Source organism: Danio rerio, chromosome 12 (assembly GCF_052040795.2).
Source record: "Danio rerio strain M-AB ecotype USA chromosome 12, GRCz13ab, whole genome shotgun sequence".
NCBI lineage: Eukaryota > Metazoa > Chordata > Actinopteri > Cypriniformes > Danionidae > Danio > Danio rerio.
In genome coordinates this window covers 46,720,374-46,864,552 of record NC_141032.1, presented here as the reverse complement: position 1 = coordinate 46,864,552, position 144,179 = coordinate 46,720,374, and the positions used below count along the sequence as shown (strand labels likewise).

The 144,179-nt window shown below is 37.4% G+C and overlaps 3 protein-coding genes, 2 long non-coding RNA genes and 1 pseudogene across 8 annotated transcripts; all 6 read left to right on the top strand.

Moving 5' to 3' along the window:
* Window positions 1-29,249: 29,249 nt before the first annotated feature.
* LOC100536083 (uncharacterized) lies at window positions 29,250-56,148 on the top strand. 3 transcript variants are annotated; one of them, XR_015504584.1, is made up of 12 exons: window positions 29,250-29,345; window positions 30,208-30,294; window positions 33,982-34,371; window positions 37,881-37,922; window positions 43,411-43,544; window positions 43,649-43,927; window positions 46,764-46,859; window positions 48,375-48,519; window positions 52,368-52,548; window positions 52,689-53,048; window positions 53,569-53,645; window positions 53,749-54,117. XR_015504584.1 is itself a non-coding variant. In XM_087276931.1 (11 exons), exons 2-11 carry the CDS (start codon window positions 30,237-30,239, stop codon window positions 53,824-53,826), a joined length of 1,980 nt encoding a protein of 659 aa, XP_087133057.1. In that variant the 5' UTR covers window positions 29,250-29,345; window positions 30,208-30,236; the 3' UTR covers window positions 53,827-56,148. The 3 variants fall into 3 exon arrangements, 1 of the variants encoding a protein (XP_087133057.1); XM_087276931.1 differs by having other exon boundaries at window positions 52,368-53,048; window positions 53,749-56,148; XR_015504585.1 differs by lacking the exons at window positions 52,368-52,548; window positions 52,689-53,048; window positions 53,569-53,645; window positions 53,749-54,117 and adding an exon at window positions 50,133-51,140 and having other exon boundaries at window positions 48,375-49,271.
* A 10,215-nt stretch (window positions 56,149-66,363) lies between these two features.
* Window positions 66,364-69,903, top strand: LOC141376875 (sushi, nidogen and EGF-like domain-containing protein 1; annotated as a pseudogene).
* An 11,875-nt stretch (window positions 69,904-81,778) lies between these two features.
* LOC137496849 (uncharacterized) lies at window positions 81,779-124,233 on the top strand. The gene is made up of 18 exons (XM_087275468.1): window positions 81,779-81,817; window positions 84,895-84,975; window positions 85,074-87,005; window positions 96,647-96,673; window positions 97,278-97,304; window positions 99,089-99,109; window positions 99,231-99,266; window positions 100,181-100,207; window positions 101,662-101,685; window positions 101,789-101,862; window positions 101,948-102,023; window positions 113,775-113,855; window positions 113,961-119,186; window positions 122,011-122,031; window positions 122,143-122,169; window positions 123,134-123,157; window positions 123,259-123,332; window positions 123,420-124,233. The coding sequence occupies exons 2-18, from the start codon at window positions 84,933-84,935 to the stop codon at window positions 123,513-123,515; spliced, it is 7,836 nt and encodes a 2,611-aa protein (XP_087131594.1). The 5' UTR covers window positions 81,779-81,817; window positions 84,895-84,932; the 3' UTR covers window positions 123,516-124,233.
* Window positions 124,234-125,238: 1,005 nt separating this feature from the next.
* LOC147841567 (uncharacterized) lies at window positions 125,239-126,519 on the top strand. Its single transcript, XR_015504667.2, has 3 exons — window positions 125,239-125,296; window positions 125,876-125,978; window positions 126,104-126,519. It is a non-coding gene; the product is annotated as an uncharacterized LOC147841567 (long non-coding RNA).
* A 292-nt stretch (window positions 126,520-126,811) lies between these two features.
* LOC147841566 (uncharacterized) lies at window positions 126,812-129,757 on the top strand. Of its 2 annotated transcripts, XR_015504665.1 has the most exons (8): window positions 126,812-126,841; window positions 127,011-127,031; window positions 127,137-127,154; window positions 127,356-127,376; window positions 127,479-127,514; window positions 129,424-129,441; window positions 129,589-129,609; window positions 129,716-129,757. It is a non-coding gene; the product is annotated as an uncharacterized LOC147841566 (long non-coding RNA). The 2 variants fall into 2 exon arrangements; XR_015504666.1 differs by lacking the exons at window positions 127,011-127,031; window positions 127,137-127,154 and having other exon boundaries at window positions 126,822-126,841.
* Window positions 129,758-130,912: 1,155 nt separating this feature from the next.
* On the top strand, window positions 130,913-142,150 carry LOC101886880 (uncharacterized). Its single transcript, XM_087275467.1, has 16 exons — window positions 130,913-130,958; window positions 131,106-131,126; window positions 131,233-131,265; window positions 132,458-132,475; window positions 132,623-132,643; window positions 132,750-132,782; window positions 133,820-133,846; window positions 134,402-134,437; window positions 135,549-135,575; window positions 135,849-135,884; window positions 135,962-135,988; window positions 137,927-137,962; window positions 138,201-138,227; window positions 139,084-139,119; window positions 139,724-139,803; window positions 139,882-142,150. The coding sequence occupies exons 1-16, from the start codon at window positions 130,913-130,915 to the stop codon at window positions 139,954-139,956; spliced, it is 579 nt and encodes a 192-aa protein (XP_087131593.1). The 3' UTR covers window positions 139,957-142,150.
* The last annotated feature ends 2,029 nt before the right edge of the window (window positions 142,151-144,179 follow it).

Sequence of the window (144,179 nt, the reverse complement as noted above, 5' to 3'; positions counted from 1 at the left end):
TGGCTTTTATTGATATTTTACTGGTTTAAAATACTATAAGACGCAATATGAAGGCACAATACGTCTGTAAATATCAGAAAATGTACGCACAGTTTATTACAAGGTTTTTGTACCGCAATATACAACATCAACCCAAACTAAATATCACTTTAAACTATTACAAATGTTCATAAAAGTCTATATATATATATATATATATATATATATATATATATATATATATATATATATATATATATATATATATTTTTTTTTTTTTTTTTTACTTTTCAAGTTAAAAGTTGTTGGAAGAAAGATCAAGGTGCCACAATACAATTCAAGTGCTTAAATAAACAGGAAAAATATAACCATGAGTCAAAAAATATGGAAAACTAAAACTGCTGTTATTAATACTGAATATTAATTTGTGAAGGATCAAGTGACAGAAAATTGGGAAATTACACTAAAAACAACAGCATACAGGACATTCATTCTTTTTTTCCGGCTTAGTTCATTTACTAATCTGGGGCCGCCACAGCGGAATGAACCACCAACTTATCCAGCATATGCTTTACGCAAGAGTAGTCCTTCCAGCTACAACCCATCTCTGGGAAACATCCACACACACTCATTCATACACACACTCATACACAAATTATATTCAAACTTCATATTCAAAAATAATGTTTGGTATAACACTACACAATATTTCACAAAGCACTATCTTACAAGGAAACAACTATATTTGCAGTATTGTCAGAAAAGTCTCTGAATTTGTATGATTTTATTCATTTATTTGAAATCAATCATCGAGGGATGAGCTAACTGCACTACAAATCAACACAGACTGATTGGGAAAATGTGCCCTGGTCTACGTTTTTGAGAACCGAGAAGTTTGTCCTCACGTGTACGTATTGTCACCTTAGTATTAAAAGGTTCTATCTGACATTTTTTGTCAAAATTAAGTTATTGACATATTCTTATTAAATGACGACTTATTTACATTATGGGATGTTTTTTATAAGTTGTTTACATTTTAAGACTTTTCATTCAAAAAACAAATGTTACACACATACTGTTTGCTATGGAATGAAAAAACTTTGAAGCTCAATATCTCAAAATCCTTCAGAATGCAGATAGAACATTATAATTCCAAGGTGACAATATGTCTGCATTTTATGTGTCACACCAATGCTATCTCCTTTAGATTTAGTTGCTAATTCATATGAATTTGTATGATCTCATTTGTACAGTTTGGTACAATTTGCTCATCTCTAATGACGGTTGGTTTTAAGGGTGGGGTTTGGTGCTATGCCTCCTTTTTAAAAGCATGCATTTTCGTAAGACTGAACTCGTACTGAATTTGTACAAATTAACCACTAAACTTATGAAACGTAAAATAGTTGTTTCCTTGTGAGATTAGGCTGGTAAAAAAAAAAAACAAAAAAAAAAAAAACATACAGGGTGTTACCACTGACTCCTTACCTCCGTATGGATTTTTTTTTGACTTTGCTAAAAAAAAAAAATTAAATAAAAATGTGGCAATGGACGGTTCCTGAAACCAAAAAAAACCTACACCTATAAAAAGCAGTATGAGGTTGAGATAGAAACACGCGGCCGCAATGTAATTTCTCTTTTAATTTGCTTTTGAAAAGACTATGGGTTGGATTTATGGAAGGGGATGGGTTGGTAATTTGATATCAAGCTGATATATTGTAAACGATTACAAACCAACTGTCTTCTCTCACAGACGCACACGAGGAGGACGTTAATATGCACAGAAATTTACAGAATTTACAAAAAAATAGCATGTATGAAAAACCTGCCCTAGTAACATTTGAGATTGTGAGGGACCGAGCCAGCACGTACAGTAAGGGGCATACAAAAAAGAAGATTTTCAAAAATAATTATTTTTAATAAAGTCAAAAAGGTTCACAAAAAGTTCAAAAATAAATTAAAATGTCCAACCTCAAGTGGATTTGGGAAAACAAAACCTGCAATAATAATAATAATAATACATTTTATTTAAAGGCGCCTATCTAGCAACTCAAGGACTCCGTACAATCAACAAGAGCAATAAAACAACAAGAGACATAATAAAATATACACAACAATAGTTCAGATAAAATTAAGTATTAAAAGCACTCCTAAATAAGTAGGTTTTGAGTCTTGATTTGAACAGTGTAAGGGAGTCAATGTTTCTGATGGCAGGTGGTAATGAGTTCCAAAGCCGCTGAGCAGAGCGGCTAAATGCTCTGTTGCCCATAGTTGAAAGGCGAGAAGAGGGAACAGACAAGTGGAGGGAGGAAGAAGATTGCAGGGTGCAGTATAAATAATATAGTGCAGGGTACGTATTTGACAGTTCTCAAAAGTGCAGCCCTGGGCACATATTTCCAATGAGCCTGGGCTGACTATACTGTATGAGTGAGATTGTACAAATTAGCCACTAATTCCAAAAGTTACAAATTGAATAGGAGTTTGTTGTCAATTTTAGAGAAATCTATTCATTCTATATTTGCAAAAAATAATATTTTAGAAGTTCACTAGACATCAACTGAAAGGAACACAATTCGGACTTAACAGAGTCAAATATTAGCCAGAATAATCTGTAAAGTGAAGCAGACTTTAAAGCTATAGTCACTCTAGACCAGGGCTATTCAATTAGTTGGTCATGGGGGCCGGTTCAAGAAAAGCATCCCAGACGAAGGGCCGGAGAGATTTAACTTGCTATATGAGTGATGACACAATTGCATATAAGTTGTATCCAATATGCTGTATATTTTTGCTCCTTAAGACACCCACGTTGGCTTGTTCTACATTAAAATGTTAAAATATTGTATTTTGAAACTGCATAATATCAGTGACATTGTACAATAGACTTTTATTTAATTTTTTTTAAAAAAATTTTCAAACATTCAAATGTTGTATTTCAGAGCACAACAAAAGCAGCTCATTGCTGAAGTAGGCCTCTTCTACATTCAGATACCTTCATATGTTTTAAACTGCATAACAATTAGGGATGCAACAATTAGATTTTGGTTGTACGATTATATAGTCTGAAGAATAATCATGGTTTTACTGTTATCACGTCTAATGTAAATTCAAGCTTCATATTAGGCAAGTAGCTATTTAGATGAACTGTTGTTGCCATCTGCATTCATGCATACATAATCATTTTAATAATAATTTGTCTAACATATATTTTGTTTACATTGCACCGAAAGGCACACACAACTCTTACCGTGGGATGTTTTCTACTGCAGTGTTTCTCAACTGGTGGGTCGCGACCCAGAAGTTGGTCACGGGAACATTTTCAGTTAAAATTTTTACTTATGTTGCTTATACCGGACTTTTATTTTGAAATGCGTGCGCAACAACCCTACCGTTTGACATGTGAAATTTCATTCAATTATTGCAACAAATATGTCTAAGCGCAAGTACGACCCCGAATATGTAAAGGATGGATATATATATATATATATATATATATATATATATATATATATATATATATATATATATATATATATATATATATATATATATATATTAATATTAAGTATAATTCCTAAAATTTTATTATAGTCCCTAAAAATTTGGGTCGCGGCTTGATGACCATTTAAAAATGTGGGTCCCATGGCCAAACCAGTTGAGAACCCCTGTTCTACTGCGTGCACCCAGAAAGACGCAAGCACGTCGCTCCGCTGGCGCCCGCATATTGTCATATATTCTTACATTAGAAATAACAAACCTGCAAGCGAAAAAGACGTGAGATGGGAACGGCCGATGCAATAGTTCATCCTGTGTGCGTGCGTATTAGCCTCGCTGAACTTCAGACTTTTATCTAGCGCACAGGCAACTTGGCATTTTGCAGCAGTTTCGTTCCGTGCAACAGAAATGCGGCTTATAGAAGACTTTACGATTAATAAACTTTGATGAATTAAAGCACAGTTAATAGTGAATTTGGCTAATCGTTGCATCCCTATTACCGATATCAGTGCATTGTACAAATAGCCTTTTCTACAAACATGTTTTCGGCTGCCCGCACCACTCGCTTATGATGACTCACGCTCTGGCCTGCTAAAAAATCCAGCTTAAACTAGCCCAGGCTTGTTGGCTGGTTTTAGCTGGTCTACCAGGCTGGTATTAGAGGGGTTTTGGCCACTTCCAGGCTGGTTTACAGTCATTTCCAGCCTGGTCTTAGCTGGTTACGCTGGGAGATGACCAGCTAAAACCAGCTTGACCAGCCTAGCCAAGCTGGAAGTCCAGCTAAAATCAGCTATATCCAGCTTAAATCAGGCTGGTCAAGCTGGTTTTAGTTGGATTTGGCTGGTCATTTTTCAGCCTGACCAGCTAAGACCAGGCTGGAAATGGCTGGAAACCAGCCTGGAAATGGCCAAAACCCCTCTAAAACCAGGCTGGTCAACCAGCTAAAACCAGCCATCCAGCCTAGGCTGGTTTAAGCTGGATTTTTCAGCAGGGTGTGCAGCCTTTAACTGCAGCTCGTGCTGTTATTGAGCAGACGCACGTCACTTTATAACTAAAGCGGCCGTTTCTCGACTGAACACTGTGTGGAGGGCCGGAACAAAGTGCCTCGGGGGCCGGATTCGGCCCGCGGGCCACCAATTGAATAGCCCTGGTCTAGACAGAGCTTTGTCATAATGATGTGATATTGATTGGCACAGACTAATGTTAGACATGTCAAATAATAGAATTCTGTTCTCTCATCTCCTCTGCTGTTTTCTCTCAACCCATTTTAGCATGCACAGAAATACATTACATTACCAAACCAAAGAGCTTCAGTAACTCAGAAGCACATTGATCTTCTGTTCATTTCGCTGCTTATGTAATACACACATTTTACATTTTTATTTCGATGGCTTTTAGCATTAGCCTGTTGCTAATAAAATGCATTAAATGTGCACAGATATTAAGTAAAATAAACTCTTTTGCTGCGTTTTTAGTTTCTTGCAGTGCACTAGAGTAGTTTTCTTCCTCTTTTGCAGCAGGATTTGTGCTTCTTGCATGTTTTTGACGCTTTAAAGAGCAGCATATGTAGGCTGTTCACTGGGTTTTGGATCAGATCTGCTGTATTTCTCTCATTTGAACAGTGAAAGGTGTTTGCAGCATGTGACACTGCTTTCATCATCATGCAGGCTGTGCATTAGTGCAGTGTGTGTGTGTTTTTCCGTCGATTTAGCCTGTATTTTGGCTTGTGTGGATGTGTGAAGTGAACAGGGTTTCATCTTTTAGTGCCTTTCTTTGTGTAAGCGAGCACACACACACTGACTTACATGAATTATTTGCCAGACATTTAAATTCACTCTTGTTGCACAGGCTTTGCTCTTTCAGAAACGTTATAGTTGAAAAATTCTCTAAAGATCTTTCGTACATAATTCAGCGATACTGGATGTTTCATGGAAATAGCCGGTTTGTACGCACAAGAATGTGAAAGTAGGTTTTTTGTTCAGATCGGAGGCCAAAATATCATTTATTTGTTTATTTAGCTTTGTCTGACTAAAATCTGTTCTTTGGGCTTTAAAAGGCATGAGGTCTAAGTGCCCTATCATGCACCTGGCGCAAGGCGCGATGCAAATGTTATTTGTCAGTTTCCGCTCGACGCAAGCGTCATTTTGGCGTTTTTCACCTAGCTGTTTAAATCAATAGTATCTGGATGCAGCCTTATTGATGCAAGCTGAGATTGCTTAGTGATGCAATGTCAGACACAATGGATTAAAATGGAGTAAGGGATGTCACTGTGACGGGTAAAGTTAGGGGTGGAGTTAGGTGAGCGCATTAAAAAGCATTGGATGTAGCTTAGGTCATACTCACACTAGGTACAGTTGCCTCGAACCGGGCCAAAGCTCGCTTGTCCCCCCTCCCGTCTCCCCCAACGGCCCGCACTCACACCCCAATCGGGCCTCGGTACGCTTACGTCATCACTGCTGCGCTGTTCAGTGAGAAGTGCTCTCACTCAGTAGCACAGTGGAGATTTCTCTAGTTATTTCATTTCAGTCGTTTGATATGCAGTGACATGCAGTCAAATATTTCGCCAAACAGTCCTTAGGGATGCCGTGACACGCAGTCAGAAATTTCACCGAACAGATCCGCCACTTTTGGCGCTCATAAACAATCATAAAGCCCTCATGATGCAGGAATGAGGAGGTCTGCTGAAGGTGCGCAGCTGTCATGCAGTGAGGAGTTTGCGTTCATTGAACAGTAAGAATGATTAATAAATCCATATGAAACAGTCCCTTAAAAGTCACGTCTCGCTTTCAGTTTCGGGCTTTGGTGCGGTACGCTTGTAGTGTGAGTGCAAAACGCGCCAAAGCCCGAAACTGAAAGTGAACCGTGCTCAGGCCCACCTCTTCCAACCGGGCCAGGGCCGGCCAAGTGAACCATGCCTGAGCCCAATTCAGCGCACTTACACAACTCAAACAATCCGGGAAACAGGCCTGGGCACGGTACAGATGGCATAGTGTGAATAGGCCCTCAGATTGCACTGCACCAGGTCTGGATCCAGACCCCTCTCGTTTAAATAGCAACTGCATTTGCGCTCATATGTGTGCCCATAGGCGTTCTGGTCTAAAAAAGGAGGTGTGTTAAGGCGCATTGCTAATGCATTGCTATTTTGAGGAACTAAAATAGACTGCACAATTGACCAACTGAGAGCAGGTCTAAAGTCTGGCGCAGAGCACGTTAGTTGTGCACCTCGCTTACACATTGCTTAAAACATGCAGGGTGCACAGCAATACACAAATATTCATATCTTATTTATATTTGTTATATTAAAAACAAGCTTAAATTTGTCCACCTGTCAGGTGTAGACCTTATGGGGCATAGCATGTGTACTTGGATATAATTCAGTTTTTTGACCACACTTTGTTATTATTGTTCATTTTTCGTTTGCTGGAAATTAGAACTGAATTTAGAAATACTTTTCTATCTTTGCTCTAAATCTTTGCTCTTAAACGAATTAATTATGTAGGCTAATGGATGTCTGTGCGTACAACAAGTTTCCTTATCCACGGAAGAGAGTGAAAGTGAAAGTAAATAATGAGGAGGATCATCTCTCTTTCTTGCTCTGCAGATGCTCTGTTTAACTGTTTTCTCGCTAGTGAAGCGATCAGTTTTTCCACTTACAAAGTCCGCAATGTAAATAGCAAATGCGCCATGGAGCGACGCAACTGACTCTTAAAGGGAATGGGAGATGAGACTCTGATTGGTTTATTCTCAAAACACACCTATAACTCATTAAGAAAATAAGCTCATCCTTTTTAGACCATGCGCCATGGTACAAATCGGATTTTTCTGTCCTTAAAATAGCAAAAGTGGATTCTGACATGCCCTTGATACTTTTGCACCATGCACTTTAGACTTTGTGCCTAGATCGTTAAAATAGAGCCCTAAATGTTAGATATCAGATGCAAACCACACTATAAACAAAAGATTATTACAGTGAATTTTGTGAGGGAGAAAAAGCTCACTTAAATTACGTGACATTATTTATAATCATTTGTGAAATTTAATAACAATTTCTAACTGAAAAAAGTCTGTTAGTTTTATTTGATTTACATTTTTATTTGACTTTTGTTTTAATTTAATTAATTTATTTTTACTTTGATTTTAGGAAAATATTATGTATTGTTTTTTGGACCCAGTACAGTATGCACTCTCTGGCCACTTTATTAAGTACACTTTACTAGTACCAGGTTGGACCACTTTTGCCTTCAGAACGGCTTTAATCCTTTGTGGCATAGATTCAACAAGATACTGGAAATGTAATATGGATAATAATACTGAAATATTGAATATGCTCCATATTGACATGGTTGCATCACAGTTGCTGCAGATTTGTCGGCTGCACATCCATGATGTGAATCTCCCGTTCCACCACATCCCAAAGGTGCTCTATTGGATTGAGAATTGGTGATTGTGGAGGCCGTTTGAGTAAAGCAAACTTAAACTCTTAGATGATTCGCGTATTATGACATGGCGTGTTATCCTGCTGTAAGTAGCCATCAGAAGATGAATACACTGTGGTCATAAAGGGATAGACATGGTCATCAACAATACTCAGGTAGGCTGTGGAGTTGACATGATGCTCAATTGGTACTAATGGGCTCAATGTGTGCCAAGAAAATATCGTCCACACCATTACATCACCACCACCAGCCTGAACTGTTGATACAAGGCAGGATGGATCCATCCTTTCATGTTGTTGACGCCAAATTTTGACCCTACCATCCAAATGTCGCAGCAGAAATTGAGCCCATCCACCTCAAGGTTGGACGTGTTGTGTGTTCAGAGATGCTCTTCTGCAGACCTCGGTTGTAACGAGTGCTTATTTAAATTACTGTTGCCTTTCTATCAGCTGGCATCAATTAGGCATTTGCACCCACAGAACTGCCAATCACTGGATATTTTCTCTTTTTCAGACCATTATCTGCAAACCCCAAAGATGGTTGTACGTGAAAATCTCAGTAGATCAGCAGTTTCTGAAATACTCAGACCAGCCTGTGTAAGTGACCACTAAATCATTATATGCCTTTAAATAATTTTAGACCATCAGAGCATGTCACGTGTTTCGGTAGCCTAGGTGACTAATAGGTTAATCAGGCTAGCAGGAGCGAAGAGAAGACACGTTGCTGTGCGATTTATGGAAAAAAGGAGGCTTAATCCTGCACAATTTATTTAATAGAACCCTTTGGGAAAGCGGAGCGAGGTATGTGAAGTTAATATTTAAGCCACATGAGTTCATTTGTATGTATATGTTAATCGTGAGCTCTGCCTTCTTATTAGTTGTTTCAAACTGTCTTCATATACTTCATTGTTTCACTTTCATATGTCGCTCTGTACATTATGTCTCTATTTGTCGTATTTTTCTGTATACAAGTTGTTTTTATTGATTTTTGTTGTTTCTTTGTGTAGTTTCACGGTGCTACGCAACGAAAGTTTAATGGCTCTCGTCTTGAGCATAATAAAGAATCAAGCACCCGTCAGAAACTCTCTCTCTCGTTCATGGAAACCAAAGGGCATCTACAGCCTGTATGGCACCAGCAACCATGTCATCCAAAATCCAATATTTTATTTCCTGCTCAATTTTCATATTAGAATTATATTAATGATAGATTTGTTTCAGGATAGCTTTTGCTTTTTTATTAGGTTTATTTTATGTTTTTGTTTCTAACTTTATTTTTGTTTTCTATATAAATCTAATTAACAAGTCTTGAGTCATGACTTAGTTTGCTTTATTTTTTAATTCAGCTGTTTGTAAGAGATTTAGCCGAACTGTCAGAAGTTTCAGAAGTTCTGGCTTGGCCTTATCAGTACGATATGAAACACTCCAGCAGATGTCTTCTTACCGCTGCGTTTTAATTGTCATTTGAGTCTCATCTCTATCAGATCTCCCTTCTGGATGCTCTGATGGTCTGTTTAATAAGATGAGTTTAACAGCCGTGATAATCATTTATTCATCCTAATTGTTTTGCTGATTAGCTGGAATACACACAGTGTATGTGCATGTTTAAATATATCATTTCTGTGCCACCAGCGTCTCCAAAAGGAATGGCAAAAGTAATGAACGTTTCCACAATAATAGATGATCCTGCCCTAAAGTCTTATAATAGTTGGCTCTGCACATTTATCTCTGATATGAGAAACTCCTCATGAATTCTGTAATGTAGTTTATTCTCTCACACTTCCATACTTTAAAAATACAGTAGGGCCAATCCAATTTTCAAGGTGCTTCACACAAGAATGTTTAATGTCAAATTGATATAAACAAAAACAAAAGTGAAAAATCCCATATAATCTACCTGTTTATTATTGTTGTTATATATTCAGTAGTGGAAAAAGTACTGAAAATCATATTTAAGTATCATTACTTGCCTAAAAATGTAGTGCGAGTAGAGTAAACATATCTGTTGTAAAGATTACTCAAAGTATGACTAAGAAGTAGCCCAAAAGTACTTAAGGGTAGTTTGTTATACACTGTAAAAAGCTGATGCATTTACATGCAATTTGTTTATGTGTGTAAACGTAACATTCTGTAGTGCATCTAGTTATTGTCCAGCGGGCACATGATGTCATACGACATTAATATTAGGTTAGATTTAGGTTATGTCAGGTGACCAAAATTTAATGTCTAGCCAGTGTCTAAAGACAATGTTTTTTGATGTCAAATGACGTTGATATTTTGTTATGAGCTTTGGGTCATGACCAAAAGGACAAGATCTTGGATACAAGTGGCTGAAATAAGTTTTCTTGCAGGGTGGCAGCTGGGCGCACCCTTATAGTCAGGGTGAGGAGCTCTGTCATCCGGGAGGAGACATCCATATCAAACACACCTGCCTTTAATTACCACGTGGTTTTCAGGTCCTAATTAATTGGTTCAGGTGCGTTTGATATAGGTAGCAACTGAAATCTGCAGGATGGTGGCTCTCCAGGAACAGGATTGGCCACCCCTGGTCTATAACAACACAAAACAGGCGTCAGTCATCCTTCAGTCACGTTGCTGCTTACGTCACTTTGCCAGCTCTTATTTTTCCTTCACAAGCAAATTTGTGCACTTTCTTTCCTAAAATTTTCTTTTAGCGAAATCTTCGGTACATACGAGGGAGGTAATTTATTTGATGTTAGAGATGATTGTTTTGGAAATGTGTATGCTAATTTTGTTGATGGTAGCTACTTGCAGTGCTTAATTCCATATGCTATGTCCGTGCCAAAACACAAGACCGCTTTTTTATTCAGTTTATTTTGAACCTTGTGCTTTTTTTCTGTTTGATATGAGCTATAAAGAAATCAGATCTGTAGCGTTAGCCTATAGGCAGTGCTTAATTTGTAAATTGTGAGGTGCTGGAACAGATCGGGTAACAGATCCAGCATGTTACCGGATGCTATAAATTAGCATGTTGTTAGCATGGTTCTAATATGAATTAGCATGTTTCGAGTGTGAATTAGCATGTTAGTAGGAATTTAGTATAAATTAGCGTGTTACTATTAATTTAGTATGAATTAGCATGTTAGTATGACTTTAGTATGAATTAGCATGTCACTATGTTTATAGTATAAATTAGCATGTTTGCTAGTATGATTAGCATGTTTGCTTGTATGTTTGTATGTCATTAGTATGTTTCTCGATTGGATTATTATATTGCTAATATGAATTGGTATGTTGTTAGCATGTCCAAAGAAAAGTCAATGGCAGTGTTCACAATAGAAGTTTATGGGACAGTTGCTAGGGTCCCGTAATTAGTTGCTAAGGTGTGGCTAGTAAGTTTAAATGTCATAAGTGATTGGCAGGTTGGTAGTTTGAGTGAAATGAGCCCAAACTTAAGTCTGTATGACAGTCTGGCACAAAGTTATTGTCCAAGGTTAGCAAAATAGGACTTTTCCAAAATTTCTTGTTCAGTTTTCAGAAAACCGCAAGCCGGATCAGTTGGAAAAGATATAGCAAGCTGAGTCAGACCAGTTTGAAGGTTTGGAGTAAGTTTGGTGGTTGTAGTATGAACAGTCTAGGAGGAGATGCATATAGAAATCGGTCTCAGAAGAAGAATAGTAAGTTCTCAAGCCACCATAATGAACATGAACTCTCTGCCTTTTCACTAATGGTAGCTTAAGATGTTTGCATAACAGCTGCTTTTTGTGCTCAGGTTCGAATGGAAGACACCCCCAAAGCACTATAACATAATGGAGAGCAGGCAAAGTCATTTCCAGTCCTTGAGAAGCTCTGAAGAGGTTCTTAAAGAACAAACAAACAAACAAAAGCCACTTGGAGTCTGGATGGATCAAGCTGGGTCGGCCTGTTAATCTATCTGAGGTGTTACCATGGCAACCATCACACATCCAGGTTAGTGATTAAGAATGCAAATGTGAATATGGAAGTGCATTTAGTGGACGGCGCAGGCATCTATAATTGTTTCAGGTTTAAGTGTGATCTTGCGCTAGAGAGGCTGCCGTTTACTGCGGGCGGGTGTGTATAAAAGAGCCCTGTTCAAGATCACTCACCCCTCTGGGATTTGGGCTGCAGGCGAATGCTGACGTTGCGTTTGTGCTGTGTTTTCATTGTGTCCTTGAGCAAGAGACTTTCTGCTACAGCGGGCCCCGAATGCTTTCAAGCACTTCAATGCCTCTTTGCCTAAAGCATCTGCAAAATGAGACAGTTTCCAAAGAGTTGCACATGATATTAAGGAATTTCCAAGCTGAAAGTTTTCTCATTTTACACAGAATGCTTCGTGGCTCCTGTTCCACAAGTGAAGAAGCTATCAAACTAAGCATTAATTCTTCCCATTTGTACATCTGTAAAATCATAGTTTGCTCTTTTTATTACTACTTTTAATTAAATAGCTACCCTGCACAAAGATTTGACTTTACATATGTAGGGATAATTTACAGTTTTAACCCAAAGAATGACTGCAAAGAATGCTTTCTGGAGTTTTAGTGCCAGTTGTGGTGCTTTCGGTTGTTGTGGTCTCAGTTGTGGTACTTTCTTACTGTTTGCAGTTTCATCAGCAGAAGCCAGCTCCAAAAGTGCTGTCGCCTCACAGCAAGAAGGTCGCTGAGTCGCTGATTCGAACCTCGGCTCAGTTGGCGTTTCTGTGTGGAGTTTGCATGTTCTCCCTGCCTTCGCGTGGGTTTCCTCCGGGTGCTCCGGTTTTCCCCTACAGTCCAAAGACATATGGAGGCTAAATTGTCTGTAGTGTATGAGTGTGTGTGTGAATGTGTGTGTGGATGTTTCCCAGAGATGGGTTGCGGCTGGAAGGGCATCCGCTGCGTAAAACCTGCTGGATAAGTTGGCGATTCATTTCGCTGTGGCGACCCCGGATTAATAAAGGGACTAAGCCGCAAGAAAATGAATGAATGAATAATAGCACTTATCAGTTTTTACCGCTTGAGTAAAAAAAAATTAACTATTTAAAAAATAAATAAATAAATAAATCAGCCTCAAATGCTTTCACCTGAAATCAACTGCTGAGTGGAAAGTGGGAAAGAAGAGGTTGGAAAATAGTTTGAAAGTCACTTTAGATGTGAATTATGCTATTACATTTACAGTAGATAAAAGAAATAATTTTCTTTGGAGTAACGTGCGGTAATGAATCATGCATTATAAGACCAGAAATATATTAAAGTTAATATGGATGAGTTTGATTTTATCTTCAAAGGATTTTTCGGAGTAATCGGTGCGCTTGATACACACGCCTCTGCAATGCTGTGTGGAATCACTCATTCGCCCACAGTTTCTCTTTGACAGGGACGGAGATGCCAATTCCTCCACACTCTGATTAAAGGAATTCCACATTTGCATCAGTACCAGCATCATTAGAAACCACAGGTGCTTCCAGAGCAATTAACACTGTGGAGCGTTGCTAGGTGACCGACCATAGACATGAGACTCAGAGATGAGAGCTGAGATACAGCACAGCAACCAGCTCCTCAAAATTACTTCAGTCACACACACACACACACACACACACACACACACACACACACACACACACACACACACACACACACTGTCCCTCCACAATAGTTAGAGTTCTCAGTTAAAAAAATAATTGGGTGGCACTAATTATTGTAACTTTTAAAGCGGTTTCTGCTAAGTAAATTAGCCAAAAATAGCAATAATATGATCATATAAGGCAGCATGGTGGGGCAGTGGGTAGCACGATCGCCTAACAGCAAGAAGGTAATTGGTTTGAGCCCTGGCTGGGCTAGTTGGCATTTCTGTCTGGAGTTTGCATGTTCTCATTATGTTGGCGTGGGTGTCCTCCAGGTGCTCCGGTTTTCCCCTACAGTCCAAACACATGCACTATAGGTGAATTGGATTAACTAAATTGGCCGTAGTGTATGTGTGTGAATGCAGGAGTGTATGGGTGTTTCCCAGTGTTGAGTTGTGACTTTTAAGGGCATCCGCTGCCGTCACGCCCTCTGCTCGCTCTCTCAGTCCCAGTCATCACACTCTGTCACCATCCATCACACACCACACCCGTGAACCCTCACCAGACTACTAATAACCCACACCTGCACCTGCAATCACCCACTTACTATATATACTCACCTCTGTCATTCACTCACCGGCTGGAATCATAGTCGGATGGTTCTCCTTCACGATTCTTCTCCTTGCTGTTCTGATTTCTTCTGTGCTCCTCCATAGATGTCCTTATCCTCCTTTGGATTCAAACGCCTGATTCAGGGAAGTGCCATTTGTTGTATTAATGTTTGCCGAAGAACGGTACTTACCTCACCAACTGTGTGAGATAGCTTTCTGTCACATTTAGCGTGATCAAAACAATATCAAAACAGGAACAAAAGATTGCGGATTCAAGTGCAGATTTATTTACAGTGCAAAAAACATAAAACAAGGCGTTCAAAGTACAAATAAACCACAAAATCAGAAACTAAAACAGAGACAAGGCTCAGGAAACAAAACTCGAAAAACTAGACTAAGCAGAAATACAAAAACACGATCAGGAACAAACAACTAAGAATATCAAACTTACTGCAGGACTGGGAACAAGACAGGCAAGGTAGACAAACGACGCAATGACAAACTGAGGTGAAATGGTTGTATAAATAGTCCAGATAATCAACGGCAACACAAAACAGATGTGATGACAGGTCAGTGTAGGTGTTCCGGTGTGTGCGCGGGGCATGTATGAAAATGTAGTTTTTCCTGGGACACTGTAGCGCCTACAAAGTCCTAGAGCACTACAGCGCCCTCAGGTGGTAGCAGACGGATGTGACAGCTTTCCCTCCGCCACACCACTCACCTGCATCACCTCTCTACTGTGGTTGCATCGCACAAATAAAGCCCTTAAAGTAATTCCTGCTTTTTCTTCTTTGTGTGGCCATGACAGCTGCATAAAACATATGCTGGATAAGTTGGCGGTTCATTCTGCTGTGGTGACCCTTGATTAATAAAGGGACTTAGGCCGTTAGTACGCTAGGTTCCATGTACTCGCACTAGGTACAGTTGCCTCGAACCGGGCCAAAGCACGCTTGTCCCCCCTCCTGTCTCCCCCGACTACCCGCACTCACACCACAAATGGGCCTCGGCACGCTTATGTCATCCCTGCTGCGCTGTTCAGTGAGAAGCGCTCACACTCAGCAGCACAGTGGAGATTTCTCTAGTTATATCGTTTCAGTCGTTTGTTATGCAGTGACATGCAGTCAAATATTTCGCCAAAAAGTCCTTAGGGATGTGATGGCGCTCATAATTATAATGCTCTAGTGCTGCAGGAATGAGGAGGTCTGCTGAAGCTGCGCAGCTGTCATGCTGTGAGGAGTTTGCGTCTTTAATAAACTACGGCAGTTTGCGTTCACTGAACAGTAAGAATGATTAATAAATCCATATGAAACAGCCCCTAAAAAGTCACGTCTCGCTTTCAGTTTCGGGCTTTGGCGCGCTTTGCACTCACACACAAGCGTACCGTGCCAAAGCCCAAGTGAACCGCGCTCAGCCACACCTCTTCCAACCGGCCAAGTGAACTGTGCTTGCGTGCTTGAGCCCGATTCAGCGCACTCACACTTCTCAAACAATATGGGAAACGAGCCTGGGCACGGTACGGATGGCATAGTGTGAGTAGGCCCTTAGCCAAAAAGAAAATGAATGAATGATCTCGTACTGTACAGGGTGTGAATTACAAGAGGGTTTTGGCCTCCTTAATTAATGCTTGATCCCTCCTAAAGGATGTCAAAACAAGGCGTATGGGAGTCAGCCTTTTAATATTGAGAAAACTTAACAAAAAATTTCGACCCCCCCATATAATATGGGAAAGTGGGGTAAACTGGATTATTTTTTTTTACTGAATTTGTCTCTAGATGTAGGCAAAGGATGCTAATGTAGAAAAAGATAATTGTATTTCAGCGTGTGAAGTGTAAGCATCTATGTGATTTGGCTAATGAAAGAAAGTGCTTCTGAAGCAACAGGAAAAACTGTAATTTAAAGAATATGTGCATAATTAATGTTACATAAACATGAACATTAATCAAACTAATGCACAAAACACCTCCTGAATTTAATAGTAATTTACATGTAATCTTTAGTCTCCTGATGCTTATTCAGTTTAACATTTGCCTCATGTATTTTTGACTTCGCTTTGACTAATTATTGTTGTAGAAATTCCACACTGTCGTGCAAAAGCATATCAGTTTGATTTATTTGATCACACTTTACAATAAGGCTTCATTAGTTAATCTTCGTTAATAAGACTTGTAGAGCATTTATTAGTTATGGTTGAACATTTACTAACGCACTGTTAAAATATAAAGTCATGCTTGTTAACATTATGATAAAGGGGGAACAGTTTTATTTCCATTAGCTGACATTAATAAAGGTTAATTAACACCCCTATAAATCTATTGATCATTGTTTGTTCATGTTAGCAAATAAATACATTAACAAACATTAAAGGGAACCCATTAAGCAAAGCTCACTTTTATTAGGGATTTAAACACAGCTGTGTGGCAACAATGTGTGAATATAACCAGATTCTAGTGGTAAAAGTAAATTCTATTGTTTTTTGTTTGTTTTATTTTTGCCTTTTGATTAGATAGGACAGTAGCCAGACAGAAAGCGAAGGGGAAATGGTCAGGAAATGTCCTCAAGCCAGGATTTGAACTCAGGATGCCCTGAAGTGCTACCACATCATATGTCAGCACGCTAACCACTAGGCTATTGCGCTGACATTCTAATGTTTTTATAATGAGCACACTTCATAAAAGCAGTGCGTAGAAACACTTTGATTGACATTCTCCCTTTGTAAATGCCATCAGAAGGGGGAAAGCCCCACCCACTAGTGACGATCCTCTCTCATTTGCATAGCAGCTGAGTCAGAAGCAGCCGTGCACCATTAGACTTTTGAATCAACCTCTATCCCTCAAATAGGTGTGTGTAGCTCTGCACTCTTTTAAAAAGAGTACAATGTAAATTTAAAGTGACAATCACCAAAAAGGCACAATTTGGGCATAAAAGGGGCAGTTTAATAAAGAGTTATAAACAAACAAACAAAAAAAAATCTAAAAACTTTTTTATTTTGAGCCGAATTGTCACATACACAGTCCTAAGTCAGGGATTCTCAATCTCCGTACTGGAGGTCGTGTGTCCTGCAGATTTTAGCTCCAACCCTAATCAGACACACCTGGGCTAGCTAATCAAGCTCTTAATAGGCCAGGGGTATCTAAACACAGTCCTGGAGGTCCGGTGTCCTGCAAAGTTTAGTTTCAACCCTAATCAGACACACCTGGGCTAGCTAATCAAGCTCTTACTAGGCCAGGGGCATCCAAACACGGTCCTGGAGATCCAGTGTCCTGCAAAGTTTAGGCTGCGTCCGAAACCGCCATACTATATAGTACGCTAAAATCAGTATGTGAGCCGAGTAGTATGTCCGAATTCATAGAATTCGAAAAACAATATGCGAGAAGTACCCGGATGACTTACTACTTTCGGCGAGATTCTGGAGTGCGAATCCCATGCATGCTGCGCTATCCCATGATGCCCCGCGTGTGAATTGGAGTAAAGCGACGCAAATTACGCAAGTACGTCACGTGACTATGTCGAAATGGATGTAGTACGTCCGAATTCCATTCATACTTTTCACATTCATACTGTATAGAACGCACTTTTCTAATGGCCGAGTAGTACGTTTAAATTCAAATGCAGTACCTACTGAGTAGTAGGTGGTTTCGGACGCAGCCTTAGTTTCAACCTTAATCAGACACACCTGGAATAGCTAATCAAGCTCTTATGCCACAGTCACACTAGAGTTTGAGCTTGCGAACTACTGTCGTACGGCGCTGCAAAAACTGACGTTTGGCTTTAAATGTCTTTAAGCTGTATAGAAGTGTCTGGAAAAATATCTAGTCAAATATTATTTTGTCATCATGGAAAAGATAAAATAAATCAGTTATTAGAGATGAGTTATTAAAACTATTATGGGGGGGGGGCTAATAGTTCTGACTTCAACTGTATGTGGACTCGTGGTCCGTTTCCATAAAACACTTTTTCCTGATTGTTTTTAATGCATATTTAACATAGAATTTTTTTAAACATGTTTTGACTATCAGAGAGTAAAAACAACATTTTCCCCCCTCATTTTGAACAGTTAAAAATAGTATTTGGGACATTTCATATGCTGCAAAACAGTTGCAGGATGACACTGTATGTCTGTAACAAAATATAAAACAATCAAAGTAGTTCAAATAGCCACTTAAGAGCTAAAATGTGCTGTCTATGTATGTAGCCACTAAGCCCTAGGAGGTTAAACAACACTTATTTTCACCAAGGCTGCATTTTAAAAAGCTAAAAATAGACAATATCATAGACAATATTTATTCTTTATTAATTCATGTATGAGACTGTGTGTGCCTGTGAATACATGAGTTGAGATGAGGAAACTCCTCCCTGTGAGTAAATATCCAATCAGTATCTTCTAAAGTTAGGGGGTGCTTAACCTTCATTCCACACTTTAACATGGCGAGCGGCGGTGAAGTGAGGCTGAGGCAATTATAAGATTTATTTATTTAAAATAATAATAATAATAATTTTACGTAGCTTAGACCAAAAGTTTTGACATGCATAGTCGTTGAATGTGGATCTTGCACTAAACAGTTAGTCATGTCCCCTTCTCAGCAAATCAGAGAGTGTTTGTTCAGTGGATGAGAGGACATAACGAATCTCCTGACACAAGCGTTTGGACATCTGACATTATACAACTCTGAACTCAGCAGCATCTAATTGACCTTCCGAAGAGCAGAATACATTTCCGGCCACACAGCCCGCTGACTGATCCATTTGTTAATCTAACATTAATTACGGGCCAAAGTCGCAAAATAATGAGAATATTCTTATTCTTATTCTTGGCAGGAAAAAGGATGAGAGATAAAAGCTCTTGACAGTGGCTCACTTATTAGAGCCATTTGCAGATAGCGCAACATTTCTCATTGTGCTGATGACGCATTTCTCTCTTAAAAAATAAGCGTTGAAGAGTCTCTCAGAATCTTGTTCCCTATTAATTAAACTTTTACTGGTTATGTTATGGTCCCCACTGTTCCTGAAGTGTTTCAGCTTCATCTTTACCTGGGATCGGCTCTCTGTAGGGTTAGTATCAATAACTCTCATCTGCCATTCTCACTCTGTTATCTCAGGGCATTTCCTAATAGTCAGACTCCTACTCATCTGAGCTTAAAGCAGGGAAGCGGCAAGGCCCGCGAGTTAAGAGCCCTGGATAAATGTTAAGGGAAATCATGAATCATCCTTTGATGTGTTTCTCTCGTTCAGACCTCAGTTGCCTCTGCCTGGAGAAGTGGCCTACAAAACACAAGCAAGCCAGATGTGGAGTAACAAGGACCCCATCTGGCCACTCACTGCAGGTGCATTTTTTTTTTACTTTTTGGATGTTAGTTGGTGTGGAGTGTATAATTAGGCAGAAAAAAGATATAAATGGTTACTAATCTCAAAGACCACTCTACTCTTTCAGAACTAAAGGTGCGCAAACTGTCACTGGGGTGGTACCTTTTCAAAAGGGACACATTTGTACTTGAAGGGTCTATATTAACCAGCTAAACTCGGCTGTTATTTTGGGATTCCTGCCTGGATTTTGCCTACCCAAATTTAAAAGCTTCCCAAATCCATGTGCAGAGGTGTAAATGCTAAACTTTGGTATCATTTTAAAGAAAACCCTTTGAATTTTCATAAAACACTATTGAAAGTGTTTAAAATATCTGTTTATGTTGTCTGTGTTATAATAAACACCTAAATAAAGAGGCGCTTTTTGTATATATTTTTTAATAAACTCAAATTTGAAAGTGTACCTTTTAGGTTCTGTGTGGTCTAGCGTGCTGTAATTAATTTTGGTGGTTCCTGCACATTACTGTCTGTAATCATAGGAAAAAATAAAAATGTTTCTATCATAATCTATGCAAAAGTTATTGCATTCCAACTGATGAGAGGTGCTATACAAGCCACAGGGATCCATCATTGTTTTCATATTTCACAATTCTTTTGTTTGATCAAACATAATTCACTGTGTTTGGACCACATCAGACATATGAAAGGATTACTTATGCACATCACCTCAAAAACAGAGGAGAAATGGCCCTGAAGCGCACAGCATGAGGTAAGAGATGACAGCTGTCTGTGCTATCTGGGGCTGCTTATTGATCATAAATGTATTGTTTTCACTTCTGCGCCATGGAAACACCGTGATTCATTCGACAACTATTTGATATGTGAATATAATTCAGTAAAAGGAATGCTAGATCCTTTTTTAGCACCAGCAAGAGCTTTTATTTGAGCTATAACCATTGCATGTGTCATAAAAAAAAGAAAATGAACCAATGTAAAATACCAAATATGAAAATGAACCAATGTAAAATACCAAATATAGTCTTAATGGTTTTGACTGGGTGTGTAAGTGTTGTAAAGGTTTGTAAACAATGACAAATAATGACCTGCTGAAAACACAAATCTACTGAACAAATTAATTTTTACGTGTCAGCATCAGAATTTAGCACTAAATATGAAAAGTGCTCTGTAGGCAAGACTGCACGTTCTTAATTTTCTTTGATTGTCTTTTTTTTTGGTGTCATTTTCCGATCATGCTTTGTGTCAGGTGATCTTGTGTCAGAGTTGCAGGCGTTTTAATCTAATCTATGGTATGTGAGCAATGAAAGTGAAGTACGCTATTTCGGTTAACTAAAAACTATTCAGCATTCAGCTTCTTTTAACTTAGACTGTATAAAAATACAAATTTAAAAAAAATTATTATTATTATTATTATTATTATCATTATTTTCATTTTACCCATTTATGTATGCTTTTGAATTGCATTAGAGGACTTTGATTTTTCTTCCAACAAATTTTAACTTTAAAAAGTTTGAAAAACTACTTTTATTGACATTTTACTAGTTTACAATGATATACAGTTGAAGTCAGAATTATTAATTATTATTTAATAACTCATCGCTAGTAACCAATTCTTTTTATCTATACCATGACACAGTAACATTTTACGAAATATTTTTTCAAGACACTTGTATACATCTTAAAGTGACATTCAAAGGCTTAACTAAGTTAATCAGGTTAACTCAGCAACAATTCTGACTTTAACTATATTGTCTGGGTTGGTGGTATATATTTTGCTACAAAATCCTTGTAATAAACTGCCAGTACGTTTTCTGTCATTGTTTCTGTCATTATTTCTTACACATTATATTATTTCAAACTACTAAAATGTAAAAAAAAAAAGTCACTTTATTAAACCGTAGAGTTGACTTTTTAACATCAAAAGTCAACAGAGCAGAGGTCAACATCCCATAATGCAACTCACAACCATAAATAAAGGGAAAAAACATCAATTGGGAATCAAAGTATGGAAACTGTTAATTAGCAGATATATATTTTTTACAGTCTAACCCAGGGGTGGGGAAACTCGGTCCTGGAGGGCCGGTGTCCTGCACAATTTAGCTCTAACCCTATTTAAACAGACCTCCCTAGAGTTCAAGTGATCTTGAAGACACTGATTAGTTTGTTCAGGTGTGTTTGACTAGTGTAGGAACAACACTCTGCAGGGACACCGGCCCTCGAGGATCAAGTTTGCCCATCCCTGGTCTAACCTGTATGTCTGATTATTATCCAAAGTATTTATTATTGTAAACATGTGAAATTTCTCAAGCAATCAACACTGACACAAGACTTACTAATCTGTACTCTCAACTGAACTATAAACTGTAGGTGTCTTTTTAAATGTACAGGTATGAAAAAAAAAAAATTTCAATTTGTAGTGGTCAACTGATTTTCAAAATGTTATTTATTTATTTATTTTTTTAACTTTAGTTAATATGTTAGGAAGAAATAGATGTATATTTTTAATTTTCCCTGTTTATTTCTGCTTTTGAATAAAATTATGGGGTGTTGATTTTATTCTTCCAACAACTTTTAACCTTAAAAAAATTAAAAATTACTTTTTACGAATTTTTTTAATAGTTTAAAGTGAAATAATGTCTGGGTTGGTGTTGTATATTATGCTACAAAATCCTTGTAATAAACTGCCAGCACATTTACTGTTATTTTACTTATTTCTCTTTTTTCTTATACATAATATTATTTCAAAACACTAAAGGTAAATAAAAGTCACTTTGTTAACCTAAATTCTGACCCTACCAGGCGAATGTCGCAGCAGAAATGGAGACTCATCAAACCAGGCAATGTTTCTCCAATCTTCTATTGTTCAGTTTTGGTGTGCCTGTGTGAATTGTAGCCTCAGTTTCCTGTTCTTAGCTGACAGGAGTGGCACCCGGTGTGGTCTTCTTCTGCTGTAGCCCATCCGCCTCAAGGTTGGCCGTGTTGTGTGTTCAAAGATGCTCTTCTGCAGACCTCAGTTGTAACGAGTGCTTATTTGAGTTACTTTTGCCTTTCTTTCAGCTGGAACCAGTCTGGCCATTCTCCTCTGGCATCAACAAGGCATTTGCGCACACAAAACTGCCGCTCACTGGATCTTCTCTTTTTTTCTGACCATTCTCTGTAAACTCTATAGAGTTGTGCATGAAAATCCCAGTAGATCAGCAGTTTCTGAAATACTCAGACCAGCCCATTTGGCGCCAGCAACCATGTCACATTCAAAGTCACTTAAATCAGCTTTCTTCCCTTCCCTTTCTTCCCTTCTTCTTCTTGACTATGTCTACTTGCCTAAATGAATTAAGCTGCTGCCATTTGATTGGCTGATTAGAAATTTGCATTAACGAGCAGTTTGAGGGGTGTAGCTATTAAAGTGGCTGGTGAGTGTGGTGTGTGTGTCTATATTTCTATATAGTAAGAGACTCATTCCGATCATACTGTAGGTAGTTTTTGTAGTTTCTTTTTTTGTTTTTTTCTTAGCTGTGGTTATTATTTTTGGCAGCACATCAGCATTTTACTTTCACGTTTACTTAAAAAAAAGCGAGGTAGAAGTCTTTGCAGATGAGTGGGGAAGTCCCTACACTGAAGATAACATTATTTAATTCCACTTATCCTCATTTGTGTCATTCTTGTTGTATTAAGCTGATCTTTCTTCTTTATTCACATAATGGCATTGAGACTTGTGATTTTATGGACATTATAAACTTTTAAAAAAATTAAAGATTATTAAAAAAATTAAAGATAATTAAAAAAATTAAATATTTCAGTTGTTACGATCAGTGAAGAATCTTGAATGAAATGTTACAGTACATATTTTTTCATTACAAATAAATAGGAAATTTATTGGCAATGTTTCACTTGAGGAGGACTGAGACAAGAACTGTGAAAAAATATCAAACAGTTTATTGACAGCGGTGGTAAAAGTAGATAGATTGACCTAACATGATTCTATTGCAATTTGAAGTTGAAGTAGTGGGTAAGATAATATGGAGGGACTGGAGGATGGATGTAGCGGGATACAGACACCAGGTGAGACCAGGAGGGAGCCACACTAGGAGATAGAGAGACTAGGAACACTCGAGACAACAGGGAAACAGAAAGGTAAGTAACAATCTGAATACTCTAGATCAGATATGCTCAAAGCAGGGCCTGCGGGCAAAAGTTGGCCCATTGTAAGCTTTGATTTGCCCCACCATCTGCAAATAAAGTGAGAATGATGGAGAGGGTTGGAGCAAATGCCTTTGACAGATAATTTTTTCAAATTTAACCTTTTGTTTCTTTGTTTTCTTGCATTCTTGTGAAGACTGGTCTTGCCAGGCTCAGTTGGGGATGACCATTTCTCCTATTGCTAAACGTCTTGAGTAGAGCTACAGTCTAGGCGCCGGAGGCTGGAGAATGCTGGACGCAGAGAAGACTCTGTTGTCCCTGGAGTGTCACAGGAATTAAACGCATACTCTCTACTCCTCCGTGACCACCACATCGGCTGCTGTGGATACAGCCTGGTCCGCGATTATGGAAACCATGGGATTGGGGTGATATGATCATACTTTCTACACCTGGCGAGAACTCTGGCAGCTGCATTTTGTACTAGCTGAAGTTTGTTAATAGAGGATGCTGGGCAGCCAGCAAACAGTGCATTACAGTAATCCAGCCTAGAAGTCGAAAATGCATGGACTACCTTTTCTGCATCTGAGATGGATAGCATACTTTGTGACTCACAAATATTTCTCAGATAAAAGAAGGCAGTTTTTGTGACATGGGATATATGATTTTCAAAAGTTAAACTGCTGTCTAATATGACACCCAGATCTTTTATAGTGGAGATAATGCTAACTTTGCATCCCTCTAATTGTAGGTTGAGTTCTGAGGCAGTTGATGATGTCTCGCTACACGAGAACACGAGGATGCAAGATCGCCGAAGAAATCATATTGAGAAACAGCCTGAGTGTATGGCTGCATCCGAAACCACCTACTAGTCAATAGGTACTGCAGTTGAATTCATCTGTACTACTCGGACGTTAGCAAAGTACGTTCTATACAGTATGAATGTCAGCAGTATGAATGGAACTCGGATGCACTACATCTGCCATTTTGTCATGATCACTTGACCTACCCACATGAGTTGGGTCATTTCAGTCCCATTCATGAACTCTCTCGCAGCATGCATCAGATGTGCACTCCAGAATCTCGCCGGATGTATTAGGTTATCTGGATACTTCTCGCATACTGTTTTTGAATTCTATAAGTTTGGACATACTAATCAGCTCGCATACTGATTTTGGTGTACTTTATAATATGGAAGAATGCCATTTTGGACACAGCCTACAGTATGTGTGACAATGTTTTAAGAAATCGTTAACTTTTACAAGCTAAAATCAATTGCAATATAAGAAATACAATCAAATTTACATTACAATGGAACATTCCTTCATTCATTTTCTTTTAGGCTTAATCCCTTTATTAATCTGGGGTCGCTACAGTGGAATGAACCACCAACTAATCCAGAATATGTTTTATGCAGGCTAGGCAGTGACGCAGTAGGTAGTGCTGTTGCCTCACAGCAAGAAGAAGGTCGCTGGGTCACTGGTTCGAACCTCGGCTCAGTTGGCGTTTCTGTGTGGAGTTTGCATGTTCTCCCTGCGTTCGCATGGGTTTGCTCCGGGTGCTCCGGTTTCCCCCACAGTCCAAAGACATGCGGTACAGGTGAATTGGGTTGGCTAAATTGTCCGTAGTGTATGAGTGTGTGTGTAAATTTGTGTGTGGACGTTTCCCAGAAATGGGTTGCGGTTGGAAGGGCATCCGCTGCATAAAAACTTGCTGGATAAGTTGGCGGTTCATTCCGCTGTGGTGACCCTGGATTAATAAAGGGACTAAGCCGACAAGAAAATGAATGAATGAATGTTTTATGCAGCGAATGCCCTTCTAGCTGCAACCCATTACTGGGAAACATTTACACACTCATTCACACTTATACACCACAATTTTGCTTACCCAATTCACCTATGCCACATGTCTATGGACTATGGGGGAAACCGGAGCACCTGGAGGAAACCCACACAAACACGGAGAGAACATGCAAACTCCACACAGAAATGCCAACTGACCCAGCTAAGGCTCAAACCAGTTACCATCTTGCTGTAAGGCGATCATGCTACCCACTGCACCACAGTGCAGCCCTAAATTGGAACATTAACCTTTTATTTAATAATTTTATATATATTTTTATTTAGGTTTGATTTACTCTGCTGAGTTATGCAAAAAACTGGTTTGGTGAAGATGTACAGAATGATGCTTGAAAGGTTACTACATCCCCCACACTATTAGTCTGTTTATCTGCATGTGATTTCCTTGCACATTCATGAGAGTTCATTAGAGTTTATGTCTGTCATTTGCTTAGATATTGTTTCACCGCTCATACACGCCTTTAAATTTAGCTGTAAGGCTTGCTGTGAGGCAACAGTGCTAACCACTGAGCCACCGTGCCACCGTCTGATATGTGTTTATTATCATTTATTTAGCTTTTTTTTAGTCTCGTGTTCATACCTGCTTCAAACTACCAAAGTGATTTTATCATATCAAATCAAAGTGAAGTGTCTAGTTTAAAGTTTAAAATAAAATATGGGTCAAATAAAGAATATGGGTTATAGTCAACCAGCACCACACATATTTGTGTTTCAAGAGTTCACACTTAGCTGATGATTGATTATAAAGCTTGTTTGGCATGCTGTCCCGGGAGAGAGCCCTGAGCTTTTGAGATCCTCGAGCCATTGATCTGCAGTTATAATCAAATCTTGTTCAGGGAAAAGTTAGTAATGAACATTTATACAGAAGTATATATGCATTATAAAGCATCTGTTTTGTGTGAAGTGCTTCTCATATTATATGTGAGTGACTCGTACAAAAGGGTACCCTTGGTAGTGTAAACATAAGCCTGATAAAGGTGACCCATCCCGACCCGAACCGTACCGTACTGTACCAGTCAGTGGAAACTAGCCATAATGGTACAGTATATGGTACAGTACAGAAGCATGAGAATCTGTACTCTGTATCGGCCGATCACCATGACAAGGAATCGGTACTCAGTATCAGCTGCAATAATCCTGATCGGAGCATCCTTAAGTATAATAGTTAAAAAACTGACCAAAGATGTCAATTAATCAAGATCTTTATTAGATGTCAAGCCACAGCCATATCACCCTGCAGCCCAAGACCGGTTACTCACTGAAGCTAAGCAGGGCTGAGCCTGGTCAGTACCTGGATGGGAGGCCACTAGGGAACACTAGGTTGCTGTTGGAAGTGGTGTTAGTGAGGCCAGCAGGGGGCGCTCAACCTGTGGTCTGTGTGAGTGCTTAAACCCCAGTAAAAGTGAAGGGGACACCATACTATCAGTGGGCGCCGTCTTTCGGATGAGACGTTAAACCGAGGTCCTGACTCTTTGTGGTCATTAAAAATCCCATGGCACTTCTCGTGAAAGAGCAGGGGTGTAACCCCGGTGTCCTGGCCAAAGTCCCTCTATCGGCCCTCACGATCATGGCCTCCCAATCATCCCTTTCCACCGAATTGGCTCTATCACTGTCTCTCCACTCCACCAATAGCTAATGTGTGGTGAGCGCACTGGCGCCGTTTTCCTGTGGCTGCCGTCGCATCATCCAAGTGGATGCTGCACACTGGTGGTGGTGTGGTGAGACCCCCCCTCATGATTGTGAAGCGCTTTGGGTGTATGGCCATACACAGTAAATGTGCTATATAAATACATATACACATACACTTCCATATAGTGAAATTGGACCCCCCCCCGGAACATACACAAACATCACATTTCAGGGGAAGGACTGGTCAACAGGAGGTAACATTTAGAAAAAGGAAGAGGAGAGGAAGGTGAATAAAAAAGTAAATAAATAAAAAAGCTCCCTCTCACCTACAGTAGCTCTTGAATTAGGCCAGTGTGAGATCAGGGAGGAAAAAAAAGCCCCAGCAGGCAAGCACATAAACACATAGACATAACTTTGCAACAGGGGATGGGAACAGAGGATATAGATATAGTTTGATGAGATCGGGCAGCCATCTGGACCTGCAGCTAAAGAGCGCTGGTCACAGACCCGCCTACCCCCTCCAGTGGGTGAAAGCACACAAAGATGTATCAATTTCATATGACATAATTTAAATACAAAAAGCAACAACTGACTTTAAAGGGCACCTATGATGAAAATCATATTTTGTTAGCTGTTTGGACAAGAACAGTGTGTAAGTATATTGTGTCCACTGACATATTGGAGTGATACTTACATTTACATTTAGTCATTTAGCAGACGCTTTTATCCGAAGCGACTTACAAATGAGGACAAGGAAGCAATTTACACAACTATAAGAGCAACAATGGATAAGTGCGGTAGACAAGTTTCTGGTGTGTAAAGTCTAAGAAGAAAAGCGTTAGTAATGTAAGTATTTTTTTTTTGTTTATGTTTTTTGTTTTGTGATATAAAGACAATAGGTCTCTTTTTTATTTCCTGATGTTAAAATATGATCCAAATCCTAGGATCCCTCCCATTTTGTGGCCCACTGCAACATGACGTACTGTAATTGAATTGACAGCTGCGCGATAACATGTCTCAAGTAAAGCGTATAATCATATCAACAATATATGGAAACCATCATTAATGTTTTTATTATGTCCGGACTGGACTACTGTAACTCTTTGAATTCAGGAGTTTCACAGGCATCAATTGCACGCCTGCAGCTGGTTCAAAATGCAGCTGCTAGGCTTTTAACTGGGACAAAAAAAAATTATAGTATCTCACCAGTTTCATCACTCCTTCACTGGCTCCCAGTCCAATTTAGAATTCAATATAAGTTATTGCTACTTGTTTTTAAAAGTTTGAATGGTCTGGCACCGATTTACATCTCTGAGCTTCTTCACTGGCACACTTCATTGAGGCCAATCAGGTCCGAAAACACGTTTCAGCTAGTTGTCCCCAAAACACGGTTGAAATCAAGAGGTGACAGGGCTTTTTCTGCTGCAGCCCACCGACTGTGGAATGGTCTGCCTTTACATATCCGGTCATGTTCTTCACTTGGTGCTTTTAAGTCTCATCTAAAAAATTACCTTCTGTCTCTTGCCTTTGATTGTAATTAATTAATTTTAATCTGTTTTATTTTGCTTAATTTTTATATATAGGTATAGAATTTGTATGCTGGTCTTTTTGTAAAGCACTTTGGTCAACATCTGTTGTTTTTAAATGTGCTCTATAAATAAAGCAAACAAACAAACAAACAAACAAACAAACAAATCAACAAGACAGGACGTGCACAGAGTAACCGGGATTGAAAGATCTGTTCAGCTCTCTGTGATCATCAAATGTGATCAAGATTGAGTTTTACAAGTTCCTAAAACAGTGCATGTTGGTAATAAGACAGTAAAATTGCTATGTAATTCAACATCACAGCCACATCCCAGTACAATTATAAAAGAAGACCTCAATTTGTGGATGTTAATTCAGATTTATTTTGTACATTAACATAATGGATATCCATACAGCAGTGGATATTAAAATATATCCTCTCATTTGCCATGCAAAAACAGTGAAAAGCTGAATGTCATAGCAGCTCAAATTTAGACTTAAAAAGGTCTAATGAATAATCTGATGGGTATTTTTAAGCTGAAACTTTACAAACACATTCACAAAAGACTTATCATAAATCTTGAAAAAGGAGTAAAATGGGTGACCTTTAAATTTTACCTTCACTAATTGCAGGGTAAGTTACCTGTCAACAAGCTTTCATGAACTTTCATTCAGTACCTGATGTGTAAATCTAATATCTTAAGTGTTACGTGATAGCAACAGTTCTTCATTGTATTTATTTTTCCTCATTCCAGAAGAGTTTCGTCTTCAGCGCAGGTCTGGCACACATTTAAGACCAGTGAAAATCTGCAAACCCGCATTAGGAAGAAGAGCAGAAGACACAGTCTGAGGTCAGTAAATCTCTTCTGTCTTTAATTTTGTTAATATACAGGGGTACTTATTATACAGTTGGAGTCAGAATTATTACCCCCTCTGAATTATTAGCCCCCCTGTTTATGCTTTTCTACAATGCCTGTTTAACAGAGAGATTTTTTCAACACATTTCTAAACAATAGTTTTAACAACTAATATCTAATAACTGATTTATTTTATCTTTGCCATGATGATGGTAAATAATATTTGACTAGATATTTTTCAAGACACTTTATACAGCTTAAAGTGATATTTAAAGGCTTAATTAGGTTAAAGGTTAACTAGGCAGGTTAGAGTAATTAGTTAAGTTATTGTATGATGCTTTTTTCTGAAGACTATCAAAAAAAATAGCTTAAAGGGATTATTAATTTTGACCTTAAAATGGCTTTTAAAAAATTAAAAGCTGCTTTTATTCTTGTTGAAATAAAACAAATAAAACTTTCTCCAGAAGAAATAATATTATCAGATATAATGTGAAAATTTCCTTGCTCTGTTCAACATCATTTGAGAAATATTTTTAAAAAATAATAAAAAGGGGGGGCCAATAATTTTGACTTTAACTGTATTTACAAATGCACAAGATAGTTTGTAGTACCCGGGAGACCTTGGGTTATTAGTCTCAGCTGTTGTTATTTGGCAATATCTATGAAACATTGTAATGTTGTAACTGACCAATCAGAATTAAGTATTCCAGAGAACAGTGTAATAAATGTGTTTATGATATTCATCTTTATATCTGTAGCGCTTTTACAATGTAGATTGTTTCAAAGCAGTTTAACATGAAGTTCTAATAAACTGAATCTGCTTAATAATACTGTACATGATTCTTTCTGGTTACAGAAGATTTTGCCATCATTTACTTAATCACCATGAGATTGTCTTCAGTTTCACAACACCTGCTGGTGTTCATATCAGTCTTGCCACTTGGTAAGGTTTTGTTCCTGTTGTTTCAGAATTTTTCAAAGTGTTGATATAAAGAGAGAAAAAATACACATGTGAAACTTACCGTCATCACTATCCTCACCCACAACAACCATCAACATTACTGACAGGAAATTGTAGTTCTTCAAATTAAAACCAGATTAATATTTTGAACTGAACGAGCCCAACATGCTGGAATTATTGTTATAGTACACTACATGACAAAAGTCTTGTCGACGATCCCAGTTGTAAGAGCGTCAAGAAAGCTTCTAGAAACTTGACTTCTATAAAAACAGCAGAATTCTTGTGATGAATCATCCGTTGAACTGCATTCCAATCACCATAAATACTGCAGAAGACCTACTGGAGCCAGCATGGACTTAAGAAATCAGTCTAAAAATCATGGTTTGGGGTTACATTCAGTATGGGGGCATGCGAGAGATCTGCAAAATGGATGACAACATCATCAGCCTGAGGTATCAAGACATTTGTGCTGCCCATTACATTACAAACCACAGGAGAGGGACAATTCTCCTGCAGGATAGCACTCCTTCTCATACTTCAGCCTTCACATTAAAGTAAAGAAGGTCAAGGGGCTCCAGGATGACCAGCCCAGTCACCAGACATGAACATTATTGAGCATGTCAGGGGTAAGATGATGGAGGAGGTATTGGAGATGAAGGTAAAGAGTCTTGATGAACTCTGGGAGTCCTGCAGGAACGCTTTCTTTGCCATTCCAGATGACTTTATTAATCAGTGATTTGAGTCATTGCAGAGATGTATGGATGCAGTCCTCCAAGCTCATGATGGAGTCAGACACAATATTCATTCTGTTTCCACTGCAGCAGGACTTTATATTCTACACTGGACATTATTTCTGTTCAGTGACAGAACTTTTGCCTGAGTTTAATCAAATCATTAGAAGTCATGGCATGATCATATTTTGTTTTGGTCAAATAAGCGTAATCTAGAGGCTTTTGCCTTTCATGTAAGCCACTTAAATGATCAACCAGAAGTCAAATTATTATTTGTTGTTCCTAAAACTTGGATAGGTGACAAGACTTTTGTCAGGTAGTGTAGTTGTTAATAAAATGCTTTCACAAATGAGAATGTCCCTCTCGCCAATAGCACCTACCTCTGAAAACTGAAGCATTATGCAAAAATCAACGAATTACTAAAAGACTTCTTAATTTGTAAGATTGTGACTTGTAATAAAAAACATGTACTTCTTAATCAGAATTAGGGTAAATAAAGATTATGTAAATTTCTAGCATTGCATGTTCAAAAAGAGCAATTTTAGGCTCATCTGAACCAATGATTGTTTACAGAATTGTTTAATGTGCATATAAAATAAAAGTCAGTTTTTTTTTGCTGGTGCACATTGTTAGTCTTAAGGTGAAAATAAATTGGTGAAAGTAAACACAATGAGAAAAAATTGTCTTGGTAAACTTTAATTTAAAAATGATTGTATGCTTCTGTTTTAAAACGTGGAGTATGATGTCAGCAACATTTGCATAGCCAAGCTTCTCCTATTGTTATTTTACTGTGAGTGAAAGATGAAAGAAGCATAAAACCTACTTAATATTCAGATTCAGCTGTAAACATAATAATAATAATAATAATAATAATAATAATAATAATAATAATAATAATAATAATAATGATAATAATACATTTTATTTAAAGCGCCTTTCAGGAAACCCAAGGTCACTGCACAACACACACAAACACACACACACACACACACACACACACACACACACACACACACACACACACACATGAACAAAAATTTGGGGTCAGTATGATATTATGACTTCTGCTCAACAAGTCTGTATTTATTTAATAAAAAATACAGTACAAATTGTAAAATAGTGAAATGTTATTGCTCTATAAAATAACTGTTAAAAAGTAGTTTATCATTTAATTTTATTTATTCCAGTAATTTTAATATAGACGCTTTATTACTTGTTTTCAGTCACATGATCATTCTGAAATCACAATAATAATAATAATAAAACTAATAATAATAATAATAATAACAATAACAATAATAATAATAATAATAATAATAATAATAATAATAATAATAATTATTATTATTATTATTATTAATATAATAGTAATAAAAGCTATATAGACAGGAGTAATAATTTATTTGAAACTACATTCAATAATAATACAATTTTATTTATTTATTTAAAATTGTAATAAATATTTAACAATTTTTAAAATGTAATAAATGCCACCTTAATGAACATAATCATTTTCTTAATTAAAGACAGTTTTAACATTTTTTTTAATGAATTAACTCAATAAAAAAATTGACCCCAAGCTTTTGACCGGTAGCGTACATATACACAATTCAATAATTTAATAGATAAACTGAGAGTATAAAAATAGAGAAGAGGATGAAATACAAAGACAACATACAAAATGTAAAGTAGTAGGGTTTTAAGTCTTGGTTTGAACACTGGGCAGAGAGTCAATACTGCGGATGTTAGGAGGAAGAAAATTCCAGAGTTTAGGAGCAGAGCGACTGAAAGCTCTACTTCCCATTGTGCTGAGACGGGCAGAGGGGACAGTGAGAAACACACAGTACATAATTATTCTGAAACACAACTCTGCAGCAACTTCAGTTCAAGCAAACTTTGAGTAGTGATTGGTAAATGCTTAGTATCTTAGTTGAGGGTATCCGCTGGGTTTTAAAAAATATTAAATGTTATTAAATCAATGTAGAGAAATTTAAGGTCCTTAAAAAGTTTTAAATGCTATTTTACAAGGTAATCAACTTTAAATCATTTTTGACTATGCAGTGTATGGTTATATGCTAAAGTTTTCCTGAATTAAATTTGTGAATATCAGGATGCTGTGTAGTTTATGAAATCAATAAAATCTTGTTAGATTTCACGTCATGCTGCTTTGTTTATTACATTAACTAAAGCATCACTGTTATTTCTGTACTTAGTTTTGGATTAGTTTCTTACATTAATATTCAGTAAATATGTAAGTTAAAATTGCAACCCTCACATGGTCACCCACTGAAGCTAAGCAAGGCTGCGCCCGGTCAGTACCTGGACGAGAGACCACATGGGAGCTAGGTTGCTAGTGGTGTTAGTTGAGGCCAGAGGGGCGCCCAAGCTGCGGTCTTTGTGGGTCCTAATGCCCCAGTATAAGAACAGGGACTCTGTACTGATCAGTGAGCGCCATCTTTTGGATGAAACGTTAAACCGACATCCTGACTCTTTGTGGTTGTTAAAAATAAGTGTTCTTCGAATAAGAGTAGGGGGTTTAACCCAGGCATCCTGCCCAAGTTTGCCCAACGACCTCTGTCCATCATGGCCTCCTAACCCTCCCTAACCCTCCCCATACCCCCCCCCCATTGTGTTAAGTGCTTTGAGTGCCTAGAAAAGCACTACATAAATGTAAGCAGTTATTATTATTGTTATTATTATTAAAATCTTGCCTGTGTTTTTCGGTTGAAACCTAAAGATGTTATAGTCTTAAAATGTATGGAAAGAGTCTTAAAAAAAGGTCTTAAAAGGTACTGAGTTGCACCCTCTGATTCCTGGATATACTCTGTAGTTATATGGCAGTCCTGCCCCAAAATAATGTAAACAATCAGCACTGATCAATCTTTGCACAAGTCTAAATGAATAATACTTTCATAATTGATGTTTTATGTTTTCACAGTCCTCTCTTTTGACCCCTGCTTTAACTACACTGTACTGGATGAATCAAGGAGATCTACAAGCAATGTCGATCCCAATCGACTTCCCTCTAAGACATTTTGTGACTATCATATCCCATGGAATGGCTGGTATCGTCTCTTCATTAATGGTCAGAGTACTCAAATGGCAGTCTCATCGGCTCCTTTGTATAGTTGTGGCTCTTATTATGCACTGGTGCTGGTGGGAGGACATCCAACAGTTCAGGATGGAGTGGTCTCTCGAACTGTCTGCGGTTCTTCGGGTAACGGCTGCGCTTTCGTGTCTAATTCCATCACAGTCAAAGCCTGTTCAGGAGGTTATTATGTCTATGCTTTTGTCCGGCCTGTTGGCTGCATTGAGGCATACTGTGCAGGTAAGCTTATGTTGAGCTCCTCATTGTGTTTGAGTATATTATTATATACACATTTTAATCTTGGACTAGACTTAAAGGAAAAGTTCACCCTATTTGAGTTTCATCTATTTAAAGATATTTTGGGCGGTTAGGACTGTCACATCACAGTAAGAAGGCTTGTTCAAGTCCCAGCTGGACCAGCTGACATTTATGTGTGGAGTTTGCATGTTCTCCCCGTGTTGGCGTGGGTTTACTCCGGGTATACCACAGTCCAAAGACTTGCGCTAAAGGGGAATAAACTAAATTGGCCATATAGTGTATGTGTGAATGAGTGTGGATGAATGTTTCCCAGTTATGGGTTGCAGCTGGAATGGCATGCACTGCGTGAAACATATGGTGGAATAGTTGGTGGTTCATTCCGCTGTGGTGACCCCTGATAAATAAAGGACTAAGCTAAAGGAAAATTAATAAATGAAGATATTTTGAAGAATGTTGAGTGTATGCTGGGCAAATTTTCATGAATGGTCTCTTTATGCCTTATCTGTGAAACCAAAGAAAATTTCCATCGAAAATCCATCTCTGCATGCAACACAAGTGTATTTGCTGAAAAAGATCCCCCTGACTGTATTGATCAATAAACTTTCAATTGTTAACTAGAGAGATGTTTCCTCTGCAATAAAAAATGATACACACTTGTTTGCAATTAACCTTATACACTTATCTGAAATTATATTATTAATGATAATAATAATCAACATTATTATTGTGCACCAAAGGATAGATTTTAAGATGCTTTTATTACAGTAGTTCATAAAGCACTACACAACATGACACCTTCCTACATTTCTGACTGTTTATCAAAATATAATCCAAACCGTTTGCTACTCTCTTCTAGTGCTTGATTTATAGAATATTACTCGATATTGCAATCTGGCAGCACTTCTTTTAGCCATTATGCTCCTAAAATTTGGAACTGTCTCCCTCTTGAAGTGAAAGAATCCCCTAGTATTCATGTTTTTAAAAAGCGTGTTCAGACACATCTTTTGAAAAATTGCGTATGAATACACAAGTTTGTAAGGTGTATGCATTTTATCTATTTTGTTGTAGGTTTATGTATGTATGCATGTATAGTGTGTGCTTGCATATGTAAGGACTATTGTGTGCGTGATCATGTGGATATATGCTTATATTTTGTGTACATGAATGCAGGGCCGGCTCGTAGCATAGGCAGTATAGGCAAATGCTAAGGGCGCTGTACATCCAGGGGGGCGCCAGAAATGAGCGCGGTTAAGTTGGTTTTGTTCTTGATATTTCTGACACATTCAGTGATATACGGCAATAACTCAAAAAACCTCTTACCCTAAAAAGATCTAAAGTGTGTTTGCTACAAAAAGACAAAGCTGGTTATGTTTCAGAGCTGTCTTTTTCCTTTTTTTTTTTCGCTCGAAATTATGACCACAGCTCTGTTTAGCCGGGAGAGAGTGGAGCTCTCAGTAAGGGACCGTCGAAAAAGTGCTTATTTTTTTCGTTTTTATTTTTTATTTTTTGCTCTGTCCTGCGTGTTTTATTTTAAACACAACTAATTTTGTCTTAAATGAGCACAAACCGTTGCTAAGTAGTCGAATGCTTCATTCATTTATTCATTTATATAGATCTGTGCATTCTTAAAGTGACACCACTGTTATCAAACAAAACACAAAGAGATTAATTTGCTGCTCTTCACTAAATAACTATAGTAACTTTGATCAATATTCAAATACAATTAAAAGTTAAATAGGTTTTGTAGCTTTATTTAATTTCTGTATACGCCATTGTTTTTAATAGGTTAAACCTTTTATTTTATTGTCAATATTTTCAAATGTTTTCTATGTATTCTATCATTTGAAGCTATTTGTTGTCCCATATTTTTTTACATCCCAACGTTGACAGATATGGCATAACATTGCTAATCAATAAATATCTATAGTGCTATCTGTTAGTTTTAATGTCAGCTAATGTTATAGAAGTGCATAGATGTTATGGAACATAGTAATAGTAATATAACTATCTCCATCATTACTTCCTCAAGCAAGTGTGTAAATATTAGATATATTTAGCAATAATGTTAATTGCATTGGCATTTTTATCTGACGTTTTTCCAGCTTGTAGTAGTCGATCAAAAAGCTTTTTAGTTTCTTATAACTATACACTAGCAGTGGAATTTACTGCGATGTGACGGGGTGCCATCTGAAATCTTTCCTAGGGCGCCAAATTGGTTAGGGCCGGGCCTGCATGAATGCTTTTATCCGAGTACATGTGTCAAGTTTATGTGGTCTATTTTAATGTTTTTTTGTTGCTGTTTGTGAGGCGCTTTGAGTTGCATGTATGTTGGAAAAGTGCTACACAAATAAAATGTATTATTATTATTAACAATCGCGAAAAGAACAGCGAAAGAAGGTCGCTGGTTTTAGCCCCGGCTGGGTCCAAAAACATGTGGTATTGGTGAATTGGGTCAGCTAAAATTGTCCGTAGTGTATGAGTGTGTGAATGAGTGTGTATGGATGTCTCCCAGTGATGGGTTGCTGCTGGAAAATATGTGCTGGATAAGTTGGCGGTTCATTCCACTGTGGCGACCCCATATTAATAAAGGAACTAAGCCGAAAAGAAAAATGAGTGAATGAATAATAATGATCGTAGTAGTTTGTTCATGTTAGCAAACACATTAACTAACATTAGCTAATAAAACCTTTTTGTGATGTGTTACCACTAAATTTAATATGCAGAAGCAGAAGACCTTTTAAATCAGTTGTTTATAAGCAGTTAATCAAGTACAATTACGGGAATACTGTACACTGTAAAAAGTGGCCGTGATTTCAACGGTAAAAAACTGTAAAAAATGCTACAGTACAAATCCATAACCTGGTTAACAGTATATTTCCTTATGTAAATTGACTTTCCAAGAATTCCCTGCATGGCACATCACTTTTTATGCATTTTATTGACATTAATATGGATCTTTTTAGTTGTTTCCCCATCAGTTATGTACATTAGAGATTTATGTTACATCTAATGTTGATAAACAATGTTTATTTCATGACTTTAATTTTATGCGTGTTACCATACTGGTGTTTAGTAGCTGTGTGAATGACACTGAGCACCTTCTATATGCCGATACTCTTTTCTGCTTGTGGGAAAAGTTGATTGTGATGTGCATTGGCTCATTATGTAACTTCCTCATCACCACCTGCATGTGAGTGTGCTAACATGTCTAAATGTTTAACAAAAGATGTGTAGATGTTGATCATTCAAAACACAGACTACGTCTATAAATTTATAAAATACGGTAATTTACCGTAAAAATGAAAAATTACTTTTACGGTTTGTACCATGTTTTTAACGGTAAATTACTGGCAACCACAGCTGCCGTTTTTTAAAATAAATTTTACGGATTTATTTGTTACAGTGTATAGGTGAATAGTGTTCATCAATGTTTTAAATTTTACTTAACATCTATATCTCTTTGTCTATTAATTTCCATTTGTTTTTTTCAGATGCAAGTTTTATAACTGTGCCTCCAGTGTCAACTACGCCAGGTAATGCAGTAGTTCTATACCTATACTGGCAGCTAAAATTATTTCATAAGATCTATCATGACAATCTGTCATTGTATTGGGGAGGATTTGGGTCTGTGTGTACAGACTGTATGTAAAATACAGATTGAATAGTGTGGATGCAGTGCAACTAGTGCAACTTTCAGTGTATTTGTAAAGCTGTGATTTAAATCAGTGATTCCCAAAGTGGGGGTTGGGACCGCCCCAGGAGGACAGGTTGGGTTGCTTATTGATTTCCATTATATTCAATTTCATTATTCCTTTCAGCTCCTATTATGGGTTTTTGAAAATGACCTTCCATGTAGTATGTAACACAGCGCTCAGTGAAGTGAAATATCCAGATAAGGCTTAAAACTAGATTTAAAATTTTAAAACTTAGATTTTTTAACTTAAAACTATTGAATCATCTATAAAAGAGTCAACTCATAGTGCTTAAAAAATGAATCGTCTTGATAATGAGTCTTTAGTTGTGCTGGTTCGATGTCAGTATGGAACTTAAGCGTTACACATATCATCCTCTGGACAATGATCATCTGATCGTGCTGGTCTTCTGTAGTAATCTACGACTTAGTGGCGAATCATGGCGAATCTCCTCCAGAAGTTACAGCGAATCTTTGTTTACAAGTTTGTGGCGTTTGAGTTGTTGCTTTCATGTAATATGTGTTTGACAGGACAGACTGTACTTCGCGTTCATTTCATACAGATTACAAAACTAAAGAACTTTTGTTTTCAAGTGCTTTTGGTTCACTTAAAAATTCAGATTTCATGTAGATATATTTTGTATGTCTGTGGAGCAGGTATTTGTTAAGATTCTAGTGTGTTTGTTGACCACTAAACTGTCGTAAATATATTATATGAGCTTCTCCGTCAGTATATAGCGATCGATAATTGACTCCTTCATTCGCCATAGTAATCATTACACTTTTCCCCATTTAAAACTATACGAGTGACATGTCTTGTGTATTCTATGGTCTTTGTTTATAACCCCTTCCAGGTCGAGAGTAACTGGGATTGTTGTTTTGGGGGCTTTGGGCTGAAATATTTGGGAATCTCTGATTTAAATGTTCTGAAATTTTATTGTTTTTTCAAGGCAGCATTTCAGTAGGAAAGCTAATTTATTCATAAAGTCGCAGAACACATTGACAACAGGTTTTTGTACTTTCAGATGTTTCTGTGTAAACGACAAGAAAATTAAAACAAACCATTATTTATTAGCAAATGCTCAACACGTTAACAAAAGTTTTTATTTTATTCGCTGTTACTAAGGTAAAGTAACGTGAAAAGTCAAGACTGAATTGAAGTCTTATTTCTATGTGTAAGAGCATTGGGTAACACTTTAGAATAACTATCTGTTTTAACTAGTTATTAGATAATTTATAAACTGTTAGTTAATGAGTTATAAATGACTTAAATAAAAGTTAATAGTTTGCTAATTATTTATAACTGTACCTAATGATTTATAACTATACCTAATCAATTATTAGATCATGAACAAGCTGTTAGTAAATTACTTACTAAAGACTTGTTAAGTATCAGTTAATAGTTTATATATGTTATTTGGATGTCATTCTATAGTTTCAACTATTCTTTATTTATTAGCTGTTAGTAAACGAGGAATAGTTGCAACTTTCGAATAACGTCCCAGTAACATACATAAGCTAATAACTAACACATAACTAATATATAACTCACACTTTACCGATCAGTTGTTCACCATCTAATAACACCAGTGAAACTTTGTGGAACTTAAATAAAATATATATTTTTTTTTACTTATTTTGTTTTTCAATTCAATTCAATTCAGCTTTATTTGTATAGCGCTTTTACAATGTAGATTGTGTCAAAGCAGCTTCACATAAATGGTCATAGTAACTGGAACAGTGTGGTTCAGGTTTTAGTGTTTAAGTTCAGTTCAGTTCAGTTTAGCTTAGTTCAGTGTGATTTAATCATTACTGAGAGTTCAAACACTGAAGAGCAAATTCATCGATGCGTAGCTCTACCAATCCTGAACCATGCGAGGCAGTGGCGACAGCGGAGAGGGAAAAAAAACTTCACCTGATGAGAGTGAAGAAAAAAAAACCTTGAGAGAACCAGACTCAGTTGGGCACGACCATTTTAATTTCTCCGCTGGCCAAAAGTCTTGTGCAGAACTTCATTCGCCGTGGTTTATGCTGGAAGATGGCCTCAATGAAGACTCGTCTGTCCCTGGAGCGTCGCTGGAATCAGACACATGTTCTCCACTCCCCACGACCATCAGCGCAGCAGCAGCTCAGGATATGGCCTGGTCCCGGATATGGAATCCTTGGGATCATCACGTCGCTGGTCTTGGATCCAATCAGTGACTCCGCCTAATCTGAGGATCTCGGGATGAGTATCCCCAGGTGAAAATAGAGAATAAAGAGAATAATTAGCGTAGCTGCTGTTCATAGTGTATATAAGCAAGATGTAGAAGCCAGTGTGGAACCCGCTAGGTGATGCACTGAGTGTATGCTTTACTAAACAGATAGGTCTTTAATCTAGTTTTGAACTGGGAGAGTGTGTCTGAGCCTCGGACATTACCAGGAAGGCTATTCCAGAGTGTAGGAGCCATGAAAGAGAAGGCTCGACCTCCTTTACTTGATTTTGCTATTCTAGGTACTACCAGAAGCCCTGAATTTTGAGATCTTAAAGAACGAGTTGGTTTGTAGCGAGACAGAAGGTTGGTTAGATAAACAGGAGCTAGATTATTTAGAGCTTTATAGGTGAGAAGTAATATTTTAAATTCAATACGAAACTTAACAGGCAGCCAGTGTAAGGAGGATAAAATTGGGGTTATATGATCATATTTTCTAGACCTGGTCAGAACTCTGGCTGCTGCATTTTGTACTAATTGAAGTTTGTTAATAGAGGATGCTGGGCAGCCAGCAAATAGAGCATTACAGTAATCCAGTCTCGAAGTCATAAAAGCATGGACTAGCTTTTCTGCATCTGAGATGGATAGCATATTACGTAATTTAGCGATATTTCTCAGATGAAAGAAGGCAGTTTTTGTGACATGGGATATATGGTTTTTAAAAGTTAGATTGCTGTCTAATATGACACCCAGATCTTTTATAGTAGAGCTAAAGCTAACTTTGTATCCCTCTAATTGTAAATTGAATTGCGAGATCTGCTGTGTGCAAGATTTAGGCCCAATAAGTAATAATTCTGTTTTGTCGGAGTTTAAGAGAAGAAAATTGTTGGTCATCCAGTCTTTGATGTCTTTGATACACTCAGTTAGTTTAGAAAGTTCAGACGTCTCGTCAGGTTTAGTGGAAATATATAATTGAGTATCATCTGCATAGCAGTGAAAGCTGATCCCATGTCTTCTAATAATGTCTCCCATAGGTAGCATGTAAATTGTAAACAGTAAAGGGCCTAAAACTGATCCTTGAGGCACCCCATACTTTACTGGGCAGATTTGTGAAGGCTGTCCATTAAGATTCACAAACTGGTAGCGGTCAGTTAAGTATGACTTAAACCATTGTAGAGCCTGTCCCTGGACACCTGTAGACTTTAAACGATTTATGAGGATATTGTGGTCAATGGTGTCAAATGCCGCACTAAGATCGAGTAAAACTTTCATGTTTAGCACAAAAAGTGCCCAAACCTCATGGGTTTGTATTCTTGTATACTGCTGTTCTGCCATGTGATGGCTCAGTATGTGTGTTTCTAATCTATACATTAAACACAATGTTCAACATTTCAACTGTGGAGTTTCTTTGGTAAAATATGAGTGGAACAAGGTTAAGGTACAAACATTTTATATTTTAAACATGACAACAAATTTCTGTAGCTTGAAATTGTTCATTCCATTTGCTGTTTTTCATATATATGTATATGTATGTATATATATATATATATATATATATATATATATATATATATATATATATATATGTATATGTATATATATATATATATATATGTATATATATATATATATATATATATATATATATATATATATATATATATATATATATATATATATATATATATATATATATATATATATATATATATATATATATATATATATATATATATACTAATTCATACTTAACAAGTCTTTACTAAGTAATTTACTAACAGTTTGTTCATGATCTATTAATAATTTATTAGGTGTAGTTAAAAGTCATTAAAATAAAGTCATTTAGAACAGCTTGCAAGTTATCTATTGGCTATCTATAAGGTACAGTTATAAAAAATCAACACACTATTGACGTTTATTTAACAAGTCATTTATAACTCATTAACTAACAGTTTATTAATGATCTGATAACTAGCTAATCTAAAGTGTTAGTGATTCAAAATTAAATGATTTCATGACAATATTTTGTAATGGTTACGACTAAATTGGTTACAGAATGAATGTATGAAAAAATATAAATATAATATTAACTGTACCCAGCTAAATGTAAAAAGTTACCTGAGACGGAGTAAGAAAGACAAAGAGAGCAGAACCTCAAGAACGCAACACAGGCTCATTGGGAAAATGTACCCAGAGAAATTTCTTGAGAAATATTTGTTTGCTGCCATACATATGTCTGCATTTTATGACTAAAACAAATGCTATGAATCACTACCACTGACTGCTTATCTGCTTATCTGGTATGACTGGTTTGCCTAGTAGCTCACCAGAAATGTCGTTAGACTTGGGTTTTGAGTCGAAAAATGACAGTTTCAGATACCAGGAAAAAACAAAACAAAAAAAAAACGTCAGTTTGAGATAACAGTAGAAGCACACGACTGCAATGGCTTTTCTCTTCTAGTTTGCTTTTGAAAACAATATAAGTTGGGTTTAGAGAAGGAGGTGTGTGGGTCAGTTGATATCAACCAGATATATTATGCACAACAACAAGTTGGCTGATTTCCCTCATGGACACGCACAAGAACACATCACCGCTTCCCAGTAATGTATCTGAGATTGTTCACAATGTACACTGCATCCTCTAGTGGATTTGTGATAGCAAAAACTAGATAGCATAGTCCAGGGTACATATTTGTCAGTTCTCAAAAAATGTAGTCCTGGGCACATAATTCTAATGAGCCTGGGATGCAAGAACGAGCCAGACCAAAAAGGAGGCTACTAACATCGATACTAATATTAACTTTTTATAAATACACATAATAGTGCTGCATTTCTCTTAATATAATATTACCAACTAGATAACTATATGCTTTTTTAAAAAAATAATTAAGATAAACAATGCAATTTATTACACCAACAACTGGAATGTCATTGACAGGTGGTTTTCAATTAAAGGTGCATTCTTTTTAAAAATGTCTCAGTGTGAGCTGAAAGGTCACATACAGTAGCATACAGCAGATTAAGAGATCTCTCAATCAGTTTAATCATGTTTAGCAAAAGTTTTCACTGCCTGAATCAAACATTAATCTCTTCAAACATAATAAAATGTTAACAGAAATATTTTAATTCTTTGAGCAGCACCAGGAATCTTCTACCCATTCGGTTCAGCTGCATTCGATACAATAAATCCTGCTTCGGATGAAGGAAGCTCCTCTGCTATTACACTGTTGAGTCCGTTTCAGTTCTTTGGCCGCACATACCAGCAGATTTATGTAAGAATTTAATTCAAAGTCTAAATGAGTTGTGAATGCCTCTTTAAAAATAGTAATCAGTTAAACACGTGGTTGTGATTTTAACAGTATTTCTCATGTTTCAGGTTAATAATAATGGACACCTCACATTCAGCCAGGCTTCAACACAGTATGCTCCTTACTCATTTCCAGCTAATGGAAGTCAAGATATAATTGCTGGACTCTGGACTGACCTTGATAACCGTCAGAGAGGAGTCGTCTCTTATAATCAATACACTAATGGAAGTGTTCTCACTCGTGCCACTCAGGATATCAACACTTATTTCCCAAATCTGATCTTCACTGCTTCTTGGGTCGTAGTTGCAACGTGGAATAAAGTTGCCTACTATGCCTTAACCAACACAGTAAGTCTGGTACCTTTATTGTGTTTTTATTGTTACGACCTCAAAAAAAGGTCTAGGGCTGAAGTCGAACATAAAAATTGTAGAGAAAATAAATGAACAGTTAGCAGGTTTGATTTTGAAATGACCTTTAAGGTTCTTTTATTGTGAGAAGGTGGAAAAGGTTTGTATTTACAATAAACAAATAAATGAGCGCAAACAAAAAGCTTCAGGGCTGAGCAAGGCCAAAATAATAAACAAAACATTTACTAACTCCACCCCGAAGATAACTTACCTACTGAATCACAAATAAATGAAGAAAATAAATTACAAACACTACCCTTACTCCTTAATTAAACGAAAAAACAGGAGAAAATCAGTGTCAAAGTAAATGGCACTCAGACCCTATGGCGCTCAGCTCACAGCTTTATCAAACAGGGTATTTGACAGTCACAAAAAAAATTGGAGGGGAGAGGAAAAAGGGAGAGAACACCTTAATGTTCACAATTTATAAACAAACAGAAGCACTATGATATGTTTTTCACACGAACGCCACACTCTTAGAAAACTCTCCGTCTCTCCAACCAGCGATCTGACTCCGTCGGTTCCTTTTCAAAAGATGCTGACTTCTGCCAGCACCAACCACAGCGCACGCACGCAGCACGTTCAATTAGGGCGGGGTAAATGTAAATGTAAATGTAATGTGTATTTATATAGCGCATTTATTGTGTATGGCCATACACCCAAAGCGCTTCACAATCATGAGGGGGGGTCTCTTCACACCACCACCAGTGTGCAGCATCCACTTGGATGATGCGACGGCTGCCACAGGACAACGGCGCCAGTGCGCTCACCACACACCAGCTATTGGTGGAGTGGAGGGACAATGATAGAGCCAATTCGGTGGAGAGGGGATGATTGGGAGGCCATGATCGTAAGGGCCGATTGAGGGACTTTGGCCAGGACACCGGGGTTACACCCCTGCTCTTTCACGAGAAGTGCCTTGGGATTTTTAATGACCACAGAGAGTCAGGACCTCGGTTTAACGTCTCATCCGAAAGACGGCGCCCACTGACAGTGTAGTGTCCCCTTCACTTTTACTGGGGCATTAGGACTCGCACAGACCACAGGTTGAGCGCCCCCTGCTGGCCTCACTAACACCACTTCCAACAGCAACCTAGTGTTCCCTAGTGGTCTCCCATCCAGGTACTGACCAGGCTCAGCCCTGCTTAGCTTCAGTGAGTAACCGGTCTTGAGCTGCAGGGTGACATGGCTGTGGCATGGAAACCTGGAAACAGGAACGGGCTGTGGCATGTAACCTGGAAACAGGAACGGGACAGGACGAGAGAGGGAAAAAGAGAGACACACACACACACAGCAGCACAGAAACAACCCAATACGCTCTTGTGTAACATTATTTAAACTGATTGTTCTAGCTGTCCTGTACGGTGACCTTATGTGTCAAGAAAGGCTCCTTTAAATAAAAGCATTATTTATTATTATTATTATTATTATTATTATTATTATTAAGTTATTTTGTACTTTTTGAAAACATTCTGAGTATGCTTCACACAGGTGAGTGGCCTCCTGGAGGAAAAAACAAACAAACAAACATAGATTGGGTAGCTTAGAGGCCTTTCATACACACGGCGCAACAAGGCACAAGACATGTTTGGCATGATTTGTTGCTATTTTCATGTTTTCCGCCACATTGTTTACATAGTAAGGTCATTTGCACCACTTTGAGGACTCATGGGCGTGCCGGTCTAAAAAGTACGTGTGTTGAGATGCATTGTTGCTATTTTGAGGAACTAAAAGCTTTTGATAATCTAAAAGCTGGTCTAAAGTTAGTTATGCGCCTATGGTGGTCCAAACGCTTACACATTGCATACTACATAGATATCTTTACATGTGAAAAAAAAAAATAGGATTAACAAACTGCAAAAATTATTATCTTCTACATAAATATAAAATCCACTGCCTTCATGCCTTCATCTCAGTGGGCTTTTTCAGGTTATTCATGACAATTTGCATTTGCATAATGCTATTATTAGTGGCAGGATTATTTATTATTTGCATATTTATAATTCTTTTAATGAAAATAAGTTTAGATTTAGATCATCTTCACGCTGCAGATGGTCTGGTTAACTGTTTTCTCTCTCAGTTTTTTCACTTATAAAGTCTACCATGTTAACAGCAAATGCACCATGGTGTGATGCAACTGACTCTTAAAGGGAATAGGAGATGAGACTCTCAATGGTTCAATGCATGTTATAGTCAAAACACACCATTAAGAGAATAAGTACAACCCTACTAGACCATGCACCGGGGCGCAGATAGTATTTTTCTGTTTTTAAAACGGCAAAAGTGGATTCAGACATGCCCTTAATGCTTTTACGACTTTGTGCTTAGATTGTTAAAATATAGCTCTTAGACTTAGAATTGTCATAGCATTAGAATACAGCTACTCTCTGATGATTTAAAGTACTTCTTTTATCCTCACTTACAAATCACCTTTGGATAAGTAATCTTCTAAATGAATAAATGTAAATGTAAATCGTGTGAAAATTTTGTCATTTTTTTCACAATTTGAAGGCAATAAGTATTTATATTGTCATCCAGGAATGATAACCATGGGAAATTACTGTCAACACTTGATTTGAAGAATTGTTGCCAAAAATACAAAATGCCATAGACCAAGTTCAAACTGAATTATTTAAATTATTATTATATTGACTGTGTACACAGTGATCGGAACACAGAAATTACTACTAAATATAAATAGCACAAGTTCAGAAATTGACCCTCATAAATTGTGAGTATTTTTATGTTTAATGCTTTTTTCCCCATTTTTTTTTAGGAAACGTCGTTTCAAGTGATTTTAATTTCAGGCAGTAATTATTCATTTATTTTGATGAATTATGGAGACATTGCTACAACAGGACTTCAGGTGCAGGTAAAAGATTATTTTAATTACTGTATAAAACTATTAGTGTAAATGTTTTGAAAAAAAAAAAAGTAAAGCCACTGTTTGGTGTTAAATAAGCCGGTACAATAATTGATTTGTTTATCCAAATTTTAAGTTGTTCACCCTTAAGTGGATCCAATCCTTTTTGATTTTCACAAAAGAAGATATTTGGTGCGATTTGTTGCAATTTTCAGAGCAACGCAACCCAAATTGTCCCGTTTTGTGCCATGTTGTTTAAATAGCAAATCCATTTGCACTACTTTGTGGACTCATGGGTGTGCCGGTCTAGAAAGAAGGTGTGTTAAGGCACATTGTCGGCACATTGCTATTATGAGGAACTAAAATAGACTTGGCTATTGACCAGTTTAAAGCAGGTCTACAGTCTAGCACAAATTGCATTAGTTATGTGCCTTACAAACGCATACACATTGCTTAATACACACAGGATCTACAGAAATACACAGATATCTTTACAAGTTAAAGATAAAAAAAATAATAATTAAAGGATTAAAATGTTCCAAAAACATTATTTTCTACATAAACATGACAATCTGCTTTTATATAATGATAATATTATTAGTAGTATTATATATATATATATATATATATATATATATATATATATATATATATATATATATATATATATATATATATATATATATTTGTTTGAATAAAAAACAAGCTTGGATTAGTCCACCTGTAGGACATATGGGGCATAAGAAACGTGGAAACATGTTTGGATATAACAACTCAGTTTTTTGACCACACATCGTTATTATTGTTCATTTAATACTTTGCTGGAAATTAGAACTGAACTCAGAAATAGTTTTGAAACTACTCTTTGTGATTAAAAAACTATTTTACAAATGTAGGCTGATGGATGTCTTCAGTGGTGCATACAAAACTGTTTCCTGTTTCCACAAAAATAAGACAGTGAAGTAAAGAGAAAGTAAAGAGGTCGAATGGAGGAAGCTCGTTCTTTATCCTCATGCTGCATATGGTCTGTTTAACTGTTTTCTCGCTAGTGAAGCGTTCAGTTTCTCCACTTACAAAGTCAACCATGTAAATAGCAAATGTGCCATGGCGTGACGTAACTGACTCTTAAAGGGAATGGGAGATGAGACTTTGATTGGTTTAATGCATGTTATGCTCAAAACAGACCCATAACACAATAAGATTCGGGGGAATTCGGACCCAAATTGTTGACATGTTGGAAACCACAAGCCATTGACATCCATAGAAACTTAAATAAAAAAATAAATCCAAGCTAATGGTTACCTGTTTCCAACTTTCTTCAAAATATTTTCTTTTGTGTTTAACAGATTTTTGGAAATTTCTTTCTATCCATTTAATGGCTAAAATAAAAAGTCTGCAATATGCTGGGTTAGACAATACAGAGTGCTATTTATTGTTAGATAATAGAGCTGCTACTATACTGACCAAAGACGAATGCATCATAATAAATATATAAATAAATGACTGACGTTTTTTCACATTTAGGCTGGTTTTGACACCATGAACTCCACAGATTACTTTGTGATTCCTGATTCAAACAGCGGGAGCTCAATCTCAAACCTCAATGCCTCCAGTAATGTCAATGATCTAGGCCGATGGGCCTTCAGGGTGGATAGTGGACCACAGACAGGTAATCATACAACTCACACAGACTTTACTATTAATCGTGGGAAACACCAAGCTGAAGTAAAAAAGCTGGCAGTGACAAAAACCCACTGTGTTATGGCCTCATATCGGCTACATCTGGATCAAATAGCTGCATGTGAACACACACACAAACTATAAACAAAACTGAGGAATTAGCTCATGCAAATATGTTTGATAATATGATAACCCATATTGATTGCAAATATTTAAGCAATGCAACAAAAGACACCCGACTGACCAAAATCTCTCTCTTTATAAAAAGGTTTTCTTTTACAAGCCAATGAAACATTTTGAACTCCATGTAATGTCCTTTTATTATTAGTTTATATTTTATTGCATGTTTCAAAACATTATTCAACCAAGGTTTTTTTTTTTGAGTATTTTATGTCAGCATCGATGCAAGAACTTTTCATATAATGTATTATCTAAAATTAAGTGTATATATAATAAAATTAAACTGAAAAGATGCAGTACAGTGCACACATTTAAATTCTAATTCCAAGACGTAAAAAAAATTATAATAATCAAATGCATTTTAGAATGATGACAGCAATGATAATATAACTTTAACTGTAATGAAAGAGATTACACAAATAACTGCAAAGTGGAATATAAGTCCACTTTTGTTCGCTACAGCACACTGTTGTTTGCCAGAATGATGGTCATCTGGCCATCAGAAAATATATTAGTGTCTCAATTTCCAAAAAAACTTCTGAAAACATTGTTAAAGGTGCAGTATGTAATAGGGATGTAACAGTATTGTAAATACCGTCATACCGCAATATTAATTTTTTTCGATATTACCGAAGTCGCATGACTCGGATAGCGGTGTTGTCGCGCGAGTTCTTATCAGCTGTGTTGTCGCGCGCGTACTGTAAAGCGGGGAAGGAGGGTATGTCGCGTCGCGGGGGCACTTTTGATCATTTTGGAAGGGAACTTTCTATCCAAGACTAAAAAGGGCATGTGCACTGCACAGGTTGAGCACTTTGTGTGCACGTGCCTGCAAGTTGGGGAATACGACTAATCAGTCATGGGGACTGCAAAAACACAGCACACTGTTCGGATTGATGCAGACATGAGATCTCTATCTCACTCATGGTTTGTCCTCTCAAGTGGGGGAAAGACAATGCACAACGTTCCTCATTGCTAACAACCTGGGCCAAGTCATATCTCTCTTGTCCCAGAAACCTCAGTCCCAAATGAGAGGGTTTTTTTGTTCTGTTGCAGGGGACATTGTAAATGCCCAGAGATACCAGCTTTTACCAGATTATATTTATATGATAATTTTCCTTTAAAGCCATCTCTATCTAAGTGAGTGAGTGATTAAATGTTGAATGTGATGAGTTTTCAACAATACTAAATTAAAACTTAATTTTTTTACATGGTTTAATATTTTTTTGTTATTAAAATTCAAGTTCCTGTTTCAAAGCTTACAGATAGATGACTAATTTGTATGTCATTGACACTTTTGGCACTTTTTTGGAGTATTTTCATAAGTTTTGTTTTTTCCTGTAAATGATTCAATAAATACCGTACCGTGACATTCATACCGAGGTATTACTGTACCGTGAAATTCTGATACCGTTACATCCCTAGTATGTAAGTTTGACACGCAGTGGTTGAACTAAGTATCGCACTCCTGGATCAAAGCAAACGCAAGCGCAGGTTGCCATATTGACGACAGGAGCGAGTGATTTAAACCGTTTTCTAAATAAAGCAGCGGCACTCGATAGAAGGAATATTCTCCATACTAAAAGGGGTTTTTATCCTAACTAACACTTCAAACTGATGTGAGAAATGGCTTCTATTTCTCACAGGTGAACAACAGAAAACTGACAATGATCACCTCAGGTAAACTTTATGTGCTTTATTCAGTGCAAAATGCTCACAATGTGAGTTTGAATGACATTTTACATGACATTTATTTTCTTTAAGGCTTGTACACACGGGACACTTTTCGATTGTGTTTATCGTCAGCGTTTTCTCGATGTTTTTCCAAATTCAAACCCAATCGATTTTTACTGGCATAGTGTAGAAGAGTATGCAAAATCACTCCTTGACGTTGGATGGCGCTACAAAACTTTAAGCTTCTGACACCCGCTTGTAACAGTGCTCTCGCATTGACAGTTTTGCGCTATAGAGCCTCCAAGTTCAGTTTCAAGAGTTCCCACTTAGATACTGTTTGACAACTTGTTAGCAAGTTAGCAGGTTTGGCATGCTGTCACGGGAGAGAACCCTGAGATCGGAGATAGTTTAGCCCAGGGCTCCTGTCAGGTCCATAAAGCATGTGAGGGGAGTACGAGGTCAGGTGTTCTCGAGAGCTCCCCTCGGCAAAAGAGGAAAGGAGGAGAAGGGGTGGATGGGGTGTTTCTTCGGAAAACGAAGATAAGGGAGTAGATCTTAGCTAGGTTATTTATAGTGAGTTTGGATCAATCCGATTGGCTAGCCAATGAGTGTAGATGAGTGGCCAGCTGCAGTCAATCATATCACGTGCTCCTCTCGAAATTAGTTTGTGAAACTTCATTTACGGTAACTTCAGCAGCTTCGTGCACGTGAACAAAAGTGCCAACCTGATAGGTGGAGAAGGTTGTGATGTGGCACATCAAATAAATAAATAAATAAATAAATAAAAGTAGAGCATGAGGCGTTTCTTAAAAAAATGGTGCTTTTACACCTGCCGTTTTGTGCGTTGGTGTGCATGATCACATTGGCCCCCTGTATTTAGTCACAAGGCATTAAACATTGAAAGAAAACGTAAGCGCCTTTATACTGCAAGCAGCAGCAGACAGTTCACCTCAGATCTTGAAAGTAAAATAAACTGTTTGAATTTAAACTGTTAGAACTAAATCCATATCAGTGATTCAGCATCTGCATTTAATAATGTTGAAGAGGGTTAATATGTATTAAATGAATTTTAAACCTCACCATTTTGTGAGTTAGTGCATATTCTGTGCTTCTAAATAGCTGTATTTAAATTTCTGTCGTGTTTCGTCTTGAGCAAACAGCCAAATTGCTCATCACTACATACAATATCTCGTCTTGTATCGTGTTGTTAGGACACGCGGTTACAATGCAACCTGCTCATCTAATGTTTACCCACGTAATATTTATAATTTGCCAAATAATAACCTTATGTGGAACTGAATCTGTCTCATTTCGGAATTCATATGATACTGTCCACCAGAGGTCCCATTTCAATCACGGACGCATGCTATCAGAGTCTTTCTGATGAATGAGTGAATTAAATATGCGGTTTTCCACCGAGGCAACCCCAAGTGCTGAAATATAATGGACTAAACTGGCATTGGGTAGGTTAAAAGGACCAAAAACAAAAAAGATCCAAAAAAGAGTGGGATGGAAAACACACTTTCAAAGCAGAATATCTGACTTCAGCATTGTTTTTCAGATAAACAAGAATGTTCACTTAGCATGTCTCTAAAATATGTGCAAACATATTATGATATTTTTATTCTTTAGAAGAGTCAAAAACTTACATACAGCTCCTTTAAAATTAGACAAGGTAATTTTCAATAAAAAATATTGCATATAGCTTCTGGATATTTGCCTGTCAGATAATCACCTATTTATTTACATTTTTGAGAAAGTAAATTTCCTCTTTACCAAGGCAATTATTTGCTAAGGTTAAGCTATTAACAACATCTGGACTGAAATCTGCAAACAATGACAAAAAGCACTGATAATATGCAACAATCTAGATGGCGCTGTTGAGGTCGGCTGCTGACATGACTGCTCTGACCTCCTTCCTATAAGCTTTGCACTGCATATTGTACTGTGACAAAAAAAATTGAGATTTCATAATAACCTCTGCAGTGACAACAACACCAGCACCGACAACAACAATTGAGACCACAACAACAACTGCTCTAACATCAACACCAGAGATGACAACAACAACTGCACTAACATCAACACCAGAGATGACAACAACAACTGCACTAACATCAACACCAGAGATGACAACAACAACTGCACTAACATCAACACCAGAGACGTCAACAACTACTGCACTTACATTAACACCAGAGATGACAACAACAACTGCACTAACATCAACACCTGAGACGACAACAACTACTGCACTAACATCAACACCAGAGATGACAACAACAACTGCACTAACATCAACACCAGAGATGACAACAACAACTGCACTAACATCAACACCTGAGACGACAACAACTACTGCACTAACATCAACACCTGAGACGACAACAACAACTGCACTAACATCAACACCAGAGATGACAACAACAACTGCACTAACATCAACACCAGAGATGACAACAACAACTGCACTAACATCAACACCTGAGACGACGACAACAACTGCACTAACATCAACACCTGAGACGACGACAACAACAACACTAACATCAACACCAGAGATGACATCAACACCTGAAACCACAACAACAACTGCACCAACATCAACACTTGCAACGACAACAACATCCGCACCACCAACAACATCTGCACCACCAATACTGGCAGGTAATTATAACCTTTGAATTATTTATTGAATTGTTATGCTTTGCTATTGGTGCATTTCACATGAGTAACATGCTGATTTCACCAAGTAGGACATGTTCCTGAATAAACACCTGTGTTGATTCTGGAACAAAATTCCAATCATTCTATTAGAAACAAGAGATATGTGTACCGTTTAGGTCAAGTTTAGGCTTGTGGCTAGGTTTATTCACTTCTATGTGATTGTTATCCAGCTATTTCCCCCTCTGATTTTGGGAATAATTTACAGTTATGAATGGGTTTTAGGGTAGCGAAAAGGTATGAAGTAGAATAAATTTCAGAATAAAGCGCGGGAGAGATCAGTAACTGGTTTCATTTTGGACGGGAGTGGGCGGCCTAACAATATTGCTCCCAACTCCCGAGCGAGCGAGCACGTGTATGTGTGTGAATGAGACAGCTGCTGCGTTGAGCTTGTTTGTTGCTGTTTATGTATGTGTGTGTGTGTAATTTTTAGAAAAACATATGCTTTTTTCTTTCCCCTTAGTTGTTGGACTTAAAGTGACGTTTACTACACATCTAGATCTCACTGACAGTGCCAACCTCAAGTTAATTTTACAGCAAGTAAGTCAGATACACATGTAGTACTGTAGTTTATACAAACTACAGTACAATGCTATTACATAACTAATGCTGACTTTCATCTGTTTGTCCATCTTTTTGTCAGGTGAAACAGCAGCTGGTCTCTTACTCTCTCCCAACCAGCGTACAGCTGGGTTTAAGAAGCCTGCAAAAATTACAGTAAATTATTATTGGTTTCCTTCAAGTAAAAGCATTGTAAAAATCATTGTCCCAAACCTTATTATTTAAAGGTCTAACAATTTAAAAAGATGTAACATTGTTAGGGGTTTAACAGTACAGATTAGTCACAGTTTGGTACGTACCTCGGTTTTGAGGTCACTGTTTGGTACATGTGCGGTACAGCAGGGATAATACAGTAACAAAAAAAAAAATCTCTGTTCTCTGTTTATTTTTTTTAACAGGCAGATGTGTTTTATCACTCTCAGCTAGAGTACTTCCTGTGATGCAAAAGTACAAAATAAATAGAATAATGAAAAATAAACCTTTATAATTAGGAAACTGTGTTATAATCTTTCAAAAGTTCAAAGCTCAGCCCTTTCCTAAAACGACAGAAAAACAATAACTGTGCAGAATTCAGTAAGCTTCAAAACTGAAATCTCTTTCAATGAAGATATCTCTGCTTTGTCCATCTATAACAGCGGGTGCAGTGGACTACAACTGTTCAGTCTTGTGCGTGTGTGTAGAGAAAGAACTCATGTGTGTGTGAAATGAGACAGAATCTTATATTTTCGTAGTTTTTTTTACGTAAACACTGTTGACAGATGTGCATGACTTACGTCTTCTGCAGCTCCTCGCACATGAGCACTGCGTTTTTTAAAAGGCATGTCAAGATAAAACAGTTTCAACCTGCAGCAGCGCTCATTACTGTCAGTTCCAGAGCAGTGGACCAATCCGTGGCTGGAATAGCATTGCGAGCTTCTGTGTAGAAAGTTGGCACGACAACGCCAACATTCAATTCAGCTTTATTTGTGTAGCGCTTTTACAATGTAGATTGTGTCAAAGCAGCTTCACATAAATGGTCATAGTAACTGGATCAGGGTATTTTAGTTTTAAGTGTTTAAGTTCAGTTCAGTTTAGCTCAGTTCAGTGTGATTTAAAATCATTACTGAGAGTTCAAACACTGAAGAGCAAACTCATTGATGCGTAGCTCTACAGATCCTGAACTATGCAAGCCAGTGGCGACAGCAGAGAGGAAAAAAACTTCACCGATAGGAGAGTGAAGAAAAAAAACCTTGAGAGAACCAGACTCAGTTGGGCACGACCATTTTAATTTCTCCGCTGGCCAAAAGTCTTGTGCAGAGCTGCAATCTCATCGGTGGAGGCTGGAAGCTGGCCTCAGCGAAGACAGAATGGGCGGAACTACTAATGATGGGAAGTTACGATCATTTTACTGACTCTGAGCTTTGAGTCACGTTCATCGATATAAACAAATCTTTTTTTCAATTTGCTTGCAAACACATCTACAACTAGCACAAACGTTAACCACACATGAAACAACCTGAGTTTTTTGTCTATGTTTAGCTGAGCTCACCTCTTCTGACATCAAACTTGAGTCGTTCATTCTTGTGACACAGAGACTCCCATATAAGTTGAATCAATGCACAGAGTAAAAATGTAAAAACTCTAAATTGTAGAAGTTTACCCCAAAGGATGTAGGAAATCACAGAAAAAAAGAAAGAAAGAAAAAAATGTGTTGGGTCTCAAGAGGATATGATGAACGAACGACTCAAAAACCAGAAGGCTCGAAAGGTGAACGAATCACAGGTCCTTTCAGCTTAGACTAGTGCATTAATTCAACTTATATGGGACTGTCTGTTTTTTTTGTGTTTGTGTGTCTTCATAATAACAGGGTTCATACTGTCATGGAAAACCTGGAAAAGTCATGGAATTTTGGCATGATAATTTCCAGGCCTGGACAAGTTTTGGAAAAAACAGTAAAACCCATGACGTTTTGGAAAATCCTGAAAATTTGTTTGACAAATATCTGTATACTTGAATATAGGTTAGTTGTCTTTTCTGTCCATGACCAATCCCATGGTCTTACATTAGTGCGTTACATAAACAAATTTTATAGATAGAAATATAAATTTAAACTAAGCAGTTGGCAGTTCATTCCACTGTGGCGACCCCTGATAAATCAGGGACTAAGCCTAAAGAATAAATGACTAAAAGACTAAATGAATGAATAATTGTTACATGCTTTATGATATGCTGTAATAAATTTGAATATGCATTGTTTTTTCTTATTTACCACATATACAAAGACATTACATCTAACATTAGGTCAAGACAATTTACTTGAAAGTCTTGGAAAAGTCATGGAATTGTGGTAGTAAAAATGTGTATGAACCCTGTAATAATTAATTGATTATTCTATTGTATAAATTCCCCAATGTTTCTTCTGTTTGCTGCCAGTTGTTATTTGAATGTAATGTTTTCTAGTGTACATCCTCTTTGTTTGCTCATTAAAGTCATTTCTGCCAGCACTTATTGTAGGTGCTCTTCTTGACATGTTTCACTGCCTGCCTTCATTATTGGAGGACAGAGCAAGACTCTGGGTCGTTTCAGCCGAATTTTGGGCACAAAATGAACAAACCAATAAATGAATAATAGTTGTTTATAAATACAAATTATTTTATAATTAAAATAATTGATTATTTTTAAGTCATAAACATCTTTTTAAAACAACCCAGCAGTTGGGGTTGTCCACATTTTGCTGCACAAATGGAACACTCCACATTTTATTTTTTATTTATTTTTGAAAACAGGCTCATTGTACGACTATCGTAAAATTAAACAGTAGACTTCTACCATTTTTAATACATTCAACTGATCTCCGGGTCTGGTGTGAGCACTTTTAACTTCAGATCACTGAATCAAGTTAGACCATTAGCATCTCACTCAAACATGACCAAAGAGTTTCAATCGTTTTCCTATTTTAAGCTTGACTATTCTGTAGTTACATCTTGTACTAAGACCATCAGAAATTTAAAAGTGGCTATTTTCTGAGAGGGTGCTCGCTGCAGAGCCATTTGAGCAGAGCTGAGCTCCAGCGAGGGGGAGCATGAGCTCTCGCTCTGCCTCCTGTAAGCTGTTTTAATGCGTACACCAACCCCACCCCTAACCCTACCCCCAGTGACTTCACTCGTAGAAGAAGTGCAAAAAAGGTGGAGCTGAAGCTCAAGCTCCCCCTCGCTGGAGCTCAGCTCGCCCAAATGGCTCTGCAGCGAGCACCACTTGTATTTTCTTGGCCTATATGGCTAGGAACTCCACTCTCATTTCTGCGGGGGCAATACAAGCTTGAAAATATTAATGAATAGTCTCAACAAATGTCTCATTATGGCAAAATTTTTAAGCAAAGCATAATATCAAAGAACATGAAAAAGACAACACTGTGCATGTCTGCAGTTCTACTGCTGCCTTTAAATTCAGTGGAACAGCAACAATGTACAGTATAATAGTGTAAAACACAGTGGTGTAAAGTAACAAATTAAATACCCAAATTAATGTAACTGAGGAGTTTTTCTCAGGAATTGTAATTTACTAAGTAGTTTTAATAATGTGTACTTTTACTTTCCCTTAATTGAGTACATCTTTAGTGGAGTATTGGTACTTTCACTCCGCTACTTTCCTTCAACCTGCAGTCAATACTTTATTTTTTTTCTGTTTACAGGGATTAAAAAATCAGTCCTGTGATTCCTGTAGAAATCAAATCACACATAGAACGTAAATCACATCATAATGAACAACCTCAAGACATGGGTGATTTTTAATTGCTGTAAACTGTTTGGAAGTATTAAAAGTGTACAAAAAGATGTCCAAAATCTTTACACGCATTGACCCAGCAACTGTTTAGATGCATGTCACTGATGAGAATATGACTGATGTTTACTGTATGATGACCGAAATGCCCTTACACACCCAACAGTCTGCTTGGTGGTTTCATGGAGTCATTATGAAAACAAGCTGTTGCACATTTAATTTGCACATTGTCAATAAATTACAGTAAAACTGCAGTTTTATTTGCTTGCAGTCTTGCGCTAATTTTCAGTGTTCAGTGTATCTTAGTCTATAAAATAACCAACTCCTTTATTCAGAGTGATATTTAAGAGATTAATGAGATTTAAGCTTTACCACTAGGAAAAATGGTTATGTGTGTGTGGCTGTGGGTAATAGTGATACATTTAGTTTTGGTATAAGGTGAAAAACTCACTGTATTAAACTTGAGTCTTTGCATTAATTAAAACTAAATAAAAAAACATGCATGAACAGTTCTTTGGTCAAGTGAGATATATATATATATATATATATATATATATATATATATATATATATATATATATATATATATATATATATATATATATATATATATATATATATATATGCATAAGATGAAATGTTCATTCATGAAAAACATTTATAGTGTAATAAAGCAACAAGTTATTAAACTGATAATGAACATCAATGTAAATAACACTGGCAAACAGTGCAGGCTATGGACAAATTCATGCAGAACATGTAAATAGAATAACATCAGTTAAGTTGGATTTGTTTAGTAATCAGTTTAATCTGAATTGTTTATGCAGAATGATTAAATGCTTTGCATCAAAAGTAGCAGATTTTACTCCAGAAGAGTTTCATCAGAAAGTTTGATCATACTGTACTATGATTTGTGTTTGTTGTTTCTGTATTTGTGCACTTTCTCCATTCTGGTTTTAAAATGTTTGTGTTGAACTGTGAAGTGTTTTTTGTGGCACATGAGTAGTTCAACAATTTTCAGGGGAACTTTTAACATGCAAATTCGCTTTTTTTATTTTCTATTTTATTTTTTTGATGATGACTGGGAAAGCACTGACACGGAATATCTAACTCATCTTTTCCTCATTCAGTTCATGATTGTGGTTTAAGTTACTCTTCCTTGTTTATTCATATGAATTTTATTGTGGCTAGTTGTTCTAAGTACTTCATTAGTATTACAGCATATCAAATTAAAGAACAATGAAGATTTTATGTTTAACAATAAAGCAATATTTCAGTCTTTCCAGTTATGTAAACCTTACACAGAATTTTTTCATATTCTTCCATTTGAATTAAATAGGAATTTCACTAGTGATTTCTGCATGTAAGTTTTTTCCAGTGTGCATTAATGCCAAAGCAATTGTAACTACATTAGAGTAGATGTGTGAAAAATGTTTTAAGAAATCATTATCTTTTACAAGTTAATATAATATAAATCGCAATATGAGAGGTGTTATCAAATTTATGTAAAATGCACACAAAACAGTTTTAAATTGGAACATCCAACTGAATAATGTGACATTGTAGTTTTTACATATTTTACATGTTTTTATATAGTATATACTTTAAACCCCCACATTACTATTTACACATATTATTAGCGTGTTTTTCTGCATTTGATTTCCTTAGTTAAGTTCGTTAGAGTTCATGTCTGTCATCTATCACGGCTCATACATGCCTTTAAGGATAGATGTCAGGTTTTGAAATGCAACGAATGTTGACATACAGGTACAGTAGTGCACATTTGTGTGATTTGAAAACATTATATGCATGCTTTACTCTTAAAAACTTCTGATTTATGTATTTTGCATGCGTTTTACATGGTATTGTATGTTCAGATTGCCTTGTGTATAGATATAGACTTGTTTGTTAGGTTTGAAGTGAGGAATTATATAAGACATTATGCATTATTAATAATTTATTTATATATAGACTGTTTGTTGCATTATTAAATGTTTAAAAAAATTGTTAAAATATGCAGTATTTGAAGTATTATATTATTATTTATGAACTATGTTGCAGTATGACATTCTACAGACATTGCACAGACAATAACTGCAAAGCCACTCAACCATTCAGGAATTATTGTCCCTTACAATAAAGATGCTGATCGGGATCTCTAGTTGATTGAAAGCTTCTTGATTATTACTTTGATAATGGAAACGGTTGAGCTGTTTTCGTATATTTTACTCAAACCTTACTCAAACAATAACACACAATTAAACACATTAAAGACTGTCACTGTCTGCTGCTCTACCATATCAGTACATTAACAGCCATTATTAATACACCTATCAGTGCTTTTAGATGATAAATGCAAAGGTTTATTTATTATAAACCTTCAAATGTATTTAAAGGTATCCTAATAATGAGCCATAGACAAAATAAACCATTTTTTCTCAGTAAACATATTTCTAAAGGTGCTCTGGATGTTGGTAACAACCAAAGAAATCCATATATACAAAGAAAGCAAACCTAATTAGTTTATAGGTTGTTATGAGAAAGTAGAAAGGAGAAAGTATTGAACAGATGAAGTAAGGGATGTGTAGAAAGACGGTTAAAGTCCAGATAGCAGCTGAAATCTCTGTAGTTCTTCTCTGCCCTTCCTCAGTTTAAACAAATATTCTCACGGCAATTCGTAACTTTTTTGATTTAGTGGCTAATTCGTATGAATTCTTACGATCTAATTTGTACAGTTAAGTAAGACTTGCTCATCTCCCAATGATGGTTGGGTTGTTGTGAATTCGACTCCTCATCAATTAGAAATGATCAGACAGGAGGTTTTGAATATCAGAAAATAGACTTTATTCTCCATAATAAAGCCGAGAAAGAGCAGAGCAGACCTCATAGCATTCTGAAGTCTCTCCTGGACAATTCCTATCTCTGGTTCTGTCTTTTTAAAGTCTCTCCTGCTCCTTCTAAAGTCTCTGTGTTTTCCTACAATCTTTATACAGGTTATTTGACACACCCCTAGGTATCTCATTTTAACTTTTAACCACTTTAGGATAGGTCTTTACTCTAGGTGGTCCTGCTATTCTTGGCTCTCAGCCCACTAGCTCATGTCAACAGAGATGTTACAGGTCTGTGTCAGCAACTGTTTTGACACCAAAGTTCTCTCTCCATAGATGCAACTTATGCAGTGTTTACATACATTGTCATGATAGCATAATCACTTGATAACATGTTACTCATTCTAACTTCTGACACATACAGTATAGCTTCATACAAGTATTTAACATATATAATCAGGGCTTTACATATTCAGTTATTCTACACAATCAGTCACTCAGCCTTCTCCTAGTGTTGCTCCTGTGCAGGCATACTCATCTTACACAGACACATCACTGTATTTTTAACACAGGCTGGCATGTTTGCTGCAAACACTACATACATTTTGAGAAGAGAAAATTAACTGCTTTACACTTATAAAATACTTCACACAGAGAGAATAAAATCTTCTTCAGGGTTTAGGAGTGGGGTTAGGTGCTACGCCTCCTTTTTAAAATGTACAATTTCTGAACTTGTACGAATTAGCCACTAAACTGGCAGAACGTAAAATACTTACGTTTTCTTGAGAGGTCAGGCTGGAATATTAGCTGCTTCAGTCCAACATCTACATTAGAAGGAGGATGAAGAAGAAACCACAATGGACATTTCAGCAAGAAATTGATTCAAAACACAGCCATGGAAACTCTCAAATACTTTCAGAGAAAGAAAATCTAGACGTAGAATGGCCCAGCCAATCCCCTGACCTGAATCCAATATAAAATACAAAATAAAGGACAGCTTTGATGGACTAGACCCACAAAACCATCAAGATTTTTTACATTCTGTTGAAGTCTGTGAGAAACTCACACCTGAGCAGTTCATGTGACTTCATTCTCTAAATGAGAGGCGTCTTTAAGCTGCTGTCACCAAAAAAATAAAAAAAGCCTTTATGTTTATAAAGTATTAAATACATTTCTGTATTTCAGTGCTTTCTCCTTCTGTCATTTCATTGTTATTACATTACACATTTATTTTATTTATTTATTTATTTTTTTATGTTTGTATTGTTTGGGTTTTTACCCAAATCTGCTTCAATTCCATGTCAACAGCTACTTTAGACATATAATTTCCAGGAAGAAAAACATGACATGTTCAATACTCATTTCTGTAATTATCAACCAAATATCTTAATTATTAATTACTAAACTGTAATTAATAACCTGTTGCCGGTTGCGGCAAACCATTTAAGTTTTGATAAAAAAAATGGTTGAGTGAACTACATAGAAAGTTGTGCCCTTCTGCTAAACAAGAACTTCTGCTAAAACAAGACAATGACATTAATTGGTTCATATACTGTATGTAAATAAAGACTCAAAAGTAAAGATAATCAATTAACTTTTACTTAGTGTTCAACATAACACTCCTAAATAAATTAAGTAAATTTTACATGATATTGACAAGTTTATTATACCTGATATAAGATTGTAAAATTTACTTGAAATTTGTTTGTGCAAATTATTAGGAGGATTTTTTTAAAGTAAATCTTAAAAGTATTTTTTTTTTCAGTGTGGACACTATATTATTATCTGTATTCTTAACTCAGGGGTACTAAATCATTAGTTTGATAATGATCAGAAGTTTTTAAACACATGACTTAATAATATACGCTTGAAAAATCTAATTTCCAATCATGCTTTTTATTAAGAGATTTTCCCGATTTATTTTTTGCTTTCTTACTTTTAATCTGTTTTTAATCATTTTTATTCTTTGCTGTTTTTATTTTCTTATACTTGTTTCTTTTATTCCTGTTTATGTAAAGCACTTTGAATTACCATTGTGTGTGAAATGGGTTATAGAAATAAACTTGCCTTGCCTTTCTCATTGAACAGAATTTTTATGTCATGTTTATGTCTCTGATTTTATCATCATGAGATTTTTCCTGCTTTCACAACATCTTCTGGTGTTCGCATCAGTCCTAGTACTCGGTAAGTTTTGGTTTTATATTTAGGGTTGATATGGATAAGACAGTAATAGTAATAGTAATAATAATAATAATAATAATAATAATAATAATAATAAACAAGGGGTGTCACGGTGGTGCAGTGGGTAGCATGATCGCCTTACAGCAAGAAGGTCGCTGGTTTGAGCCCTGGCTGGGTCAGTTTACATTTCTGTGTGGAGTTTGCATGTTCTCCCAGTGTTCTCATGGGTTTCCTTTGAGTGCTCTGGTTTCCCCCACAGTCCAAACACATGCAGTACAGGTGAATTGACTTCGCTAAATTGGCCGTAGTGTATGTGTGTAAATGCATGTGTGTTTGTGTGTTTCCAAGTGTTGGGTTGCAGCTGGAAGGCCATCTGCTGCGTAAAACATATGCTGGGTAATTTGGCGGTTCATTCCGCTGTGGCGACTCCTGATTAATAAAGGGACTAAACTGAAAAAAAAAATTAATTAATAATAAAGAAATTACTGATTTAATTTTCTAAACACTGAATCTTTTTTTTTTTTTTTTTTTACCAGCCTGTGCACAGACAACGACTGAACAAACATCTGCATCATCAATCCTGTCAGGTAATTACAAATAAATTGTTATGTTTAAATTGAATAGTTATGTTTTGTTTTTGCATGTGATTCAGTTACAGAGAAGCGTCATGAAGAAACCATGTGGCTATATGTACTGTATTGTATACTGTACTGTATAGGTATTTACATATAAACATGTTTACAATAACTGCAATAAATAGTTAACTAGTTCTCTTAAAAGCTTTTGAATTCCACTATCTCATGTTTTATGAACCACAGCCATTTCTTCTAAAACCACCAGAGGCCGCTATTTACATTACTATGAATGTTGTCCAGCTGCTTTGCTTTTACCATGGTATCACACTGTTTTTTGGGGGTGTTTCATGTTCCCTGTTTTCTGGAATCATCCCTCATCATACTATATGTGCGTGTTGGTGTGTATCTGTCATTACATGTGACTATAGCCCCTTTTACACAGTGATACCGGTAAATATCCGGAAAATTTCCGGAACTACTTTACCGGTATATTAAAAAAAGCGCTGTTCACACAGGCGAGGACGTTACGGAATTTTTCCGGAAAAGAGCATTCACACATCCATCGCAAAATGCCGGTAAATTCTGACATCATTAACCAGAAATGACCTCTAAACGGCTGCGCTTGTATTTGTAAACATTTGACTACATTACAAACTCTTCGGATGGATCAGTATTGAGTACAACTCTAATGAAAACATAGGGAAACACTTTGATATGTGTGTGTGCTGGCGCTATGGGCGCTCACGGGCACACGCAAAGCTTGAAGGTAAACAAACAACGGATTATCATAAACATTTTATCGATAATTATTTACACAGCATTAAGAAGGAACATAGAAACATTATCTGACTAACATCTAGCAGCTAAAGGTGTCTGGAAAAAATATTCAAAGGCTTTTATTCTCATAAACCGCGCGCACGTGAATGCGTCTGACTGTTGTGATTGGCTAAAGCAGGTGTCTCACGTCAGCCCATTCTAGACGTGGACGCGCTTATTACGGCAATCTTCCTTCTGCATTCACACAGCGCAGCATTCCGGCAAATTACCGGTAATGTTACAACTTCTCTTTCCGGAAAATAGCCAGAACGAATTTACCGGTATTTTCAAAAAGTGCCTGTTCACACATACAACCTTGATGTCTGTATGTGTGAAAGGGGCTTATGATAGCATATTTTATACAGTCATTAGCCCCTTTCACACATACAGACCTTTCCGGAAAATTACCGGCAATTTTCCGGAAAGGTTGTATGTGTGAACAGGTCCTTTTTGAAAATACCGGTAAATTCGTTCTGGCTATTTTCCGGAAAGAGAAGTTGTAACATTACCGGCAATTTGCCGGAATGCTGCGCTGTGTGAATGCAGAAGGAATATTCCCGTAATAAGCGCGTGCACGTCTAGAACGTGCTGACGTAAGACGTCTGCTTTAGCCAATCACAACAGTCAGACGCATGTACGTCCGCGCGGTTTATGAGAATAAAAGCCTTTGAATATTTTTCCAGACACATTTAGCTGCTAGAAGTTAGTCAGATCACGTTTATATGTTCTTCTTAATGCCAACTGTGTAAATAATCATCGATGAGATGCTTATGATAAGCCGTTGTTTGTTTTACCTTTAAGCTTTGCGTGTGCCCATGAAACAGCCTGTGAGCGCCTCCACACGCGCATATTATGAACATCTCGACATAAGAAAGTGATCCTGCGAAAGTTGTTTACAATATTGATCATCAACAGAGTTTGTAATTTAGTCAAATGTTTACAAATACAAGCGCAGCCGTTTAAAGCTCATTTGTGGTGAATGATGTCAGAATTTACCGGTATTTTGGAATGGATGTGTGAATGCTCTTTTCCGGAAAAATTCTGTAACGTCCTCGCCTGTGTGAACAGCGCTTTTTTGAATATACCGGTAAAGTCGTTCCGTAAATTTTCCGGATATTTACCGGTATCACTGTGTGAAAGGGGCTATAGTAGCATGTAAGTGTAACCACGCCGGTCCTAACTTACTTAAAGCTGCGATCGACCCGGCGACCATCCGCATGGGATTCGGTTGCTCTAACAAGGAGACCTCCGTTACATAAGTATTTTTGTGTTTTCCCAGAATAATTACAAAACAATTTAACCATGTCCTTCAGCTGCAAATCTTTGGATGGGTAGTTTTGAATTTGTAGTATCCTGCAGTAACCACAAGGGGTCGTTAATAGATTACAAGTGTTGTGTTGCCTGTAACCCAGTTGAAGACGAGATCCGATGCAGGAAGGCATGCGGTGGAAATGTCTGTTGTCAACTGAAGTAAACAGAAAGTTAATGTTCGTTTCAACCCTATACTTGTAGTAGACTTATCTTTATTGAAGATACTACATTTTTGGCGACGAGGATGGGATTGTCGACACTGTATTACCCACAGAGGATGAACAGAACGTATACACTCCTGCGTTACCGACTGGAGATGTAGGTGATGCACCTGCAGAGAGGGAGCTGTCTGCATTGGAAAAGCCACAGTTACCGGAAGTGACTGCTGTTGAAAAACGGACCAACTTACCTACAAATCTGAGGTCTGCCAGAAAAAAAAACGTTCTCCAGCTCACTTCAAAAACTATGTTGCATAGAACAAATTAGTAAAAGAATCAGTTATACTTGATAGGTTGAAAAGGTTGTAATAAGAATCTTGATCTATGTGTTACTGATTTACAGTGTTGTATATATCTTAAGTGATTTATTGATATTTAGTTGATTTATTGTGATTTAGTTAGAAAGACTAAGCTATACAAATAACAGAAAAGAAAAGTCCATACAAAGAAAGACACATTCCAATTGATAGTTTAAGGAGGAGGGTATGTCGTATCCTGCAGTAACCACAAGGGGTCGTTATTGGATTACAAGTGTTGTGTTATTGCCTTTAACCCAGTTGAAGACGAGATCCTATGCAGGAAGGCATGCGGTGGAAATGTCTGTTGTTATAACTGAAGTAAACAGAAAGTTAATGTTCGTTTCAACCCTATACTTATTGTAGACTTATCTTAATTGAAGATACTACAGAATTGCAATTGTTTTTACTTCAGACACAAGTTCTAGTGTGAGTTTAAGGATTATAGACCACCCTTTGACCAGTTTGCTTTAATTTACAGTGTGCCAATTTTAGTGGACGAGGCTGTATGTTTTGCTTTTGCTGTATTTATGTTTATCTTTTTTAAAAAGACACGTTTGCTCACTTTGTTTCTTCTAAAACCTTTACAAGTTCATAAAAGTTGTAGTGGTTTACCACGAGTCCACCACTAGAGGTCGCCATCATCCCGCTACTACTAATCACAACCAGAAATCGATCCTCATAAATGGGTACACTGATTTTTGTCCATTCCCATGACAGCACCAGGAATCTTCTACCCATTCGGTTAAGCAGCAGGAGACGCAATAAATCCTGCTTCTGATGATGGATGCTCGTCTGTTATTCCACTATTGAGTCCAGTTCTGTACTTTGACCGCACATATAAGCAGATTTATGTAAGAATATGACTCCATTTGGTTTATCTAGTTTTGATATTTTAAAATCTCCTGTGTGACCAGTAAAATCTGTTGCTTTGATTTGTCTGGTTTCAGGTTAATGGATTCCTCACATTCAGCCAATCTTCATCCCAATTTGCTCCCAACTCATTTCCTGCTTATGGAAGTCAAGATATAATTGCTGGACTTTGGAGCAACCTTGATATCAGTGTTACAGGAGTCTTCTCTTATAAACGATACACTAGTGGAAGTGTTCTCACTAGCACCACTCAGGATATAAACAGTTATTTCCCATAACTGAACTTCACTGCTTCTTGAGTTTTTGTTGCAACATGGAACAAACTGTCATGGAGTGAAAGTTTAAATTGATCTGCCTTTTTTCAGGAAACATCATTTTAAGTTTTTTTTTTTTATTTCAAACAGTAATTTATCATTCATTATGATTAATTATGGTGACATTGCTGTTACAGAGCACCAGGTGAAGGTAATATGCTCTCTCTTTCGCTATAGTTTACATAATAAAAACTAAATGTTACATATATTTAAGGCTGTAACTGTTATGCAATTTTAGTTATTTAGTAATTAATGCCATCATTACATTTTCCACAGATCAGTGATTGCAAATATGATGCAGGCCAAAAAGTCACTGCATGACATAGAATGTAGGATTCATTTATAGACCTGTAGAAAAAATGCTCCTCTACACTAAGGGCCCTGTTATACACCCGGCGCAAGGCGCAGCGCAATTGTTGTTTGCTAGCTTTAGCTTGGCACAAGATTCGTTTTGATGTTTTGCACTACGCTGTTTAAATAGCAAATGCATTTGCGCTCATATGTGCAGCCATAGCCGTTCTGGTTTAAAAAAGAAGGCGTGTTGAGGCGCATTGCTGGCAGTTTGCTATTTTGAGGAACTTAAATAGAGTTCAATAGATCAGATCAAAGCGGGTCTATAGTCCAGCACAGAGCGCGTTATTTGTGCGCCTCGCTTACACATTGCTTAATACACACAGGATGTACAACAATACGCAAATATCTTTATAAATTAAAAAGAATTTAAGGATTAAAACTTTACAAAAAATATTATTTTCTAGCCTACATAAATATAAAAACCACTGGCTCCATGCCTTCTCAAGTCAAATCACTTTTTTTGTCACATCATCAGCAGCATTTGCTTATAGCATCTCGGGGGCCTTTTCAGTTTATTCATGACAGTTTGCTTTTGTATAATGTTATTATTATTAGCAGTATTATTTATCATATGCATATTTATATTTGTTTTATTAAAAACAGGCTTAGATTTGCCCACCTGTCAGGTTTGGACCATATAGGGCATAAGAACACGACGTGTGTTTAAATATAACTAAATTTTTTGAGCCCATTTCGTTATTATTGTTCATTTATTCGTTTGCTGAAAATTAGAACTAAATTTAGAAATAGTTTTTAAACAAATCTTTGCGCTTAACAAACAAAATTAATTATATGTAGGCTAATGGATGTCTGCGTACAACAGGATTCCCTATCGACGAGAGTGAAAGTGAAAGTAAATAATGAGGGGGCTCATTGTCTTGTTCTCGCGCTGCAGATGCTCTGTTTAACTGTTTTCTTGCTAGTGAAGTGTTCAGTTTTTTCACGTACAAAGTCCGCCAAGTAAAGAGCAAATGCACTTTGGTGCAACACAACTGACTCTACTGATTGGTTTTCAAAACACACCTATAACTCATTAAGAGAATAAGCTCAACCCTGTTAGACCATGCACCATGGCGCAAAGCGGATTTTTCCGTCGTTAAAATAGCAAAAGTCGATTCTGACACATGCTTTTGTGCCCTGTGCTTTGGACTTTGCGCATGGATTGCTACAATAGAGCTTTATGTATTTGCGTCATAGTTTTCCATCTGGATTCCTGGGGGGCCTCAGCTCTGCACAGTTTGGCTCCAACCCTAATCAAACACAGCTGATCCAAATAATCAAGTGATTAAGATTACGATGCTGCATCCCACTATCCATCCCATTGAAAATAGAATTAGTATTTCCCAAATTGTAGTATGTTGAAAAGAGTATGCCAAAGGTTCCCGGATGGTTTGCTATTTTCGGTAAACATTTTAAGTGTAGAAGCGTCCATACTCCTGATATTGCCCACAACACATTGGGTGTTGGACGTGGATTTAATTAGAACTACAAACTTGGGTGAAAAGTGTAAATAAACTACAAACATGATGGACCCGCAAGACCAACCGTCAAGCAGAGAGGCTTCGTTAAAGATGTTTGCATTAATATCTAGCTAACTGGAACATAGTAAAATCACTGTTATTTGTTATATTTCATCTGCAACAACAATACTGACCTCATAAAAAGATGTGTTTGGACATCAATGTCTGAATGCATAATGATCAAAAGAGCTAAGGAGGATTTTTCTGCATGAAAGACTCATGAATGGGAGATTAACCTGCTGCTGATTCTCCTATAGGGTAGGAAATTAAATATGACAGAAATGTGGATGATGTGTGGATGATTGACAGGGCTCATAACTAAGCAACATAGCAATCTGTAAACGAGGAAGTAGTAGGTCCCAAAGCTTGCATACTCTTCTGTTACACACACTCAAAGGGTATGTTTTTCCTTCACAAAAAAGTACATACTTTTAGGTTGTAGTATAAATATGTCAATTAAGACGCAGCAGTCGAAAGTTTTATGCAGTTGTGAGTTAGAGGTGGTTGGAGCTAAAATCTGCCATCCAGGAATTGAGTTTGAGATCGCTGCTATATGGTGTAGTAGCACATGATTAACAAGTATAGTATCACTCAAGTGCTGCTTTTGTCCCACACAGCACAAGTTCAAATGTGATATTAATGCTATAAAACAACTCTTTAAAAAAACAACATCTTGATACTGTGTTAAGACAATATTGTCAGCAGCTAATGCTATATATGTAATTTGTAATTGGTCATTTTTTCATTTACCACAATATGACTTTGCAGTTTCATTTAAGAGTGATTTCTCTGCTAGTCTCTTATGTATATTTGTCCTCACAAATATAGTAATAACAATAATTTCTAACCTTGCGGGTACATTTTTTTTGTTGTCCCTGTGAGGAAAGCTTGTAAATCATCTAGAATGAAGCATTTTGAAAATGTAAAACTGCTGAATGTTTTCTATGAGAATTGTGTTTCGGGGAAAAGGACAGAATAAACAGTCTGTACAGAATAAAAATCATTACGTCTGTGGCAAATACCCATACAACATGAAAACCTGTGTTTATTAAAAAAAGTATTTGTTTTTGCATACTTTCAGGCTGGTTATGACACGATAAACTTCACTGACTACTTTGTAATACCTGGATTAATCAATGGGAGCTCCATCTCCAACTTTAAGTCCTTTGGTAATGTTGGTCGAGGCCGATAGGCCATTAGGGTTGACGGTCAGACAAAGACAAACACAGGTAATCTACAGATCACACTTTACTATCATTTCGTTCTCTGTATGAAATATCTTTCATCACACCTAGAAAAGATTTTGTTGTACCAACCAAACACACATTAATATCAGTTTGCTTTCAGGGTTTTTGCCAAAATTTAGGTACTGGATGGAAACCATTTATTTTATTTTTTTTTGTATTTATATTAATTAAAGATGCAATCTTGTTAACCTTTTTTTTTCAACAAACATTGGCAAGATTATATAGAGAAATTATTTTAACATAAGTCTACCAACACCGGTTACCAACCTGCTAATAAGGGCAGATTTGTGAATGTCATTGTTATTAATCAGTGTACGTTACTTGACAAAAGTCTATAAAAACAAATACTAGACTTCTAGTTGGTCATTTAAAAAAGTGTCAGAAGGTCTATTTTTCAAATGAAACATCTGTTGAACTGGATCCCAATCATCACAAATACTGCAGAAGACCTACTGGAACCTGCAAGGACCCAAGATTCTCACAGAAATCAGTCAAGTTTGGTGAAGAAAAAATCATGGTTTGGGGTTACATTCAGTATGGGGGCATGCGAGACATCTGCAGAGGAATGGCAACATCAACAACCTGAGGTATCAAGACATTTGGGCTGCCCATTACATTACAGGCCGATGGGCCTTCAGGGTGGACGGTGTAAACACAAGTAATCTACAGTACATGTTTTGTTTCATTCTTTGTTCTGAAATGCCTTATATCACATTTAGAAAAAAAAAATAGTTTTACCAACCAATCACACATTACTATCACTATTCGGTCTTGACCAAAAGGACAAGATCTCAGAGACAAGCAGTCGAAATGAGTTTCCTTCGCAGGGAGACAGGGCGCCCCCTTTTGGGCTCTATCACCTGGGAGGAGCTCAGAGTAGAGCCGCTGCTTCTCCACATCGAGAGAAGTCAGCTGAGGTTGCTCTGGCATCTGTTTCGGATGCCTCCTGGACACCTATTGATGGAGGTGTTCCAGGCATGTCCCACCAGGAGAAGGCCTTGGGGAAGACCCAGGACACGCTGGAGGGACTATGTCTCTCGGCTGGGCTGGGAACACCTCGGAATCCCCCTGGAGGAGCTGGGGGAAGTGTCTGGGGAGAGGGAAGTCTCTTCTAAGACTGCTGCCCCTGCCCTGGAAAAGCGGTAGAGAATGAATAAATGAATGTAATAAGTTACATGTGGCATTTAAAGAAGTTTGTATTTTTGTTCATTCTTTCCACCATAGCTCCTAGTAGAAGTAAATGTTGCAAGTGATTAAAGACTCATGAATAAACATTTAGCCCTAACTTACATTTCAGTAGCACCTACATCAAATAAGCACATAAGACATTTAATGATGTTTGTATTTGCATCTTATTTTCCAATAACCACAATGCTTTGACAAATGATGTTATAATATGCATAGGGAGTTCATGAGATATTTACTGGTGTTTGTATTTGTGCTCACTCCTTCAGAAAACACCACAATGGAAACCACTGCTGTCACAACAGGTAAAAATACTTAAACATGAGTGTCTTGTCCTCATCAACACTAAGGAATGTGGACTTGTCAAGTGAATTCATAACAAACTCATTGATGTTTGTATTTGAGCTCATTTGTTTTCAGAATATCAAATTCGCTAATCAGGCATGTATAGCTCATTTGATGAAACAAGAATGTGGAACCCAGATTGTATTACTATCTATTTATCGATCAGATATGGTATATTTAAAATATTCAGTGCTCAGCATAATAATTAAGTACACCCCATTTTAAAAATGTATATTTTTATCTATTTCTCAGTGAATATAGGCAATGTATTTTGATGCATTTAAACAAAACAGATTTATTAAACAAATATATTTATTAAAATAACATTTTAGTCATCAGACATATTTAGAAATGGAAAGAGCAAAATATAAAAAAAAATGCAAACTACAAAATTTCAACATTTTATTTTTTTTATTTATTGTTATTTTTATTTATTCATTATTTTTTTGCTCTTATTAATTTTTATTCTTTTTAAATTTGTATTAAATATTTTTCTATGACATGTAAATTTGGGTGTACTAGTTTTTGGAACGTTATCATGAGTTATTTTGTTAGATAAGCTCCACATTTGGCTTCAGTACTGACTAATGTATATGCACAAATATAATATTGTATAGGATAGATTTGTGAGGGGTGTACTTATACAGTTGAAGTCAGAAATATTAGCCCCCTGAATTATTAGACCCACTGTTTATTTTTTTCCCCCAATTTTTGTTTAACGGAGAGCAGATTTTTTTTCAACACATTTCTAATCATAGTTTTAATAACTCATTTCTAATAACTGATTTATTTTATCTTTGCCATGGTGACAGTAAATAATATTTTATTAGATATTTTCAAGACATTTCTATACAGTTTAAAGTGACATTTAGAGGCTTAACTAGGTTAACTAGGCAGGTTAAGGTAATTAGGCAAGTTATTGTATAATGATGGTTTGTTCTGTTGACTATTGAAAACAAACAGCAATAAGTGGCTAATTATTTGACCTTAAAGTGGTGTTTAAAAAATGTATAACTGTTTTTTTTCTAGCCAAAATAAAATATTTCCGATATTCTAAAAAAGAAAAAATATTATCAGGGAGATTTGGGAAATATTTAAAAAAGAAAAAAATTTGGGGGGCTATTAATTCTGACTTCAATTGTATGTGTGGAGCACTTTAGATATAAATGTTAAAATGAGTCTCAAGTGCTTTTTGGGTGTTGAGCTCAGTCATATCTTTGTGCACCTAAACATAAACATCGATACAAAGATTGTGATTATAATCAGGCCCGGCCCTAACCAGTTTGGCAACCTAGGTAAGATTTCAGGAGGCGCTCCGTCACATCGCAGTAAATTCCACTGCTAGTGTATAGTCATCAGAAACTAAATAGCTTTTTGATCGATTACTACAAGCTGGGAAAACGTCAGATAAATATGCCAATGCAATTAACATTATCGCTGAATAGATCTAATATTTACACATTTGCTTGAGGAAGGAATGATGGGGGTAGTTACATTACTATTACTATTTTTCATAACATCTATGCCCTTCCATAACATTAGCTGATTTTAAAACTAACAGATAACACTATAACTATTTATTGATTAGCAATCTGTCAACGTTAGGATGTAAAAAATATGGGACAACAAATAGCTTCAAATGATAGAATACATAGCAAACATTAGAAACTATTGACAGTAAAATAGAAGGTTTAGCCTAATAAAATCAATGGCCTATGCAGAAATTAAATAAAGCTATCAAAATTTACTTCACCTTTCATTGTATTTGCATATTGTTTAAAGTTACTATAGTTATTTAGTGAAGAGCAGAAAATGAATCTCTCATTGTGTTTTGTTTGATAACAGAGGTGTCACTTTAAGAATGCACAGATCTATAATGAAAGCATTCGACTACTTTAGTAACTGTTTGTGCTCATTTAAGAGAAAATTAGTTGTGTTTAAAATAAAACACGTAGGACGGACATGTTTACATATTTTGAAGTGTATTTCTCTGTTTAAACAAACACCCGAATCACCAAAGTATCGCTAACTTAGCACGGGATAAGTTGGTTTCGTTTTCGATATTCCTGACACATTCAGTGATAGACGGCAATAACTTAAAAACCTCTTAGCCTACCCTAAAAAGATCTAAGTGTGTTTTTCTCGTGCTAAGCGGAGCAAAAACAAACACAAAAAAAAGAAAAAAAGAAGCACTTGTCCAACGGTCCCAACACAATCTCACAGCAATTCGTAACTTTTTCATTTAGTGGCTAATTTGTATGAATTCGTACAATCTAATTCGTACAATTTAGTACTTTTTGCTGATCCCCCAATGACGGTTGGGTTTAGGGGTGGGGTTAGGTGCCACGCATCCTTTTTAAAATTGTACAATTTTGTATGAATTTGTACGAATTAGCCACTAAACTGGCAAAACGTAAATAACTTAAATTTTCTCGTGAGATCAGGCTAGACGGTCTCTTACTGAGAACTCCTCTCAGCGCGAGCTCTCCCGGCTTAATGCATATTGCGAGGGCTTAAATGGAGCAGTGATCGTAATGTCAAGCAAAAAAAGAAAAAGACAGCTGTGAAACATAACCAGCTTTGTCTTTTTGTAGGAAGCACACTTTAGAAATTTTAAGGGTAAGAGGTTTTTGAGTTATTGCCGTTTATCACTGAATGTCTCAGGCCGATCAAAAACAAAACCAACTTAACATCGCTCATTTCTGGTGCCCCCCTAGATGTACAGCACCCTTAGCATTTGCCTATACTGCCTATGCCACGGGCCGGCCCTGATTATAATAGCAGAACTAAAAGTCTCGGTCCAAAATGGGATTTCTTTTGCAAAAATCCCTTTTATAAGGGGTTTGGACACAGTTGTCCAAAACAGTGTGTGAATATAACCCGCTTCTTATGGTAAAAATCTGTTCATTCATTTTTATTTATTTATTTATAATCTCGCTTTGTAAAAACAGTCTGCAGAAACACTTTGATTGACATTCTCCCTTTGCACGTGTCATCAAAGGATGAAAGCCCCGCCCACTAGTGACCATCTCTCCCTCATTAGCATAGCACATAAGTCTTGTTTTGAAACTGCCACTATGCTGACACAAAGGCATTTGTAGCTCTGCCCTTTTTCGAAAAGAGCACAATCTCATTTGAATTTAATCTCACTTGTCTCACTCGCCATTTGGTTATTGATAGTCAACAAACGGCAGTTGAACAATGAACGCGATGGCAAAGAAAGCAAGTGAGGTATTTTTGTGGACAGACGACGAGGTTGATTTGTTACTGAACGCAACAAATAAATAACTGCACAATGGCACCTGAAACAGACAATAGTGCAAACAACGCTCCCATTTCTGTGTCCATATTGTTGTTTACAGTGAAGGCTGGTCTGCTGTCTTCCGGTAGCATTAAAGCCATGTATTATAGTCATGTGATAGGGGCTTGACGAATAAGGGAAGGATACGCAATGAAACAAAAGCCCCAATCAAGTAGAGAATCTCCGCAGCCCCGCCTCCATTTTCAGATGTCTCCGTTTTCCCCCATCCACACTGAGATGGAGCAGCAGCATTTCAGAATGAAAACGGCCTCTCCAACGTTTCCAAAACGCTCCGTTTTCGACGCTCGAAAACTCCGGCGTAGTGTGGACGGATGCCGTAACCGTAGCAAAACTTATGCGTTTTTAAACTAAAACGCATTAGTGTAAACAGGGCCTAAGTTGCTTCGGCCTAAATGATAAGAACAACTGATTGTGGGTCAGACTAAACAAGGCATGCAGGACTTGGAATGTTGCTCAACCAGATTAAAGAAACGAAACTGTTGTACAATGCATCACACCCTGAAAAAATAATAAAATACAATAAAAATTGAAGTATTTGTTTCACAAGTCAGATTTTATACTATCACAAATACATTCAGCCATGGAAATAATTAAAATTCTCAATTTCTAAATATGTTTCACTTCAATTCCTTTGTGGTTCGTTTTAATCCTTCTTGCTTGTGTGACAGTACTAACTCATGCCATGGTACATAAAACATGCAGGATGATGTTTGTAGAAAACATGCTGAATGTTATTATAAAGCAAGTTTGTGTCGTTGCGAAGAACAAGTCAACGGAAAAAGACAAAAATAGACTACTAATCTGGTATGACATAATAAAGCTGTGCATGTTTGCAGTTCTGCCATGCATCACAATATACTAATCAAGTGGAACAACGATTTATCGTAACATAAACAAATATCTGCATTTGCTGATACAGATCATCAGTAACACACCACAGCAGCACTGGATATCAAATGCAGATTATTAAGATCAGATTTCAATCAGATTCACAGATTTAGACGGATAATCGGGATCAGGTTTACCTGTCAGTTTATCAGCCTCTGTTTCTCTCTCCCATTAATCATCCACACATCAACAAACTATTCACAAAGACCTCACAAGCATCTGAAAGGAAGTAACCCTTTGATGAGGATACGCCAACTATGAGGATATTTCATTTTATCCTCATTCTGTCAGTCCTTGTTGCTTAAAGCTCTTCCTTGTTTAAATCTGTGAGTAAAACTATACCTTATTCAGAGTTATTAGGATATCACTGAGTCAGATCTGTTCAGTAAATCCACTGATGCCGTTCACAGAAATGACATTTGGAATATTTTCTATGACACAAATAATAATAGTATGATTTAATAAGAGCTCATATATAGTGGACCAGTGTATTATGAACGTGCTATTATTATCTTAATAATTTGTATATATGCAATAGTCATTAGACTCAACAGCATAGCACAGTTATATTCAAAAGAAATTTTCTGTTCTTTTTAATAGCTGATTACCATTACTTTCAAGATTTGACTACAGAATTTAGCAATATGTAGAGAGCTCTATTTAGTATTTTTATCCTGCTTTGTGCAGATCTGGTTAACAGCTGTAGGAGTTTCAAACGGAGGAATGTGAAAAATGCCGGTGAACCTGTTCTTCCTCCATCGTTTCAGTCAGCCATGTCAAAACTATACGTGAGCATTCATCATACCTTTCACTACCTGTATAACCACTAAATCACTGAACAAAGTGAAATGTATAGCTGTGAAATGTATAGCTAATCATACTTTATCTGTATGCCTAAATCAGTTTGATAAATAGCTAAAAAAATATATGTATACTGGAAAGGAACGTTCATTCATTAATTTTCTCGTCGGCTTAGTCACTTTATTAATCCGGGGTCGCCACAGCGGAATGAACCGCCAACTTATCCATCAAGTTCTTTATGCAGCGGATGCCCGTCCAGCCGCAACCCATCTCTGGGAAACATCCACACACATACTACAGACAATTTAGCCTACCCAATTCACCTGTACCGCATGTCTTTGGACTGTGGGAGAAACCGGAGCACCCGGAGGAAACCCACGCTAAGGCAGGGAGAACATGCAAACTCCACACAGAAACACCAACTGAGCTGAGGTTCGAACCAGCAACCCAGCGACCTTCTTGCTGTGAGGCGACAGCACTACCTACTGCGCCACTGCCTCGCCCCGGAAAGGAACATTGTTATAACTCAAATGTAAATTATTCTGAAATTATTTGATGATATTTTTTCCACTGTTTATTTATGCTATTGAGTTGCATTATGGGAGCTTGGTCTTTCATCAACATGCAGACACAGGGGAGAAAGAAAGTGACGGTTTACATGGACATCAGTAATTGAATTGTTGGCCGAATTACTAATTTGTTGACTTTAACTGCAGTTTGGCACTTTCACTTTCATTTAGCAACATTTCATTCATGCCCCCATGACAAACGAGATGTTGCATGCGAGGAACTGCTTGAAGAGTGTAGTTTTTATGGAATGTTTGATACCGCATGGCGAATGGGAGAAAAAAAAAAATCCTCCACAATTCTCAGTAACATTGTCTATCCACAAAATGACGCCAGGACCGCATAAAACGCTTAGAAGATTAAAACTGCTGTGTTTTCTTGAGCGCGAATAAGGGTGCTTTTACTCCTGTGAATCGATTCAGTTGTTCTGAAACAGAGATTACAATTGTTACATTGTTGCTCTTTGCTCTTGGTGCGGTTCACTTTCACACTGCAAAGTTTCTAATCGGATCAAAAGAACTAAAACAAGTCACGTATGAGTAAACTCTCCTCACATTGGTCAGAGTGTCAGGGTTTATTTTGCAGAGTCCAGCTCAACTGTCAGGAGAGGTGGTGGTTTGGTGGTGATTGACAAGGTGTGCGCGCGCGACGTGTCTGAGGAGAGATACGGTGGGGAGGGGGGAGAAGGGTGAGCGACGATGCCTATTTAAAGACTCGGAAGACGCGAGATTATCGGGAGATCGTCCCTCGTTTGCGGGCATCCGGAGACTCGCGAAACTTCCCGCCCTACTCATAATTCTCTCTTCATATTGCTGTATGCCTATTACATATCAACAAAACACTGTGATATAACCGCGCTCGGATCGGATCGCTTTCTCACTGTAATCGAACCGCTCCAGGGTTCATTCCAATAGAGCCGAGACCACCTCACTCAGGCGGTCTCAGAGCGATTACTTTGGCGTGGAACAGAGCGCGATTGCCCTGTTCACATATGCCAAACGAACCGCGCTAACTGGGCAAACGAGACAGGTTCCGAAACAAAAGTGTAGGTGTGAAAGCACCCTAAGAAGCTGAAAAACGGAAGCATCACATTTTTAGTCAATAAGAAGCTGCGAATAAGAAGCTGGATTCAGCCTCGTCCTTCCTTATCGAAAACACAGCAGTCTGGTAGTGATTGCGCTGCTTTTTTCAGGGTTAATTATTGTGATATTGCAACGGTCGCCTGATGTTTGATATGCATTGTGTGTAAATGTCATGTCCCCTTTAACTTCTTTTGTGGTTGTTTTGCCTTTGAGATGCAAGCACCTCATTGATAAACGCATGTATGGGAGCTCAGTTCAGTTCTGGCATGCTCTGAGGAGTATGTGATGGTCGCTCTACCGCTGTCTTATTTGTTTTTCTTTCAATAATGTAACATTTTTATTTTGCGAAGGATGTTTGAGTGTCTTTTCCTTTTGCCAACTCATTGTCATTGACTGGCATGTATGTAGTCGACAGCACTTGGGAGAAATGCATTAAGGCCAATAGGAAGAGCAAAATAGTTTGTGCTCTTTTTTTTTATTCCTTAAAGTCTCCGGGTAAACGCTGGGACATCTAGCACCCGTTACAATATTGACGGCAATAGAGAAATACTGTAGACTGTAATAGAATGTAGGGAGATATCGCTGTAGATGCATGGCATTTCATGTCACGTTCAGCCTTATAATCATAAAATGTGAGCAAAATCAGCAGTTTCATCATCACTTTAGACGTTAAATAGAGAATCATTAAAACACTAGCTCTAAAGTGATGTTGGTGAATTATTAATGGCTTCTGCTGTTCTGACGTCAGCTGCAGATATGAATGAATGGCAGAAGAAAGTAGTTCCTAATACAAAAGGTTTTTAGACTTTCCTGACACTCTAATTATTAATTTTTATTATTTTCTTCCTCATTGTTTGTTGCCCTCCATGTAAAGCTGCAGTATTGTCCTATACAGCATTAATATAAATCATTTTAAATTCTTTATTTTATAAATGAACTTATAAAATATCAAAAAATAAATCTCTATCAATTAAGCACATACAGTATAGTTTCTCACTGTCTTTCTTGCTATAACTGATGAGTTTCAGAACACATTTATAACGGCCAGAGAAACATTAAGATAGAAGAGTGAAGGTTCAAGAGCCCAACTAAAGCAGCCTCTGATCTCCATGATGGTGAGGTCAAATGAAACATTTTCAATAAAAATATAAACCTCTGTGAACTATCACATAGTCTTGCAGATATAACAGAAATGAAGTCAAGCTGGGGCGAAGCAGTGGCGCAGTAGGTAGTGCTGTAACCTCACAGCAAGAAGGTCACTGGGTCGCTGGTTTGAACCTCGGCTCAGTTAGCGTTTCTGTGTGGAGTCTGCATGTTCTCCCTGTGTTTGCGTGGGTTTCCTCCGGGTGCTCTGGTTTCTCCCACAGTCCAAAGACATGCGGTACAGGTGAATTTGGTAGATTAAATTGTCCGTAGTGTATGAGTGTGTTTGTATGTGTGTGTGTGGATGTTTCCCAGAGATGGGTTGCAGCTGGAAAGGCATCCGCTGTGTAAAAACCTGCTGGATAAGTAGGCGGTTCATTCCGCTGTGGCAACCCTGGATTAATAAAGGGACTAAGCCAACAAGAAAATTAATGAATGAATGAATGAAGTCAAGCTGTAATCAGTGCAGCTGGTAATGCTGTTATTTAATGGAGTTGTTTAATCCTCTGTTTTAATTCAGTTAGTTAGGTGTGAGGCTATGTCTGTAGTTTTATTTCATGTTCTTCCCTTCAGTTATTGTGCTTGTTAACAGCAGCTGTTCATCAGTGTCTAACTAATTGACTAATATAGGGACTAGTGGATGAGGGTGTATGGTAAGATTTCAGACTCACTCTCTCTCTCTTTTTCTTTATATATATATATATATATATATATATATATATATATATATATATATATATATATATATATATATATATATATATATATATATACACATACATACACACATATATATATATATATATATATATATATATATATATATATATATATATATATATATTATTTTTTTTTTTTTTTTTTTTTTTTTGATGATGAAAATGTAACTTTTTGGGAAAACCATTTAAAAAGAAAAAAAAATTTAAACAAATTACTTTGTTTTAAAGGGAGACACTAATAGTCTAATCCAATTTAAGTCTGTCGCCATTTTCATATCAAATTTAAAGGGGACTGAAGCAATCATTTATATCCAATAAAATATGATAGTAATTTTTATTGGATGTTATTTACAGAAACCTCTAGGTATTTATTGTAGGTTCTCAGACTTTTTGTGGCCCTAAGCGGCCGCTTACCTTGCTCATTGGTTAAATCTGCCCCTGACCGCATACAAACACAGGGAGAACATGCAAACTCCATACAGAAACTGAACTAGAGACCTTCCTGTTGTGAGGCGACATTGCAAACTACTGGGCCACCGTGCTGCCCAAGCCAGAAGTTAATAGCGTGAATAGTTTCTAAAACTCAAGTGTTACCGCTCATTAAAAAAATAAAAATAAAAAAATAGGGTGGCACGGTGGCTCAGTGGTTAGCACTGTCGGCTCACAGTAAGAAAATTGTTAGTTCAAGTTCCGGCTGATTCAAAGATCATGATTTGATCAGAAGATGACTCCGGCTCTTAACTTATGTCTGTGAATATGTCATAAGCGACACCCCTCCGCTAACCAACGGCCTGCTATCACCCTTCAAAACCTCCCAATTTTCACTTTCATGCATGTATGCCGGATTCGCTACCCTGATCTGTTCCGGGACCTTGCGATTCACAAATTAAGCACTGGGTGTCTCCCATACTGAATTGCAGCTGGAAAGGCATCCCCTGTGTAAAACATATGCCGGAATAGTCGGCAGTCCATTCCGCTGTGGTGCCCTCTGATAATTAAAGGACTAAGCTGAAGGAAAATTAATGAAAAAAATACAAAATATCATCAAGAAGCTGTTTTTGTTATGTATTACATCCTGGTTTAGAATCAACAGACAAATTTACACATCAGACTTAAATTATAAATGGTTTTATCATCGAAAGTTAAATGTATTTTAAAATTATTTAAAAATAAAACCAAAAGCAAAACTCTTTCCTGATTTGCATTTGACAGCTGATGTGTAAATCTTATAGATGAGGTGTGTCAAATGACGCCTGCAGAGTTTTATTCTTTTCATAACTGCATACTTTTAACCACAGATCTGCAACAGTGGCATAGCTGCAGGCATGCTGGCAGTAATTAAATTGTCAAACCCTACATTTTTTTAAATGTGTTTTAAATAATGTTTGTTAGAAAAAAATATAATTTATTAAACATTTATAAACAAATCTGCAACCACTCAGACTTTTAAGTCTGTTCTGTAATGCTAATGCTATCACTGAAAAAAAAAGATGTCTGCAAAATTTTTGCAAACATTTTAAATGTGTTGAAATTAAACAAAGAAATTACGTTTAGTAATGTTCAACTTAACTTGTATGTTGAATAAATTGTTTACTGCCACTTAACTTAAAAATTGTAAATCCAAGCAATCATCTTTGAGTCATTTTATTTTAGTGTATCCTGCTTAATAAATAAACTGACAACACCTCTGGTGCGCCCAGTTTTTTTTCTTTTCTGGTTCCTCTAGTGCTGGGACACTTTAAAAACCTGTGAAACTTCCTGATCACTCAGATTAACTTGAAGAGCAGCTCAGAAGACACTGACAGAGGTAAGAAAATCTCTATTTATTGATAAAAGTAATGGTAAATCTTATTATTTATTGGTAAAGTTTATTCTCACGTTAGGCAAGGCAAGTTTGTTTATTTATATAGCACATTCCTAACAGTGGCAATTCAAAGTGCTTCACATAAACAGGAATTTATGCAATTTACCCCTGTAAAGTGGATTGAAATATTAAAATAAAGTCTTTATTGCAGGGCTACAAATTATAATATAATATCATACAGCCTTCATACAATTTAAAGTGGATTATTCCGCCAATTGTAAACTATATATGATATATAAAATATATATATATATATATATATATATATATATATATATATATATATATATATATATATATATATATATATATATATATATATATATATTTTTTTTTTTTTTCATTTAATTATTTAGAAGTTTTATTACAGTGATGCAAAGCAGAATTTTCAGCACATCTATTGATTTTAAATCTGAGTTTTTTTTGTCAATTGTTTATTTTTATTATCAATGTTTTATTTCTGTGCTTTGACAAACCATGACGCATTTTATAGCATTAAATCATGAATGAAAAAAAATAATAATAGTAATAATAACAAATGTATGTCTGTATGTATGTATATATATATATATATATATATATATATATATATATATATATATATATATATATATATATATATATCTAGAGGTCTCAGAGGTCGCGTTAGGTTTTCTCATTGTCCGTCATTTTGACGGAGAGGGTTGTAAAAATTCCGTCATAAACTATTATTTACCGTAATTTAATTTGTATATTTTTTAATCGCTTTTTTCAATTATATTTTAATAATGAACTTGCACGACGAGCATATAGGCGAAATTATTAATTTATTTATTTGACAAACGAACAAAAACTCCTATCTGCCTTAATTCATATCTTCCTCCTGCGTCGACCTGAACTGGGTGCTTGCCTGTGCGTAATCAAACGCATCAAGAGAAACTGATGCAGAGGCAATTATCATTAAATTCTGTGTCTTTGCCTCGGAAAGTCGACTTCTCGTGACAGTTTTAGTATGTTTCTGGCGGCTGAAGCCGCGTTCTGCTGCCACACTGGAGACCGGAATTACTAAAATCCATTTTAGGGACAAAATTATTAGCCCCTTAAAGCCAATTTTTTGCCTGACTGTCTTCAGAACAAACCATACAACAACACACACTATACAGTCACTTGCCTAATTACCCCAACCTGTCTAGTTAACCTAATTAACCTAGTTAAGCCTTTAAATGTCACTTTAAGCTGTATAGAAGTGTCTTGAAGAATATCTAATCAAATATTATTTACAGTCATTATGGCAAAGATAAAATAAATCAGTTATTAGAGATGAATTATTAAAACTATTATGTTTAGAAATGTGTTGAAAAAAATCTGCTTTCTGTTAAACAGAAATTTGGGGAAAAAATAAACTGGGGGCGAATATTCCTGACTACAACTGTAAAAAGTTTGGGGTCAGTACGATGTTAAAATGTTTTAAAATCCTGCCCACACTGTAAAATGTATTATTTAGTATCAATTTCCAAAAGAGTTTTTTTTTTTTCACTCAACTTTAGACATATTAGGTCAGTGCAACTGATGTTTTCAAAAGTTGAGTACATGTTGTGCCAATGGTGTAGAGGTTAATGCATCAACACATGGCACTCCAGTGTTCACGGCGACTCAAGTTTGATTCCCACCTCGAGGTCCTATGCTGATCCTTCCCTTCTGTCCTCTCCCCACACTTTCCTGTCTTTGCACTCTACTGTCCTGTTTATTAAAGGAGAAAATAATAATGTTGAGTACATGAGAAAAACCAAAATAAAATAAGGATTATTTATTTTTTTAGTTATTTTTGCTCTCTCAACTTCAGTCATTCCAGTTCTACAGACAAAAAATAATCAGTTTACCTCTCCAGAAAACAAATAAACTAATAAATAATCATATGTTAACCCAACTAAATGTTTTTTTTTTTTTTGGTATTACTGACAAATAATTTTAGGTCAGTGTAGCTGATGTTTTCAAAAGTTGAGTGAACAAGAAAAATCAAAAGGAAATAAGGAATATGTTGTTTCTTTTTTATTTGTTGTTGTTGTTGTTGTTGTTGTTGTTGGACTGATTTAAAAAAAAAATTACAGAGCACCAAAGGCTGCATTTGATTAATCGAAAGTACTGTACAAATTGTAAAATAGTGAAATGTTATTGTACTATAAAATAAATGTTCAAAAGTAGTTCATAATTTAATTTTATAATTTATTCCAGTGATTTTAAAGATGAATTTTCAGCTTCGTTACTCCAGTCTTCAGAATCACTTGATCCCTCAGAAATCCCTATATTAAAAATTATTATTGTTATTAATATTATTATTAATTACATTTTTTATTTATTTATTTATTTATTTATTTATTTATTTATTTATTTATTTATTTATTTGTTTTTTTGTTTATTTATTTTTAATTAATATTATTAGTAATAGATGCAATAATGACTGGTGTAATAATTTCATTTGAAACTACATACAATAAGAAAACAGTTATTTATTTTTTATTTTAATGTTTAACAATTTAACATATTTTGTTTACCTTTAAAAAAATGCTGCCTTGATGAAGAAAATACTACCTTAAAAAAACTGACCCCAAACTTTTGACCGGTAGTTTATACATTTCATAATGCCTTACTGAGCTTGTGAAGTTTTGATTTGTCACAAGTGCTATATTTTACAACCTGATTTTCGTTAACTTTTATTGAATTGTGAATACTTCAACAAAAACATTTCTAGTGATTTCAGCAAACAAACCAATTTTCTTCTGGAAACACAAACAATTTATGTTTGATACCTGCAAGACACACCAATAGTTGGGACTTTAATCATCTAAAAACTGATAATACAAACCTTCAAAATTTCACAAGCTAAATATTTCACTTAATATAAAACTTCAGCTCAACAGTCAGTGGTCATCATTATCCGTGTGATCATCAGAGATTGGCTCGAGACATCTTTAAATGTATTAAAGACTAGAGTAGTGTTGTTTTTAAAAACTGCTATAACGCATAATGCTCTCTGATTACAGAAGGACTTTCATATTCTGGTTTTATCTCTGACTTCATCATGAGGCTGTTACTGCTGCTGTTCGTATCAGTCCTGGTGCTCAGTAAGGTTTTGTTCCAATTTGATTTTGGAGTTAATATGGCAAAGACCATGAAAGTTACTTTTCTGAATTTTGTTTTTCTTCACCTCATAATCTCACAGGCTCCTCATCAATCACAGCCAATGCACAACTCGCATTTGAGACACCTGCAGCGACAACAGCACCTGACACGACAACAACATCTGAGGCGACAACAACACCTGTAGTGACCCAAACATCGGAAGTGATAACAACAACACCTGAGACGACAACAACACTCGAGACGACAACAATACTTGAGACGACAACAACACTTGAGACGACAACAACACCTGAGACAACAATAACAACCGAGATGACAACAACATCTGATACGGCAACAACAACTGAAATGACAACAACACCTGATACAACAACAACAACAACAACTGAAACGACAACACCTGATACGGCAACAACACCTGATACAGCAACAACAACTGAAATGACAACAACACCTGATACAACAACAACTGAAACGACAACACCTGATACAACAACAACAACTGAGACAACAACACCTGATACAGCAACAACTGAGACTACAACAACACCTGATACGGCAACAACTGAGACTACAACAACACCTAATACAGCAACAACTGAGACGATAACAACACCTGATACGGCAACAACAACTGAAATGACAACAACACCTGATACAACAACAACAACTGAAACGACAACAACACCTGATACAACAACAACAACTGAGACAACAACACCTGATACAGCAACAACTGAGACGACAACAACACCTGATACAGCAACAACTGAGACGACAACAACACCTGATACGGCAACAACACCTGATACAACAACAACAACAACAACTGAAACGACAACACCTGATACGGCAACAACAACTGAGACAACAACACCTGATACAGCAACAACTGAGACGACAACAACACCTGATACGGCAACAACACCTGATACAACAACAACAACAACTGAAACGACAACACCTGATACGGCAACAACAACTGAGACAACAACACCTGATACAGCAACAACTGAGACGACAACAACACCTGATACAACAACAACAACAACTGAAACGACAACACCTGATACGGCAACAACAACTGAGACAACAACACCTGATACAGCAACAACTGAGACGACAACAACACCTGATACAGCAACAACTGAGATGACAACAACACCTGATACAGCAACAACAACTGAAATGACAACAACACCTGATACGGCAACAACAACTGAGACAACAACACCTGATACAGCAACAACTGAGACGACAACAACATCTGATACAGCAACAACAACTGAAATGACAACAACACCTGATACGGCAACAACAACTGAGACGGCAACAACAACTGAGACGGCAACAACAACTGAGATGACAACAACACCTGATACGACAACAACAACTGAAACGACAACAACAGCTGAGACTACAACAACACCTGATACAGCAACAACTGAAACGACAACACCTGATACAGCAACAACTGAAACGACAACAACACCTGATACAGCAACAACAACTGAGACGACAACAACACCTGATATGGCAACAACAACTGAAACAACAACAACACCTGATACAGCAACAACTGAGATGACAACAACACCTGAAACGGTAACAACAACTGAAACAACAACAACACCTGATACAGCAATTACAACTGAAACGACAACACCTAATACAGCAATAACAACTGAAACGACAACAACACCTGATCCGGCAACAACAACTCAGACGACAACAACACCTGATACAGCAACAACTACTGAGTCGACAACAACACCTGATACAGCAATAACAACTGAAACAACAACAACAACAACAACACCTGATACAGCAATAACAACTGAAACGACGACACCTGATACTGCAATAACAACTGAGATGACAACATCACCTGAAACATTAACATCTGCAGTGACAACAACAACAGCATTTCAATCGATAACAACACTTGCACCAACCACAAGAACTGTGACGACAGCAAGAACTGCAACAACCGCATCGACAACATTTAAAGGTAATTGAAGACCTTTGAATTAAAACCAGATGTGTGGTGTGAATCTAGTAATCATAAACAAGTAGGTCCAAAACATATGACGACTGGCACTCCCTCTATGCCCTCCAGTCTCTGACTTGCAGTAGATATCACAGCAAACCATGACTGTTGGTCAAATGCTCTTCTACAAATAATAAATATCTAATGAGAATGAAAGAAAAAAGTGAATAAGGCAAGGCAAGCTTAATTATATAGCAGATTTTAGACACAATGGCAATTCAAAGTGCTTTACATAAACAAGAATAAAAGAAACAACAAAATGCAATTTTTTAAAAGAATTTAAAATGATCAAAATTGATTAAAATGCGTTAAAACAGGTTATAAAAGAATGAAAAAGTAATAGTGCGATCTGTCAGACTTAGCACAGTGCTCATTCAGTAAAGGCACAGCTAAACAGATGTGCTTTCAGTCTTGATTTGAATGTGCCTAACGTTGGAGCACATCTGATCATTTCTGGAAGCTGATTCCAGATTCTGTTAGTAGCTGAAAGCCGATTCACCCTGCTTTGACTGTTAAACTCTTGTAACTTCTAATGGGGTACATGCCGAAGCATGCTAATAGGACTTTTAATTTTCCAATAACCTGGGTCAATCGCTTCCGGTGAACTGTTTACCATTGCAAAAATAGCGCGTTTAAGGTCTGTTTTCTTTAAAAATCAGCGATTTCCACTGACTGGGCGATATCCGGTATAAAGTGGGTCTCAGATTGTACAAGAAGCACTGCATTAAATTACATTCCCCCCGCCATGTCTTTATAATATGAGCATTTATTTTACCCCAGTATATTCAATGGAGCTTCTGCGCTAGCCTGCCGATTCTGACGGGCGCGTGCGAGTAAATGGTATTTTGTCTCGTTTTACGCTTGAACAACTAAATAAATGCCAAAGTCTGTTTAACTGATTGTATTGTAACTACATTATAACATCGATACTGTAAAAGGAATCGTTTAAATTGTAAAAAAATAACAATAACAGGTAACGTTCGAGGTTACAGAAGTAACCCTTCGTTCCCCGAGGAGGGGAACGGAAGTGCCATGAATGGGAGGATTCTGATCAGAAGCCGCTTATCTGGAGAGTATTGAACGGGCCAATGAATGAAATTAATTGGCAGCGTAAGCTTGCGCAGGTGTGCGACATCTGCAATTATCTCAGCATATAAGCACACCTGAAGCCAGCAGACGCCATCCTTTTAAGCTGAAGAGACTTTCAAACAGCTAAGGGACAGTCATTATGGCGACGGAATATGGCACTTCCGTTCCCCTCCTCGGGGAACGAAGGGTTACTTCTGTAACCTCGAACGTTCCCCTTCGGTTGGGGAACTTCAGTGCCATGAATGGGAGAATATGGAAAGCGCCATAATGACTGCACCTTACCAACACCCCCGATGAGGAGATAGTCAAGCAAGCGTGACGCACCCACATCATGGGGGGCGCGGTCCTCCAACGTGTCCCTGGCCCTAATTTATCCTACTTCAACAGAAGTTTTACGGATTTAGATATATTTTTTGGGAAGTCGTGAGCATCTAGATAATTCTAGGAAATACGACAGTACGTTGGGAAGCGTGCAATCCCGATAGGGAGGACGCTGCGGAGACCATCCGTTACCCAAGGGGGGGATAGATGGCAGAATTTACCTATGGACTAGCCCTAAAAAGGGGGAGTACGCATAGCAAAAGAGTGGTTAGCGGAGAGGGAAGACACGGGTCCGCCCAGGGGGGGGACTTAACCGTGGCGGAATAAGCATATGGGATCGCCTAGTGGGGATCACGCATAGCAGGCACCTATACCCAAAACGCGGGCTGACCAGCGGGCAGACCTACAACGTAGTGGGCCAGCAAGTGACTCCTCCGCTGAGTCAGTGCTGGGGGCCACGGAGGAATCTGCAGGGCTCACCTGACGGGGAACTTTACTGACAGATAAAAAAGGCGCACGTACCTCCGTGTTAGGGAGAATGGCGCCGCAAGCGTGTTTCAACACCCTACCGAGTTGTCTCCTCAATCACCAAAGGGTTACCTAATACCCTTGAGGAAACCGGCTCCACTCGCAGATTGTAAAACCTTGCAAATGTGTTGGGTGTCGCCCAGCCCGCAGCTCTACAGATGTCTGTTAGAGAGGCGCCGCGTGCACGCGCCCAAGAGGATGCAACGCTCCGAGTGGAGTGTGCACGAACTCCCGGGGGACACGGCTGACCTCGACTCGAATAAGCGAGTGAAATGGCATCCACAATCCAGTGGGATAATTTTTGTTTTGATACGGCACTTCCCTGCTGCCGACCGCCATAACAGACAAAGAGCTGCTCAGATGATCTAAAATTCTGAGTACGGTCCACATAAATGCGCAGAGCGCGAACTGGACAAATTAAAGAAAGGGCTGGGTCTGCCTCCTCCGGGGGCAGCGCTTGCAGGTTCACTACCTGATCTCTAAAGGGGGTGGTAGGAACCTTGGGCACATAACCGGGGCGGGGTCTCAGGATGACGTGAGAGTAATCCGGCCCGAATTCCAGGCACGAGTCACTGACCGAAAATGCCTCCAGGTCCCCGACCCTCTTGATGGAGGCCAACGCAACCAGCAGAGCTGTCTTCAGGGACAGAAATCTTAGAGATACTGATTCGAGTGGCTCAAAGGGATCGGATCGCAGACTCGTGAGAACGAGGGCGAGATCCCAAGAGGGCATGAGAGGGGGGCGAGATGGATTAATTCGCCTAGCACCCCTAAGGAACTGGATGACCAGGTTATGCTTTCCCACGGTGCCGCCAGCTACCGCGCTATGATAAGCGGAGATGGCGGCCACGTAAACCTTGAGAGTGGAGGGCGACAGCCTGCTGTCCAACTTCTCTTGAAGGAAAGAGAGCACAACACTAATCTGGCAATTTCGGGGGTCTTCTCTGCGAGAGACGCACCATTCAGTGAATAGACTCCACTTCAGGGCGTAGGCGCGCCTCGTGGAGGGGGCTCTAGCCTGAGTGATGGTATTAACCACCGCAGTCGGTAGGTTACCTAAGTCTTCCTCGCGTCTAGGGACCACACGTGGAGGTTCCAAAGATCGGGGCGAGGGTGCCAGATGGTGCCCTGTCCCTGAGAGAGTAGGTCCTCTCTCAAAGGGATCCGCCAGGGGAGGGCCGTCGCGAGGAGTGAGAGCTCTGATATCCAGGTCCGGTTGGGCCAAAGGGGCGCAACTAGCAGAACCTGTTCCTCGTCCTCCCTGACCTTGCACAGAAACTGCGCGAGCAGGCTCACTGGGGGAAACGCATACTTGCGCATGCCCCGAGGCCAGCTGTGGGCCAGTGCATCCGTGCCGAGAGAGCCCTCGGTCAGGGAAAAAAACAACTGGCAGTGAGCGTTCTCGGGGGAAGCAAACAGATCGATCTGGGCCTCCCCGAATCGCGCCCATATCAGCTGAACAGACTCGGGGTGGAGTCTCCATTCTCCAGGGCGTAACAGCTGTCGTGAGAGCGCATCGGCTGCACGATTGAGCGTGCCTGGGACGTGAATGGCGCGCAGCGATTTCAGCCGCGGGTGACTCCAGAGGAGCAGACGGCGGGCGAGCTGAGACATGCGGCGAGAGTGCATACCCCCCATGCGGTTGATATACGCCGCCGCCGCCATACTGTCCGTCCTGACCAGCACGTGTTGCCGCTCCAGCACCGGTAAAAAGCGGTGGAGAGCGAGGAACACTGCCAACAGCTCTAGGCGATTGATATGCCAATGCAGCTGGGCACCCTTCCAGAGGCCCGCAGCCGCATGCCCGCGACACACGGCCCCCCAACCCGTGTTGGAAGCGTCTGTTGAAACAACAACATGGCTGGACGCCTGTCCTAGAGGCACACCGGCCTGTAGGAACGAGGGGTCGTTCCAAGGGCTGAGGGCGCAGCGACACAGCGCAGTAACCGAGACCCGGTGTGTGCCCGCGTGCCATGCGCGTCTGGGGACCCGATCGTGAAGCCAGTGCTGAAGTGGTCTCATATGGAGCAACCCGAGCGGCGTGACGGCGGCTGCGGATGCCATATGCCCCAGGAGCCTCTGAAAGAACTTCAGTGGGACCACTAGTTTGCTGTCGAGCTCCCTCAGACAGTTCAGCAACAGGCGAGCGCGTTCCTCGGAGAGGTGCGCTACCATGGTGATCGAGTCCAGCTCCATCCCGAGAAAAGAAATCCTCTGCACGGGGGCGAGTTTGCTCTTTTCTCGGTTGACCTGAAGCCCCAGTAGGCGGAGATGCCGAAGCACCTTGTCCCTGTGCATAATCAATTGCTCCCGCGAGTGGGCTAAAATCAGCCAGTCGTCGAGATAATTGAGTATGCGAATGCCCGCGAGCCGAAGGGGCGCTAGGGCACCCTCCGCGAGTTTGGTGAAAACCCGCGGAGACAGAGAGAGCCCGAAGGGGAGGACCTTGTACTGCCACGCTCGACCCTCGAACGCAAACCGCAGAAATTGGCGGTGGCGTGGAAGAATGGAGACATGGAAATACGCGTCCTTCAGGTCTATGGCTGCAAACCAATCCCGAGGACGAACGCATTGGAGAATGCGCCTCTGCGTGAGCATTCTGAACGGCAGCTTGTGCAGACAGCGGTTCAAAACGCGCAGATCTAGGATTGGCCGTGACCCACCGCTCTTTTTGGGTACGATGAAGTATGGGCTGTAAAACCCACTCTCCATCTCGGCTGGAGGAACCGGCTTGATTGCACCCTTCGCCAGGAGGGCAGCAATCTCCTCTCGTAAGACAGGGGCGGACAGGGGGTTGACCCTGGAGAAATACACGCCCGTAAACTTGGGGGGCCGTTTCGCGAACTGAATCGCGTAACCGAGTCTGATTGTGCGTATGAGCCACCGCGAGGGGCTGGCCCGCGCTAACCAGGCAGGCAGAGCCCTCGCTAATGGAGTCATCGCTACAATCGCTGACGTACCAGCGGTGGGGCAGCGCGGAGTGGGTGTGCTGATCCGGGAAGCACGAGGGTCCCGCGGAAGAGCTGGAGGAGAGCGATTCGCTCTGGCTCCGCACCCTGACTCCGGAGAGGGGGCTGGAGGGCTGAGGAAAGGGAGACCGTCCCCCCAGCGCTCGTGAGCCACTGGCGAAGCACGTAGAGTCTGCGAGCCGGAAGGCAGCGCGTCCCGGACTGGCAGAACTCGTGCAGTCACATCCGGGGAAGGGAAAAAGTGCTCTTTTACTGATGTTTTGGTGGCACTGAAAAGTACCGTTGTTATCGGGGCCCCGCCCTCCAGCGGGGAAAGAGCAAGTTTCCTCTTCTCCGGATGGCCTGTCTCAGGGACGCTTCGCGGTCCGTTTACCGGACTTAACGGCGCCCTGGGCAGGAGGGGCTGCCTGCTTTCGAGGTGAACGCCGCGCCCGCTTGGCCGGAGGCGCAGGCGGGGGCGGGGCAGCACTCGTTGGCGGGCGCCCTCGGCGAGGAACAGCGGAGGTGGATGGCTCGGCGGGCGGAGCGGGCTTACGGCCACGCCGATAGATGACATTGCCCATCGCATCCGACTGCTCTTTCACCGCCTTGAATTCCTGGGTGAATTCACCGACGGTGTCGCCGAACAGGCCAGCCTGGGATATGGGCGAGTCAAGAAAGCGAAATTTGTCAACGTCGCGCATATCGGCTAGGTTTAGCCAGAGGTGGCGTTCCTGAACCACAAGTGTGGACATCGTCCTCCCCAGCGCACACGCGGCGGACTTAGTAGTCCGAAGAGCATAGTCGGTCGCGGTGCGCAGCTCATGTAATAAGCTTGGGTTGGACCCGCCCTCGTGCAGCTCGGCCAGCGCCTGCGCTTGGTAGCGCTGGTAGGTGGCCATCGCGTGCAAAGCAGAAGCAGCCTGGCCCGCAGCCTTATAAGCTCTGGCTCCGAGGGAGGCAGACAACCTACAGGCTTTGGACGGGAGGCGGGGCAAACCCCGCCACGTAGAGGCGCCGCGCGGACAAAGATTGACCGCGATAGCGCGCTCCACTGACGGGATCGCCTCATATCCCCTGGCAGCTCCGCCGTCAAGGGCGGTGAGGGCGGAGGCACTCGCAGCACGGGCAGAGAAAGGTGCCCTCCAGGACTGCGTGAGCCTACTGTGCACTTCCGGGAAGAAGGGGACGAGAGGCTTCGAAGGCTTCGCCTTCTGGTCCTCTACGTAGCACCCATCTAGTCGGTCCGGCCGCGGAGCTGGGGGATAAACCATCTCCAACCCCACGGCCGAAGCAGCCCGGGAAAGCACGGCTAACATGTCCGCTTCAGGATCCGATTTGACAGCGCTCACCTGCCCGGAGGGGGCGAGCGGGTCCGGATCTTCGTCGGACAGTGAAAGCCCACCCTCCGATGCCGCGGAGGACATCTGATCTCCGGTGTCAGCGAGTGTGAGAGCTACCATCTGGTTAGACGGATCACTCTCACCACCCGAAGCTTGGATGGAGCGCCGTGAGGAGCGAGAGGTCCGCGAGCCCGTGGGCGGCGGATTAGCTCCCGCTGAAACCCTCAGATCTGCCCGAGCGCCCGCTGCTTTTTTAGAGCAGGAGGCAACTGGGGTGGCTCGCTCTCTTGCGAAAGTTAGCCGCGATCTTAGCTGTGCAACGGTCATGGCATCGCAATGACGACATGAACCGCCCGCGAGCACCGCATTAACATGCTGGACCCCCAAACATGCAATGCAGTGATCGTGTCCATCATCCGGAGACAGGAAACCCCCGCATCCAGAAACGCACAGTCGGAGCGCCATCCTGAAAAGGACGTGCTGCACGACTGTGTTGCTCTTTTAGGAAAGTTGCAACTATACGCACCGCTCTGGAGGACCGGACCCAAAGAACCGCAGGCAAGGGAGTAACCCAGCTCGACCGTCTGCCACCGCGAAGACCCACTCTGGACCGGGAGACACACTCGTTCGCTCTGAAGTGCTGATCAGCAAGAGGAACCCTCATCGACTCACTCAGAAAGGATCTGAAGCGAAAAGGATGGCGTCTGCTGGCTTCAGGTGTGCTTATATGCTGAGATAATTGCAGATGTCGCACACCTGCGCAAGCTTACGCTGCCAATTAATTTCATTCATTGGCCCGTTCAATACTCTCCAGATAAGCGGCTTCTGATCCGAATCCTCCCATTCATGGCACTGAAGTTCCCCAACCGAAGGGGAACTGGAATTTCATCAGCATGGGAACAGCACTAGCTCTGCATATACCCTACTGACTTGACCCTAAAGATCTGAGTGATCTGTTGTTTGTGTTCAGTGAGCATATCTTTAATGTATTGAGGTCCTAGACCATTTAGTGATTTATAGACAAGTTATAATACTTCAAAATCTATTCTGAATGTAACTGAGAGCCAGTGTAAAGACCTGAGGATAGGTGTAATGCTCTGATGTCCTGGTTCTGGTCAGAATCCTGGCAGCAGCTTTCTGGATGAGCAGCAACTGTCTGACTCTTTTTGGGAAGGTCAGAGAGGAGGCGATTACAGTAATCCACCCTGCTGCTGATAAAAGCATTGACAAGTTCCTCCCTAGAAACAAAGCATCTAATTCTTGCAATTGTTTTGAGATGATAGTATGCTGATTTACTTACTGCTTTGACATGACTACTGAAGCTCATATCTGACTCCAGAATCATACTACTATTAGGGAATTTAAAACATTTTTATTTTGTACCTAGAGCAAGGATGGGCAAGCTTGATCCTCGAGGGCAGGTGTTCCTGCAGAGTTTTGTTCCAACACTAGTCAAACACACCTGAATAAACTAATCAGTGTCTTTAAGATCACCTGAACTCTATACAGAGGTCTGTTTGAATAGGGTTAGAGCTAAACTGTGCAGGACACCGGCCCTCCAGGACCGAGATTGCCCACCCCTGACCTAGAGTCATTAGATTATCCCACGTACAGTATCAAGATTATATTGACATTCCTCGCAATTTAAAGTTGTCAGTGATGTTTCCAACACAAAATTTTACAATGAAAAGATCACTGGTTTGAGTCTCGGCTGGGCCATTTCTTCGGTGGCCGAGAGAGCTTAACGTGCTGCAATTTAGGAAGACATATTTAATTACAAAAACACCAGCAAATTTAGAAAAGATCTTCATCCGTTTGACAGTGCAAATGCTATTAAAAACACATTGCATTTCTCAAAACGCAAACAATTTACTTAAACGCATGCACTTTCTCACAACACTTGCAAAAACAACGAAACACAACGAAAATTTTTCAAGGGGACCCAAAAACGTGACGGAGACGTGACTGTTACTGAAGTTGTGGGTGATCTTTAAAATGTGAGATTTTGTTTATTTATTTTAACATCCTGATTCTCTTGTTTTTTGTATTTTATTAGCCTAAATAACCATAACCTAAATAGCTGAGTCAGTCATGTTTTAGGGTCCCCATGAAACGTTTCCATTGTGTTTTGTGCTGTTTGAAAGTGTTGTGAAAAAATGTGTGCATTTTGAAAATATATTTAAATTGTGAGGATATGCAGAACGCATGTGCTGTCAAACGGATGAAGATCTTTTCTCAATTTGCGGGTGTTTTTTGTAATTGCTAGTGTTTTGAGAGGGGTCTGGATGCAGACCTGGTGCAGTGCAATCTGAGCTGCCTCCAATGCTTTTTAATGTGCTCACCTAACCCTACCCATCACATTGATATCACTCGCCCCATTTGAGTGCACTGTGTCTTACATTGCATCGCTGAGTGATGCAATCTCAACTTGCATCATAAAGGCTGCATCCAGATACTATTGTGTGTTTTTGAAATTGCAGCACGTTAAGCTCTCTCGGCCACTGTACATTTCTCTGCAGTTTGCATGTTCTCTCTTTGTTCGTGTGGGTTCATGTGAACACAGTTATGTTAAATAATAACCTTTTGATTGTCATGTGATAATATGCACCTTTTGTTAAGTTGCTTTGAAACAATAATAATTGTGAAAAACCCTATACGGTAACACTTTACTTTGATGGTCCAATTGAGTATTAGTCTGCTTAATATGTTGATACTGCTCCTTTAAAAGTACATGTCAATTTACACTAACCCTAACCCCAACCTAACAGTCTACTTATAATCTAATGAGAATTAGGCATGTAAATGCAGTGTATTGCATTTACATGCATGTAAATGTAGCTTAAATTCAACAACTGGACCATCAATATAAAGTGGCACCCACCATACAAGTAAACTTGAATTAAATTAATCTGGGTGCTCTGGTTTCCCCCACAGTCCAAAGACTCGTGGTATAGGCTATTTGGAAGAAACAATAATTATAATAATTGGGCAAAAAAGTGTCTCCCACCACTGGGGGTTCACGAGTTAGTGAATAGACCCAAATGCCAAAGACAATGACCTCTGTAAAGTTACTGGTTGCTCTTTACCTTGGTCATTCTTGTTGTGGCTGCTGATGATTTGCTGCACTGTGACCTTTCAGTCGCAATCAACAACAGGCAACAGTCTCTGAGATCGAAATTCTGAGGTGCCCAGCTATCACATTTTATTCTTTATCAAACGTTAATTTTTTTTGGGACTGAAATGCATAAAAATAACGAGACTTAAACATAAATATTTCCTGCCGAATTTGAATTTTAATAGCACTGAAGGTAGAATGAGTGCTGTTTGAGTAAGTTATTGAGAATTTAATGATGTTTGCCTTTGTCTTTTCTAGTACCCACCCCACTGAATGCCACACCAGGTAATTGTGCTGCTATTGATAAATCTATATTCAAGTGAATTAATTGTGTTTGATTTTGTGTTTGTCATGTGTTCATTATTTTAGAAAATATATACAGTCAAGCCCAAAATATTTATTTTTTTGTCAAATTCTGACCTGAAGTTTTTGTTCAAATAGGTTATTTAGAAAAAAAAAATTAACAAAACAATTGGGCTTTGTGTATGATTGAAAATGAGAGAGTGTATGGGTGTTTCCCAACATTGTGGGTTCACGACTCAGTGAATAGACCTAAATGCAAAAGACAATGACCTCTGTAAAGTTACTGTGTGCTCTTTACCTTGGTCATACTTGTTGTAGCTGCTGATGTTTTGCTGCACCGTGACTTTTCAGTCGCAATCAACAACAGGCAACAGTCTCTGAGATAAAAGTTCTGAGGTGCCCAGCTATCACGATTTATTCTTTATCAAACGTTAAGTTTTTTTTGGGACTGAAATGCATAAAAATAATGAGACTTAAACATAAATATTTCCTGCCAAATTTGAATTTTAATAGCTCTGAAGGTAGAATGAGTGCTGTTTAAGTAAGTTATTGAGAATTTAATGATGTTTGCCTTTGTCTTTTCTAGTACCCACCCCACTGAATGCCACATCAGGTAATTATGCTGCTATTGATAAATCTACATTCTAGTGAATTAATTGTGTTTGATTGTGTGTTTGTCATGTGTTCATTATTTTAGAAAAGATATACATTCAAGCCCAAAATTATTTATTATTTTGGCACATTCTGACCTAAAGTTTTTGTTCAAATAGGTTATTTAGAAAAAAAATTAAATAAAATGGGCTTTGTGTATGATTGACTCTCGTGTATGGGTGTTTCCCAACATTGGGGGTTCACGACTTAGTGAATAGACCCAAACACAAAAGACAATGACCTCTGTAAAGTTACTGTGTGCTCTTTACCTTGGTCATTTTTAATGTAGGTGCTGGTGATTTGCTGCCCCGTCACCATTCAGTCGCAATCAACAACAGGCAACAGTCCTAGAGATAAAAGTTCTGGATGTGCCCAGCTATCATGATTAGTTCTTTATCAAACTTAGGTTTTTTTTAGGACTGAAAATCCATAAATTATAAAAGAGGTTTCAGAGTGGAAACTTTTGAAAATGCCACTGCTGTTGAGTCTTTAGCCCCTTTCACACATACAGACCTTTCCGGAAAATTACCGGCAATTTTCCGGAAAGGTTGTATGTGTGAACAGGTCCTTTTTGAAAATACCGGTAAATTCGTTCTGGCTATTTTCCGGAAAGAGAAGTTGTAACATTACCGGCAATTTGCCGGAATGCTGCGCTGTGTGAATGCAGAAGGAAGATTCCCGTAATAAGCGCGTGCACGTCTAGAACGTGCTGACGTGAGACGTCTGCTTTAGCCAATCACAACAGTCAGACGCATTTACGTCCGCGCGGTTTGTGAGGATAAAAGCCTTTGAATATTTTTCCAGACACATTTAGCTGCTAGAAGTTAGTCAGATCACGTTTATATGCTCTTCTTAATGCCAACTGTGTAAATAATCATCGATGAGATGCTTATGATAAGCCGTTGTTTGTTTACGTTCGTGTGTCTGTGAAACAGCCTGTGAGCGCCAGCACACGCACATATTATGAACATCTCGACATGCGAAAGTGATCCTGCGAAAGTTGTTCACAATATTGATCATCCACAGAGTTTGTAATTTAGTCAAATGTTTACAAATACAAGTGCAACCGTTTAAAACTCATTTGTGGTGAATGATGTCAGAATTTACCGGTATTTTGGAATGGATGTGTGAATGCTCTTTTCCGGAAAATTTCCGTAACGTCCTCGCCTGTGTGAACAGCGCTTTTTTGAATATACCGGTAAAGTCGTTCCGGAAATTTTCCGGATATTTACCGGTATCACTGTGTGAAAGGGGCTTTTGTTAACACCTGAAAACTAAAGTCTGTAAAAGTGATGACGGCATGCGCATGCGTTTAGGGCAGCATAGATCAAGCCCCGCAAACACAGTACAAAGCATTATAAATTAGTTCATCACGTATTTTATTCCAGAAAAATGTGATTTTTCTTTTTTTTTAAGTTGTCAACACCCCCAGCTGTTTTAAACTTCTTAATAATTTTCATCATTACCACATTCAGTGATTTTTAATAGCAACAAACACTTTTTGTTTCAAATTGCAACATTTCTTAACAGTTCCCTGTTACAGGAAACGCTGTTTTCTCAGTCTGCGTATTCTGTTTTGTGCAACTCTGATTCTACCTGATGCCATTTGGAATTTTGAATACAATTTCATATGTTTATATACTGTATGAGGATGTGCTGATACCTTTCTATGCAAAGGGAGTTTGTATTTAAAGGCTTTTGTATTTAATTAATTATATTATTTTTTTTTGTTTTGTTTTGTTTTAGGAACCACCACATTTCTTTCAGGTAAAAAAAAAAATGTCAGACTTAAATATATATACATTTAGATTTTAGTTTTAATAGCACTGAAGGTTGAATGAATGATGTTTAAGTAGGTTAATGAGTATTTAATGATGTTTGCCTTTAGCTTTTCAAGGGCCCACCACAATGAATACCACATCAGGTAATTATGCTGCAATTGATAAATCTATGTTCAAGTGATTTATTTGTATTTTTATGTGTGTTTGTTATATTAGAAGCCACAGCTGTTGCACTGGTTATTATTATACTTAAAAAGAAGAAAGAACTAATATTCTCTCTCTCCATTTTCAATAGAAAATATATACAGTCAAGCCCAAAATGATTTATTATTCTGTCAAATCCTGACTTAAAGTTTTTGTTCGAATAGATTGTTTAAAAAATAATAACAAAAAGAATTGGGCATAGTGTATGAATGAGAGAGTGTAAAATCAAATTAAAATCTAATCAAATCACTTTTAATGTCACATCATCAGCAGCACGTGTGCTATGATGAATGAAAAGCTTAGGAGCTGGCTCCAGACAGTACAAAGTACAGATAGTGCAAATACAATGACAGGGCAAATACAATGACAGTGCAAATACAGTGACAGTGCAAATACAACGACAGTGCAAATACAACGACAGTGCAAATACAACGACAGTGCAAATACAGACAGTGCAAATACAAAGAAAATGTCAAATTGACAGCGAATAGACCCAAACGTAAAAGACAATGACCTCTGTAAAGTTACTGTGTGCTCTTTACATTGGTCGTTCTTGTAACTGCTGGTGATTTGCTGCACCGTGACCATTCAGGTGCAATCAACAACAGGCAACAGTCTCTAAAATTAAAATTCTGAGGTGCCCAGCTATCACAATTTTAGTTTTATATTTATGTCTCAGTATTTAAGTCCTTTATCAAACTGAGCTTTTCGGGACTGGGAACGCATAAAAATAGTGAGACTTAAACCTAAATATTTACCCCTGATTATTTATTTTAATAGCACTGATGGAAGAATGAAGGATGTTTAAGTAGGTTAATGAGGATTTAATGATGTTTGCATTTGTTTTTTCTAGTACCCACCACAATGAATTCAACATCAGGTAATTTTGCTGCTATTGATAAATCTATATTCGATTGAATTACTGTAATTGTGTGTGTATTTGAGTTCGTTATTTTAGAAACCACAGCTGTTGCAGTAGTTATGATTATACTTAAACAGATGAAAGAACTGAATCTTCTCTCTCTCTCCATTTTCAAAAGAAAATATATACAGTCAAGCCCAAAATTATTTATTATTCTAGCAAATTCTGACTTAAAGTTTTTGTTCGAATAGGTTATTTAAAAAATAATAACAAAAAAAAAAATTGGGCGTAGTGTATGAATGAGAGAGTGTAAAATCAAATTAAAATCAAATCACATTTATTGTCACATCATCAGCAGCACGTGTGCTAAGATGAGTGAAAAGCTTAGGTGCTGGCTCCAGACAGTACAAAATACAGATGTCTCAGGATTTATGTCCTTTATCAAACTAAGCTTTTTGAGACTGGAAACGCATAAAATAGTGAGACTTAAACATAAATATTTACCCCTGATTATTAATTTTAATAGCACTGTTATTTTAGCAACCACAGCTTTTGCAGTACTTATGATTAAACTTAAACAGATAAACGAAATTAATCTTCTCCCTCTCCATTTTCAATAGAAAATATATACAGTCAAGCCCAACATTATTTATTATTCTGGCAAAATCTGACTTAATTTATTTACATTCGAACAAAAACTTTAAGAAATGTAGATTGTTTCTATAATGATGCATGATGTTTCTAGAATGATGTAATAATGTTTTTTTTTTTTTTATTTTCTGGTCCAAAAAAATAAATAAAAATCTTGCTTCTTAAATAAAAGTAACTTTAATTCAGAATTTGCTGGGGTATGAATAAATTCGTTGGGCTATACTATATACAAGTTGCATTGTTTTTTTCTTTAAATATAATTTAATGGTTAATTGTATTTGTCAATTTTTCTGCAAATATTTTGTTTCATACTGTTATGGCTTATTTAATATACAGAGAATTTAAAGTTCAGAAAATCCACATAGTTTTTACTTATAGGATGGATAATAAAGTTAAGTAAAAAGTTATTTATTTAATCTAGACAATGTGTAAAAATGATTACTCAAACAATCTTTACTCAAACAAAATTCACATGAACCAGCTAGAGGGAGATTTTCCTATAATCATTCTGTATTATAAATAAATTATAAATATATAAATTATAATTTTTTTGTTGTATATATTTTTATATTATATAATTTTAATATTTATAAATTTTATATTATTTAATTTTATATATATATATATATATATATATATATATATATATATATATATATATATATATATATATATATATATATATATATATATATATATATATATGCAAAACAATTAATAAGCTATCTTAAAAATGACTGAAGGTGTGAGAAAATTGTTTGCATATAAGTTATGTAACTGATTTTTTTATTTAATTATTATTTTTATTTATTTTTTGACAGCTATTGCACAAAAGCCTTTCAGAGGTACAGTACTGCAATCATTCCTGTTTCTCATTAAAAATCTTCTGATTTAATATCGCCACAATTATGTGATTCAACATTATTTTTAATGTTTGCTTCCCTTTAGTTGTTGGACTTAAAGTGTTATTTAGCACAAATGTGGATCTAACAGATGCAAGCTTCAAACTAATTTTGCAGCAAGTAAGTTGTCTAACTCATGCTGTACATACACAAATCACAGTGCCATTAGATTATTTTTTTTTATATTTTTTCCCATCTTTTTCAGGTGAAAAACCAGCTGGTCTATTATGGTCTTGGAAGCAACATAGTTCTGACATCAAGAGACCTGCGAAAGATTGTTATCTAACATATTATTAGAGTCTTTCAGCAAAAGAAAAGTGAAAAATTCTCTTAAACATGATCGTTTAATAGTTTAAATCTTTTAACAGGACATGCAACCCAATGCAAATCACCAATATTTACAATTCAATTCGATGTATAATAAATGTGTACTGAACTGTAAATGTAAATCTCACCTCAGGCTCCTGCAAGCCTCTTATCCTCTCTGTCCCCCTGTGAATAAAAACAGATGATTTTAGGTGTTTAAATAGAATATCGAAATATAACTAAATACATATCTATTTAACAGTTTTGGTGTATTTTTTATGGTTGCATGTACATGGATGCATATAAAAACTATAGCTGGTTTCATTATTTAGAATTTTTTCGATAAGGATATTACTATTAATATTGTCATCGGTGACCTGTCAGTTATGAACAATAGTAATAAAAGTAGGGCAGCACAGTGGCTCAGTGGTTAGCATTGTCGCCTCACAGCAGGAAGGGTGATAGTTCAAGTCCCGGTGGGGTCAGTTAGCATTTCTGTACATAGTTTGTATGTTCTCCTCGCGTTGTCATGTGTTTCCTCCGGGTGCTCTGGTTTCCCCCACAGTGCAAAGATGGGTAAATTAAAATTGTCCATAGTGTATGATTGTGTGAATGAGTGTTTTCCAGTACTGGGTTGCATCTCGAAGGGCATCCACTGTGTCAAACATATGCCGGAATAGTTGGCAGTTTAGGCAAAGCAGTGGCGCAGAAGGTAGTGCTGTCGCCTCACAGCAAGAAGGTTGCTGGGTCGCTGGTTCGAGCCTCGGCTCAGTTGGCATGTATGTGTGGAGTTTGCATGTTCTCCCTGCCTTCGCGTGGGTTTCCTCCTAGGGCTCCGGTTTCCCCCACAGTCCAAAGACATGCAGCACAGGTAAATTGGGTAGGCTAAATTGTTCGTAGTAGGTGAGTGTGTGTGGATGTTTCCCAGGGATGGAAGGACATTCGCTGCGTAAAAACTTGATGGATAAGTTGGTGGTTCATTCCGCTGTGGCGACGCCAGATTAAAAAAGGGACTAAGCCGACAAAAAAATTAATGAATTATTAGCCCCTTAAAGCTTTATTTTTATCTACAGAACAATCCATCATTATACATTGTTGGCCTAAATAATCTAGTTAAGCCTTTAAATGTCACTTTAAGCTGTATAGAAGTGTCTTCAAATGTCTAGTAAAATATTATTGTAAAAGTCCATCTATTAGCCCAATGACGAAACTAACAGCATGGTCGAAGGTTTAATGCAAGTAAGCTATTTTTAGTACTTCTGAAAAGAATTTTATTATTTATTAGAATTTATTTATATTATTTTTTTTTAGCTCCGAATTAAATGATCCTGAAATTTAGATTGTATTTCTAATTGTAAGAACAGATCACATTTATCATTTATGATTTATGATTTTCTGGGGTCTGATATTCTAATTGGTACGTTCATTAGGGAGCAAACACCGCTCAGAGTTTCACGCCCCGGGTTTGCGTGTCTTCTCACGGACAGTATGTCGACACTCTGAAAATAGTCAGAGGATGCAGGATTAACTAATATTCAAATAGGCTAGTTGCATAACGCTCAACTATTCCTAAAAGAATAGATCCTTTAGCCAAGCCCGTGCAACTTGCTACTTTCAGTGACTAAATGATTAAAAGATATACATGTTATCAGCTCAGAACGGCTATGTATAATCAAATGCGCCTATCAATCAAATAACTTAAGCCAGAGCATTAAGGTAGCGCAGACTCCTCGTAATCTACTGGATGCAATGAATTCGGAAAACTCCAGAATTAATCAAAAAGGTTAACATTTATTTTGTCAGGTAAAATTGTATTCTGCCAATTACATAATAAAACCATCAGGAAGCCAATTTAGAGACGAGACTGTAACATTACAACATCCATTACTCAAAGATAAATCAAAGAATTATAGATGCATCCCTGACCAGAGAAGTACATTGCCGCATAAGTCGCAGAGATGCTGCAATGGTGTGTCTTTTTACAAGATCCTTCCGACCCATACCACACCTTTACCTTATATACTCAAGTAAAAACAAACAGCCATAAATTTAAGACAATAGAAGTGTCACAGAGACCCCTGCCTACTGAATTTGAGGACTTAACCATCTTTTTAGGAGAGAGCATCTGGCAAAGATCTTTTTAAAGTCAAAAAACAAATCAACATATACCAGTAAAATATTACTGTAAAATTAAGACCACTTTATTAATCACACACTTAAAATGATACCAAACATGAATATAGTGCTGCAAGATGCATCATATTAAAACCTTGAACATTTTATGTGAAATGTGCTCTAATCAGAAGGTAACATAAGGGTCAAGAAGGGGGGCTTGAGGTGAAAGGAGAAGGGTGACTTTCTCGCATTACCCCCTGCTGTGGTGTTGCTCTGTTTTTCCAGTCTGTGTTTGCATTGTCAACAGTGATTTGAATAGAACAGTTGAACAGCTGGTTTCTTCATCACTTCTTAGATTAGGAAAGTCAGTCGAAGTATTGCGTCTTGTCTCATGAAATTCCATAACAGTTCTCAGAGTCTGATATTTTGGAATCTTACGTTATTTGCTGTCATCATGGCAAATATAAAATAAATCAGTTAATGGAGATGAGTTATTAAAACTATTCGGATTAGAAATGTGTTGAAAAAATCTCCCTGTTAAAAATAAATTGGGGGGTGGGGGGGGGGGGGGATAAACGGGGGTGAATAATTCTGACTTCAACTGTGTTTAAGAATTATTACTGTGTTGTTGTTGTTTTTTTAAATGAAACTGTGAAAATAAAATTGTTTAAATGAAACTTTAAGCCGAGTACTAGTATCTTGCAAAATAATTAAGAGTAAAATATTATGTACTCTCATCATAGCAAATACAGGCAAAAGGCAAATACAAGGATGAATTAGTTGTTTTGAAATTAGTTATTAAAACTGTTGTTGAAAAATATGTTGAAGAATGAAAATTTACAGGAGGGTGAATCATTTTATTGTCTGTAGAAAACAATAAACTAATCTAGTAGAACAACAATTTGCAACCCAAGCTCATTCTTAAAACGTAGTCCCGTGGACGTTTCTGGAGACCGCTGTCACCGACTCAGTCTCAGTTATTCCCCTTGCTGGCCAGCAGAGGTCACCATCCCCGGACTTGTAACCATTACATCATCCATTTACACTGATAGCCTGCACACCTGAAGCGCATCCACCTAATCACCCACGCTCACGCTTATAAGCAGTACTCTCACACTCACTCATTGCGAAGTCTTGTTCTGCCCCGGCTGACACTATCTGAGCATTTCTCTACACTGCCTACTTTCCCGTTGCTTACCTTGCCTTGTTCTCTGACCTCGTCCTGCCAGCCACCTGCCTTGAACTCTAGCCTGGACTCTGACTTTGATATTCGCCGCCAGCCTCTGACCCATGCCTGAACGTTCTTACTGTGATTACCTGCCGTTGATGCTTCAACGTAACACAATTGTGTTTGATGTGAGTTCGCACACGCATTACATCTGTGTGCTTTTGTTTATTAAACTGTGTTTAATAAAATTTACTGCAAATGGATCCCTTTGTGTCAGCCCCTTTGTTACAACCGCAAAATACGTCCCTGAAGGTATGTATGGCTGCATTTCATTTTTTTTAAGCTAACGCTACCGGGCGGTGTGACGCCGTTCCCTTACGCGCTTACAGGCTGACCGCTTACCTCCTTGTGGAGGGCTTTCCCGCCGCAATCAGTTTGTCCAGTCAGCTCATCGTGTGCGTCAGCGGATTTCAGAAGCAGAGAGGAGGAGTTGAACACAGCGACCGGGTTCGAGGCTGGGGAAGAGCGCTTCCAGAAATCAGATAAGACAAAAACAGAATCCAAAAAATAAAGTGAATGAGTTCATAACAGGGTGAGAACGTGGTGAAATCCGAAAATGTGGTGAAAAAAAACAGAAGAGGGCTTTTCTTTTTCAAGACGGCTTTTCTAAATTGTTGCTCTGGTTTAGGGAAGTGAGCAGGCAGGTGGGTCAACCTGTAAAACTGGTTGGGTTTAGGGAAGCAGGGGGGTGGGTCAGGCGATTGGCCGGTCGCGCAGTCAATCATTCGGTCAGTCAGACAGCGGCCTCTGGTGGGTTGACGCGAGAACAGCACGGGCACGAACGGTTCTCGCGAGAGACGTTCGAGATACGAAAAAGCGCACACAGCGGCCTCTCGCGGATTCGCAAAAACAAAAACTGCACAAATACGTACCTCCCGGGACGTATTTCGCAGTCTTCAGAAACATCTGCTGGATTACATTTTCAGAATGAGACTGGGTTGACAATTTATCATGATGTGAGAAAATATCTGTATTTGCTGATACGGGTCATCAGTTACACAACACAGCAGCACTGAAAATCAAATGCAGATTATTTAGATCAGATTTCAATCAGATACACAGATTTAGATGGATAATCTGGATCAGGTTTAGCTATCGGTAAATCAGCCTCTGTTTCTGTCTCTCATGATTCATCCATACGGAAACACATCAACAAACTATTCACAAAACCCTCTCAAGCATCTGCAAGGAAGTTTCGTGAACCCTTTGATGAGGAAATGCTGACTATGAGGATATTTCATGTCATCCTCATTCTGTCAATGCTTGGTGCTTTTAGCTCTCCCTTATTTATAACTGTGAGTAAAACTACACCTTATTCAGAGTTATAAGAATATCACTGAGTCAGATCTGTTCAGTAAATCCACTGATGCCAATCACAGAAATTACATTTGGGATATTTTCTATGGCATAAATAATATAGTATGATTTAATGAGAGGTAGTGCACTAATTTTATGAGTATTTTCATGAAACTTGCGCTATTATAATCGTATTATTTATTTGGAAAGATGTGATGGTCATATCACTCACCAGAAAGAGCAAACAGATACAAATAACATCAAATGAATGCAATTTTCTGCTCATTAATCCAGAAAAAAACAAACAAAAAGCGCTCAGGGGTATCTCAAATATTTGGGGTGCTCGATTCATCAAAATAACAACAGAAATTAGTCCAAGGCACTCGAAAAATGTGGGAAATTTAAAAAGCCTTTATTCACATGGCTAAATCTTAAAAACCTACGTGTTTCATCAAGGAACTTCCTTCATTAGGGTAACAGTGATCAAGTGCATCTAGAGTCTCTGGGCCCTATCATACACCCGGCGCAAAGAGCGACGCAATTGTTGTTTGCTAGTTTTAGCTTGGCGCAAGAGACGTTTTGCGCCACGCTGTTTAAATAGCAAATGCATTTGCGCTCATATGTGCGCCCATAGGTATTCTGATCTAAAATTAGAGAGGCGTCTTGAGGCACATTGCTGGCACGTTGCTATTTTGAGAAACTATAATAGATTTTTCAATAGACCAGGACAAAGCTGGTCTATTGTCCAGTTTAGAGCGCATTAGTTGTGAGCCTCGCTTAAACACTGCTGAATAAACACAAGATGTAGAGCAATACGCAACTATCTTTACAAATGAAAAAGAATTTAATTATTAAGGATATATATATATAGGATATAATAAGGATATATATATATATATATATATATATATATATATATATATATATATATATATATATATATATATATATATATATATATATATATAGGATATAAATATAAAGGATTAAAATATTACAAAACATATTATTTTTTAGCCTAAATAAATATAAAAACCAAACTTTCATGCCTTCATCATCTCGGGGGCTTTTTTAGTTTATTCGTGACAATTTGCTTTTGTATAATGTTATTATTATTAGCAGTATTATTTATTATACCTATATTTATATTTGTTTTATTAAAAACAAGCTTAGATTTGTCCACCTGTCAGGTTTTAGACCATATGGGGCACAGCATGTGGATCTGGATATAACTCAGATTTTTGAACACACTTCGTAATTATTGTTGATTTATTTGTTTGCTGGAATTTAGAAACTGTTTTGAAACAAATCTTTTCACTTAACAAACAAATTTAATTGTTTATAGGTTAATAAATGTCTGTGCGTACAAGAAGTTTCCCTATCGAACGAAAGTAAATAATGAGGAGGCTCATCTCTCATTCTCGCGCTGCAGATGCTCTGTTTAACTGTTTTCTCGCTAGTGAAGCATACAGTTTTTCCACTCACAAAGTCCGTCATGTAAACAGCAAATGCGCCATGGTGCAACGCCACTGACTCTTAAAGGAAATGGCAGATGAGACTCTGATTGGTTTATTCTCAAAACACATCTATAACTCATTAAGAAAATAAATTCAACCCTTTTAGAACATGAGCCACTGCGCAAAGCGGATTTTTCCGTCCTTAAATTAGCAAAAGTGGATACTGACCTGCCCTGAATGTGTTTGCGCCATGAGCTTTGCACTTTGCGCATGGACCGTCAAAATAGAGCACTCTGAGTGCTACAGTCACATGACTCGTTTAAATATCTCAACAAAACTCTAATAAATTGACAAACAAGGTCGACTATCATCATTAATTCGGTATAGATCGAGGGGGATATTTGAGCATACACAGACGTACACTTGTATATATGAAAAAAAAAAAAAAAAAAAAAAAAAAAAAATATATATATATATATATATATATATATATATATATATATATATATATATATCCCCTGATCACTGTTACCCTGATGAAGGCAGTTCCTTGCCGAAATCCGTAGGTTTTTTAAGAATGTGCCATGTGAAAATAAGCTTTTAAAATTTTCCACATTTTTCGGGTGCCTTGGACTAATTTCTGTTGCAATTTTCTGTTCTTTTTACTTCTGCAGTACATTTCCTTTTATATTCAACACATATGAAGAGAACTCATTATCTTAAAGAAGACAACACAGTATCCAAATCTGAATATCAAGCTATTTTATCTTATTTGTGTGTCACCAGAGCAGGTCTTTCAAAAACAAATGAATGCAAACAAAGACGATGAACCTGTTCTTCCTCTATTGTTTCATTTGCTAAAATATGGTCATGCAAATAAATACCTGAGCATTCAGAACACTTTTAACTACCTGTAAAACCCCTGAGTAATTGCGGCATGACGGATCAGTGGTTAGCAAGAAAGCATACAATCTGAGGAAAGTTAAGTCATCCTTCACTACTGATCAGCTGTATTGTTGTTAAATAGAGAAAACATTTAGTAGTAACTTTTAATCTAAACCTTGGACTGTATTCATGAAACAAGAGATGATCAAAAAAAAATAAAAATAAAATAAGTTGTAAAGCACCAAAGGCAGCCCATATTAAAGTTAATTTAAATCTAGTCAGGTTACGGTTATCTACTGTATGATTTTTCAATGTAAATTTTTACAAGAGAAAAATCTAGAAAAATTGTGAAGCTCTACTTGATTATTGTTTATTTATTTGTTTATTTTTTTATTAAATTGGCCAAATTGTAACTGAGGAAAGTTGAATGTGCTGGCCAGATTGTTATTTGCCTAATAAATGAACATAAGCAACAATTTTTAATTTTTAAAACATAATGAATCATATTTTTAAAATCATAAATCATGTAATAAATTAGTATTTTATGGTATGTTTTTTTCAAAATCTTTAAGGAAATGTTTTGACATCAAAAAGTTTGGATCTGAAAAGCTATTTAAACAAAAAGTGCTCAAAATGTCATTATAAAGCAGTATTTAAACCTCATAATTAAATATAAAATGAAGTGAATAACTGCAAAAAGGTCAATTTATTAATAAAAAACACCCCCCTTTTCACCAGGCTGGCCACAGCGCTGCTTTAGAATCAACAAAAACTTCTAAGCATTGGATTTAAGTTGTAAATATTATTTCGTAGCACCTAAGTTTAAAAGTATGTTAAAAAATAAAACCAAAAGCATCTTTACTGGCAACCTAATTTCCATAACCATTGTTGTAGTGCTGGTTGGTCAGCAAACTCTTTCCTGATCGGCATTTAACAGATGATTTGGAAATCTTATGTGACATGTTAGATGACGCCTGCAGTGTTTTGTTTGTTCATAACTGCATACTTTTCCTCTGACTACAAATCTGTAACAATGGCACAGGCATGCTGATAGTATTTAGGTTTGCAAAACCTAAAATATTAAAATATAATTTGAGTTATTTTAGTTTAGAAATATATATATATATATATATATATATAAATCTGGCACTGCTCAGACTGATTGTTCTGTAATATTAGTGATAATCATAGTCTGTTTAAAATAAACTGACAATAAACTGGTGCATCAAGTTTTTTCTTACAGAGTGCTGAGACGCTTTTAAAACCTACAAAACTTCCTGTTCACCCACATTAGCTTGAAGAGCAGCTCAGAAGACACTGACTGAGGTGAGTAAATCTCTATTTATTGATAAAATTACTGGTTAATACTTACTGTTTGATGGTATATTCTCAAATAATGCAATTTACTCTTTTAAAATAGATTAAAATAGAATAAATTAATACTTTACACTTATAAAATGGATTAAAATGTTAAATAGTGTCTTTATTGCAGGGCTACACACTATAATGCTATAAAACTATTGTTTAGCCTTCTTAAATTTTAAAGGAAATTATTTTTCCATTTAAAAATGTTGTTTTAAAATCTATATATTCTATTTATTTATTTTGAAGATAAATTCCTGCTATGCAAAGCTGAATTTTCATCATTATTCTAGTGTCTCCTGATCTTTCACAGCTTATTCTGAGTCAAAACATTTATTATTACTAACAATGTTTTTGTTTTTCTATTTTTGACAAACCATAATATAGGAGGAACCATAACATAGGATTAATTCATGAATTCTTCTTCTTCTTCGTCTTCTTCTTAATAATAATAATAATAATAATAATAATAATAATAATAATAATAATAATAATAATTTTATATTATTTATATTTATATTATTTTTATATTTTATAATAATAATAATAATTATTATTATTATAATAACAACAACAACAACAACAACAATAATAATAATAATAATAATAATAATAATAATAATAATAATAATTTTATATTATTTATATTTATATTATTTTTATATTTTATAATAATAATAATAATTATTATTATTATAATAACAACAACAACAACAACAACAATAATAATAATAATAATAATAATAATAATAATAATAATAATAATAATTATTATTATTATTATTATTATTATCATTATTATTAATCATAAATAAAATTCATAAACAATTATAATGTATACATTTATCTATGTTACTAAATACTTTCCGGTGCACATAAAAAGCATAATAGCAATAGTACATATACTTGTGTAATATATGTTTGTGCGTATACTATACCACATAATCTACCTCAAGCCCATAGTAGAAAAAAATATTTTATATTCAAATAATAATAAATTGATATTGAATATGAGTTCATTAGATTACTTTAGACTCTAAATAATTTAGAATTATTTGATTTGTAATAAAGGTTTAATTTCGTGCAAGCCCAAATCTGATTACATCTGAGACATTGGTACATTTAAATGCTTTTTAAGCACATCAGAGGTAATTAAATCATTTGCAGGAGGTGAAACAAATATATGTGCAATTTATGTTAAAAGTTGACAACTAAATGATTAGCTCTCCTGTGAGAATTAATTTTTAAATATTTCCCCCTGTAACATATAACAGAACAGTTTTTACATGATTTCCTATTATACTTTATCTTCTAGCCAAATATATATTTTTTAGTTTGGCTGGGAAATAAAAAGTAAAAGCCTTTATTATACTTGCCTGGTTAACCTAGTTAATCTTTGAAATAAGGGATCCTATTGTGCTTTTTTTAATGTGTTATCAGTGTTCAGTGTATGTTTTGAAGTTACAAATCTTAAAGTCCACCACAAAGGCAGATATTTAGTTTGGGGAAAAAACTGATTTTCAAGAACGACATACAACTACAGATGACCTAATGGACTACATGTGTTGTTTTCCATGGCCCAATCTTGCTTGTAAATTGGGATAAATAAATGGTAGTTGCTTACAGCAAGGGTTTTCAAACTTTTTCATTTTAGGGACCACTTCTTCCTCTGATCAATTTTTGAAAATGCACCTCTCTGATATTTTCTCTAAAATGTTTGTATGAAATGCTCATTTAAACCTTTATTTTTTAACAAATAAATACATGACAAATACAGTAAAACACTCTACATCTGTTGAAACGTGTCAATCTGATGGTGGTTAAGTTGGGGCTACTGTGGATTTTATTGTGATTTTAGATTTTATTTTGCTGGCAGAAACAGTGAAAAGCTTCGCTAGAGAGCTGTGGATATACCTAGAGGGGCAGATTTGTAATTTTGTATATTAACACACTGTGTGTGACCAGACAAGTAAGATTCTATCCATTTTAAAGTTTGTGGTGAGAAGTTAAAACCAACTAATTTGGACATGAGAATTCTATGATTTACAGTATCAAAAGCCTTTCTAAAATCAAGAAACACAGCCCCAACGATACCCCCCTTATCTAATAAAGACTTTACTTTTTCAGTAAAGTAGCAATTTGCCATCTCACTTGAGTAGTTTGCTCTGAAGCCAAACTGCAATGGATGTAAAGCAAAAGAACTATTATTCTTAACTATTATTTAAACCATTTTACGGTCAAAATTATTAGCCCCTTTAAGCTATTTTTTCTGATGGTCTAAAGAACAAACCATCGTTATACAATAACTTACCTAATTACCCTACCCTGCCTAGTTAACCTAATTAACCTAGTTAAGCCTTAAAATGTTACTTTGAGCTGTATAGAAGTGTCTTAAAAATATCTTGTAAAATATTATGTACTGTCATAATGACAAGGATTATTAGAAATTAGTTGAACTATTATGTTTAGAAATGTGCTGAAAAGGTCTGCCCTCCATCAAACAGAAATGGGAAAAAAATAAATAAACAGAGGGGTGAATAATTCTGACTTCAACTGTATGTGTACTAGTCGCAGACGTGATCATGAGGCTGCTTTTGCACCGAGTTTGAAGTAATTAATCAAAGAACAGGAGAAAGTGCATTACTTCTATCATTTTAATATAGCATATTAATAATGGAATCCAAACACTATAGGCTAGTATAATATCGGGAGTTAATTTAAGCTGTCACATGGCCCACCGGCAGGATTGCTGAGGCCCACTAGCGGGCTGCAGCCCACCGGTTGAGACTCCCTGGCTTACAGTGTCTGTGTGTGTAAAATTGAGAATACTCTTGACCAATATTCTCAATTCAATTTGATTTTAGATTAAAATATTTGATATTCTGAGTATAAAATATGTTAATAAACAGTTGTTTTGTTGTTTAAATATCTTATTAATGCTTACATTAGTTGAGCCATGATGTCTGATGGGCTACACTGCATTAGAACTGCTGGATTTACAACACATACACTCATCAGCTACTCACAAAATACATAAAACTGAGTGTTTATTTAACTAAGAAATTAATAAAGGGAATTTTCTAGCTTGCTAAACAGTGTGTGTCTGTTGTGGATAAACAGGGAAGCTTCTCATAAGGAAGCATAGCTATTTTAAGAGTCATGGCACCTGCATACATGTGTATGCTGCCTCCTGGTGCAAATCACTGACAGCACAGCTGATGTAAAATAGGGATCGGTGAGCCGAATATGATCAGGTACAAAATTGTATGAGTGTCATCCTTGAGATTGGCTGGAGGCATCTCTAAATGTATTAAAGACTAGAATGGTGTTGTTTTAAAGATTGCAATAATGCATGATGCTGTAATAATGCTCTCTGATTACAGAAGGACTTTCATGTTCTGGTTTTATCCCTGACTTCATCATGAGGCTGTCTCTGCTGCTGTTTATATCAGTCCTGGCACTCAGTAAGGTTTTGTTCCTGTTTGATTTTTGATTTTGCAGTTAATACAGCAAAGGCAATGAAAATAACATTTCTGAAATTTGTTTTCCTTCATTTAATATTCTCACAGGTTCTTTAAAAGCCAAGGCCCAAACAACAACTGGACAAACAGCATTTCTATTGACAACAACATCTGAGACGGTGACAACTACTGAAACTACAACAACGTCTGCAGCAACGACTACACCTGAGATGACAACAACATCTGTGGTGAACCCAACATCTGCAGTGACAACAGCAACTCCAGAGACAACAACAACATCTGAAGTGACCCCAACATCTGCAGTGACAACAACTCCTGAGACAACAACAACTGGTGAGACAACAGCAACATCTGTAGTGACCCCAACATCTGAAACAACAACAACATCTGCAGGCACAACAACAACAACTCCTGAGACAACAACAACATCTGCAGGGACAACAACAACCCCTGAGACAACAACAACATCTGTAGTGACCCCAACATCTGAAACAACAACAACATCTGCAGGCACAACAACAACAACTCCTGAGACAACAACAACATCTGTAGTGACCCCAACATCTGAAACAACAACAACATCTGCAGGCACAACAACAACAACTCCTGAGACAACAACAACATTTGTAGTGACCCCAACAACTGAAACAACAACAACATCTGCAGACACAACAACAACAACTCCTGAGACAACCACAACATCTGTAGTGACCCCAACATCTGAGACAACAACAACATCTGCAGGCACAACAACAACAACTCCAGGGACAACAACAACATCTGTAGTGACCCCAACAACTGAAACAACAACAACATCTGCAGGCACAACAACAACAACTACTGAGACAACAACAACATCTGTAGTGACCCCAACATCTGAAACAACAACAACATCTGTAGTGACCCCAACAACTGAAACAACAACAACATCTGCAGGCACAACAACAACAACTCCTGAGACAACAACAACATCTGTAGTGACCCCAACATCTGAAACAACAACAACATCTGCAGGCACAACAACAACAACTCCTGAGACAACAACAACATCTGTAGTGACTCCAACATCTGAAACAACAACAACATCTGCAGGCACAACAACAACAACTCCTGAGACAACAACAACATCTGTAGTGACCCCAACATCTGAGACAACAACAACATCTGCAGGCACAACAACAACAACTCCAGGGACAACAACAACATCTGTAGTGACCCCAACAACTGAAACAACAACAACATCTGCAGGCACAACAACAACAACTACTGAGACAACAACAACATCTGTAGTGACCCCAACATCTGAAACAACAACAACATCTGTAGTGACCCCAACAACTGAAACAACAACAACATCTGCAGGCACAACAACAACAACTCCTGAGACAACAACAACATCTGTAGTGACCCCAACATCTGAGACAACAACAACATCTGCAGGCACAACAACTCCAGGGACAACAACAACATCTGTAGTGACCCCAACAACTGAAACAACAACAACATCTGCAGGCACAACAACAACAACTACTACTGAGACAACAACAACATCTGTAGTGACCCCAACATCTGAAACAACAACAACATCTGCAGGCACAACAACAACAACTCCTGAGACAACAACAACATCTGTAGTGACCCCAACAACTGAAACAACAACAACATCTGCAGGCACAACAACAACAACTCCTGAGACAACAACAACATCTGTAGTGACCCCAACAACTGAGACAACAACAACATCTGCAGGCACAACAACAACAACTACTGAGACAACAACAACATCTGTAGTGACCCCAACATCTGAAACAACAACATCTGCAGGCACAACAACAACAACTCCTGAGACAACAACAACATCTGTAGTGACCCCAACATCTGAAACAACAACAACATCTGCAGGCACAACAACAACAACTCCTGAGACAACAACAACATCTGTAGTGACCCCAACAACTGAGACAACAACAACATCTGCAGGCACAACAACAACAACTCCTGAGACAACAACAACATCTGTAGTGACCCCAACATCTGAAACAACAACAACATCTGCAGGCACAACAACAACAACTACTGAGACAACAACAACATCTGTAGTGACCCCAACATCTGAAACAACAACAACATCTGCAGGCACAACAACAACAACTCCTGAGACAACAACAACATCTGTAGTGACCCCAACATCTGAGACAACAACAACATCTGCAGGCACAACAACAACAACTCCTGAGACAACAACAACATCTGTAGTGACCCCAACAACTGAAACAACAACAACATCTGCAGGCACAACAACAACAACTCCTGAGACAACAACAACATCTGTAGTGACCCCAACATCTGAAACAACAACAACATCTGCAGGCACAACAACAACAACTCCTGAGACAACAACAACATCTGTAGTGACCCCAACATCTGAAACAACAACAACATCTGCAGGCACAACAACAACAACTCCTGAGACAACAACAACATCTGTAGTGACCCCAACATCTGAAACAACAACAACATCTGCAGGCACAACAACAACAACTCCTGAGACAACAACAACATCTGTAGTGACCCCAACATCTGAAACAACAACAACATCTGCAGGCACAACAACAACAACTCCTGAGACAACAACAACATCTGTAGTGACCCCAACATCTGAAACAACAACAACATCTGCAGGCACAACAACAACAACTCCTGAGACAACAACAACATCTGTAGTGACCCCAACATCTGAAACAACAACAACATCTGCAGGCACAACAACAACAACTCCTGAGACAACAACAACATCTGTAGTGACCCCAACATCTGCAGTGACAACAACAACATCTGTAGTGACCCCAACATCTGCAGGCACAACAACAACAACTCCTGAGACAACAACAACATCTGTAGTGACCCCAACATCTGCAGTGACAACAACAACATCTGTAGTGACCCCAACATCTGCAGGCACAACAACAACAACTCCTGAGACAACAACAACATCTGTAGTGACCCCAACATCTGCAGTGACAACAACTCCTGAGACAACAACAACATCTGTAGTGACCCCAACATCTGAGACAACAACAACATCTGTAGGGACAACAACAACAACTCCTGAGACAACAACAACATCTGTAGTGACCCCAACAACTGAAACAACAACAACATCTGCAGGCACAACAACAACAACTCCTGAGACAACAACAACATCTGTAGTGACCCCAACATCTGCAGTGACAACAACAACATCTGTAGTGACCCCAACATCTGCAGGCACAACAACAACAACTCCTGAGACAACAACAACATCTGTAGTGACCCCAACATCTGAAACAACAACAACAACATCTGCAGGCACAACAACAACAACTCCTGAGACAACAACAACATTTGTAGTGACCCCAACATCTGCAGTGACAACAACAACATCTGTAGTGACCCCAACATCTGCAGGCACAACAACAACAACTCCTGAGACAACAACAACATCTGTAGTGACCCCAACATCTGCAGGGACAACAACAACAACTCTTGAGACAACAACATCTGTAGTGACCACAACATCTGAGACAACAACAACATCTTCAGGCACAACAACAACAACTCCTGAGACAACAACAACATCTGTAGTGACCCCAACATCTGCAGGGACAACAACAACATCTGTAGTGACCCCAACATCTGCAGGCATAACAACAACAACTCCTGAGACAACAACAACATCTGTAGTGACCCCAACATCTGCAGGCACAACAACAACAACTCCTGAGACAACAACAACATCTATAGTGACCCCAACATCTGAGACAACAACAACATCTGTAGTGACCCCAACATCTGCAACAACAACAACCTCTGCATGGACAACAACTCTTGAGACAGCAACAACATCTGTAGTGAGCCCAACATTTGCAGTGACAACAACTACAGTGACAACAACACCCGAGACCACAACAGCATCTACAGTGACAACAATACCAACATCTGCAGTGACCACAACAACACATGAGACAACGATAATATCTGCAGCAACAACACCTGGAACATCAACATTTACTGTGACAACACCTGAGACGACAACAACAACAACAGCATCTACAGTGACAACAATACCAACATCTGCAGTGACCACAACAACACATGAGACAACAACAGCATCTGCAGTGACAACAATACCTGAGACTACAATGGCAACATCTGAAACAACATCTACCGCGGCATCAACACTAGAGACAACAACAACATCTGCTGTATCAACAGTAACACCTGAGACATCTGCAATGACGACAAGAACATCTCTAATAACAACAACGCCTGAGACAACAGCAACATCTGCAGTGCTAACACCTGATACTGCAACAACACATGCATTATCACCAACATTTGTGCTGCCATCATCACCTGATACAACGACAACAGCTGCAGCACTGCAACAATCAACACTTGTGGCGTCCACAGCAACACCTACACCAACAACATCAACAACTGCAACACCAACAGCGGCATCTGTACCACCTACAACAGCAACATCTGAAACACCTACAACAACATCAACATCTGCAACCCCTACAACAACTGCTGCAACAACAACTAATACAACTGCAACACCTACAACAACAACAACATCAACAACTGCAACATCTCCAACAACACCTGCAACAACATTTGAAACACCTACAACAACAACAACATCTCCAACAACAACACCTGAAACACCTACAACAACAACATCAACAACTGCAACATCTCCAACAACACCTGCAACAACATTTGAAACACCTACAACAACAACAACATCTCCAACAACAACACCTGAAACACCTACAACAGCAACATCAACAACTGCAACATCTCCAACAACAACACCTGCATCAACATTTGAAACACCTACAACAACAACAACATCTCCAACAACAACACCTGAAACACCTACAACAGCAACATCAACAACTGCAACATCTCCAACAACAACACCTGCAACAACATTTGCAACACCTACAACACCAACAACAACAACTGCAACATCTCCAACAACAACACTTGCAACAACATTTGCAACACCTACAACACCAACAACAACAACTGCAACATCTCCAACAACAACAACTGCAACAACATTTGCAACACCTACAACACCAACAACAACAACTGCAACATCTCCAACAACAACAACACCTGCAACAATATTTGCAACACCTACAACACCACCAACAACAACTGCAACATCTCCAACAACAACAACTGCAACAACATTTGCAACACCTACAACATCAACAACTGCAACACCTACAACAACAACACCTGCAACAACACTGATGGGTAATTATGAGCCATTTGAATTAGATGTGTGCGAATCAAACGGCTACAACGTAAATCAAAATATACCGTCTCAATCGCACTGCCTCTTTTACCTCCTGCCTCTGACTAGCAATAGATATTACAGCAAGTCTTGACTGTTGCTCTAATGCAGTGTTTCTCAACTACAATACTAGAGGACCACCAGCACTGCATGTTTTGGATGTCTCCTTTGTCTGTCACACCCATTAAAGGTCTTTCAGTCTCTGCTTATGAGCTGATGATCTGAATCAGGTGTGTTTAGCTAAGGAGACATGGACAATGTGCAGAGCTGGTGGTCCTCCATCAAGGTGGTTGAGAAACACTGCTCTAATGCAGTCATCCAATCAAGTGGTTCCAAAAATTGGGGTTTCTTCATTCCATTTAACACAAAAGAAGTTTTTTTAAGGAAAGCCATAGTAGGAAAAACAAATAGTATGGAAATAAATGGTTAACGATTTTCAACATTTTTCTAAATATCTTCTTTTGTATTAAATAGATACAGTCAAAAGACGTGCTGTATTTGTGAATTGAGTACAGTAACTTGGCTGTAGTGTGTGAATGAGAGAGTGTGTGCATGTGTGCGTTATTCCCAGTGCTGAGTTGCAGCTAAAAGAGCGTCCGCAGGTAAAACTTATGATAGAATGTTGTAATTGGCGGTGACTCCCAATAAAACAGAGACTAAGCCAAAGCAAAAGAGAGTAAATGAGTGAGTGAGTGAGCATTAAAGAAACTCAGACAGATTAAAGAAACTCATAAAGGTTTGGTAATTTTGAGGTAATGATAAGGTCATTACTTTTGTTTTTGAATTATCTAACCCAGGGGTCACCAAACTTGTTCCTGGAGGTCCGGTGTCCTGCAGATTTTAGCTCCATCTCTAATCAAACACACCTGAACAAGCTAATCAAGGTCTTACTAGGTATACTTGAAACACCCAGACAGGTGTGTTGAGGCAAGTTGGGGCATGGAGGACACTGGCCCTCCAGGATTGAGATTGGTGACCCCTGATCTAACCCTTTAAAGCAGGGCTGTTCAAACTCGGTCCTGGAGGGCAGGTGTCCTGCATATTAGTTCCAACCCCAATTAAACACACCTGAGGCAGCTAATCAAGCTTTTTCTATGTATATTCAAAACTTCCAGGCAGGTGTGTTGAAGGAAGTTGGAGCTAAACTATGCAGGACACTGGCCCTCAAGGACCGAGTTTGAACACTGCTGCTTTAAAGTGATGATTCATCCAAAAATACAAATAACCTCATCATTTACTCTCCCCCATCTGGTTTTAAACCTTTGAGTTTTTTTATTTATTTATTCATTTATTTTTTATATATCTGTTGAAAACAAAAGAAGACATTTTGTGGAAGGCCGAGTAGGAAAAACATGGTTACATAGTAGGAAAAACAAAATGGTTACAGGTTTCCAACATTTTTCAAAAAATCTTCTTTTGTGTTAAATAGATTTTCTTCCCGAGTCTGCATTAGTTTCCCCCACAGTCAAAAGACATGTGAATTGAATAACCTAAATAGGCTGTAGTGTGTGAATGAGAGAGTGCGTGTGTTTCCCAGTGCTGAGTTGCAGCTGAAAGGGCAAACATATATATGGTAAAATATATAACAGATAGTTGGAAATTTTGAGGTAATGATGAGTTTTTTTTTTTAATTTTAGGGTAAACTAACCCTTTAAAGTAATAGTTCACCCCCACCCCCCCAAAAAAAAAAAAAAAAAAAAAAACCTCATAATTTATTCTCCCCATCTGGTTTTTAACCCTTAAGATATTTTTCTGTTGAAAACAAAAGAAGATATTTTAAGGAAAGCCGATAACCTGTAACCCTTAACTTCCATATTAAACCAAATGGTTACAAAATATCTTCTTTTGTGTTAAATGAATTGTTATCCCCGTGTCTGCATTGGTTTCCCCCACATTGTAAAGACATGCTGTATTTGTAAATTGAAAAAAAATAAATTGGCTGTAGTTTGTGAATGGGAGAGTGTGTGTGTGTGTGTTTCCCAGGGCTGAGTTGCGGCTGGAAAGAGATCCTGTAAAACCTATGGCAGAATGTTGTAATTGTTGGTTCATTCTGCTGTGGCAACTTCTAATAAAAACCGGACTAAGCCAAAGCAAGAGAAACATATTTATTATTTATTTATTATTTGGCATCCAAAAACTTTTTTAATAAGAAAAAAAATCTATGAAAGTAAATTAGTAATAGTGTGAAGTACGAATTTAACAGTTCTGACAATCTACGACTTGCCATCAAATGCAGGGATTTTTGCCAAAATTCTTATTTTAAATGTAATTTTAATTATTTAATCAGCTATTTAATTATTTTAACACCCCCAATTGTTTTAAACATTTTAAGAATTTTTCTTATAAAATTTAGTGAATTTTGATAGCAACATATAGCTCATTCATTTATTCATTAATTTTCTTTCAGCTAATTCTCTTATTTATCAGGGGTCGCCAAAGCGGAATGAACCGCCAACTTATCCGGCATAAGTTTTACAAAGTGGATGCTTTCCAGCTGGAACCCATAAAGCACCCACACACTCTCACATTCACCCACACACACATACACTACGGCCAATTAGTTCAATCAGCTATACCGCATGTCTTTGGACTGTGGGGGAAACAAGAGCACCCGAAGCAAAGTCAGTTTAACATGATATAAATTCAATGGACTCATATGGTTAATTTGTTTCAGCTTGAAAATTTAAGGCAACCAGGATTTTTTTTACAGTGTAGGTGATGCTAATAACTTCAAATGTAAAGAAAGTTTGTATTTAAAGATGTTTGTTTTTGTTTTTGTTTCAGAATCCACCGCAATTATTATAGGTAAAAATACTGACACACCTATAAATACATATTAAACCCCAAACATTAATTTAAATAGCTCTGAAGTGCTTTCATGAGGAATTAATTATCTTTTTATTTGTCTTTTTCTAGTACCTACAGCCATGGCAGTCACATCAGGTAATAATGCTGCTAGTGATAAATCTATTTTCAATATTCAAATGAGTTAATCGTGTTTGTATGTGTGTTTGTTATTTTCAAAAACCACCACAGTCTGGGATTTTAACAGTAAAAAGACATGTAAACCTAAAGTTGGTGTGGGATATTTTTATAATTATACTGGATTTAATTATTAATATTACACAATAATAAAATAAATTGTGTGATTAATGAAATGACCAAATATATATATATATATATATATATATATATATATATATATATATATATATATATATATATATATATATATATATATATATATATATATATATATATATATATATACAGTTGAAGTCAGAATTATTTGAATTTTTATTTTCTTTTTTAAATATTTCCTAAACTATGTTTAACAAAGCAAGAGAATTTCACAGTATGTCTGATAATATTTTTTCTTCTGGAGAAAGTCTTATTTGTTTTATTTCGGCAACAATAAAAGCAGTTTTTAATTTTTTAAACACCATTTTAAGGAGCAATATTATTAGCCCCTTTAAGCAATTTTTTTTTCCGATAATCTACAGAACAAACCATTGTTATATAATAACTTGCCTAATTACCCTAACTTGCCTAGTTAACCTAATTAACCTAGTTAAGCCTTTAAATGTCACTTTAAGCTGTATAGAAGTGTTTTGAAAAATATCTAGTAAATTATTATTTAGTCATCATGGCAAAGATAAAATAAATCAGTTATTAGAAATGAGTTAATTAAACTATTATGATTAGAAATGCTCTGTGTTAAACAGAAATTGGGGAAATTAATAAACAGGGGGTCTTATAACTCCTGGGGCGCTAATAATTCTGATTTCAACTGTGTATATAAACATTTAAATGAATAAATAAATAAATAAATAAATGTTTACAGGATGTTAATTTACCCCAAATGCAAACTAAACTGATTAATAATTTCAATCTTTTTTTTTTACAGCTAATTCACAAATGCCTTTGAAGGGTACGGCAAGCATTCCTGTTTCCCATTAGAAATCTTCTGATCTTATATACAATATAATTATGTGATTTAGCAACTAATGTTTAATGTTTGTTTCCCTTTAGTGGTTGGACTTAAAGTGAGATTTACTTCAAATATAGATCTAAACGATGCAAACTTCTTAGCAGTTTTGGAGCAAGTAAGTCAGCAACACGTATTGCTGTTCATACACACCGCAGTGCCATCAGAGAACTCAAGTTTGATCTGTTGTTTCATCTTGTTCCAGGTGAAAAACCAGCTGGTCTCTTATGGTCTTCCAGGCAACACACTGGTGAAATCAAGAGGCCTGCAAAAGACAAATGCTAACTCTCTGACTCCTTGAAGCAATTTAATTTAATGGTTTCAAATTTTAAACCAGACACAATACAAGTGCCTGATTAAAATCTGCAATATTTTACAGTTTGATTGCAAGCTCTTTTCAATTAAATGTGCACTGAAATGTAATTTCACTCTATGATTTAAGGTGTTTAAAGTAGATGTCGAAGTACATCAAAATGTATATATTCAACTGTTCGCTGTATTGTCTACTATTGTATGTATGTACAGGGATGCATATGAGATCTGTAAAGAGTTCTTATAATTTATTGATGAGATTATCTTATTGGTGTCATTACTGCCAGTTATAAACAATAGCAACACAGACTTTAATCAAAAGTGTTGTGAGTCTAATGGTAGCCAATACACACCAGAAACTATTCAAATTAATTGGTGGCTGTTAATAATTTATAGTTTATAATATTTTGAGTGTTTTTATGATTGAGGCCATTGGAAGTTCTGTGATGGTTTTTAAAACGACCTGCATAAGAGAACGCTCTGTCGCCCTCTGGCGGATTTTTTGTCATTTCTAATTTTTTCTTCTTTTTAATATTATTTGTATTGTTATCATTATTATTATTATTATTATTATTATTATTATTATTATTAGTAGTAGTAGTAGTAGTAGTAGTAGTAGTAGTAGTAATATTGAACATCTACCAATGTACAACATCGTTGCAACATTAATGCATCATTACATTCAAATAAACAGACTATCTTTTTGTACTTTTCCTGTTTGGTTTTTGTTCAATAGTCTGGTTGATGGCATGGCAATGGTAATATGTTGTTATTTGAAGAGTCATTTGGATCATAGTTTTGCGTTTGCAATGCTTAAACATCAGGTGACTTTTGTGAGTGAATTTTGGGAATCTGAATTTGGCATCTGAGAATGATATGAGAGGATATCAAATCTTGAAATGTCCCATTTAACGGTGAGCTATTGCTTATGCATCAGCTTAAATGCTGAAAATATCGAGATACCGTGCTAAAAATCCACCAAAACGAACTAAAATTGAACCGAATGTTCGTGCTTCCGCGTAATCATGGGGTTACCAGATCTTAAACTGAAAGTATAACAAGGTCTCATTAAAAACGTCAATGCAAACTTACTAATAACTTTTAAAGAGACTATTTAGTGTCAATGTTGAGGCTTATCTGGATGCTGACAAATGAACATTTTGAATAGGGATTAACTGAAAACGCGTTAATGCATTTGGTGCTTTCCCTGGCACAACCCGTGAATGCTATAAAAGCACATAGCTCAGCATGTTCACTGCTTCTGAAACGTTTTAATATAAAACGTTTTAATATTAGACACATAATCTTGTCTTATGAATAATTTAAAGAAATATTTAAAAGGGGGTATAGTGTATAGTCTATTTTAAATAGTCTATAATAGTCTATAATAAATTAATCAACTAAAAGTGCAGATGCATGTTCTGCTTTAAAAAAAATCCAAATACAAAATATATATATATGTATATATATATATATATATATATATATATATATATATATATATATATATATATATATATATATATATATATGTATTTTGACACACATTTTAGCATTGCATTGTTCTTACTGCGTCAACAAAATCGTCTGCACGTAAAATGTTTCACATTGTTACGTCTGGAGTTTCTTGCTCTTTTTTTTTGTTTTGTTTTGTTTTTGTTTCCGCCAGACTAACCAACCCTTATAAATGCAGTACTTCCTTCATAGTTGCCATTGTAGGCTATTCACACTTCACAGCCGGTGCCAAAGCAGGCTGAGCGAGACTCTGAGGTATGTAGACTTTTCTGTTTTTTTGGGGCACGGTTTTATCCCGATCTACTTAAAACAATGGGAACAATTATTCTGCCACGAGCAGTTAGTAAAACAATAAATTAACCGGAATAATTAAAGGGTCAAATTTATCATGTTATATTTTTTATTATTTTTTTTATTTTTCATAGTACACTGAAAAAAATGTTTCATTATTGCTTGGATTTACTCTTTTTTTATGTTAAATGGTTGTAAACAATTTATTTGGGCTGAATTTAAACCAACAAATAAAGTTGAACGTTATTAAATTATTATTAATTTGTTTGTTTAACATGCAGATGTCCTTATTTTGAGTGTATTGGTTATTAATGATAATTTATTTCACATACCATTTTAATCCCCTTTATTATTATTCAATCATAAATTTTCTTTTCAGCTTAGTCTCTTTATTAATAAGGTATTATTTATTTATTTATTTATTTATTTATTTATTTATTTGTTTATTTGTTTCTTATTATTAGCACTTGTTTAGCTTTTACGTAAAAGTGAATTGAAGAATGTTAATTGTTTTAATGAGCAGCCTATTCTTTCTCATTACAGAGCAAGGAATTCTTTTTTCACTGCATCAAACTACTTATCTTGAAAATGCATCCAGTTCCAAAACATCTTTTGCTTTTAATAATAATGTCGGTCCTGCCATCAAGTAAGCTTGTGACGTGTTGTGAAATGACCATTTGATACAATTATTATAACCATATGCATTACAGTGTAATAATCTCTTTCTCTCTCTCACTCTATTTTATTACCCTTTTTGTCTTTCTTCAATAGGCTTGGCACAGGGTAAATATAGATCTATTAATTATACATATATTTTCATTCACAACCTGCTAAACTGAAATTAACTAATAAATGTTGGGATGTTTTTGAAGGCATCACTTTAAATCACTGTTAAGTTTTGATGGATGAATCGATGGAGATGGATTTGTAACAGAAAAATTGTTGCCTAAATATTTAAAAATGTTTATGCAACTAAAGGCATTTTTTAAACTGGTTCTTGTTTGAAATTGAATATGGTTCACTGAGAAAATGGCTTTTTAGGTTCCATTTCCTCAAAAAATGTTAAGAAAACTACAACACCCATCATGCACTGGGCTCAGTTAATATTTAAACAATAATGAAGAAGTACTCTATGATCTGTAGCTCCATATTTTTTTTAATTTGCAGGATAAATTGTGCTAAGCTGTAAAAAAAGTAAAAAATAAATTAATGTGTCTGACCCCCCCCCCCCCCCACCCCAATCCAACATTAAATTCATTAACCAGAGGGAAAACTACATTTATCCAATGAGATATTTAATTGTATTTGTGTTCATTTGTTTAGCAATGACCATTTGACAAGTGGAACAAGCAATAATGTTGTAATTAATGATAGACTAGAGGAATAATGAGATATTAGACTAGCCTACAGCTTAATTGAAAATACTGTACATCAACACAAGTAAAACTTATTAACTGTTTAAAAATGTTTGCTTTTGTGTTCATTCAATAGTCACCCCAGCGGCAACAGGTAATAATACTGTAAATTATTAAAAATTATGTACACAAGTACAATTTTTGATGTATTTACAAGGAAATGATGTATGAAAAGTAAAATAAGTAAAACTGCAATTAATTTATTGTTTAAATTAAGTGTTTTTGGTGTGTGTGTGTATGGGTTTGTGTGTTATTTATTTCAGCGGCCCCCACATTTGCACCAGGTAATAATACAGCTATTGATGTAAACTGTACACAGGTAAGTGCAAGTAAAATTGCTCCTAATTGAGTGTTTAAAATGTTTGCTTTTGTGTCCATTCTTTCAATAGTGACCCCAGCGGCAACAGGTAATAATACTGTAAATTATTTAAAAATATGTACACAAGTAAAACTTTTGATGTATTTACAAGGAAAAGATGTATGAAAAGTAAAATAGGTAAAACTGCAATTAATGCAGTGTTTAAATTAAGTGTTTTGTGTGTGTGTGTGTGTGTGTGTGTGTGTGTGCGTGCGTGCGTGTGTGTGTGTGTGTGTGTTATTTTTTTCAGCGGCCCCCACATTTGCACCAGGTAATAATACAGCTATTGATGTAAACTGTACACAGGTAATCGCAACTAAAATTGCTCCTAATTGAGTGTTTAAAATGTTTGCATTTGTGTTCATTCTTTCAGTAACCAACTCATCACAAACCACCACCATCACACCAGGTAATCACACTGCACATTATGAAAATACACTTGTTTAAAAGTTTTTTTTATTGAGCTTGGGTCACAATTTATTTTGATGGTCCGTTTGTTACATTGCATCTACATGTCAACTAATTGACATTAGGATTAGTTGACATGTACTTGTAAAGTTTCTTGTAGTCAGTTAAGTGTCTGTTGAAGGAGCAGTATCAACAGATATTAAGCAGATAGTCTACTAATAGGACACACTAGCACTAAGGCCCCGTTTACACTAATGCATTGTAGTTTGAAAACGCATAAGTTTTGCTACGGTTACGCCATCCATCCACACTACGCTGGAGTTTTCGAGTTCCGAAAACGGAGTGTTTTTAAAAAGCTGGAGAGGCTGTTTTCATTCTAAAACACGGCTGCTCCATCTCAGTGTGGATGGGGGAAAACAGAGACATCTGAAAACGGAGGCGGGGCTGCCTACATTTGCTACCTGATTGGGGCTTTTGTGTCATTGCGTATCCTCCCCTTATTCGTCAAGCCCCTATCACATGACTATAACACATGGCTTTAACGCTACCGGAAGACAGCAGACCAGCCTTCACTGTAAACAACAACACGGACACAGAAATGGGAGCGTTTTTTGCACTATTTTTAGGTTCTGTTTAGGTTTCTGTTTTAGGTACCATTGTGCAGTTATTCATTTGTTATGTTTAGTAACAACTCAACCTCGGCGTCTGTCCACATAAATAGCTCTCTTGCTTTCTTTGCCATCGCGTTCATTGTTCAACCGGCGTTTGTTGACTAACAATAACCAAATGCCGAGCGAGACACAAGCTTCCTGTTTATAGTAGAACGTGCATGCCTAGAGTGCGCGAACGGTCATGTGATATACGTTTTTGGTGGTGTAGTGTGGATGGAGATATGTTCAGAAACGCTAGGTGAAACGCTAGTGTGGACGCAGATCGTTTTTGATCTAAAACGGCGTTTTAAAACTAAAATGCACTAGTGTAAACGGGGTTCTAAGTTATAAGTCAGGACAGTTTCTCGGATTGTTTGAGAAGTGTGAGTGCTCTGAATCGGGTTCAGGTAGGTTCAGTTGGCCGGCCCTGGCCTAGTTGGAAGAGTTGTGCCAGAGCGTGGTTCACTTGGGTTTTGGGGCAGTATACTTGTAGTGTGAATGTAAAGCGCACCTAAGCCCAAAACTGAAAGCAAGACGTGACTTTTCATGTGGATTAAATAATCATTCCTACTGTTCAATGAACGCAAACTGTCGTAATTTATTATAGACGGACACCCCTCAACAGCTGCACCTTCAACAAACCTCCTATTTCCTGCAGCATGAGGACTTTATGATCATTTATGAGCGTCAAAAGTGGCTGATCTGTTCAGCAAAATATTTGACTGTGTGTCACCGCATCCCAAACGACTAAACGATATAACTAAAATCTCCACTGTGCTGAGCGAGAGTGCTTCTAACTGAACATTATGAAAATGCATGACGTAAGCGTGCTCAGGTGCGAATACAATGTGAGTGCGGGCCGTCGGGGGAGACGGAAGGGGGGACAAACGTGCCCGGTTCAAGGCAACTGTACATAGTGTGAGTACACCCTTAGGTATACTCAAATGGACCGTCAAAATAAAGTGTTACCAATAAGTATCTTGGCCCAATAAGCTACAAGTTCAATAGAAAACACATCAACACAACGAAAAACTGCATTTAACCAGTGAGCCATTGAGATATTTAATTGTATTTGTGTTCATTTGTTTAGCAATGACCATATGACAAATGGAACAAGCAATAATAGTGAAATTAATGATAGACGAGAGGAATAATGAAGATATTGGCCTAGCTTCCAGCTTAATTGAAAATACTTTACATCAACACAAGTAAACCTTGTTAACTGTATAAAAATGTTTGCTTTTGTGTTCATTCTTTCAGTAGGACCAGCGCCAACAGGTAATCATACTGTAAATGGTTAATAAATATGTACACAAGTAATATTTTTGATGCATTTAAGAGTAAATGATGTATGAAAAGTAAAATAAGTAAAACTTGCAATTAATTTAGTGTTTAAATTAAGTGTTTTTTTTGTTTTTTTTTCAGCGGCCCCCACAACTACACCAGGTAATAATACTGCAAATGATGAAAACTGTACACAGGTAAGCGCAAGTAAAATTGCTCTTAAATAAGTGTTTAAAAATGTTTGCATTTGTGTCCATTCTTTCCGTAGCCAACACATCACAAACCACCCCCATCGCACAAGGTAATCACACTGCACATTATGAAAATACACTTGTTTAGAAGGTTTTTAGTTGAGCTTGGGTCACAATTTATTTTGATGGTCCGTTTGTTACATTGCATCTACATGTCAACGAATTTTCAGTAGATTATAAGTAAACCATTAGGTTGGGGTTAGTGTTAGTGTTAGTTAACATGTACTTGTAAAGTTTCTTATAGTCAGTTAAATGTCTGTTGAAGGAGCAGTATCAGCAGACATTAAGCAGACAGTCTCATAATAGGACACACTAGCAAGTTATTCGAACTGTGCCCAGGATCGATTGAGAAGTGTGAGTGCTCTGAATCGGGTTCAAGCACGGTTCAGTTGGCCGGCCCTGGCCCGGTTAGAAGAGGTGTGCCTGAGCACGGTTCATTTGGGTTTTGGGGCGGCATGCTTGTAGTGTGAATGTAAAGTGCACCTGAGCCCAAAACTGAAAGCGAGACGTGACTTTTAAGTGACTGTTTCATGTGGATTAGCTAATTATTCCTACTGTTTTAATGAACACAAACTGTCGTAATTTAATAAAGACGGACACCCCTCGACAGCTGCACCTTCAGCAAACCTCCTAATTCCTGCAGCACGAGGACTTTATGATCATTTATGAGTGGCTGATCTGTTCAGCAAAATATTTGACTGTGTGTCACCGCATCCCAAACGACTAAACGATATAACTAAAATCTCCACTGTGCTGAGCGAGAGTGCTTCTAACTGAACATTATGAAAATCCATGACGTAAGCGTTCTCAGGTGTGAATACAATGTGAGTGCGGGCCGTCGAGGGAGACGGAAGGGGGGACAAACGTGTTTCCGCCCGGTTCAAGGCAACTGTACATAGTGTGAGTACACCCTTAGGTATACTCAAATGGACCGTCAAAATAAAGTGTTACCAATAAGTATCTTGGCCAAATAAGCTACAAGTTCAATAGAAAACACATCAACACAAGGAAAAACTGCATTTAACCAGTGAGCCATTGAGATATTTAATTGTATTTGTGTTCATTTGATTAGCAATGACCATATGACAAATGGAACAAGCAATAATAGTGAAATTAATGATAGACGAGAGGAATAATGAAGATATTGGCCTAGCTTCCAGCTTAATTGAAAATACTTTACATCAACACAAGTAAACCTTGTTAACTGTATAAAAATGTTTGCTTTTGTGTTCATTCTTTCAGTAGGACCAGCGCCAACAGGTAATCATACTGTAAATGATTAATAAATATGTACACAAGTAATATTTTTGATGCATTTAAGAGTAAATGATGTATGAAAAGTAAAATAAGTAAAACTTGCAATTAATTTAGTGTTTAAATTAAGTGTTTTTTTTGTTTTTTTTTCAGCGGCCCCCACAACTACACCAGGTAATAATACTGCAAATGATGAAAACTGTACACAGGTAAGCGCAAGTAAAATTGCTCTTAAATAAGTGTTTAAAAATGTTTGCATTTGTGTCCATTCTTTCCGTAGCCAACACATCACAAACCACCCCCATCGCACAAGGTAATCACACTGCACATTATGAAAATACACTTGTTTAGAAGGTTTTTAGTTGAGCTTGGGTCACAATTTATTTTGATGGTCCGTTTGTTACATTGCATCTACATGTCAACGAATTTTCAGTAGATTATAAGTAAACCATTAGGTTGGGGTTAGTGTTAGTGTTAGTTGACATGTACTTGTAAAGTTTCTTATAGTCAGTTAAATGTCTGTTGAAGGAGCAGTATCAGCAGATATTAAGCAGACAGTCTCATAATAGGACACACTAGCAAGTTATTCGAACTGTGCCCAGGATCGATTGAGAAGTGTGAGTGCTCTGAATCGGGTTCAAGCACGGTTCAGTTGGCCGGCCCTGGCCCGGTTAGAAGAGGTGTGCCTGAGCACGGTTCATTTGGGTTTTGGGGCGGCATGCTTGTAGTGTGAATGTAAAGTGCACCTGAGCCCAAAACTGAAAGCGAGACGTGACTTTTAAGTGACTGTTTCATGTGGATTAGCTAATTATTCCTACTGTTTTAATGAACACAAACTGTCGTAATTTAATAAAGACGGACACCCCTCGACAGCTGCACCTTCAGCAAACCTCCTAATTCCTGCAGCACGAGGACTTTATGATCATTTATGAGTGGCTGATCTGTTCAGCAAAATATTTGACTGTGTGTCACCGCATCCCAAACGACTAAACGATATAACTAAAATCTCCACTGTGCTGAGCGAGAGTGCTTCTTACTGAACATTATGAAAATCCATGACGTAAGCGTGCTCAGGTGTGAATACAATGTGAGTGCGGGCCATCGGGGGAGACGGAAGGGGGGACAAACGTGTTTCCGCCCGGTTCAAGGCAACTGTACATAGTGTGAGTACGCCCTTAGGTATACTCAAATGGACCGTCAAAATAAAGTGTTACCAATAAGTATCTTGGCCCAAAAAGCTCCAAGTTCAATAGAAAACACATCAACACAAGGAAAAACTGCATTTAACCAGTGAGCCATTGAGATATTTAATTGTATTTGTGTTCATTTGTTTAGCAATGACCATATGACAAATGGAACAAGCAATAATAGTGAAATTAATGATAGACGAGAGGAATAATGAAGATATTGGCCTAGCTTCCAGCTTAATTGAAAATACTTTACATCAACACAAGTAAACCTTGTTAACTGTTTAAAAATGTTTGCTTTTGTGTTCATTCTTTCAGTAGGACCAGCGCCAACAGGTAATCATACTGTAAATGATTAATAAATATGTACACAAGTAATATTTTTGATGCATTTAAGAGTAAATGATGTATAAAAAGTAAAATAAGTAAAACTGCAATTAATTTAGTGTTTAAATTAAGTGTTTTTTTTTGTTTTTTTTTCAGCGGCCCCCACAACTACACCAGGTAATAATACTGCAAATGATAAAAACTGTACACAGGTAAGTGCAAGTAAAATTGCTCTTAAATAAGTGTTTAAAAATGTTTGCACTTGTGTCCATTCTTTCCGTAGCCAACACATCACAAACCACCCCCATCGCACAAGGTAATCACACTGCACATTATGAAAATACACTTGTTTAGAAGGTTTTTAGTTGAGCTTGGGTCACAATTTATTTTGATGGTCCGTTTGTTACATTGCATCTACATGTCAACTAATTCTCATTAGATTATAAGTAGACCATTAGGTTGGGGTTAGGGTTAGTGTTAGTTAACATGTACTTGTAAAGTTTCTTATAGTCAGTTAAACGTCTGTTGAAGGAGCAGTATCAGCAGATATTAACCAGACAGTCTACTAATAGGACGCACTAGCAAGTTATTCGAACTGTGCCCAGGCCTGTTTCCTGGATCGATTGAGAAGTGTGAGTGCTCTGAATCGGGTTCAAGCCCGGTTCAGTTGGCTGGCCCTGGCGTGGTTGGAAGAGTTTTGCCAGAGCGTGTTTCAATTGGGTTTTGGGGCGGTATGCTTGGAGTGTGAGTGTAAAGTGCACCTGAGCCCAAAACTGAAAGCAAGACGTGACTTTTAAGTGACTGTTTCATGTGGATTAAATAATCATTCCTACTGATTTAATGAACACAAACTGTTGTAATTTAATAACGACGAACACCCCTCGACAGCTGCACCTTCAACAAACCTCCTAATTCCTGCAGCACGAGGACTTTATGATCATTTATGAGTGGCTGATCTGTTTGGCAAAATATTTGACTGTGTGTCACCGCATCCCAAACGACTAAACGATATAACTAAAATCTCCACTGTGCTGAGCGAGAGTGCTTCTTACTGAACATTATGAAAATCCATGACGTAAGCGTGCTCAGGTGTGAATACAATGTGAGTGTGGGCCGTCGAGGGAGACGGAAGGGGGGACAAACGTGTTTCCACCTGGTTCAAGGCAACTGTACATAGTGTGAGTACGCCCTTACTCAAATGAACCATCAAAATAAAGTGTTACCAATAAGTATCTTGGCCCAATAAGCTCCAAGTTTAATAGGAAACACATCAACACAAGGAAAAACTGCATTTAACCAGTGAGCCATTGAGATATTTAATTGTATTTGTGTTATTTTATTATTGTTTTTTAGTAACCACTGCACCCACAACCGCATCAGGTAATACTACTGCAGTTGACTAATAAAAGACTAATAAAAAATTAAATAAACAAAGATATTGACCCAACCTGTAGTTTCATTAAAAGACATCAACACTTGTAAAACTGCACTGGTTAGTTGAACTTGTGAAATGTGTAAAGGTGTTTTTGTTGCTCAAACATCCAGCCCGATCTCACGAGAAATTGTAAGTATCTTACGTTTTGCCAGTTTAGTGGCTGATTCGTACAAATTTGTACGAGTTCAGTCATACGAAATTGTACGGTTTTAAAAAAGGAGGGGTGGCACCTAACCCCACCCCTAAACCCAACCGTCATTGGGGGATGAGCAAATCGTAGTAAATTGTACGAATTAGATCTAACGAATTCATACGAATTAACCACTAAATCAAAAAGTTACGAATTGCCATGAGATTGTGTTGGATACATCAGCTTATAAATCTTTTAATTGAGTGATGATTCAAAAATACATATTTCTAATACATATATTTTTCCATTTCAGTAGAAAATACATAAACACTGCACTTAAAAATGTTTGTATTGGTGTTCATTCTTTCAGTAACCCACATATTACAAGCCACCACCATCACATCAGGTAATTACACTGAACATTATGAAAACTGCCCTTGTTTAGAAGGTATTTAATTGAGCTCGTGTTAATTATTTAAGAAACTACAGAACTGAAAGCCACATAGTAATACTCAAAGAGATTAAAGACTAAATAAGTATCTTGGCCCAAGCTCCAAGTTCAAGAAAACACATTACACAAGGAAAACTGCATTTAACCAGTGAGCCATTGAGATATTGTAGTGGATTTCTTGGTTTTTCTCTTAATAAATCAAACTCAGTCTGGAGGTTATGAATATCAGAAGAATATACTTTATTGTTGACAACAAAGGAGAACTTTCAGGAGACCCCCAGAAGCAAATGTATAACCACCTGTATGCTTAAAACCTTACCTCTTATGATAACTACAAAATAGAATCGAGTCTTTTACTGTGTCTTCGTCAATAGTGGGCGCAGAAGTTTGGCTCGATTTTATTCCAAAGTGCAATTACATGATCTGGTCATTTGTAATAATACTGTGACATATATTTGTCATTAGGTAGTATGGCTGAGGGCTAGGTCATGGAGTTGCACTATGGCCCAAAAGCAAGAATATCAAGACTTAAAGTCTTAAGAGGAGGGATTATTTGAGGTGGATTTTATACTCTTTAAAGTGTGAAGTTAATCTATAGATTCAAATTATATGTGTATAATATGCTTGTAGAATTGCATACCATTAAAAAAATTATAGTGTTATGTAGAGTTAGAAAGGGGAAATGGCCTGAGGAAACAACTAAGGGTCATAAAAAAGGGATGGAAAGAGAGTGGTAAAAAAGCCTGAGGTGTCTCAGGAAACAGATGTCAGAGGTGAAATTTGGGGTCAGGGGTTAAACTAGGAGGGATCTTGTGTAATATATGGAGAACAAAGGAAAACAACGGATGTAAAAGGGTATTTAAGTAAGGCCAGCTTATTAGTGAGACAGAATTTTTCAGACAGAGATGCTACTGGGGGTCCCCTGAAAGTTCTCCTTTGTTGTCGACAATAAAGTATATTCTTCTGATATTCATAACCTCCAGACTGAGTTTGATTTAGTAAAAGAAAAACCAAGAAAACCACTACAATATTTAATTATATTTGTGTTTATTATTTTTTATTATAGGAACCACCACATCGACAACCGGATCAGGTAATAATACTGCAATTGATGAAAGACTAATGAAAAGATGTTGACCCAACCTGTAGTTTCATTAAAATACATCAACACTAGTAACTAGCTAAACTTATGAAATGTTTAATGGTGTTTTTGTTGCTGACACATCAGCTTATAAATCTTAAACTGAGTGATAAATCAAAAATACGTATTTTTTAATATTTTCCCAGCCTCCAATTTCAATAGAAAATACATAAACACAAGTGAAACTGCACTTAAAAATGTTTGTATGTGTGTTAATTCTTTCAGTAACCAACACAACACACACCACCACCGTCACACCAGGTAATTACACTGCAAATTATCAACACTGTACTTGTTTAGGAGGTTTTATTTGAGCTTGTGTTCATTTTTTTTTTTAGTAACGACGGCATCGACAACTGGATCAGGTAATAATTTTGCATGTAATGAAAGACTAATGCATAAGAATAATACAGATATTAGCATAAACTAAAGTTTCATTGAAAATAGATCAACATTCATTGTTAGAGGCAACACATTACAAGTAATGCGAGTTACATAGTAATATTACTTTTATAAGTAATGAGTGAAGTAATGCAGCACTTATTAAAATAAATGAGTGATAATTAAGTTACTTTAAAAAAATGCAATCCGAGTTACTTTTTTAGCCTAATTAATTAGCTTTTTAAAAATAAATTGCTGAATTAAAATTAACCAGCTCAGGCTCATTCTGAAAACGTAGCCCCGTGGACGTTTCTGGAGACCGTGATTTACGTGGCCGGAGGTATGTATGGCGGCATTTAGTTTTTTTCTAGCGAATGATACGGGGCCGTGTGACGCTGATCCTCTTCTTCGCGTTCACCGGCTGACAGCTCACCTCCGTGTGGAGGGCTTTCCCAGTTTGTCCGCTTAGCTCGTAGTGTTACGTCGGCGGAGCGGAGGCTTTGAGGAGGGGGAGCCGGCCCCGGCAACGACCAGGTTCGAGTCCGGGGAAGAACGTTTCCAGAAATCAGGTGAGATGAAAAACAGAATCCAAAAAATAAAAGCGAACGAGTTCGTGACAGCGCGAGAATGTAGTGAAATCCGAAAACACGGTCAAAATCGGACGAGGGCTTTTGCTTTTTTTTTCTGGATGGCTTTTGTAAATCGTCGCTTGGGTTTAGAGAAGGAGGAGGAGAAGGGTGGCTGGGTCGCCCAGTCGATTGTTCAGTCATTCAGTCAGTCGGACAGACGGTCGCTCAACAGCGGCCTCCGGCGGCTTTTCACGTGAGAACAGCGCTGGCGCGAATAGCGAAAACAAAAACTGCATAAATACGTACCTCCCGGGATGTATTTCGCGGTCTCCAGAAACGTCTGCGGGGCTACGTTTCCATAAGGAGCCTGGGTTGAAATTAACATAGTCACTCAATGAGAGAATTTGCTCCCACTGGGAACGGACAGAAATGAAGATGGCTAAGCCTTACACATCTGCAATGAAAGTATTCCTGTTACTTTAAATGCATTAAGGTCAAGGAAAATGCGATTGTTTCAATGGACAGTGATTTTCCTGATTAAGAGTTTATTGTTTATTGCAGAATTTATCTATTTAAAAAAGCTTGAAAAGATATTCAGCCTTAAGGCCTTTGCACACGAGATGCTTTTTGCTTGCGTTTTCCATCGACATTTAACATCTCATGACTAAATAGACAGGCTCGGAGCCCAGCCAAAACCAGCTATGTCCAGCTTAAACCAGGCTGGTCAAGCTGGTTTTAGCTGGATTTAGCTGGTCATTTTCCAGTATGAGCAGCTAAGACCAGGCTGGAAATGGCTGGAAACCAGCCTGGAAATTGCTAAAATCCCTCTAAAACCAGCCTGGTCGACCAGCTAAAACCAGCCAACCAGCCTAGGCTGGTTTAAGCTGGATTTTTGCATGGTTAGTCTTGACAGCATATATTTTTAGGTCATTAGAACTTACTAAACAAAGGTAATCAAGTTCTAACTTAATTTTAATTTAAAGTTATGCAAGCAGTTTCCAGTCAGTTTAACATAATATAAGTTCAATGGAAAGTTAATTTGATTCAGCTTTCAAAAAAAAGGGCAGCCAGGTTTTTTGTTTACAGGGTAATTACTTTTTGGGCTATTACTCAGTATTGTTATGCACTACCTTCCACAACCCTGTCAATGTTAGAAAACCTGCATTTGTTGGTTGAGTTTATGAGATGTTTGATGGTGTAATTGTTCACTGTTTATGAAAACACTATGCTGACAAACATCAGCTTATAAAACTGCAATTAAGAAAAGAATAAAAGCATTTTCCCATGATTCAAAACTGCACTTATTACAGTAAGTGTGTTCAGAAATGTTTGTGTTTGTGTCCATTCTTTCAATGACCACCACATCGCAAACCACCAGAATTACACCAGGTAATAATACTGCAAATAATCAAAGCTGTTCTCATTTAAGAGCTATTTAGTTGAGCTCGTGTTTGAACTGGCAGCCAAATTAGCTTATAATACTGCAACTGATAAATGACTAAATACGTACATCTTGACACAAGCTCCTGTTTCAATGGAAATACATGAAAAAAATCTGTATTTCGTTGTTGAGCCAGTGAGGTATTTAATTGTATTTGTGTGTGTATTTTATTTTATTTTTCTTTAGCAACGACCACAGCCACAACCATATCAGGTAATAATACTGCAATTAATGAAAGACTAATCAATAAAAATATTTTTGTAGTTTTATTAAAATGCATCAACACTAGAAAAATTGCACTTAGTAGTTGTTTATGAGATACTTAATGTTGTTTTTGCTCATTTATGAAACAACAATGCTGATATATCAGGTTATAAAATAATTAAAACGAATTTAAAACATACAGTTGAAGTCAGAATTATTAGCCCGCCTTTTTATTTTTAATTTTTAAATTATTTTTATTTTTTAAAATATTTCCTTAATGAGGTTTACCAGGGCAAATACATTTTTACAGTATGTCTGGTAATATTTTATCTTTTGGAGAAAGTCTTATTTGTTTTATTTCGGCTAGAATAAAAGCAGTTTTTAATTTTTTAAACACCATTTTAAGGACAAAATTATTAGCCCTTTAAGCTTTTTATTTTTTCGATAATCTACAGAACAAACCATCGTTATACAATAACTTCCCTAATTACCCTAACCTGCCTAGTTAACCTAATTAACCTAGTATAGCCTTTAAATGTCACTTTAAGCCGTATAGAAGTGTCTTGAAAATATCTAGTCAAATATTATTTACTGTCATCATGGCAAAGATAAAATAAATCAGTTATTAGAAATGAGTTATTAAAACTATAATGTGTAGAAATGTGTTGAAAAAATCGTCTCTCTGTTAAACAGAAATTGGGGAAAAAATTAAACAGGTTGGCGAATAAATCAGGGGGCTTAAAGTTCTGACTTCAACTATATTTCACCCAACTCTCATGATTTCACTAGAGCACACTTTAACACAAAAAACCTGCACTGTTCAGTAAGTGTTTAAAAATGTGTGTATCTGTGTTCATTCTTACAGCAATCAACACATCACTGACCACTCCAGGTTTACCAGGTAATTCTGCAATGAGTGACAGAGAAACATGCTGAAGAATTAAAGACTTGCAAATGTGTTTTAAATTTGATACCTTAGGCTTTTGTGGTTTAGCAAGAGACAATGAGGATACAAATCTTTTTTTACAAGGAAGAACTTAACATTGTAAAGATCAACTCTCTTGGAATGCTGCTCGACCAGATTTGAAGACCGAAACTAATTGGGGCACAAGATAAGACAACCAGGAAAGAAAGACAAAAAAAAAACAAGTTTTGGTCAGCAGATGGAATAACATATTTTTAGTAACACTTTATTTTGATGGTCCATTTGAGTATTAGTAGACTGTCTGCTTAATGATACAGCTACTTTAACAGACATTTAACTGACTATAAGAAACTTTGCAAGTACACGTCAACTTACACTAACCCTAACCTAAGTCTACTTATAATCTAATAAGATTTAGATGACATGTAGATGCAATGTAACTTAAATTCAGCAAACAGACCATCAAAATAAAGTGTGACCAATTTTTTACAACCACCTAGAATTTGATTGTGTAATTCCCTTATGCGTAAAAACAAAAGGTGTTATTGAAGTGTGTTTTGTTTTCTGTGTTTCACTTTAGTTCGAGTTGTTGGACTTAAAGTGAAATTTAGCACAGCTCTAGTCTTGGACACTCCAAACACCAATATGATTTTGCAACAAGTAAGTGATGCATTGTTTATTCGAACTACAGTGCTATTTGAGTGCTAAAAATAATTCATCCACATATCTTTGTTTCAGGTGAAACAACAGCTGGTCAGTTCCGGTCTCTCGGGCAACATTGGTGTAAAGTTAAGAACCCTGCAAAGGTTATAAATACTAGATAAACCATGTTGGGGAGGTTACTTTGAAATGTAATAGATTACCGATTACAAATGACCCTATTTAAAATGTAATAAGGAGTGTACCTTTTCAATTACTTTATACAAGTAACTGATTACATCTGATTACTTTTTGATGACTTTTAAAGTTCTAATAGATATTTTTAACTAAAACATTCAACCCAGGCTCATTCTGAAAATGTAGTCCAGCGGACGTTTCTGGAGACTGCGAAATACGTCCCGGGAGGTACGTATTTTTGCACGAGAGGCCGCTGTGTGCGCTTTTTCGTATCTCGAACGACTCTCGTGAGTGCCGTTCGTGCCCGCGCTGTTCTCACATCAACCCACCAGAGGCCGCTGTCTGACTGATCAAATGATTGACTGCGCGACTACCCACCCTCTTTCTTCCCTACACCCAACCAGTTTTACAGATTGACCCGCCCACCCGCTCACTTCCCTAAACCCGAGCAACAATTTAAAAAAGCTGTCTTGAAAAAAAAAAGCCCTCGTCTGGTTTTTCACCACATTTTCGGATTTCACCACGTTCTCACCCAGTTATGAACTTGTACACTTTATTTTTTGGATTCTGTTTTTGTCTTACCTGATTTCTGGAACCGCTCTTCCCCGGATTCGAACCCGGTCGCCGTCATCAACTCCTCCTCTCTGCATCTCAAATCTGCGGACACACACGATGAGCTGACCGGACAAACTGACTGCAGCGGGAAAGCCCTCCACACGGAGGTAAGCGGTTAGCCGGTAAGCGCAAAAGGGAACGGCGTCACACCGCCCCGTAGCGTTCGCTGAAAATGCAGCCATACGTACTGCCCAGGACATATTTCGCGGTCTCCAGAAACATCCACAGGACTACGTTTTCAGAATGAGCCTGGGTTGAAAACATTTTGAAGCAGGTGAAACCTTACAGTAAAATCACTTAAATTAAGATTATATTAATTTAATTTTAAAGTACAGCCGCCAAAAAACAGACCTTATAATAAGAAAATTTTCACTTTTGTTACAAAATCTAAATTTTAGTTTGCAATTTTAAATCAAAGCAACTTAAATCCAAGTCAATCACATGTTAGTGATCAATAAAACTGTCAATGAAACAGATGAGGCAGAATTATTCAGTTCAGTTATTTACTGTAAATAATATGCTGTACCAAACAGAAACAAATTATGGTATAAATAACAGCAAACACAACAATTCCAATAAAACCAGGTGTTACACATTAAAATGCTATAGTCATTTATATTACAGGAATATTTTTAAGAATGAGCATTATATTGTACATAAATTTACAACTCTTCATTAATACATTACACTACATCATGTAGCATCATTAGTAACTATCATGAACTAATTACATTATTATACTATAGACTAAAGATCTTGAGAGTGTAATTTGTGAAGTAATTGTTCAGTAAATCAGATGTTTTTTTTAGCGAATCAGCTGAATCATTTGTGTCTTTATCTTATGATTTGGTTTAAATATTGTGTATAATGTGTGTGGATATTTTTCATTTTACTTAATAGTTGGCATTGGTGTACCATTTTTGGATAGACTTTTCCTTTAAAGGGATGGTTCACCCAAAAATGAATATCATCATTTATTCACCCTGATGTGATTTTAAACCTTTAAGTTTCTTAATGTTGTTGAACACAAAATAAGATTTTTAAGAATGCTGGTTGCTGGCACATATTAAATTCAATAAAAGGGGGAAAGTTATTGAAATCAGTTATTGAAAGCTATTGAAATCAATGGGTGCCAGCAACCAGCCATTTGTCAAAGTCTCTTCTTTTATGTTCAACAGGAGAAAGAAACTCCTAATAGGGGTTGAGCTAGTGAATGGTGAGTAAATGATGGCAAGATTTTTGTTTTCATTGTATTCCTTTATTGCTTTATGTCAGGTTACCAGTGTTGACATGCAAAGAGTTTCTCTTTTGTGTAAATTATCAGACTGATCTAAATGAATCATGAAAGTGAACCAGTTTTCCTTCTGTTTCTATTTACTGTATCTGCCAACAGCATTGCAATCATGTTCAGTCATTTTAGTCACACCTCCTTTATATTATCATCTTAAATCATATTAAGTTGCATTAAATCATTAAAAATAAACATTAAACAACATTTATTGTAATAAACATTGCTGTATTAATGTAACTGTACTAATAAATGTATACAACACCACTGCTGCTCTTTCTGACCTCACTCAAAAGGTTTTAACTTTATTTATTTATTTATTTTTACCTGAGAACACTATCACTTTTAAAGTTAGAGATAATATCTGTAACCAGAGATGCACAGATAAACTATTTTTTTTTATTCAAGAATATGTTTCCGCCTCAACTCGAAGCTGGTGTTAAGCAAACAACCGGGCAAGTTTCTAAAATCTTTCACTTTATTTTTTATCTTTACTTTTGTATTGAATTGGGCGACGCAGTGGCGCAGTAGGTAGTGCTGTTGCCTCGCAGCATGAAGGTCGCTGGTTCGAGCCTCGGCTGGGACAGCTGGAATTTACGCGTGGAGTTTGCATGTTCCCCTGTGTTTGTGTGGGTTTCCTCTGGGAGCTCCGGTTTCCCCCACAGTCCAAAGACATGCTGCAGGAAAATTGGGTAAGCTAAAATTGTCCGTAGTGTATGAGTCTGAATGAGTGTGTATGGATGTTTCCCATAGATGGGTTTTAGCTGGAAGGGCATCCGCTGCGTAAACATATACTGACTAAGTTGGCGGTTTAATAAAGGGAGTAAGCTGAAAAGAAAATGAATGAATGAATGAATGTATTGAATTGAACTAAACATCATGGTGAGTGTACTGCATGTTAAAAGTTTATGATGGGTAAATGTTAAGACACAATATTCCAATAAAGCAAAAAGCCAATACTGGAATTTAAATCATTGATATGATTTAATAGAACATAGGTTTTTGTTGTTTTTGGTATTAAACTGGAGAATGGTTACAATGCATTTGTTGCTTCGCACACTTTAGAAAAGAGCACAATCTTAGTTGAATTTATTCGACAGTCATCAAAATTACACAATTGGTATCAAAGCCTAAAAGGGGCATCTTCGGAGAGTTATAGCATATTATTTCTGGGGTATTTTGAACTGAAATCTCATACAGGGACACCAGAGACTTATTTTACATTTTGCTTAAAGAGGCATAATAGGTCTATAGAGGCAAACGAAAATGCAGAGAACATTACAAATTCTGTCCGCTCTCCCTCTCAGCTGATGATTTCACATACAAAAAGTATTAACCATGAACAGTCTGCCTGACACAAATAAGAACCAAAGTCCCTTAAATGAACTGTTCACCTAAAAGAAAAAAAAATTACTTTCTACTTACTCTCCCTCAAGTGTTTCCAAACATTTATGAGTTTCCTTCTTCTGTATCACTGAAGATATTTTGAGAAAAGGTGAAAACCTAAAGAATCTTTATAGGAAATGAAATGGAGGTCAATGGTTACAGGTTTTCAGGTTCCAAATATCGTCTTTTGTGTTCAACAGAAAAAAAGGGGTATGACTATCCCTTTCAGACCAGTATTTTCCCTCAGCTATATAAACATTTTAAATCAAAAATAATTTCTAGACAAGAAAAAAAAAAAAAAAAAAAAGACAGCATGCTTGCTTGTCTGGAAAAATGCTTCTTGTTTTTTAAGAATTGTTAGATATGTTGGATTAGAAATATTTAGTCAATAGTGATCAATGATTGACTACTTAACTAGAAGGCTAACAGCTACATTATTCACCATTGAAAACATTTAGCCTTATTGGCTTAAGACTTACCTCCAAATGATTGCTCGTTCATTCATTCATTCATTTTTCTTTGGCTTAGTCTCTTATTTATCAGCCATAGCGAAATATACCTTCAACTATTGCGACATATGTTGTGTGCAGCGGAAACCACAACCCAGTACTGGGAAACACCCAATACACTCTCACATTCACTACAGCCAATTTTAGTTTATCCAATTCACCAATTGCACATGTCTTTGGTTTGGACTGTGGGGGAAACCGGAGCACCCGGAGGACACCCATGCCAACATGGGGAGAACTCGACACAAAGATGCCAACTGACCCATGCCTAGACTCGAACCAGTGATCTTTTTACTGAGAGGCCACAGTGCTAACCACAGAGTGATGGCGCCGATATTACTTGGTTGTTTTGCTGTTTATGTTGCAATCTTGTATTTTCCTATATTTTTATTTTATGTTTA

Bases quoted from the DNA above. Each gene is read 5' to 3' on its own strand.
- LOC100536083 (XM_087276931.1), top strand. From the start codon at position 30,237: ATGAGATTGTCTTCAGTTTCACAACACCTGCTGGTGTTCATATCAGTC. The intron at 37,923-43,410 runs GTAATGCAGTAG...TTCTTTGAGCAG, and splicing joins TCCAGTGTCAACTACGCCAG to CACCAGGAATCTTCTACCCA. The intron at 46,860-48,374 runs GTAAAAGATTAT...TTTCACATTTAG, and splicing joins CAACAGGACTTCAGGTGCAG to GCTGGTTTTGACACCATGAA.
- LOC137496849 (XM_087275468.1), top strand. From the start codon at position 84,933: ATGAGGCTGTTACTGCTGCTGTTCGTATCAGTCCTGGTGCTCA. The intron at 100,208-101,661 runs GTAATTTTGCTG...ATTTTTTGACAG, and splicing joins CACAATGAATTCAACATCAG to CTATTGCACAAAAGCCTTTC. The intron at 113,856-113,960 runs GTAAGGTTTTGT...ATATTCTCACAG, and splicing joins TATATCAGTCCTGGCACTCA to GTTCTTTAAAAGCCAAGGCC.
- LOC101886880 (XM_087275467.1), top strand. From the start codon at position 130,913: ATGTTTGCTTTTGTGTTCATTCTTTCAGTAGGACCAGCGCCAACAG. The intron at 133,847-134,401 runs GTAATACTACTG...TCATTCTTTCAG, and splicing joins TGCACCCACAACCGCATCAG to TAACCCACATATTACAAGCC. The intron at 137,963-138,200 runs GTAATAATACTG...ATTTTTCTTTAG, and splicing joins AACCACCAGAATTACACCAG to CAACGACCACAGCCACAACC.